This window comes from Thalassophryne amazonica, chromosome 10 (genome assembly GCF_902500255.1).
Source record: "Thalassophryne amazonica chromosome 10, fThaAma1.1, whole genome shotgun sequence".
NCBI classification, from domain to species: Eukaryota; Metazoa; Chordata; class Actinopteri; order Batrachoidiformes; family Batrachoididae; genus Thalassophryne; species Thalassophryne amazonica.
The window spans coordinates 30,878,233-31,001,436 of record NC_047112.1 but is presented as its reverse complement, the minus strand read 5'-3'; the positions used below and the strand labels follow the sequence as shown (position 1 = coordinate 31,001,436).

The 123,204-nt window shown below is 41.2% G+C and overlaps 3 protein-coding genes and 1 pseudogene across 7 annotated transcripts in view; 1 reads left to right on the top strand and 3 right to left on the bottom strand.

The window, feature by feature from the left end:
- Nucleotides 1–2,506: 2,506 nt before the first annotated feature.
- On the bottom strand, nucleotides 2,507–88,725 carry abl2 (c-abl oncogene 2, non-receptor tyrosine kinase). Of its 3 annotated transcripts, none has more exons than XM_034179690.1 (11): nucleotides 88,111–88,725; nucleotides 35,503–35,667; nucleotides 32,933–33,228; nucleotides 32,432–32,704; nucleotides 32,119–32,203; nucleotides 31,743–31,920; nucleotides 31,414–31,598; nucleotides 28,471–28,623; nucleotides 28,221–28,310; nucleotides 26,514–26,693; nucleotides 2,507–6,495 (listed from the first exon to the last, which is right to left on the bottom strand). In XM_034179690.1, the coding sequence occupies exons 1-11, from the start codon at nucleotides 88,325–88,327 to the stop codon at nucleotides 4,682–4,684; spliced, it is 3,636 nt and encodes a 1,211-aa protein (XP_034035581.1). In that variant the 5' UTR covers nucleotides 88,328–88,725; the 3' UTR covers nucleotides 2,507–4,681. The 3 variants fall into 3 exon arrangements, with proteins under 3 accessions (XP_034035581.1, XP_034035582.1, XP_034035583.1); XM_034179691.1 differs by having other exon boundaries at nucleotides 35,503–35,664; XM_034179692.1 differs by lacking the exon at nucleotides 88,111–88,725 and adding an exon at nucleotides 35,955–36,115.
- Nucleotides 81,276–82,151, top strand: LOC117518546 (annotated as a pseudogene).
- A 2,194-nt stretch (nucleotides 88,726–90,919) lies between the features above and the next one.
- soat1 (sterol O-acyltransferase 1) lies at nucleotides 90,920–115,343 on the bottom strand. Of its 3 annotated transcripts, XM_034179693.1 has the most exons (17): nucleotides 115,232–115,343; nucleotides 115,035–115,059; nucleotides 114,790–114,932; nucleotides 110,186–110,244; nucleotides 102,364–102,512; nucleotides 102,104–102,163; nucleotides 101,824–101,931; nucleotides 101,386–101,671; nucleotides 101,153–101,231; nucleotides 100,911–100,995; nucleotides 100,737–100,782; nucleotides 100,517–100,646; nucleotides 100,278–100,375; nucleotides 100,096–100,194; nucleotides 97,920–98,055; nucleotides 94,908–95,053; nucleotides 90,920–91,063 (listed from the first exon to the last, which is right to left on the bottom strand). In XM_034179693.1, the coding sequence occupies exons 3-17, from the start codon at nucleotides 114,929–114,931 to the stop codon at nucleotides 90,980–90,982; spliced, it is 1,707 nt and encodes a 568-aa protein (XP_034035584.1). In that variant the 5' UTR covers nucleotide 114,932; nucleotides 115,035–115,059; nucleotides 115,232–115,343; the 3' UTR covers nucleotides 90,920–90,979. The 3 variants fall into 3 exon arrangements, with proteins under 3 accessions (XP_034035584.1, XP_034035586.1, XP_034035585.1); XM_034179695.1 differs by lacking the exon at nucleotides 115,035–115,059 and having other exon boundaries at nucleotides 115,236–115,279; XM_034179694.1 differs by lacking the exon at nucleotides 115,232–115,343 and having other exon boundaries at nucleotides 115,035–115,182.
- Nucleotides 115,344–119,941: 4,598 nt separating this feature from the next.
- The window catches only part of LOC117518541 (collagen alpha-1(V) chain-like), a 49,871-nt gene continuing 46,608 nt past the window's right edge, over nucleotides 119,942–123,204 (bottom strand). Inside the window, exons 19-21 of the mRNA XM_034179689.1 lie at nucleotides 121,014–121,094; nucleotides 120,722–120,931; nucleotides 119,942–120,118 (exon numbers count right to left, since the gene is read on the bottom strand). Coding sequence (XP_034035580.1) covers nucleotides 119,975–120,118; nucleotides 120,722–120,931; nucleotides 121,014–121,094 — 435 coding nt within the window. The 3' untranslated portion in view covers nucleotides 119,942–119,974. The remainder of the gene's footprint in view (nucleotides 120,119–120,721; nucleotides 120,932–121,013; nucleotides 121,095–123,204) is intronic.

Here is a 123,204-nt window from a genome sequence, read left to right as displayed (position 1 = left end):
ATCCACCTGGCGTAAATTCAGTTGATTGGATATGACTTGGAAAGGCACACAACTGTCTACATATAAGCCCCCCAAAAAACCTTTCATGTTGTCATTATGGTTGTTGGGAGTAGAATTTTGAGGGGAAAATTAATTTCACCCATTTTGGAATAAGACTGCAAGATAAAATGTGGCAAGAGTGAAGTACTGTGAATACTGTCCAGATGCACTGTATCCTTCTTGTTGCTTGAAGCATTTTCTGAAATCAAATTTTTTCTTATGCCAGCGCTATGCTGAAGCTAGGAAGTTTTAAAAATTACCCAAAGTTCCCTGCAAGTTATTATGAGGGCAAACTTCTCACTCTCTCATACCCACACACACACACACTCCATGCAAGATGCTCAACCGCACACTAGCAGGAATTTGTGGATAAATGACCAAAACATATTCATCAATATCTTTATTATTTACAATAGAATTAACACTGATACACAGAACTTCACAGTTATAACGTGAGCTTTAAGTTAAAAAACAAAACAAAACACTATATATATATATATATATATATATATGTTTTTCTCTTCTTACAAAAAAGTTAACATCTCTGCCATTTTTTAAAAAAATCCCTGTTTAGTTTCACATATCCTTGTATGGTGTATCTGTTAGTTTTCATTGCACTCGTACGGATGAAGAAATGGACTTTGGCAGAATAATTTGTTCCCTCAGGATGGAGGGGAAAAAAAAAACCCATATGCAATAGGAACAGACAATGAAAGACATGTCAAGAGTAAGCAGAGAATTTATATGTATTAGCTGAGATATCAGATTTGAAAAATAAACATATGGGGAGCAAATCTTCTATGTCTCCTACCGGCAGAAGTGGGTCAAAGGTCATGTCATCACCCTGTTCATGTGTATGAAGGCAACATTTCTCACGTAGCGGACACATTTCCCAAAACTCTACCAAGTTGGTCTTTGGGTCAGGGGAGAGCTGAAACTGGGTAGTGGAGGAAGAGGATACACCTCAAACTCTATCTGTTGTTATTGCAAGATTGGTTTGCCTTTTGCCTCATTATTTAACAATCTGCCTTTATGACAGCAGAAAGACCTGTTTTTTTTTGGGGGGGGGGGGGGGGGGGCAATGGTGATATGGTGATGGAGGTTTGTGCCGAGTGCTCTTTTAGCTGAAACTGTATTCACTGACTGACTGTCTACATTACTGTTTCGTAACAGTCCAAGTGTGTGGATCCTGAGGGGACAGAAATTTTAAATAAAACATCTTCCCATTCTTTTATAAGGCTTTATACATTTTGGGAAACCCTTTCCACTGAGGTGCACCAAAATTCCAACAAAAAACAAAACAGGTTAAGAGTCAAGACAGAAGTCAGACTACCAGAGCAAGAATTTTAGCTGAGGAAGCTTCTGCGATTTGAAGCGAAACGTCCTCGCGTCAAGCAACCCAGTCCAGTCGAAGATTCAAGCTTCTCTACTATGGAAACCACCTGGACAACTGAGAGCCTACACAGAAACATTGCGTTCAAATGGTGATGCAAGCACCAAATTTGGCACAAATGCTCCTTAGACATTACTCTTTTGAAAAGGCAGTGTGTCCACTTGACTTTTCATTTTTGGTAGTGATGCAAATTATTGGTTGAGATAGTGGGATTAATAAATGGAATAGTTTTGACTGTGTTGAACGTTTGCTGCCGTCCACAGTAAAGTTCAAACAATGTTGACATCCATTGGATTCAATGACATATAACATGTTACCATAACTAAGTATGACAGATTGTGCAAACTATTCCTTTTTAATACTTTATTTGCTCAACCAATAATTTGCATCAGTTTTTACCAAAATTGGAGCAACTTTAACTTTTGACCCATGTACAAACTGAAACAGATCTCACTCACCATTTTTGCTATGTTTTACCCCATAACTCCATAGAATTCAGTCATAGATAGCCCAAACTATACCGTTTGGAATCTTTATGATCAGACAAATAATGTGTAGTTTTCAATATGATTGGAGAATTTTTGTATTTTGACCCCTGTGTAATTCTTCAATTGACCCCTACCTGGCCACCTACTGAAAAGTCAAGTGGACACTCTGCTTTTTAAAGAGTAATGTCTAAGGAGTATTTGTGCCAAAGTTCCTCTGTAAATATTCACTTATCTGCTGCACTATTAGTGTAGGAGAGTAATATGTGACTTGTTGATAATGAAACATTAGTTGTAGTCGAACCAACAGGCCATAAATAAATGACCGTGGTAACTAAGTGTCCAATGTGTTTTGTAGATAGGTGCAGAGCACTTCTCAGGTTTGCGTTTGTACAGTTTCTGACCATACATGCTGTAGTGTTTATGAAGCGTATTTGACAGAAAAGAGGACACAAATCTTAAAAATACAATTTAACATTGCTATACCAGTAAACCTTTGCGGTGTCAGTGTCTTGTACACAATTATTAATTTGATCAGGAAAAGGCACCAACAATCATGAATAAATGATAATGTAGTTTGTTTCTTTTATCTGGCCACATTATTTAATGTCACAGTGAATAAAAATTAAATAGTTTGCATCATAGCATCCTGTGTGGTAAGAAATGGGACAGAATGACAACAAAATGATACGAAATGCATCATTAAAACAGAGATCTTTATCACGGCAGCCCATCAAGTGTCATGGAGAGATACATTTTAAAATTGCTTATAGATGTTCTCAGAAAACACTTGTGCATGTGAGTGTGTGAGGCCTTATCCAGTGAGCAGTAAGCTGTGAGCTAAAAAACAAAAACACAATCCACAAATGTCAGTGGTGTTACCTGTATTGTGTGCACATAGAGACTGACTCAACTCTATGGTGACATTGGTCTCTGGGGACCAACACAGCAGTTTTTGTACTCATTTATCGGGACCAAAACTATGGTAACATTTGGCAAGTAAATGGAAAAAACATCAATAAATAAATGTTGGCACCTTAAGGTGTTTAAGGTCCATGCATATACTATACTTGGTTCAGAACTGAAGAATAATACATTCATAAAGCAGATATGCAGAGCTGGGTGGATGGGCCTCAGTCTTAAAATGCATTGCATGGTGTGACCACACACAAAACATCTTTTACCTGGATATAAAATAAGTGAATATTTACACTTTTCTCTCAAAATAAGTCTGTGCTTTTAATAATAATAATAAAAAAAACCCAAAAACAAAATAATTTAAAATTCAAGTTCACAGACAGACATTCTAAAAACACATTCTAAAAAGCATTTTTCTTTAAACCAAATGTACAAATCATTCATGTGCTAAAGACATACTGCAGTTTTCTTGAGAGATCAGAGCTGTGATTAAACTAAGCAGGACTCTGCCTTTTGCAGTGTTCATACAATGACTAATTTGAGGCACTGAGGCCGCGGCAAGGCTACAGGGAATCCAGCACTGTCCATACCAAGAAGGACACTTACAGAAATACCATCCCAATTTCCTGCTGATGTGCTACCCTGTGCTCAATCCTCTTGCAAACATTTTACCTTCCAATACACAAGAAAAGCAGTGTGCAAGTGTAACTGGACAGAAATACTAAAATGCTTTCAGTGACTGGGAATAGAGTCCCTTCACCCCACCCCACTTGCATGGCACGGTCACCGTTTGTGATCAATCACGTCGCCGTAGTGAAGACAAAAGGTGTGCACATGATGAGATAAACATTCATTATGATTTAGTGTTGTGTAAAAAACAAAACAGATGTATTGCGCATTTGAAGTGAAATGACATAAAATTTTTCTGTTAGATTCAATAAGTGTATATTTGGTATTATTGAAATGTAAACGGTTTGTTTTGAGCTTATACACATGCTTGTCAAACCATTTTAATAGAACTTGTGATGGGTCTTGTGATTCTTTCAGCACGTTCCAATTCGTCATCACCCCTTTGCTTGTACAGATGTGGAAATGTCATTAAAACAGTTATAAATTGCAAGATTATTCTCAGAATAAAGCTTAAACCAAATGTGAATATAAACAGGATTTGGGAACTTTACAGGTACTCATGATTTCATCACATTTACATGGAACAGAAATGTGATTAAAAACACATTCACATCACATCAAAAACATTTAAGGGAATATTTCAAAAGACTTTCATCCTATGCCCCAAATTTATACACCAAAACCTTTGATAAGAGTGTTCCATTCAGATTACAAATGGTTTCAAAATGGCTTATGATCACTTATTTCCCCAGACACTGAGCAAACTGTAACTTACTTTGGACTTGTGATCCACAGAGTTGTGAAATACCATCTGATTTGAAAATGTATGCATTATAGTCAGTAAGGCAGGGCTGAACAACCACGACTCTTGATCAGTATGTGACATACTCTCTGGGCTGATGCACCCAACATTCCCTAAAGCCAGAGGCCTTTACCAAAACTCGGTGGAGATTTTAGGCAAAAACATGAGCTGATTTAGTTCCACATGAGCATGTTACATATACAGATCAGAGCAAAATTTGCACTGGCATTTTATGAAATAAAACAACAACAAAAAATGTAAACAAAAACATTTTGTAGTATTTTCTCTGAGGTACGATCTTTTGAGATTCCTCGTTTGACCCCCACATCGCTGTCAATACAACCAGAAACTTAAAAAAAGGGGAATATAAGAGGTCTACTGTGTCACAGGTGACAGATGGTCTCGTCACGGTGGCTACCTCTGTACTACATCACTAATCTCTTTAATACAGCTGTGCAGGTTGTCCAATACAGTGTTGGTCCCCACACTGCCCAGCCCTCCCCCTCCTGATGATGAGGCCCTCAGTTCCTGCAGGCTGAGCTCCAACTTTCCCACTGCCTCTCGAAAGGCAAATTTGTTTCTCATCTGAGGGATGCAGTCCACGTAACCTGAGCAGTAGTCTAGCAGCTGGTGGCCAGCATCCAACACATGGCTGCTGGATGGGCTTTCAGAGCTGGCGTGGAGGGCGCTGCTCAGGCACTCAGCGCACTCCAACAGGACCTCGCGACTAACTCGCTCCAGTGGAACCCTCTCTGCCTGCTGTCTCGTTCGCCGCAGTGCCACTTTGGAACCAGCTGTGTGTGAAGTGGAGCCAGTGGGTGTGATTCCGTTGGCCATTTTGGTGGAAGTAGTGTTGATGGTGGCTGAGCAAGATGATGGGAAGGAGGAAGATGCCGGAGGCACTTGAGGTGGCGGCACTGATGGTCTATTGGTGGTTGATGCTCCTGATGTTCGCCCCGACCTGTGACCTTTTAACATGTCTCCGTTTTCTTCCACCAGTGTTGCTCCTACCTGGTCCTCCCCATCACCGCTACAGGAGTGCTGCAGGCTTCGCAGAGTGGGAGGAGGAGGGGGAGGAGGAGCACATTTGGGCTTGACCAGCCGTGGCCTGTCGCGTTCTGGTTGATGCTCAGACAGCAGTTTGAAACGGTTCCCTTGAGAGTCCAGCCCGACCAGGTGCACATCAGCTGGGCTGTGCTTCATTGTCGGGGAAATCAGGACAGGAACTTTGTGGTTGTGAGTTGGTGCACCCGCTGAACTTGAAGATACACTCAAAGTAGTAGTCTTAGAAGGAGAGGACCATCCTTGTTGCCTGTCCGGTCCTACTCCAATCTCCTCTCTACCCTCTTTGGCACGGGAAAGACCGTCCGATTCTCCCGCCTCACCCCCAACTCCCTGTGCCTTCACCCCTGCAACAGTTCCCCGGGGCATTACCTTGGCTTTAGGCCTTTCCCTGATCTGTGCTGTCCCCTCATCCATCCGCCTCAGCAGAGTTTCTGAAGGCCGCACTGCCCCATTCTCTGGTTGGGAGGTTGTGGAAGATGTCCTCTCAAGAGGGGGTTTAGCACTGCGGTTTCTGGGTAAAGTCAGAGCCATACGCTCCAGGTCTGGCAACCCAGATGACATTGAAGAAGTAGAATTGGACCTAGGGAAGGGTTTGGGCCCTCCAACCATGTTTCCACCCTCTTCTGAACAGGGATTCTTCCCTGTCCTTAGTCCTAGGGTCTTTTTGATGAGTCTAGGAGTAAAAAAGCCAGCCAGGCCTCCCCAGCTGCTGCTGCCACCTGTGATTTGTGAACTAAGCCCCCCAACAGAGGGTTTCTGTCCAAAAGTCGCACCACAGCAGCGGGACTGGGGATGAGAGGGAGAAGCAGAAAACCCCCCGACACTGTCTGACTGGGGTAGCGGAGGGGGAGCACTAAAATCAGCTGTTGGCTCATATTTCTTGTGAGGTTGTGTCTCCATCTCACGGAAGGAACTGCTCCTCTTTGGTGGTGTTGGAAGATTTTGTTGGTGCTGAGAGGATGGCGATGAGGAAGATGCACAGGATGACTTCTTTCTAATGAAGGAGCTAAAGAAGCCAGTTTTACGATCGCGTGTAAACGCGCATATATCCTGTGTATCCTCTAAAAGGCTGCCAGGTGATTTATCTTGCAGCTGCTGTTTTCTCGGAAGAGCTGGGGAGCCGCCTGTTCGAGCATCCCCGCCTAGCAAAGTGGCCGTCCAACCTGCAAAGAAACAGAGAGTAAGACAATAACATGTAGGGTTACAGTCAACAAGAACACATCCATATTCATCCAAAGTACTGAAAATGTCCAACTACTCTACATTCTTTCAATTTATCAGAATGGACACAATGTCATCTTATCCTATGCTAATCTTTCTCTCTAGTGCTATGTGACTAAAAGGATTAATCCAGGTTTTGAGTGTATTTCTTATTGTTACATGGGAAACAAGGTACCAGTAGATTCAGTAGATTCTCACAAATCCAACAAGACCAAGCATTCATGATATGCACACTCTTAAGGCTATGAAATTGGGCTATTAGTAAAAAAAGTAGAAAAGGGGGTTGTTCACAATAATAGTAGCATCTGCTGTTGATGCTACAAACTCAAAACTATTATGTTCAAACTGCTTTTTCAGCAATCCTGTGAATCACTAAACTAGTATTTAGCTGTATAACCATAGTTTTTCATGATTTCTTCACATCTGCGAGGCATTATTTTGTTGGTTTGGAACCAAGATTTTGCTCGTTTACTAGTGTGCTTGGGGTCATTGTCTTGTTGAAACACCCATTTCAAGGGCATGTCCTCTTCAGCATAAGGCAACATGACCTCTTCAAGTATTTTGACATATCCAAACTGATCCATGATACCTGGTGTCATATACGGTAACAGATGTGCCTGCACATATACTGTGTCATATACGGTAATGGGAGGACACGCGAGAGAGAGCGTGTGGTTGTGCTGTTGAGATGTGGAGTGACGGGGAGTAAAAGCCATAAAGACAAATAGCCTCTGGAGCAATCATTTACATGGTGTCAGAAGTGCAAACCGGTGAGACATGGCGAAGTTCAACCCCCCGATAAACTTCACATTTGACAAACCTGCTGAGTGGCCCGACTGGAAGCAACGTTTTGTGAGATTCAGAACTGCTACCAAACTTAGCACTGAAGATGGCGCCGTGCAGGTGAGCAGCCTGATATACGCAATGGAAAGCCAGGCTGAGAATGTGTTTCGTTCGTTCACGTTTGGGGAAAATGAAGATGACGAAGACTTCAATTGCGTGCTGGCCAAGTTTGACGAGTACTTTGTGCCGCGCAGGAATGTAATACACGAGCGGGCCCGTTTCCACCAACGCGTTCAAAGACCTGGGGAAAAAGCAGAGACTTTTATAAGGGCTTTGTACGAACTGGCAGAACACTGTGATTTCGGCGCGAGCAGGGAAGAGAACATTCGCGACCGAATTGTTGTTGGTATACTGGACAAGGACGTCTCAAAACAGCTCCAGCTAAAGCAGCAACTGACCCTGGCGGTGGCGATAGAAACTGTTAGGCAGTCCGAGGAGATCGCCTCACATGTTAGCATGCAAGGAGCAGAAACTGGGCTCGTGCATGAAGTGAATAACAAACCTAACAACAACGTAAAATTCCGAAGACAAAAGAAAAAGGGGAATAGCAGACATAACGGAGATGGCAAATGCGGAAAGTGCGGGAAAATGCGTCATAGCAGAGACGAGAACTGCCCTGCGCGGGAATCCACATGCAATTCGTGCAACAAAGTGGGGCATTGGAGCAGGGTGTGCAAGAGTAGGAGGGCTGTATGCGAGGTCACGGAGCAGCAGCAGCAGCAACTGTCATATTTCCTTGGGGCAGTGAGCAAAGCAGTTGCGGAAGCATCAGAGCAATGGACAGTCAAATTGCGCATAGGCTCCACTCCAGCTGAGTTCAAGATCGACACGGGAGCCGACGTGAACATCATCTGTGAAGAAACCTATCACTCACTCAGACTCAAAACACCACTCGAGCCTGCAGACATCCAACTGGATAGCCCAGGAGGGGAGTTACAGTGCATTGGACAGTTCCAGAGCACTGTGGCTTACAAAGGAAAGAGACACCCACTCACAGCATACGTCATCCGGGGCCGCACAGTCAGCAACCCCCTCAGCAGATCACTGTCTGTGAAGCTGAACCTGGTGAAGAGAGTGGAGGAAGCGGTGTGTAAAACAGGACACCTGCAAGCATTTGGCGAGCATGGAACTCTTAAGACTGAACCTGTAAGAATACAGCTGAAAGACAATGCTCAACCGTACGCTGTCCACGCAGCTAGGCGCGTGCCAATTCCCATGCTCCAGAAAGTCAAAGAGGAACTTGAGCGTATGGAGAGGAACGGCATCATAGAAAGGGTGACGCAGCCTACCGACTGGTGTGCATCCATGGTGCCAGTCTTAAAGAAAAACACTGGTAAAGCACGTATCTGTGTGGATCTAAAAAGACTGAACAAAGCAGTTAAGAGAGAACAGTACATCTTACCTACCACAGACGAAATTATAGCTAAGTTGAGTGGTGCCACGGTCTTCACGACGCTCGATGCAGCCAGTGGGTTCTTCCAAATCCCACTACACCCAGACAGCTGCAAACTCACGACCTTTATCACCCCGTTCGGCAGATTCCACTTTAAGAGGCTGCCGTTCGGAATAACCAGCGCTCCCGAGATTTTCCAAAGGAAAATGATGGAGACAATGGAGGGGCTGGAAGGAGTGGAGATCTTCATGGACGATGTGCTCATCTATGGGGCCACAGTGAGTGAACACGACCAGCATCTGGAAAAGGTCATGCAGCGCATCGAGATAGCTGGGTTGAAGCTCAACCGCGACAAGTGTTCCAATCAGACAACACCAGCTGCGCTTCCTCGGGCATCTCATTGACAAGGATGGGATTCGGCCCGACCCAGACAAAGTCGAGGCTATACAACAGCTGCCACCACCAACGAACGTGCCAGAACTGAAGAGGATCCTGGGCATGGTAAACTACCTCGGAAGGTACATTCCCAACCTGTCCACAGTGGCACAGCCGCTGTACGAACTCCTGAAGGGCAAAAACGCATGGACATGGGGTCTCGTACAACAAACAGCTTTTGAACACACCAAAAAGCTACTGACAACGGCACCAGTTCTTGCCTACTACGACGTCAGCAAACCTACGGCCGTGTCAGCCGACGCTAGCAGCTATGGACTGGGAGGAGTTCTCCTCCAGCTTCATGGGCAGCAATGGAAACCTGTCGCATACTGTTCCAGACGACTCACCGACGCAGAGACACGCTACGCCCAGATTGAAAAGGAATGTCTGGCCGGCGTGTGGGCGTGCGAGAAGTTCGACAGGTACCTCACTGGCATTGAATCATTCAAACTAGTAACTGACCACAAGCCACTTGTGCCGCTCATAAACAGCTGCAACTTGGACAACGTAGCTTTGCGGTGTCAGCGTCTCCTAATGAGACTGATGAGATTCAGTCCCGTGGCAGAGTATGCTCCTGGGAAAACTCTGATAGTCGCAGATACTCTCTCACGTAGCCTGCTGTCCACATGTACCGAGCCGGACACTCAGAGTGATGTGGCGTGTTATGTTGCTAGCATAGTGGGGGTAATCCCTGCTAGCCAGAATAAGATGGAAGAGATAAAGATGGCAACTGCAGAGGATGCTGAACTGCAGTCACTCATAAAGTTCATACGGACAGGATGGCCAGAACACAGCTGCAAGGTGCCTGTGGGTATAAGACAGTTCATGCAGGTCAAAGCAGAACTGTCAGAGCACGATGGCCTGGTCCTCAGGGGAAGCAGGATCGTGGTCCTGCAGCTGATGAGAAAAGAGATTCTCCAGAAGATTCACGAGGGACACCAAGGACTGACTAAATGTAGGGAAAGAGCCTACTCATCAGTGTGGTGGCCCGGTCTCGCTACAGAGATAAGCGGCCTAGTGTCATCTTGCCAAGTGTGCTTTGAACTGAAAAGAACACAACAAAAGGAGCCACTCATCTCTACACCACTTCCAGATCGTCCGTGGAAGAGAATCGCAATGGATTTATGTGAGTACAATCATCAGAACTACCTGGTTGTCTCAGACTATTACTCTAGATTCATAGAAATACTGCACATGCCATCCACAACCAGTACACATGCAATACGTAAGTTGAAGGCAGTCTTTGCCAGGTTTGGCATCCCAGACAAAGTAGTGACGGATAATGGGTCGCAGTTTTCTAGTGCTGAGTTTCAGGAGTTCACGAAGCAATTCGACTTCAGACACTGCACGTCCAGCCCACACCACCCACAGGGCAATGGGCATGCAGAGAGGGCCGTGCAAACAGCTAAGAAGATCCTCAAACAAGCGGATCCAGTGCTGGCCTTGATGATCTACAGGTCCACTCCGTGCTCCTCGACCGGCTTCAGCCCTGCAGAGCTGTTAATGGGGAGAAAGATCAGGACAACGCTCCCTACCCTGGAGAAGAATCTTCGATCACGGTGGCCGAGCAGAGCAGCGGTGAAGGAAAAGGACGACCGAGAAAAGGCCAAGCAGGCCTACTACTACAATCGCCGCCATGGAGCCCGATCTTTACCTGTCCTACAGCCGGGCGATGTGGTAAGGTCCAAGTTAGACCATGAGAAATCGTGGTCACGGTCAGCAGTGGTTTCAGGAGAAAGCACCACTCCGAGATCACTCGTCATAAAGACACAGCAGGGGGCTGAGCTTCGGCGGAATCGCCGCCACCTTCGACCTGAACCGGTTTCCCAGTCTTCCCTACCAGCGATCAGCGACAATACTGAGACAGACACTCACTCTGCCGTGTCAGAAACGGTTCCCTCCAGTCAGAGTGTGACTCCACCTGTAAGCCTTATACCCGGTCAGACTGTGACAAGATCTGGACGGGTGTGCAAACCAGTCAACAGGCTTGACCTGTAGATGGTACCTATGGCCTTTGGGGGGGGCGGGTTATGTAAAAAAGAAAAAAAAAAGAAAAGGGGGAAACGTAGAGATGGAATGTGAACAGAAAAGAGAACGTTTGTATTGAAATGGCATTATTGTTGTGAATGCTGATCCAAGTTCTTGCGGAGTTGAATCTGTAATAGAAGTTACATAAATGGGTTAATATTGATTTGAGATAGTTCACAGTAAATGTAAGGAGATTGGTTCCAAATATAAGTAAGCAACGGGTTGTTTGTTTTAAGGGGAATAATCCATTTTGAAGGGGGAGATGTCATATACGGTAACAGATGTGCCTGCACATATACTGTGTCATATACGGTAATGGGAGGACACGCGAGAGAGAGCGTGTGGTTGTGCTGTTGAGATGTGGAGTGACGGGGAGTAAAAGCCATAAAGACAAATAGCCTCTGGAGCAATCATTTACACCTGGTATGCGATATATAGGCCCAACACCATAGTAGAAGAAACATGCCCATATCATGATGCTTGCACCACCATGCTTTACTGTCTTCACTGTGAACTGTGGCTTGAATTCAGAGTATGGGGGTCGTCTCACAAACTGTCTGCAGCCCTTGGACCCAAAAAGAACAATTTTACTCTCATCAGTCCACAAAATATTCCTCCATTTCTCTTTAGGTCAGTTGATGTGTTCTTTGGCAAACTGTAACCTCTTCTGCACATGTCTTTTATTTAACAGAGGGACTAAATTAGCTTCACACAGGCGTCTTCTAACTGTCACAGCACTTACAGGTAACTCCAGACTGTCTTTGATCATCTTGGAGCTGATCAATGGGTGAGCCTTTGCCATTCTGGTTATTCTTCTATGCATTTTGATGGTTGTTTTCCGTTTTCTTCCACGTGTCTCTGGTTTTTTTGTCCATTTTAAAGCATTGGAGATCATTGTAGATGAACAGCCTATAATTTTTTGCACCTGCATATACGTTTTCCCCTCTCCAATCAACTTTTTAATCAAACTACGCTGTTCTTCTGAACAATGTCTTGAACGTCCCATTTTCCTCAGGCTTTCAAAGAGAAAAGCATGTTCAATAGGTGCTGGCTTCATCCTTACATAGTGGACACCTGATTCACACCTGTTTGTTCCACAAAACTGACGAACTCACTCAATGAATGCCATACTACTATTATTGTGAACACCCCCTTTTCTACTTTTTTTTTTTTTTTTACTAATAGCCCAATTTCATAGCCTTAAGAGTCTGCATATCATGAATGCTTGGTCTTGTTGGATTTGTGAGAATCTACTGAATCTCCTCATACCTTGTTTCCCATGTAACAATAAGAAATATACTCAAAACCTGAATTAATCTTTTTAGTCACATAGCACTACTATTATTCTGAACACTACTGTAGATGGAAAGATTATGCATTTGCCAAATGCTCAATTTGCAAAAACAACCATGTTTTTTAGTCTTAATTTTCACTCATGATGACAAACTGGAGAAAAATATACTGAAATGACAGGCAACTTAATCAATTAGTTTAATACTTAAAAAAAGACTAATCATCTCATTTTCAAACATGACTGAATAATAAAAAAGTCACATAACTAAACCTTTTCAGATTAATCACATCTACAATTAAACATAAAAGCAGGAAATATCAACACTGTGTATCTTACATAGGTCTCACTTTATCACCACCATATGAATTTGAATATGAATGCATGTAGATAGGCTGTGGTGAGCACACATTTTAGTAAGAATGAAGATTACAGGGTGGCAGAACACAGGTAGACCTTATCATATGCAGGAGATGCAACTTGAAATAAAATGGAGATTTTAAGGTGGTGGCAGAGGAAAATGTAGCTTGACACAGTATTGGATGGTGGTTTGTAGGATGACTGTAGGGGTGAAGAAGAGGAAGAGAGTGAGGGCTGAACAAAGTGTTAGATGGTGGAAGCTGAAGGAGCAAGTGTCATGTTCAAAGTAATGGAGAGTGTCCCAGAAGAACTTTGTGAAGCACAACAGAGGCAGTGGAAGAAGAGTGGCAGGAATGATTTGTGACAGAAGTGTATCCCCAAGAGTGAAAGGTAAAGTTTACAATACAGTAGTGAGATCAGCTATGTTGTATGGCTTAGAGGTAGTGGCACTAACAAACAGAAAGGAGTAAGAGCTGGAGATGCTGCAATTTTCATTGGGAGAGACAAAGACCAACTAGATTGAGGACACTACAGGAAGGATGGTTTGGAAACAAAGTGAGACAGAATCGGTTTGGGAAAATGCAGAGGAGTGATGCAGAGCATATCAGAAGGATGGTGAAGCCATCTTCAGCATCCTTCTGATATTGCTGCCAGGCAAGAGAAGAGAAAAATGGAGGTTTATGGATGTGGTGAGTGAGATTACGCAGGTGGTTGGTGTGACAGAAGACAATGCAAATGCAATTTGCATGCAATGCAATGCAATGTTCTAAAGGTTCAGTAGAACCTCAGGATCTCAACTAAGGAACTGATAAAGATGTTGGAGGAATCACATACAATTGTCACATCATCCACCCTTATGCTCCATTTACACATAACGACAGCAAGTCACGAATGCCACGTAGTATACATTCTTGGCCGCTGATCACAAATGTGATTGAGGCAGAGGTGTCAGGTGTCCTCAGGAACTGCTGCAACCTGTTACCACACGTTACGATTAATGGCACATGTTGCTGGAGAATTATAAGGAACTGTTACACACAGTCAAGAATAATGTTCTGCACTATCGTGCATAACAGCGCATCGTTATGTTCTGTAATGTTGTGAATGAGGCGAATTGTCTCCACACACACCACCATATTCATCCAACCGTAAGTTGCTGAACAATTCAGATCGCTCCTGTTTGCTCCTCAAAATCCACAGCAGAACTTTGTGACTACATGCTTAGTTGGGCTCTGTGCCATGGAGTGGCGCAGAGAGGAGGAGGAGACTGAGAGAGGCAGATGTGTGGCTTCACGTGGCTCTCGTCTCACTAATTTTCCCCAAACATCAGGCACATGCAGCAGGTGGAACACCTGCAGGAGCGCGCTGAGGAGCATTGGAGTGAGACTTTTAGCCGACTTGGCATCACTGTCCTTCTTTGGAATATTGCAGCAATGAAAATGAATGCGGTACAGCAGGGTTTAATTGCACGCGCGTCAGACAAGAATGCTGTCACGTTCTATTAAGGATCACCACTAATCAAGTAGGATCAACATGCTCAGTTGCAACCTCCACGACATGAGATGAAATGAGAGTGGCGCGTAATATTTGTGGAAGATTTTTTGACAGCCAAAAACATGCTCCATGAAAATCAGGAGTATCATGCACCAACACGCATTATTAAGAAACTTATTCAAATGCGTTAAATCATGTTAAGAATGTCAGGAATGTGCCAAGAATGACGCAAATATGACATTCATAACGCATCTTGCCTATGTGTAAACGCAGCATTAAGAAAACTCTCCATCACCATGGTCTAAAAACTACTGATCAATGAGGAAGCCATTAATCAAAAAAGTAGATAAAAAAGCGAGACAAGTTGATTACAAGAACAAGACAATTAAAGCACCCTTTAAGTGTCAATTTTTTGATTATTGGCTCCCTCCTTAGTCAGCATACGTTTTGGCTGTGGTGATAGAATGCACTATTAACAGTGGATAATACCGCATTTGTATGTGACGCCTCCAAACTCTATGTTGAAGTTCTGTTGGACCTTTACAAATCTTGGTGTTAATCAGGCCCAAGTTACATACAGTCTGAGTGGACCAAACATATATATGTATTTTTTTTTCAGATTTTGCTTGAAATCCTAAATTTTGCTTTGAATGACTTTGCTTAACTTTTTTTTTTTTGCCTATTCTTAAACACAATAAGGCAGTGTTTCTACATGCAGCCCAATACACAAAGGCAAATGTTTCTAATTAACCCCCAATTGTGGCAAGAAATCACTCAGAAGCATTTTTTTCAACCAATTTCTCTTATGTTCCACATCTTGCAATCACTGGCCCAATGAAAATGTGAGGGAATAAAAATAAAAATAAATCTATTGTGAAACTATTATTTGTAGCTGTCATTTGGAAACTTTAGGCCTCGACTGTATATTGATCTGCCAATGAAACAAAACAACAAAAAAAAAAGGTCATGACACAAGAGGGGAAAATGTAATCTTATTTCCTTATGTAAAACAACTGAAGGAAAGTTTATATATATATATATATATATATATAAACAAAACAGATAACATGTACAAATGACTAATATTTACATAAATAGCGGTCAGAAAATAACAGAATATTAACAAAAACATCCAGCCAAAAACAATGCAAAGTAAATACTTCCTACAATTTATGGAAGTGTCACAATGCCTGCAAAATAGTTCTTTTGAACAAACAAATCACATAAAATACTAGCTGTCTTGTTTACATGCTTAATCCTGTGGGGTCATGGCAGATGAGTTGAAACCAATTTGGGTACACACACACACACACACACACACACACACACACACACACACACACACACACACACACACACACACACACACACACACACACACACATACACTTTGACGTTTTGAAATGACCGACGCGCAGTGAACGCATCAGCTAGTGTAGCCTTGGCACTCTGATCGCTTCCTCCGTCTTATGATGAAATAATGCTGAATGTATGTGGAAATGATTGTTGTACAAAAGCTTCAGATATCTGTCGCTGAGACAGATGATGAGTGAAGTGCAGTTTTAAGCAGAAATGAGGTGATAATCCATGATCTGCGGCTAATGACACATGTGCAGTGAAGGCAGGGCGGGCTGATTTTTGGGGGTGGTGGGGGGGACCGGTAATTTGTTAGATTTACATTGTCAATGTGTGCTTTCAACTTCATTTAATTTGTTAATACACATCCATTCCTGTATTTCAGGCCTGCAACAGATGAGTTCCCTCGTCTCCCCCAAAGTTTTGTACACTAATGTATTTACTAATTCATTTACATTCTTTCTCACAACACTAAAAAAGTTTTGTTATTTTGTCCCATTCTGCATTGTCAAAATTCCCCAATTCGCACATTCTCTCTTGGGAAGAGGTCAGGAATGCAGGCAGGCCATTGTAGTATCCATATTCTCCACCTAAGCAGCCATGCCTTTGTAATGTATGCATAATGTGGTTTTGTGTTGTTGAAAAAATATTCTGATTTGGACCCAAGTATTGAAAGAGGGTGGTTCCACTTTCCTCCAAGGCAAGGTGATACATTTCAATGCCCTTGTAAACAAAATGTGCAAGAGGTATGTTGCATCTCGTCGCTGCACTTTAGGGGGAGTGACACCAAGTATTACCACTGTTAAGACCCTTGGTATTGCAACACGGAGGATCTGGGATATGGGAGGATATGAAAATTTTATATAACTTTGTGATTATTTTCATATCCCCTTTGTGCGTTTGAATTGGACTTTGAAAATGTTCATTGGGTGAAGGATCGATCACTTTTTCCCAGTCTTTGTGGGATAACAAAAAGGACCTTATTTGAAGGTATCTAAAAAAATAATTCTTTTGAAGTTTTGACTGTTCTCTTAACTGTTCAAATGACTCAAATAGCTCATCCTTATCTATTAGCTGATGGATATAAGACCAATTATCTGCCCATTTCCGGAAGCCTGTATCCAAAGTAACTGGTGTGAAGGATTTAATATACCCAATATCAGACAGAATAGAGACATTAGTTGGAAGCTTAAAGGCAATTTTTATTTTCTTCCATATATCAAGAGTGGTTATGGTCCACCTTGATAAACCTTTAACAGGAGCATCAATGAACGGTAATGCCTGCATTGTTTGTTCAATACCCACCCATTTTGTATGATCATCATTTTGAATCCATGAAATCAAGGGTTTTAATTGTGCTTAATATTTGAGATTAGGAAGATTCACACCCATTTCTTCTTTAAGTCTTTGTAGTGTTTTATATTTTATCCGGGGGAGCTTACCTTGCCAAATAAATTTCAAAATTATTTTATCCATTTCTTCAAATGTTGTTTTGGGTATTCCAACAGGTAACATTTGAAACAAATAAAGAAATCTCAGAAGGACATTCATACGAATGGATTCTACACGACCTAGCAGAGAAAGGGGAAAGGCTGACCAACAATCTAAATCCCTTTTTATGGTAGTAATTATTCTTCCGTCTACCGTCCAGTGAGGGGGGAATAGAAATACCCAAATACTTTATGCATTCTTTTGGCCAACAAAAACCACTTTGCTGTTTTAGCTCCGGTGGGATATCACCGACAACATCTATAGCCTCTGTTTTATCGACATTAAGTTTATACCCAGAAAAATACCCATATACTGATATTTTTTTCCAGTAAACATGGAATTGTAGTTAAAGGGACTGTTATGTGTCGGACGCAGCTCGGAGAACCGACCAGCGTTTGAAGGACCCAGTATGAAATAAGCAGAGCACGGTACAAAGGCTAACTGAATTTAATACATAACAGTGATACAAAAAATAACAAAAGAAAGTGCGGTCTGGCGTGGTGCGCTCCCAGCAGCGCTAACGGTCCGGAGCCAGAAGCTGTTCGGACCCAAGGACCCCGCCGACACCCCCCAGGTGGCCGCAACAAACCGAGTCTGTGAAAGAAGGAACCATTATGTGAGTCCACACTCTACACACAGAGAGAACACTTAAAGGTGTACAAACAGCAAACACTTCCTGGCTTGATTACTAATCAGCTTCCCAACCTGCAGGCATGGAACATCCAGTTCACAAAACTCCACTGCAGTGGAAGCCGATACATGACTAACATACAGCTCAATATAAAAAGGTGTGAGGGACACCACATTTACTGACTGTATAAATGTTAGTCACAAAATCTAACGCACCTCAGGAAGTGTGCTGACGAGCGTGAGACCTCACCCCCTCCTCTTTCACAGACCGTGCATCAAACCCTGGACGTTCTCTGCATCCACTGATGATGAGATGGCTCCCGAGACGACGATCTCACCCGTCTGGTCACAAGGTCGAGTCTCTGGCAAATACACACTGTATACTCCAGTCTTAAATGACACCATGTTCCAATCCATATAGATGCACCTCAGCTGTGAGTCCTGACGAGCCGCAGGTGATCAGGGTGAGGTCCTGATAACCTCAGCAACACAGCCACTCAGTCCCAAATGCAAGCCACCTGGAAGGAAAAACAAAAGACAGAAACAAAAAGGCAGCCAGGCCCCCCAGCCATACAACAGTGTCTGTAAGATACAGAAGGACATTATCAGCGTACAAGGATATTTTATCAATTTCATCACCAATTAATACTCCTTTGATGTTATCCTCACCTCTTTTAAGTTGAGCAAGTGGCTCAATACTAATAGCAAAGAGCAAGGGCGACAGTGGACATCCTTGGCGACAACTACGCTCCATAGTAAACCTTGCAGACCGAAATCCATTAACTCTAACAGCCGTTTGTGGTAGAGAATAAGAGGTCTGTTAGAAAAGTATCCGACCTTATTATTTTTTTAAAAAACCATATGGATTTGAATCATGTGTGATTGTGTCAGACAAGCTTGAACTCTCGTGCGTATGCGTGAGTTTTTTCATGCCTGTCGGTTGCGTCATTCGCCTATGAGCAGGCTTTAAGTGAGGTGTGGTCCACCCCTCTCGTCTATTTTTTATTGCGAATAAATGTCTGAATGATTTGCAGCTTTGCTGCATCAATTTTTTTCCAGAAACTGTGAGAGACCTCCAGGTGGACACCGTTCGAAAAATTAATATGGCTTTCAGGGACGATTTTATGGGGATTAAACAGATTACGGGGTGTTACTGCCGCTTTAAGGACGGCCCACAACTGCTCCGTGGCGCGTCCCTCCGCTTCTTTTTACATGAAAAAAAAAAACTCCTGTAACGGTGTAATGTGCCAAAAAAGTGCTGATGTCCACATCTTCTGCCTTTTTGTGAAAGTCAGACGAGGTCTCGGATCAACAAAGCTTTCACGTTGGAAATGATCTGGTTGTTCCAGCGGGGTGTCAGCCTGTCGATGGGGGCTGGGAGCGCGCCGCGCTCTCAGCAGTTGTGAGCCGTCCTTAAAGTGGCAGTAACACCCCGTAATCTGTTTAATCCCCATAAAATCGTCACTGAAAGCCATATTAATTTTTCGAACGGTGTCCACCTGGAGGTCTCTCACAGTTTCTGGAAAAAAATTGATGCAGCAAAGCTCCAAATCATTCAGACATTTATTCGCAATAAAAAATAGACGAGAGGGGTGGACCACACCTCACTCAAAGCCTGCTCACAGGCGAAATGACACAACCGACAGGCATGAAAAAACTCACGCATGCGCACGAGGGTTCAAGCTTGTCTGACGCAATCACACGTGATTCAAATCCATATGGTTTTTTAAAAAAATAATAAGGTTGGATACTTTTCTAACAGACCTCGTATATTGTTTCAATCCAATCTATAAATTTAGGGCCAAATTTAAACTTTTTTAATGTTTGAATTAAGTACTTCCATGAGACTTGATCAAATGCCTTTTGGGCATCCAAAGAAAGAATTGTTGTCGTAGTTTGACTCTGTTCTTGATGTGACATACAGTAGTGTTCAGAATAACAGTAGTGCATTGTGACTAAAAATATTAATCCAGGTTTTGAGTATATTTCTTATTGTTACATGGGAAACAAGGTACCAGTAGATTCAGTAGATTCTCACAAATCCAACAAGACCGAGCATTCATGATATGCACTCTTAAGGTTATGAAATTGGGCTATTAGTAAAAAAAGTAGAAAAGGGGGTGTTCACAATAATAGTAGCATCTGCTGTTGATGCTACAAACTCAAAACTATTATATTCAAACTGCTTTTTTAGCAATCCTGTGAATCACTAAACTAGTATTTAGTTGTATAACCACAGTTTTTCATGATTTCTTCACATCTGCAAGGCATTCATTTTGTTGGTTTGGAACCATGATTTTGCTTGGTTACTAGTGTGCTTGGGGTCATTGTATTGTTGAAACACCCATTTCAAGGGCATGTCCTTTTCAGCATAAGGCAACATGACCTCTTCAAGTATTTTGACATATCCAAACTGATCCATGATACCTGGTATATATAGGCTCAACACCATAGTAGGAGAAACATGCCCATATCACGATACTTGCACCATCATGCTTCATGTCTTCACTGTGAACTGTGGCTTGAATTCAGGGTTTGGGGGTCGTCTCACAAACTGTCTGCGGCTCTTGGACCCAAAAAGAACAATTTTACTCTCATCAGTCCACAAAATATTCCTCCATTTCTCTTTAGGCCAGTTGATGTGTTCTTTGACAAATTGTAACCTCTTCTGCACGTCTTTTATTTAACAGGGGGACTTTGCGGGGGATTCTTGCAAATAAATTAGCTTCACACGGGCATCTTCTAACTGTCATAGCACTTACAGGTAACTCCAGACAGTCTTTGATCATCCTGGAGCTGATCAATGGGTGAGCCTTTGCCATTCTGGTTATTCTTCTATCTATTTTGATGGTTGTTTTCCGTTTTCTTCCACACGTCTGTTTTTTTTGTGTCCATTTTACAGCATTGGAGATCGTTGTAGATGAACAGCCTATAATTTTCTGCACCTGCGTATAAGTTTTCCCCTCTCCAATCAATGTTTTAATCAAACTACGCTGTTCTTCTGAGCAATGTCTTGGATGTCCCATTTTCCTCAGGCTTTCAAAGAGAAAAGCATGTTCAACAGGTGCTGGCTTCATCCTTACATAGGGGACACCTGATTCACACCTGTTTGTTCCACAAAACTAAAGAACTCACTGACTGAATGCCACACTACTATTATTGTGAACACCCCCTTTTCTACTTTTTTTTTTTTTTTTTACTAATAGCCCAATTTCATAGCCTTAAGAGTGTGCATATCATGAATGCTTGGTCTTGTTGGATTTGTGAGAATCTACTGAATCTACTGGTACCTTGTTTCCCATGTAACACTAAGAAATATACTCAAAACCTGGATTAATCTTTTTAGTCACATAGCACTACTATTATTCTGAACACTACTGTAATATTAAGCAGGCGTCTTAAGTTATTCCCATAATGTCTCCCAGCAATAAAACCTGTTTGGTCCGGATGAATAATTTTAGGTATCAAGTCATTCAATTGTCGTGCCAGTATAGCTGCCAGAATACGAACATCTCCATTTAACATAGATAATGGTCTATAAGAGCTACAGTCTGTCGGGTATTTACCTTCTTTAAGTAGCACTATCAATGTTGCTTCTGAAACCACTGTTTTGATGCGTAGTGAATAATGGTACGAATTTAAGAGAAGTGGAGTGAGTTCTTCATGGAAACATTTATAAAATTCATTTATAAATCCATCCGGACCAGGGCATTTGTTGTTTTTGAGACGTGCAATTGTTTGCTTAATTTCATAATCTTGAATTGGTTGATCCAAATACGTGGCATCAGTCTGATAGTTCAGTTACATTAATACTTTGAAGGTAATCTGCTATTTTTGAATCATCAGAACAGGCATCAGAATCCTGATAGAGAGGATTTATAAAACTTTGTAAAATCTTCAGCTATTTCATGTGGTTTAAATATACATTTATTCCCCAATTTCAATTTATGAACGATATTAGAAGATTGCTGTTTTCGTAACTTAAAAGCCAAAAGCCTACTTGCCCGATTTCCATGCTCATAATACTGCTGTTTAGCAAATCGTAAATTTCCTTCTATCTTGTCAGATAACAACTCTTGGAGTTCCTTACGGGCCACATTAAGGTCAGCAGTAAGATTAGGCGCCATTGCGCATTTATGCTTTTGCTCTAGGTCTCTAATTTTATTCTCCAATTCTACCTTTTTAGCCATCTTTTGCCTCTTTTTTCTGAAGCATAAGAAATTACGCACCCCCTTAAATAAGCTTTTGCACAATCCCACAGCACTATAGGTGAAATGTCAGGTGTGTTGTTTGTATCAACATAATTCATGAGCTCTGTTTTGATAAGGGCAATGAAATCTTTGTCACTAAGGAGAGAGGCGTTCAATCTCCACTGCTTAGAAATTGGCATCAAGCCTATATCCCACCGGAGCACAACTGGAGCGTGATCAGAACGTGTAATGGCCATAAAAGTTATATCCTCAACTCTAATGCATTTCAGCTTTGGGAGTAAAAAGTAATCTATCCTTGAGTATGATGCATGTCAATTTGAATAAAATGTAAAATATCTTTGTCTTGGGAATTTTGTTCTCCAGATATCAACAATACCTGCTTCTGTAGAAAAATGTTTCAGGATCTTTCCCATTTTAGATATCGGTGTTTTAGGTGGATGTTGCCTGTCTTGTTGAAACATTACACAATTAAAGTTTCCCCCATAAGTAAGAGACCAGAGCTGTACTCATTAAGCTTGTTAAATACTAACTTTATAAATCCTGGTTGATCCTCGTTTGTGGCATATACATTAATAAAGGAGACAAGTATGCCATCTAACAATCCATTCAAAAGGATAAATCTGCCCTCTGCATCTCTGTGTACTAATGTTTCGGTAAAATTAACTTGTCTATGGATCAGTATTGTGACCCCTCATCTTTTGCCAGAGTGGTGAGATGAGTAATAAACCTTGTCTGCCCAGGATTTCTTCAATTTTAGATGTTCCATATCTGATAAATGTGTCTCTTGTAATAATGCCACTTGACATTTAAAATATTTAAGCTGAAATAATATTTTCTTCCTTTTAATTGGGTTATTCAAACCCCTCACATTGTAACTTACAATTGTCAGTGGGCTCATAACTCAGACCTTATATGAGTATAATCAGGCATTGGATGAGTTGCTTTGGGGAATGGGCAGCAGAGTGGAAGAGAGGTGTGCGGAATGAGAGTTAACAGTGGCAATATGTAAGGAAAAGTTAACCCAAACAAATACGAACTGTAAATATAAGACATCTTTGTACTTGAAGAGATAAAATCCGAAGTAAACAAAAGTTCTGTTGTTCTTTTAAGCAATATTAGATCCCCTGGACACAGTGGGATCGGAAGGCAGAAAACACAATTATTAACAATAACTTGAACAGCTGAAACGCAAAAAGGTGGGTTTAGTCCCTAGCCACTATAAAAGCAGCATAAAATGCAGTCTACTAGAAGGGCTGTGTACACTAATAGGATGGGAGCAAAACAAAAAATAAGGAAAAACAATGAAGCTCAGGCCCCTGCAGACCTGTTATAAAGTACCTTAAAACAACCAAAAATGCACAATACCCATTTACAGAAACAAAAACAAAACTCTGTAAATTACTCGACATATCTTAAAAGACAAAAAAAAAATAAAAATAAAAAAACAAAACAAACAAAAAAAAAAAGGGCCAAACTTATCGTTACCGATGTACTATGATTCTTTTCACACAACAAACCGCTTCATCCAAGAGTTAGTTTATAAAGTAATATAGTATTCGATCACACCAAACCTTGACATTAAGGGTTGACTTTGGCACCACAGAGGATAGTGTTCTGTATGTAGTCCATGGCCTTTGCGGGATCTTTAAACTCCACATTCTCATTCTTGAAGGTAATTCTGAACCTTGCTGGATAAAATAGTCCAAAACGTACATCACGGTGTCCGCGAAGAGCTTTCCGGACATCTGAAAAGGCAGCTCGAGCTTTAGCCACAGCTGTAATGTAGTCCGGAAAGATGCTGATCCTCTTGCCGTTGTACATCAGCGGGGCTTTATCCCTGGTGCGCCTCAAAATATCCACGGCATCTCCAACATAATGCAACTTTGCAACTATCTCCTGGCTTTCTGGGAGCAAGTGTCGGGTGTGAGCGATCGATCTTCACCTCACGGTCCAGCTGTAAGACCTGTTTAATAACTCTAGCCATCTTGTTTGGATTGCTGGAGTCTGGCTGAATCCTAAATCTTCTTTGATGTCTTTTTCCTATTTTCACTTTCACTATTTGTGACGACTTGTTACTACTTTAATTGTTTAAGTGCTTGCATTTGCTTGTTTTACTTCCACCTGTGCTGCTCATTCCCCTTTTTGATCAGCAACGACTGGTCTGAGACAACACTGGTACAGATATGTTGATGAAATTTTGAAGAATTATAGAAAATTACAAGAAAATTAAGTGGTTCAATTGCACTCTGATGATCATTTATCCTGGCATCATTCTGTGCACAGTAAATTTGTGCACATGATGAAGACACTGCTTGGCCCTGTGAACGGGAACTCTGGATGTGAAATATGCCAAGATGGAGCTGTTGATAGGAACACTGTTCTGTGAAAAATCTGCAGTCAGGAAATTTCTAAATATCTACCACTTCAACTCAAACCACTTCATAGCAAGCTAAGTACTAATACAGCAATTGATGCTCCCAGCCTCATCAAATCACTTTATCAGCCAGCTGTTTCGATGTAAACTCACCCTTGATTCCACCAGGAAGTTGCATGTATAATGAGGTTTTAATCAGTAATGCATGTGACTTCAGATCCCATTAGCAGTGTTTCAGCATTGCATTTGTTTACTTTTGAAATTGGACATTTTTCTGTTGATTTTGTGCTTCTACCATGGTAATATATGCAGTTACACAGGTGTTTGTTTGTTTTTTGTGACATTTTAATTGTGTTTAATGTTTTTAATGTTATTATCAATGAAGTGAAATACTATCTACAGGCTACACAAGATGTTTTATTTAGAAAATGGACTGCGTTCAGTGTGACGGCTGTGTTTTTACTTCCCGTCTGGCTCAATCTGTTCTGTGTGATGCACCCAAGCCTACCTGTAAGAAATTACTTTTCACATCACAAATTTACATTAGAGATTCATTTAGATTAATCAATCATAAAGATTTTATTTTCTAGACTGTAAGTCACTTTTGAAAATTTATTTATTTATTTTTTTTTACCAGTTTGAGAGGTCCTGTGAATTATACTACGGGGCAACTTATATACCCCCCCCCCCCCCCCCCCCAAAAAAAAGAATAATAATAATAATGAACATTTTATAGAATTTTCCCAGGAATCAAAGAACTAAACAAAATAAATTCTAATATAAAAACAATAAATGCTAAAAAGTACACCACAACAACACACAAAAATCCAAAATTAAAAGAGCTGACAATACAGAAAAAAGTGTGACTTATATATGGGTTTTTGCTCTTCAAGAGGCTTGTTTGTTTGTTTTTGTTTAACATGTGCAACTTATACTTCGGAAAAACAGAATGTCCAAACACAGGGTGTAGCAGTACACTAAAATCATGGTTTGGTACGTTTTCAGTTCAGTGGAAACAAGAAAAAACAATAAACATATTTAACCTATATCTTTTAGGCTACTGTGTGGCTGAACAGTCATTCCAGATCGTTACAAAATGCATTTCCTTGAATTCTTGAGAAATATGTTTCAAAAATAAATTAGACTTGGACTCTGGTGTGACAGATGTTTTTTCCTCTTCATGATGCATTTTTTGAGAGATGAGGCTTGTAATGTGGTGCGATTTATAGTCCCATAAATACAGTAATTGTTTTAGTCAACTGACAGACACACATACACACACACACACACACACACACACACACACACGACAGCAACAATAAGTTACCCCCACTTCCCCCAAAAAAAGACAGCCCCAATACAGACACTATGACCCATTATATTAAACACAGTGGCCAAGTCCAGTCACTGACTGTTTACAATATTGTCAGTGCGGTGGCTAAGTGATCAGTGCACTTGCTTTCAAAACAGGTTCCTTGGTTCAAGACCATCCGTGTTCATTCTGTATCTAATATGGAGTTGTGTCAAAAATCAATATGCAGACCCATATGGATCCACTGTGGCGCCCTAAGCCCCAAAAAAGGGTGGAGCTAAAAGTTATTTTTAATACAAACGGTAAAGAAGGTTTTTTTTATTAGTTGATATTTATAGTGATGAAAGTATTTTTTTATGTAATAACTTTATATGAAATATTTTCAAGTCTTGCATTTATTTCCTTTTTGTGGTGTACAATGGTTTTCGTGATTTTAAATCTTTAAAGTACATTAAAGTAAGTACTTTATATATCTATATATATATATTTCAACTGCGCAAAAGCACAGATGTCCTAAAATAATGGTGTGTTTGTAGGCCACATATTTTTAAGGTGTGTGCGCAGATCTGTCTGTACTGATGGTCAGTTGGTCGGAAAAATCACTGCTCTTCTCCTGAGTTGGTATACTTGGCGACGCTGCAGTTCTTTTTCCTCACTGAAACAGTGTCATCTTGGGTATCTGCAGAATCATAAGAGGGTGCACCTGATTGTTTGGTGGTGAGGTAAGCATGACTTGCTGTACCTGAGTGACTGTGCATGCCATGGTCGTTCCGCCCATCAAGGCCACCTTCAATGTTTTCCTTGTTTTCAGTGTGCTTGTGGACTGTGCGAGATTTGGAAGGCAACAGGGGCAGGTCATGACTGAAAGAGTGTAGTGGTCCACAGTGACCAGAGGCAGTCTTACAGAGCTCCTCTGCTACCTCTGTAATGTAAAGAAAGAAGACTCAAAATAAGAATCCAAGGCATCTGACCAACTACAACTACAACCCCAATTCCAATTTAGTTGGACATTGTGTGAAATGTAAAATGTAAAAACGGAAAACAATGATTTGCAAATCCTCTTCAACCTATATTCAATTGAATGCACCACAAAGACAACATATTTAATGTTCAAACTGATAAACGTAATTGTTTCTGTGCAAATATTTGCTCATTTTGAAATGGATGCCTGCAACACGTTTCAAAAAAGCTGGGACAGTGGCAACAAAAGACTGGAAAAATTGATGAATGCTCAAAGAACCCCTGTTTGGAACATTCCACAGGTGAACAGGTTAATTGGAAACAGGTGAGTGTTGATGATTGGGTACAAAAGGAGCATCCCCAAAAGGCTCAGCCATTCACAAACAGAGATGGGGCGAAGATCATCACTTTGTGAACAACTGCGTGAAAAAATAGTCCAACAGTTTAAGAACAATGTTTCTCAACGTTCAATTGCAAGGAATTTAGGGATTCCATCATCTACAGTCCATAATATAATCAGAAGATTCAGAGAATCTGGAGAACTTTCATTTGAAATGGACAGACGCAAAGGGGAAAAGTGTGCTGTGGTCTGATGAGTCCACATTTCAAATTGTTTTTGGAAATCATGGACTTCTCTCTCTGGACAAAAGAGGAAAAAGACCATTCAGATCATTACCAGTACAAAGTTCAAAAGCCAGCATCTGTGATGGTATGGGGGTGTGTTAGTGCCCATGGCATGGGCAACTTGCACATCTGTGATGGCACCATAAATGCTGAAAGGTACACCCAGGTTTTGGAGCAACACATGCTGCCATCCAAGCAACGTCTTTTTCAGGGACGTCCCTGCTTATTTCAGCAAGACAATGCCAAGCCACATTCTGCACGTGTTACAACACCGTGGCTTTGTAGTAAAAGAGTGCGGGTACTTGACTGGCCTGCCTGCAGTCCAGACCTGTCACCCACTGAAAATGTGTGGGACATTATGAAGCATAAAATACAACAACGGAGACCCCCGGAATGTTGAACAACTGAAGTCGTACATCAAGCAAGAATTCCACCTACAAAGTTTCAACAATTAGTGTCCTCAGTTCCCAAATGCTTACTGAGTGTTGTTAGATGGAACGTTGATGTAACACAGTGGTAAACATACCACTGTCCCAGCTTTTTTGAAACGTGTTGCAGGGATCCATTTCAAAATGAGCAAATATTTGCACAAAAACAATAAAGTTTATCAGTCTGAACATTAAATATCTTGTCTTTGTGGTGTATTCAACTGAATATAGGTTGAAGAGGATTTGCAAATCATTGTATTCTGTTTTTATTTACATTTTACACAATGTCACAACTTCATTGGAATTGGGGTTGTACATTGATCCATATGTTACCCACCATTATAATGGTCAGAAACAATATTATTTCACTTGTGTGAATTACTTCGTGCAGCTACTTCACATGCTTTTACAAAGCAGATATTGAACTACCAGAATACCTTCAGAAATGCTTGAGTCATGAAACATCGTTTCAAATGCTTGGTGGATCTCAGCAAAAGAAGGCCGGTCCAATGGACTCCACTGCCAGCCTGGAAAAAATACACAACAAGCTGTCAAGTACCTTTTCATATCTCATTGAGAAGAAGAAAGCAACGTGTGCAACAACTACAAATGATGTGAGGAGCATGTGAACTAGAAAGCTACTATTTGGTGGTTTAGTAGGAGGAAGGTATTGTAACAAAGACTCACATGCTCTCATGAGTTCATAAACCTTTGGTGGACAGCCCTCAGGTTGTTCCATGCGGTAGCCTTTCTCTAAGAGATCATAGACCTGAGACAAATCGATGCCTGGGTATGGAGACATACCGTAGGTTGCAATTTCCCACAGCAGCACCCCAAACGCTGTAAGAACATTTGTGAGAATACAAGATGAACACATCGGAAAGAAGCAACCCATGTGCTCATGCACGTATGGACCCTGCTCTGGTCATAGCCATTCACTCACTTGTGTTTTATTATTTCAGCACCAGTGCAGCGCAAATAAAGTGGAACATTTTTAAATCGTTGGTGATATAATGAGGCCTGATTTAGCACAGCATGTGATGCCATCCAATTAATATGGAGTATGGCACAATGCTCTGAAACACAGATGTAAAGTTTTCAAAACGTTTGGGAACAGTGTTTTAAGTTGCCATCACTTATTTACAATATTGACAAAACATTAGGTACAATCTCCAGCCACATGTTCTATCCATTCTTTGATTCCAGTCTTACGTTTCAATTCCAGTAGACAGTTTTTAATGGAAATGGATAATAATTGGATTGAACTGTTGATTTGTGGAGCCAAGATATTGCTATTGTAGTGCAATATAACCCAACCAATTACAATATTTGTACCTTTTTATACCCATTCCAGTTTTTTATACCTTATTTACATATTTCTTATTTTATTCTATTTTATTTATTCTATTCTAGAAGTGTCTTGTTCTTGTACTGGAGGGGAAAAGCTTTCTCTAATTTCATAGTATGCCCCAGTTGTACAATGACAATAAACGGCTATACCATTTGTACCATATTTGTGCACAGTGCACACTGTGTTTCTTCCTGCTACCTTAAATTGTTAGCTGATGTTGATGTGAAGGTGGGTGCTAGTGGATGGAGTGCACACAATGTGCCCTGTTTTCAGAAGGTGGCAGACAATCTACCTACCAATACACCGCAGCTGTTGACAATTTATCATAATCCATCCAGCATCTACTAACAATCCTGCAAGTGGCAGATATGGGCTTATTATATGAGCTGAACAAAAATATATTTTTTGATTTTTGATTCCCTCAGCCCCAACCAGTCTCAGCAGAAGACTGCCCCTCCCTGAGCCTGGTTCTGCTGGAGGTTTCTTCCTGTTAAAAGGGAGTTTTTCCTTCCCACTGTCGCCAAGTGCTTGCTCATAGGGGGTCGTTTTGACCGTTGGGGTTTTTCCGTAATTATTGTATGGCTTTGCCTTACAATATAAAGCGCCTTGGGGCAACCATTTGTTGTGATTTGGCGCTATATAAATAAAATTGATTTGATTTGATTGAGCTGCTGCACCAAAGTTCTCCAGGTGCAAAAGGGTTTGTCCTCATACGTTATTTTCAGGGCTGTGAAAACTCTGCGTATCTGCGGGATTCCGCGGATTTCATCATGGGGAGGGGGGTGTTAGTGATGTACTCTTTAACCGTGAACATCACTGAGTTTTTAAAATGCTTATTGCAAAGCGTTCTCTTTTTTTACGACATCGTGCAGGTTTTATAAGTCCGCAAACACTGATCTGTGTGTTACAGACACAAATCGGTTTCCTCGGATCCGCGGAGTTTCGAGGAGAAAAATGCCACTCAAAGTGTAGCTGTTACGACAGTTGTCGTAAAGCAGGACTTGTTGGTTGCTGCGGCGACGCTGTGTGGCTAAAACTTAGCATGTGGACATCCCAAACTTTTAGAGCTTTCAAGTTTTTAAAAGAAGATTTTGCAGCATGTTTGTGTCACGGAGCGACATCGCACAGAGAGAAGACGGCGAGAAAGACTGTTATAACGACAAGAATCCATGGAATCGTCGCTGTTTTCATCAACACACCTGAAAGATAAAAGAAACGGGAAAAGTGAAGTGTGCTCTCAGGAAAACGGTAAGAATTTTTATCTCCCCAGAAAATAAACATTCTGCTGTTCAAACACGATTTTAGACAAGATTATGTGACTTTTTTCACTAATCTAGACTTTCTTTCATTGTAAAAAAGACATTGTGGCTTTGGATGGATTTAGGCTGCATGAATTTACACAAGAATATAAGTGACTTTTTACTATAACGTATGTTATTGATATTTTACCATGATTTTCCAAATATTCTACAAGCTTTAGCTGTGGTTTTTGAAATGCTGTAACAGTCTTTTCAGTCTTCATAAATTTCATGTAGTTTAAATGTTCTGAGTTAATGCATAATTTGGTTTACAATTAAAAGGAAAATCATTCCAGGTCCTACTTCCACATCATATTCTGTTATTTCAACATCATCATTGACAGGTCAAATAAAAGGTTGAATGTAGGATCATTTAATCCCTTAACGCCCGAATTTATATAACTGTATATAAAAAAATGTTTTGTGTGTGTTTTTGCCTTTAAGTAGATGGTAAATAATGTTGAGATTATTAATTTCACTTTTGCACAAAAACTAGATAGTAATATTGGGTATTCTGGTAATGACTTTATGTTATAATGTTATAATAATAATGATGGTATGTTGCAAATTTGCGACAACAGGCATACAGGTCAATTTGGTAAGTTGCATATTTGAGTCAGAGATTGTAGCATATATGCGACGATGGGAGTTAAGGGGTTAAATATCCCTAATTTTGAGATTTGTTCTTCCAGGAGATGCTGAAAAAGTATCATTAGATAAAAATTTAATTCTGGGGCACCAGAGGGCCCTAGACCCCGGCTCCTGGATGCTGCAGCCCCACCCCCCTCCAAATTTTCCTCGAATTTCACAGCCCTGTATTTTAATTTGGTGACATTACAAAATTAGCGCATTTATCGTTTTTGAGTTTTAGCTTACACAAGCGACTAACTCACTCACCCACTCACCTACAGTGTTACAAGCACAGGGAGTAAGCTTGAAGATAGCAAATTGGTAATGAGAATTCACACATTCACTGCTCACCCCAGACATCAGACTTGATGGAGAAGGTGTTGTATGCAAGACTTTCTGGTGCAGTCCATTTGATAGGGAACTTGGCTCCAGCATGGGCAGTGTAGGTGTCACCAGTCATCAACCTGCTCAACCCAAAGTCTGCAACCTTCACAATATGGTTCTCCCCAACCAGACAGTTTCTTGCTGCAAGGTCCCTGAAACAAGAGATGAAGGAACAAATCAGCATTCAAAGGTGAAAAAGGCATGTTGGGACAGAAAAATTTGATAGTTCCAATACAGCCACAGGATACAAAGAAGGAGAGGCATGTCTTTATAGACACATGAAAACCAGCACTTACCTGTGTATAAAGTTTTTCTTCTCCAGATATTCCATGGCAGAGGAGATCTGTGTGGCCATGTAAAGCAGAACCACAGCATTCACCTCCTCCTTGTCGCACTCTCTCAAGTAGTCTAGCAGATTACCGTGTGGCATGTACTCTGTAACAATGTAGAATGGAGGCTCCAATGTACACACACCTAAGAGAGAGGATGAAGATACAATTCAGATGCCAACACCAAAGTGATGCATGGTGTCATTTTCAGGAGTCCAGAATATTATGACATTAATACTGTATGAAATCTTATTAGAATTAAAAACGTATAATTCACACATGAAACAAGCTGTAACAAAGAAATTCTTGTTGAATATAACCAGTGGTCATGATGAATACTGACCTAATAGCTGAACAAGGTTTGGGTGTTTAACCTCCTTCATCACCGCTGCTTCCTTCAGAAATTCTTCAACTTCCATTGTGTCTTCCTAACATTAATAATGAGAAAAGAAATGTATAGGAAAAAAAGAAAACAGAAGATCTTCACTGTAATGAATTGACAAAGTTGGATTAAAAAAAACTCGACATTCACATGTAATACCAAACACCAACTGCAGATGGCGATTTATAACAATTTCCCCCTTCTCATTTATAATAATAACAATAGTAATTCAAAGTTTTGGCAAAAGCAAATTATTACAAGAATGCACACAAACCTTGAGTGTTTTGACAGCCACTGTGAGGTTGTACTTTTTCCACACTCCCACATACACTTCCCCATACTGGCCTCCTCCCAACTTGTGCTTCATGGTGATGTCGGTGCGCTCCATCTCCCACTTGTCGTGGATGGGTGACACACCATATACTGTGGGTTTGTTACATTTTGGTGCAGGGTAGTGTAGTGTAGTGACAAGCCCATCAGCTACAGTGGAGTGGTGGTGGACCAGTTCAGCTAGCGTGGAAAAACGACTCTCAGATGTCACATATACCTGAGTGGGAGGGCAAAAATGGAAAGGACGCAGAGAAGGGCACCGTTAATAAGCAACAGCAAAGCCTGAGTATCACTTCTGAGAAACATTGCTGCAGAAAGAAATTTTTTTTTTTTTAATAACTTCAATAACTTGAAAAATCTAATTGCACCAATCAACTACACAGAGCAAAAGTCAGTGACATAACTCACATTCTGCTGATGAATTCTGAACTGTTCATACTTCTACCTTGCCATCAGAGGCTGTGTTGATCCGGTAGTGATAGACTCTTCCCTCATATCGAAGAGAAATTGATAGTTGCCCAGGGCTGCTCTCACTTTCTCTGACCAGGAAACTGCCATTGATGAGAGATGACAGCAAATACTCGGCAGCACTGCGAGAGACAGGCCCGTGGTACCAGCTGTGCTTTTCCAGACTGTTGACTGGTGTGATGTAGTTGGATGGAACCCAACCCTGACCATTTTTAGAGCGCACTTCACTCCACTCACCATTCTGGTTGCAGCCCAGCACACACAGCTTCTCCCCTGGACACAGGTGAGAGAACTTAGAGCACTAAAAGGTATGAAGAAACACTAGTGGTTAGAAAATGGATACCCTTTTCACACCAAAATTGCGCTGTATGTTTTTTCAGAAGAGCTTGCAATTATGAGATCTTGATTTACTTTTTTCCAGCTTTTTTTTGTTCAGCTTTGCAGGAAATGTTAATTACAGGATTCCATTTAGCTGCTTAAGTAGTTGGGCAGAGCTCTCTCTCTCTATATATATATATATATATGGCACATACACACACACATATTATATAGTTTGTCTCTTCATCACAATGGAGTTGGAGTTCATAGCCAAGGTATTGGAAAGATACATGAACCTTTCCAAGTTCTCAATGTGTCTTTCTTTCTTTCTTTTTTTTTTTTTTACAAATTAAATGAAGTGTGAAACATGTTTTTTGACTTGGAAATGTTTGTTTCTCCATCCCCTCACTTTTTTTTTTAAAGAAAATGAGGAAAAGTGATAATTCATATTCAAAATAATCCTTATATTTATTGTCCAATTACTTATGGGTGCTGAAAGTATACAAATGACTATCACTCCTAGTGGTTAAAGATGACTTTGCTAAACAGCTTGAATTAAAAACAGTCCACACTGCAATCACATCTCAAGTGTTTCAATTCAACTCCATTGTGGTGGTGCACAGAGACTAAAATTACAAAAAAAATTATGTCTCTGTCCAAATACCTATGGACATGACTATATCAATTTGGAATGAGAAAAAATTAAACTCAGAATGAATTACTGGTCACAATGACTTCTGTTTACTGTTTCTAAGGGAGTGGGTAAGGGTGGGACACTATCAAATGACATGGGCAATGTGTTCAAATGAAAAACACCTCTCAGATAAAGCTACAGGATGCAAAAAGGGTGGGATACAAAGCAGCCTTATGACAGAGGGCAAGGCAAAACTACACATGTAGCAACTTGGTCTGTTGTCTCTGTGCGTCACTGATGTCAGGGATATGAGGGAGCAAATGGGCTGGGGATGGAAGACTGAGAAGGAAGAAGACATAAGAGGGCAGTAGCTGGCTGTGAGTGGATGATGCTTGGAAAAAAGTAGTTATTCAATTGGGATGGAACAGAAACAGTCCGGATCTGTAGGATCAATCAGATTACACTTCCCCACTTCGAGAACTGGAACAAGTAATAAGCTCAAAATCATTATAATATTAGTCAGGACATTTTCGTGGAGTATGCGGCAGACACCAGTCATGATAAGGACACAGTGTCTGGTATCTCTAGAGATTGTGTAACACTAAACACAGGGTACCATATACTCCAATGAAATCAATTAACAGACCAGAGCCCAAACACCTACTGACATGTAACCACTATCCCGGTCAGCCAGATTGTCCAGCAACTCAAAGCAAAAACTAAATAGTAAGGATTAAAAGAAGCTGTATATTAGAGAAAGACAGCTGAACCCCAGCTCACCAATCTATCTGCATTATCTATACTGGCCTTCTGTGTCTTTAAATCTCTGGGAATGGAAACACTGCTTTCCAGCCTCATACTGTTCAAAATGTACTTCAGGTCTGTTCTAACACAGAGACAATGATTAACCTCAGAAATGGGCCTGCTAAGTACCTCTGTCATTAAACTCTTCCTGCCATTCTCACCCAGCTGATGTTGTTACAGCTGAACAGATCATAGATTAACACATCACAAGTAGCATACTGCGGAGCAAGACTACACATGTCATCAGGAATCTGCATTCATTCCATGACACAGAGTCTAAACTTTGTTTCCATCCTCTGCAGCTGGCATAGCAGCTTTAAGGGATGGATACCAAACACAGTCCGTTATGTTGACCACATCAGATCTATACTCTCTTGACACAGTGATGTATACAACAAGTGAATATTGGGTCCAATATTGTGCCTGCTGTCCATCTACACAAAGGGAAATCATGGGAGCAGTTGGGTAACTTTTAATGACACACAACTTACCCCGAGCATAACAGTTTTACAAATAAATAAATAAATAAATATATATATATATATTTTTTTTTTTTTTGTACGAGATACTAGCCGTGTTTGCATGAAGAGTATAGCAATGACTACAGAAAGGAGGCCCTCTTGAAATGAATGTCATTAGTTGAGGAGTGGCTGAGAACGATGAGTGATGGAGATCAAAACGGGTAATGTGGCAGCACCCTTTGGCGATGATGGTACATTTGTGGCTATTCAGAGTCAGGTTTCGACCCATTACATGAGCAAAACTAAAACAACACTGATTCCATTACTTACCTTTGGTGATACTGAGTGTGTTGTCACCGCTGGCTACAAAGTCGTAAAGTGCAACAAAGAGGTTAGGGTCGCTTTCAGCAGCTCCGAGGAGGTTCTCCTTGGAGCTCCAGCGCACTGCCTCCGTCAGTGCAGCAGAGTCCAGCCCGAATGGTCGATGAAGAGCTTCTGAAAGAAGAGGAGTTGTAAGAGTTAGAGAAAGAAAGTTGTGTCACTGAGAGTGCAATATAATTTTGACAAGTCAAGAGTAAAAGAAGAACCTCATAATCATGCAAAATTTTACAGTCTCCTGGGAAATTATTGAACTTTTCAATTCCCACAATCTCAAAAGACCAACAAAAAACCTCATGACAAGCAAAAAGTGACTGTACAGTCACTGTATGCAAATTGTCTTCATGTCAATTACACCAAATAAATTTTCTAATATACCCAATTTGATTCTTCAGAATGTCTACCTGTGTGACTAGGCTCTTCTGCCTTATCGAAGCCTGTGGCAAGATGACATCTACTAAGAGCCGTCCATTCTTCTTCAAAACTACTGCTTGCTTTCAAGCACCTTAAAAGCATTCCTTTAATAATCCGTCCACTGAGCCAGGTGGAAACTGAGGTGGAAACACCTTTGCGCGTGCGTATATATTGGTGCAAGAGCAACAGGAAGGAGCTTTGAAGTTGACAGAAAACCTACTCCCCTTTCACAGGATGCTGTGATTACCTTAGCGACATAACACACACACCACTGACAATGAAGCAGAGCTTGCATCACAATCACATAGTTCTCCAACAGCTGCTGCCAAAGTCACTGCAAGTCTGGACAGCTGCTGAGGGAGTGGGAGAAAAGAGTGGTGCAATGGTGGACTAGAGAATGAAGTGTAAACAGTTAAATGAGAAAAGCAGTTACATGGTCATGTCTGTCATTTTCAACTGATTTCAAGACAATTTTAGCATCTCAACCTTCATTTACACAATCTATTTTTCACTATAAATCTTAAGAGCCAATATTTTTAAAGTTCAGGCAGGTTTACAGTAGGGTGTGATTCAAGCCGACTCGGCTTTCAACAAAACTTGGCTCAGAGATGGAACCTACCAAGAAACAAACTTTTCTAAAATTTCTTGGCCGAAAACCAAACAGTGACCTTGCCAGGGGTCAACAAAGTTCAAGGTAAAAATGTGCAAAAACTGATATTTCACCAATTTTCCATCTTTCAAGTGGTGTTACATTCAGCGCCATCACGTCTCCAAGCTGGCAAGGTCACCATTTGGTTTTCGGTCGAAAAATTTTGGGAAAGTTTGTTTCTTGGTAGGATCCATCTTTCAGTCATGTTTCATTGAAATCCGAGTCGGCTTGAATCACAGCCCACCTGATCCTTAAAAAAAATTGGCTCTTAATAATAAAAGCTTATATCCACCATGGCATCAAGTGCCCACCTGTTAACTCTGCTTGGAACAAGCAACAAGACTCAACTACAAATCCGCCCAAATGTAAAGGAATGATAAAGCTAATTCGCAGATATATGCATAAATTCATAAATGATGAATATGAAAATTTTAATGTCAGCTTTTGCAAGCATTAGTGCTGAGAATCCAGTAAATGGAGAAGGTCAAGGGGATGCCCATTCACCTGGTTACAGTTAATGAATGACTACTTTTGGCACATGTAGAAGCTCCAGTGGCCAACCTGGTTGGTTGCCAATCGAGACTCAGGGCTGATCCATAGTGTAGTAGATGTCAGGACATGAAACCAACACATACTTCCAGATGTGACCCCTTTTTTGGTGTACTACTGGAACAGAAGCATCTTAGTACAAATAATATTTGGATCCATATCCCTTGTTTGCAATAAATACATCAAGCGTGTGATTCATTGCGTAACAATTCATCTTGTGAATTATGCCAAAGGGAAAAGGTACAATGCTTCTTTACAGGTGGCAAATAACCGCTAACAAAGAAACTAAGTATATTTATAAGCAAAGACTAAATTACAGCTTTCACTGTTTGTAACAAGTCATAGTTTGGCACATGCACTGGTGCTGTGCATCACTGCATTGACTTGCTGTAACACCAAATGCATAATAAAATTACAGATTAACAAAAAAGACAGAAAGGTTAAAAAAAAATTATATTTGTGTGAACCAAATTAAATCTCGTGCTAATGGATGGTCAAGCAGGAACCAGCCACGCACACATAAAAACCAAGCAATACACAGGGCAAACAATTTAGGAATGACTGACTGTGCGATATTTCTCTCAAACCATTTAAACAGACGAAGCAGACTCACACAGCTTGGCACATCACGAATTCAAAATGAACGTTATTTGCATTTTATCACTAAAAGACTGGAGCAAATGTAACTATATAGACATTTAGACTATTAAGAGCAGCAAAAACGAGCTACTTATACGGAGCTTTAGAAAGCCAGGGGCGAAGTCTTACCGTTTTTCTCTGGTAATGTAGTTTTGCAGCACTAACGTCTGCTTATGGACTGGTAAAATTGATGCAGGGCATACAAGGCAAGAGCTGCAACTATTTTTTTTTTTAACTTCTCATTTTTTATAATGAGCTGCTGCAATGTCGTGGAATTGTATGATGAAATTACAGGAAAAAGTGAAAAGGTCAAAAGTACTTGCAATTATTATTATTATTTTGGTATAATGCATTAAAAATTAAAAAGGGAAGTTGTTCCAGTGAAGCATTTTATTTAAAGCAATTTAAATTATAATAGAAGGGGAAAAAACCTACCATGCTACCATGTTAATTTACATTTTACAGTTAAACCGCTGTAAGACAAGTACAAAATAACATTCTGTTCATCTGATTAACGGGTGTAAGTGGAGACTGTTACACTCTCTGACCACCACTTTCTGTGCCTTGTCACTTTCCTCCTGCTTTTCTCTCACTCTGACTGAAATGTTTTCAGGCTGCAGCCAAAAACAACAACAACAACAACAAAAACATGCAGTCACACTCCTGTGATGAAGCTAAGCTCCACGCGGTGCTCTGGCAGTATGACTCGTAGACTTTACGACATTCATTACACATCTGAGCAACCAAGCTGGTCTTTCCCAGAAGGTAAAAGTACAAATCAAGCAGCACATGAAACACTCCAAAGCCAATGCAATAAGGAGCTAAAATAAATGCAAAGTTCAATTAAAATTTTAAATTTAACAGTAAGAATCACAAAATAACTGCCAAGGGTGGCAGGAGGAAAAATGCACACAATATGCTTAACAGATCAGCAAGCCAAATTTTGTGCAGACAGTGTAAAACAGACTTGTTTAATTAGGTCTGTACACTGTTCATCTTTTGACTATCAGTTGTTCAGGATGGCCACATCGGATACAATAAAGATTCTACACAGGTTTTATGATGGATGCCCTTCCTTACACAACTCCAGTCCTACATAGATAACACACGCGTTTTTAGAGGTCGGAGTCGAGCCGCTGCTCCTCCATGTCGAAAGGAGTCAGTTAAGGTGGCTCGGGCATCTTTTCCGGATGCCCCCTGGACGCCTCACTGGAGAGGTGTTCCGGGCACGTCCCACTGGGAGGAGGCCCCGGGGAAGGAGGACTACATCTCTCGGCTGGCTCGCTGGAGGGACTACATCTCTCGGCTGGCTTGGGAACGCCTCGGGGTTCCCCCGGAGGAGCTGGGGGAGGTGTGCGTGGATCGGGAGGTTAAGGCTGGGTTTCAACTGTTTTACAAAGAATGCTTCCTTGACACCTCTCTCAAACCATTTCTTCTCTCTGGCTAAGATTTTAACTTCCTTGTCCTCAAACGTGTGGTTAGTGTCTTTCAGGTGGAGATGAACTGCAGACTGAGGTCCACTGGCGACCTCTCTGCGGTGCTGGTATAGCCTCGTGTAAAAGTTGCTTCGTCTCACCTATGTAGTGTTCATTAGTTTTCCTGACATCTGATATGATACACTACATTGCTCTGTTTGTAACTAGGGATGTCTTTAGGGTGAACTAATTTCTGTCTCAAGGTGTTGACTGGTTTAAAGTAAACTGGGATTTTGTGCTATCTGAAGATCCTCTGTAGTTTTTCCCCTATTATTTAGCAGGAGCAGGGGAAAAACTACAGAGGATAGAGTCGTCAAGGGAGCCATCAGGGGAGGCTTCCGTCCTGTCATTAGCAGAGTGCTAACTAGAGCACAATAGGTGCTAATTAGAGCTATTGTTTAGTCACTAGTCTATAGCAGTCAGCCTCTCGGTAGGTGGGGTCTGGTTAGGTTAAAAACTCCAGCTTTTGTTGGCTTCTGGTTTATTCTTCTCTACAAGAGTCAAGACAGAAGTCAGACTACCAGAGCAAGAATTTTAGCTGAGGAAGCTTCTGTGATTTGAAGCGAAATGTCCTCACGTCAAGCAACCCAGTCCAGTCGAAGATTCAAGCTTCTCTACTATTAAATTAGATTAACCATCCTTTGCTTGTCTTACAAAATGTGATACACTGTCTAGTTGACCATGCATGTACATTGTACACACAAGGCTCCCTTACCTTGGTTCTGGACCAGCATGCACTGCAGTGCAGAACTGGCAGTTATCTGACTCAGCCACAGTTCCCAGTACATCTTTGGCACTGATGTGGTCATTTACTGTTGATGGTACAAGAAAAACAACAACAAAAAAAAAACCCTCTTCTTGAAATTCTTGGTGCAAGTAGAGCTTTTTAAGCTGAATCATATCTATTCAGAGTTAGCTGATGGAGAACAAAAACCAACACTGTACCTGGTCCAGCTGGAAAAAATAAAACTATGAAATGGACAAAAATGGACACCTCCCACAAACGAATTTAAGTCCTTGAATTAATTGTAAAATTGTGAAGTTCCAGTATTAAACAAGCATTTTTCCTCTTGAGAAATCTTCATAGCTTTGATGTGACCAAAATGACAGGATTTCCAAGGTCCATCTTGTGAGCACAGACATCCATGAATGATGTTGTCTTCAGTCTGAAGCACAGCTAAGCAACTGAAAGATGTGGCAATGAGACAGCAAGGACATGAAAAGGGGGGAAGGGGAGGGGAGCATGCATGTGCAGATGTCGGGATCGGGGACAGGGATACTATACTGTATGGAGGAAAGCCGAAATGAATGCGAAGTGTGTTACGCCTGGATCAGTGCTGTGGTCAGTAGCAGGTGGTTGGTTTGGTTTCCCTGGGGACAGAAGTCCTAATGACCCACACGATCTGTGCGCACATGACTGCAACTGCTGCACACAGGCAGAGCCAACTGTAAAAGCTGCTCCGCTTACGTATCTACATCACTCTTACCAAATAACCCCCCAAAAAAGTTATGAAACATTTTAAGAATTTTAATTGAAGTCATGACAAATAGTTTTAAAGTGCAACTGTTATCGTTTGTTACACTTTACATAAGATTGTACATAATGTGCCAAGTCCAAAATAACACACTAAAAATAACACAAACGGACAATTTGGCAATTTAAAAATATTTAATTATTTCTCATGCGAATTCCGCCTTCCCACTTCCTGTTCAAGCTGCCATGCGTAAGCGACACTGCTGACGATCACTTCATGGAAGGACCCATGCCTTCTTCTGAAATAGAAATAAACATAATACATGAGAAGTGATTTACATTTCCAATCCACCTTTTATGGTATGTGTGAGAGTTTTGTCAACACATTTCTAACACCAAAACAGCTCATCCACATGCATAAAGTTGTATTTCACAAAAGATTTGAAGAATTTCTAAAAACGTATTAAATTTTTTTCAGATCTACAGCCAACTTATATCTTCTCACAACGTTCTAGATATAAATGTCTCACATTCAGAAAGCTGTGATGGTTCTTAAGATTTTGATATGCAATACATGGGCATAGTATATGCAAGTACCTTAAAAGGTATGGTTGAAGGTATGGTTAAAAAAGAAAAAAAAAAAAGCACTTGGATTACAGAGGATTAAACAGATAATACGTTAAAAAACATTAAAATCCCGCATTTAATAATCAGTCAGATTTGACACTTTTGTTAGAAAGTATAACAATTAATCAATTAGCAAAACCGTTCAACTCCTTTTTGTTTATTGTAAAGCATTGTTTCACCCAAATAACTCATTTTAATTACATTACCCATTACTGAAATAATATTCCCACTGATCAGAATTTATTCCATGTTTCTTGACAGGTTACTTACAAACCTTTGCCCAACCAGCCAAACACTAACATGACATCTTACTTGGCCTTGCTCCAACCCAATGTGCTGAAATGCTTGACTGAAGTAGCAGTTGGTCTGTGTGTGGTACGGCATGTGCCTGTATGACTGCTGCAGTGTGTTAGTGCTATGCAGAGCAGCACGTGTGCATTTTGAAGAAACTGAGGCTTTGTGTCATAGTAGAGAGCACATATGCGATTCTGAGAGGAGGTCATCGTCACACCCCTTTAGGGCTGCAGCTATCCAATATTTTTGGAATTGAATATTCTATCAATTATTTTATCGATTAATCGGATAAAAAGTACCTTTGTGTTTTTAAACAATATTAGTAGTGGCAGGGCTTTCCCTAAAGCAGTGGCACAGTGTTGCTGTGCCATCATGCAGATTTTTATGTTTAGGGTGTTCCCTCTCTCCGTTTTGCCGGGTTATTAATTTTGTCATATTAAGAGTTTTAGAGTTTTGCCAAACCATAAGCCCAGGCAGTCTGTGAAATCTTCAGTGCATTCTTTTTTTTGTTCTTATTGCATATTTCCTTTGCACTTTTTATTTCTGTGATTTATTCAGTGTTTAGTGTATATTTATACATGCCGTACAGAGTGTAGCTCAAACCAAAGTCAAATTATTTTTCTGTGGATACTCGGCGAATAACAGAGCCTTTGAAAAACAGCTGTGGATTGCAGCGTTTCCACAAAAGCTGCCTGTTGATAAAAACTCTTACCAAATCTGAATTAAAGCTTTTTTTAAATCATTAAACATGACTCTACAAATAAAATGTTACGTGTCACATGTAAGAAAGGAGCAAAGTTTCCTTTTTCGTAGCAATTATTTCACACGTTTAAACATTTGTTTATGGTTTTGAAATGTTCATCAACAATTAACATGCCGTTTTGGTGACTTCTGCACAATCTATTTTCAAATGGCTTTGCACCTGGTTTCCAGTCAACCTGTATATGGCTTCACAGAGATTAATTCGGAAACCATTCTAAATTTTAGTGGAAGACTTGCTGTTGTAAGGAATCCTGGACATGATAGGAAAGAAACCATTTTCAGATTTATATATTCCCTTTTGAGCCTAGTACCAACATAGCAGAAAAAAGATTCATTCTGCCTGTCTTTCAGAACAGTACATGCTCTCAATTCTCTATCAGTTTTGCTTCTGCTTCCAGTTGCAATTACAGGTTAGTAAGAAATATTTTACCAATTTCATCCCGTCTTTGATACTCATTCAATTGATCATCAGATTTTAGTAATGTAGCCCAAAAATGAATGCCTGAGGTAAAGGTTATGCCGTTCCCCAGTCTGAAATATCTGAGTTCGTTGAGAGAGAGAATGCGTGATCTGGTGTTCTGGATGCCCCTGGAATCAGCAAAGGTCATGCTATTAGGTATACACTACAGATGAGTCAATATTATGCAACTTGTTTCATACAAACAGACAATGAACCATTGGTTTTCTGTATTATACCCACAGGCTGCCCCAAAAAGAATTGTTTGAAAGTTGGTGACTGGGTTCTTATAAGGTATGATGGGCGCACCTTCCCTGGCGAGGTGATTCAGATCATTCAATGGTGATGACACTAGGGTGCCGGTGATGAAACCTGTAAGGAAGGGCAAATGGTCTTCGCCAGTGCAAGTCGATGCCATTGATTACAAGCCTGACCAAATATGCTGGGTAAGACTGATCCACCAGTACCAGTTGGCATGGTTGGCGTTGACAATAAGAAAGTTTTGTATGAAGTAAAGTACAAATTAAGCACTTAACATCATTTTTCATCTGATGAAGTGTTTTTTCTACTGGAGACATGAATGTCTTTCCATACTTAGAAAAGATTTGTATAAAGAAAAAAAATGTTTTGGTATGGCTTTTATGGGGTGTTACTCTAGCAGCAACTACATGTAACACACGTAACATATGGTATAACACAAGTAATACTACGTGTGTTACAAGTTTTCAGTTATGTAATACTCACAAAGTAAGGTTTTCATCTGAGTGGTCCTGAAATTACATCTGTAAGCATGTTCTTACTTTAAATCCCAAATTTGGAGAACCTGATATAAATTTGTGGAATCCTATGGAAAAAAAATAATGTTACGCGTGCTACACCTCGATTGTGCATTACTTCAGTTTATATGTATTTCTGTCAGAGAAAATGTAAATATAAGAGGGTTTTCATGAATAAAATGTTATTTAGATGACATAATGTGCTGCTGATTTTTCTTGATAAGTATCATGAAATTGTGTAAGTCAATTTCAGCAGCAGAAAATACAACCCCTGGCAAAAATTATGGAATCACCGGCCTCGGAGGATGTTCATTCAGTTGTTTAATTTTGTAGAAAAAAAGTAGATCACAGACATGACACAAAACTAAAGTCATTTCAAATGGCAACTTTCTGGCTTTAAGAAACACTATAAGAAATCAGGAAAAAAATTTGTGGCAGTCAGTAATGGTTACTTTTTTAGACCAAGCAGAGGGAAAAAAAATATGGACTCACTCAATTCTGAGGAAAAAATTATGGAATCATGAAAAACAAAAGAACGCTCCAACACATCACTAGTATTTTGTTGCAGCACCTCTGGCTTTTATAACAGCTTGCAGTCTCTGAGGCATGGACTTAATGAGTGACAAACAGTATCAATCTGGCTCCAACTTTCTCTGATTGTTGTTGCCAGATCAGCTTTGCAGGTTGGAGCCTTGTCATGGACCATTTTCTTCAACTTCCACCAAAGATTTTCAATTGGATTAAGATCCGGACTATTTGCAGGCCATGACATTGACCCTATGTGTCTTTTTGCAAGGAAAGTTTTCACAGTTTTTGCTCTATGGCAAGATGCATTATCATCTTGAAAAATGATTTCATCATCCCCAGACATCCTTTCAAATGATGGGATAAGAAAAGCGTCCAAAATATCAACGTAAACTTGTGCATTTATTGATGATGTAACGACAGCCATCTCCCCAGTGCCTTTACCTGACATGCAGCCCCATATCATCAATGACTCTGGAAATTTACATGTTCTCTTCAGGCAGTCATCTTTATAAATCTCATTGGAACGGCACCAAACAAAACATCCAGCATCATCACCTTGCCCAATGCAGATTCAAGATTCATCACTGAATATGACTTTCATCCAGTCATCCACAGTCCACGATTGCTTTTCCTTAGCCCATTGTAACCTTGTTTTTTTCTGTTTAGGTGTTAACGATGGCTTTCGTTTAGCTTTTCTGTATGTAAATCCCATTTCCTTTAGGCAGTTTCTTACAGTTCGGTCACAGACGTTGACTCCAGTTTCCTCCCATTCGTTCCTCATTTGTTTTGTTATGCATTTTCGATTTTTGAGACATATTGCTTTAAGTTTTCTGTCTTGAGGCTTTGATGTCTTCCTTGGTCTACCAGTATGTTTGCCTTTAACAACCTTCCCATGTAGTTTGTATTTGGTTCAGAGTTTAGACACAGCTGACTGTGAACAACCAACATCTTTTGCAACATTGCGTGATGATTTACCCTCTTTTAAGAGTTTGATAATCCTCTCCTTTGTTTCAATTGACATCTCTCGTGTTGGAGCCATGATTCATGTCAGTCCACTTGGTGCAACAGCTCTCCAAGGTGTGATCACTCTTTTTTAGATGCAGACTAACGAGCAGATCTGATTTGATGCAGGTGTTAGTTTTGGGGATGAAAATTTACAGGGTGATTCCATAATTTATTCCTCAGAATTGAGTGAGTCCATATTTTTTTCCCTCTGCTTGATCTAAAAAAAGTAACCATTACTGACTGCCACAATTATTTTTCCTGATTTCTTATAGTGTTTCTTAAAGCCAGAAAGTTGTCATTTGAAATGACTTTAGTTTTGTGTCATGTCTGTGATCTGCTTTTTTTCTACAAAATTAAACAACTGAATGAACATCCTCCGAGGCCGGTGATTCCATAATTATTGCCAGGGGTTGTACATGCATGGGTTGTTCTGGATGATTTGGAAATCTGGCATCTCCCAAAAATTAATTTCATAGACAAAGGAAGCACTTTATATTTTTAGATCCAGGACCACTTTCCGTGGAATGGGTCTAAGCGTTCCAAACCGTGCAGGGTGGTTCATACGAATCAACTGTGATTTATTGCACCATGACCCGGTACACTGCAAAAAAAGCATATTTGTAAAATAATATCACTGATCAGTGTCAGCTGGATGTCTTGTGTTTTCAAATAAATCCTTATTGTATGAATGTTCCTCAGCAATGAAAACTCCAATATTCACGTCACAAAATGTACAGGCGTAATTGCTGCACTGATCCTGAAAAACATAATCCATCCATGTGTGTCTTGTTCACAACTATTTTCTTTGTGTACAAGAGTAAAAACTAAAATTAAACAGTTTTCAGGTCAGCAGGAACATTCTTACAGACTTTCCAATCGTTATTGGCATGTTTCAGTGAAAATCTCACACTGACTCTGCAGCCACTTGCAGGGAGAGACACACACTGATGTTGCATCTTCTTCAGTTTCTAGGCTTGCTTGTGGGTGACTGATCGTTTCAGGGGATAAATGGAAACTACACCTGAGAAATTGTGGTTTCAGGGAGTGGTCAAATGAAGTCTTTGCGACATTTCATCACTGATTTCTTAACAGAAATATGACAAGCTGATCTGGATATGAAGGCACATTTGTAGACCTCAGAGGGTTAAAGTAGTACTATTTGCTAATATGTCAAAAATCTTCACATTCAAAAGCATTCCGATTACTGAAATATACTTTACAATTGCATACACATGTGCACTTGTACCCACAGCAAATTCATGCCCACACTAGTCGATCCAAGTCTCTTTCAGTCATCTTCCAGACTTTGACACATCCTGGTGTTGGAAATCTATGACTCACTTATTACACGTGTACAAGCTGTTGTCAAGTATGCCGATGCTCTTTATTCATCTGTGTCTATATGTCACCATATACAACCCCTGGCAAAAATTAAGAATCACCGGCCTCGGAGGATGTTCATTCAGTTGTTTAATTTTGTAGAAAAAAAGCAGATCACAGACATGACACAAAACTAAAGTCATTTCAAATGGCAACTTTCTGGCTTTAAGAAACACTATAAGAAATCAGGAAAAAAAATTGTGGCAGTCAGTAACGGTTACTTTTTAGACCAAGCAGAGGGAAAAAAAATATGGAATCACTCAATTCTGAGGAAAGAATTATGGAATCATGGAAAACTAAAGAACGCTCCAACACATCACTAGTATTTTGTTGCACCACCGCTGGCTTTTATAACAGCTTGCAGTCTCTGAGGCATGGACTTAATGAGTGACAAACAGTACTCTTCATCAATCTGGCTCCAACTTTCTCTGATTGCTGTTGCCAGATCAGCTTTGCAGGTTGGAGCCTTGTCATGGACCATTTTCTTCAACTTCCACCAAAGATTTTCAACTGGATTGAGATCCGGACTATTTGCAGGCCATGACATTGACCCTATGTGTCTTTTTGCAAGGAAAGTTTTCACAGTTTTTGCTCTATGGCAAGATGCATTATCATCTTGAAAAATGATTTCATCATCCCCAGACATCCTTTCAAATGATGGGATAAGAAAAGCGTCCAAAATATCAACGTAAACTTGTGCATTTATTGATGATGTAATGACAGCCATCTCCCCAGTGCCTTTACCTGACATGCAGCCCCATATCATCAATGACTGTGGAAATTTACATGTTCTCTTCAGGCAGTCATCTTTATAAATCTCATTGGAACGGCACCAAACAAAACATCCAGCATCATCACCTTGCCCAATGCAGATTCAAGATTCATCACTGAATATGACTTTCATCCAGTCATCCACAGTCCACGACTGCTTTTCCTTAGCCCATTGTAACCTTGTTTTTTTCTGTTTAGGTGTTAATGATGGCTTTCGTTTAGCTTTTCTATATGTAAATCCCATTTCCTTTAGGCGGTTTCTTACAGTTTGGTCACAGACGTTGACTCCAGTTTCCTCCCATTCGTTCCTCATTTGTTTTGTTGTGCATTTTCGATTTTTGAGACATATTGCTTTAAGTTTTCTGTCTTGACGCTTTGATGTCTTCCTTGGTCTACCAGTATGTTTGCCTTTGACAACCTTCCCATGTTGTTTGTATTTGGTCCAGAGTTTAGACACAGCTGACTGTGAACAACCAACATCTTTTGCAACATTGCGTGATGATTTACCCTCTTTTAAGAGTTTGATAATCTTCTTTGTTTCAATTGACATCTCTCGTGTTGGAGCCATGATTCATGTCAGTCCACTTGGTGCAACAGCTCTCCAAGGTGTGATCACTCCTTTTTATATGCAGACTAACGAGCAGATCTGATTTGATGCAGGTGTTAGTTTTGGGGATGAAAATTTACAGGGTGATTCCATAATTTATTCCTCAGAATTAAGTGAGTCCATATTTTTTTCCCTCTGCTTGGTCTAAAAAAGTAACCGTTACTGACTGCCCCAATTTGTTTTCCTGATTTCTTATAGTGTTTCTTAAAGCTAGAAAGTTGCCATTTGAAATAACTTTAGTTTTGTGTCATGTCTGTGATCTGCTTTTTTTCTACAAAATGAAATAAATGAACGAACATTCTCCGAGGCCAGTGATTCCATAATTATTGCCAGGGGTTGTATATTGACAGAAAGTAACTATTTGGGGAGTGGACAAACACCATGATGAGCCTCAGGGTTGTTAATTCATCTAGAAATGGAGACAAATGGCAGCTTAACCCACTGTTCAACCCCAACTGACCTGCTTCTCTCAGGGACTGTTAAGGTTTAATAATGGGCTTTAAGTGCTTTACTTTAGGTGTGTTGGCTTCATGTGACAGCAGGGATGATAAGCGTCAACTGATAAACATTTAATAATTGTTCATATCATAATAACTGCGGGCCATATTGTAAAGTATGTGTTGAAATAGTAATGGTTGGTACCTCTGTTTATGTGTTCAGAAAATGGAGAGAATGTATAAAAAAGTGACTGTAATTCTTACATGGTTAATGACAATTTTGTTAACGCTCTTGAATTTAACTGAATTGGGTAGGGTTGTGAAAACCAGTGACTTGGGATCTTTCTTTTGTTGGTGTGGAAAGGTGTACGGAGCTAGACTTTGCAGACAATGCTGTGATCTGTGGGGAATCAATGGATACTCTGACTGCAAAACCTAAGAAGCTGAGTGAGTAATCAGACTGTCTGGGTTTGACATGGTACTGGATCAAGACCAAGATTCAAGCTTTTAATGCCTTCCTGGATTCAGACAGAGATAGAGAGGCACCTGGAAAGAGATTATGGAATCATGAGGTCGCGGGACAGAGGTGTTTGGCGATGCTGACATCTTTGCAGGTGAATGAAGGTCCAGGTCTTTAGGGCCCTGGTGTTGCTTGTCTTGCTGTATGGTTGTGAGACTTGAAGACTAACCAATGACCTAAGGGGACAACTGAATGTTTTGGTAATCGGTGTCTTCTGTGGATCCTTGGGTGCCGCTGGAATGACTTTGTGTCAAACAAGTGATTATGAAGAGAAACTGAGATGAGAAGCATCACTGCAGATTGCACTGCGAGGGAGCATCAACTTCGACATTTTTGCCACGTGACCCGTTTCTTTGTGCATGATCCAGTGCACAGGTACCGAGTGCTGAAGACCCAATAGCTAGAGAAGACCAAGGTTATGCCCACGTTTCACCTGGCATCGGCAGATAGATGGCTATTTTACAGTGATGTGAGTGGCCCTTGAAGAAGAATAAAAATATTTCACAATGTCTCGACTGAATCACCTAGTTTGGGGGGGAGTCTGGGAGAACGGCTCCAGAAAATTGTGAAATATTACATGCAATTTGGGGCCATCCAGTGCGATTAACAAGCTAATTAAGAGCCATTTCTCAGTTCCATTTTCTTGCTCATTTTAGTTATAAAATCATATTTTCCAATATTGGCAAAATGACAGAACTATATTACATAGTCTGTCACATGGATTACAATACAGTGCAATTACTATTTCATAAAACCTCATATTTGCATTGCAGTGTTACTGTTCTATCTCTACAATTTTCTAAACATTTGACTTCAGCAATTTGTGCTTTTATAACAATAATGTCATCAAATGAACAAAAATTTAATTTGATACAAGTAAAGCCATATCTACTGTTCATTAAGTCACCAATTTCACTTTTGAGCTACAGAGGTACCAAAATGATTAATAATATCCAAATTAATGGTGATATGGTGTCTTGTTGTTATTTTTTAGAACTTAAATTTTATAAAAAAAAATTTAAATCAACAAAGAAAATCACATAAGATCCATCAAAAACCGAATTAATATAAGCTTGAGCACATTGTAAAGACATTCAATAAAATAAACATCTCAGCATCATATTTTACAGCAAGTTACATGTGATATCAGCATCACAATATATTCAGGAAAGAAAGTCAACTTTTGAGTGCCAGATGTAAGGCACTCAACATTACAACTAGGGATGGGTATCGATAAGATTTTATCGATATTGATGTCATTATCGATTCCGCTTATCAATACCTATTGTGAATTTTCTGTGTACTAAAAGTAGGCTTTACAGGTTTTCTATGTCAACAACATTTTATTGAGTCTTAAATAAATAAATATGAAATTGGTCACTGGATCCTTAAACTCTGGACATAGTAAACTTTACATGGTGGATCCTTGATCTCTGGCCATCAGTAGAAATAAACAAAATCTGTAGTTTTTGTCAAAAGCATTTCCTTTCAGACATTATTGGCATGAATGTCTTTCCATACGACTGAGCTGAGCTCTTGCAGCTGATTGTGCTGCACGTCAGGAGATGTAATTCATAAAGAATACAGGATGTCTCATTTTGGGAGGAAAAAAAACGTTTTTGTCGATTGTAGTTTATTGTCTGCATTACAGCGTTTGGAAAGAAATGTCATTTTATTTAAAGCGGCAATTTGTTTTGAAGTTATTAATTCTGACTGGACTCTGTGTCGGCAGAGAGCTGCACAGTGTTTAGAGCTGTGCCAACGGAACGGAGGACGATTCTCGTTTCTTAACTGCAACAAGAGTCCCAGTTAGAGACTTTAATCCACACAAAAGTGACTCACGATTGACATACTTTAATGGCTTTGAGAGGGGTTAAAAAGCGGACTTTCCCCTTCTAAAGAACAGCGAATCAAAGAACCAAGGAGCCAGCGGATTGAAGCACTGCTTCATTGGTTCACGCTTCAAAGCGGGGTCGCGCTGCAGAAGCGGTCGATTACAGAGCCGCTGCAGGGTCTGTAATCAACGTAGAGAAATGATCATTTTCGCGACAAACACCCTCAAAAACATTCGCCGCTCTGATGGACCGATAAGGGAATCGTGAAGCTGAGTAAGTAGGGTATTTTTATGTTAAATTGTTAAGTGTGCATGTTAACTTTTTAAAACCTGCCACTTTACTAATGTTTTTAACCATGTGTTTTGACCACTTTCAAAATGGCGGACGGCATTAAAGGGCAGCACAAATGTGTTGTGTGTGTAGTGTAGTGAGTGCGCCCTCAAGCCTTTCTATACAAACAAACACACACACACACACAAAAAACAAAACAATACAAAACAGAATTTCGAAGTTGAACTGTCAGAAAAACTATACCAAATTTCAACTTTACCAATAACAAAGACTTTGTGTTTCCAGTAAATGTGTGAAAGCATGTATTCCCAGCCAAGGCTTCCGCCTGCAACCCACAAGATAAGGAGCAGCATTAATGCCAGCAATACAGGACTGATTTGGGAATCAAATCAATGTCTAAAGGGGTTGGCATTCAGAAATCCCCAAACCTTTACCAAAATGCAAGCCTGAAAACTGATTCAAGCAGATATGATTCGGACCCTTTAAACAGACCTCTCCATAGTTTTTTAATGTTGTGTTTTATAGCTGACATGGGATGGTTTCACCATCTGCACAGCCTATCAGTCTGTTGTGATTAATCCCTACCCTGCTAATGCCATAAGCTTTAAAGAGTATGGACCAAGGAATGTAATCTAGGACTGTGGTTTTGACAACTAGAGAAAGCTGACTACAAATCCAAAGGTTCAAATTCATAAGACAGTGAACAGCAGCACACAAAACCTTATGAATGCCATTAATCACTTGGCATTTTAGTGCATCTTTTTCTTTTTTTAAATAAATGTCATCGCTCTTCAATTGTAGTACAAATTTAGAATGAAGCTGAGAAATAAATGCATGGACATTTTAACAGCCGATCATTATACAGTGCACACTGCTACAAGTCTAACAATGTCTGACTGTGCTTAAAAAAAAACAACAACATCCACACAAACACTACATGCTCCTAACAACATGTTCATCTTGTCACAGAGAGTTAGTCCATCATCACTGCTATTTGTCATCAGTTTCACATTGAGGTGTGGCCACGGCTCCTCCTAGTGGTAAATGGTGGTCACTAGGTTAGAAGACTACATGTCAGCATGTGCCATCACTTTTACAATCTCATCCACAGTAACTGAAGCTTCTAGGACATAATCCATCCCAAATACTACTTTAGCTGGTCTGCAGCTTATATTAGTTGTTGGAGATTTTAACAGAGTCCACAGACAAGTGGATTTGTCTCTAATCTAATTTCACACATAATGCCAATCAGCTTATGCTCTTGGATCCTGGATCTAGACATCTCTCTTCTCTTGGCAGCTTTAATTGTGTCGCACTTTTAGGTACAGCTGAGACAGACAGCGAGTGTTGGTCATGCTTTCCACCGTCCCACACATGAACCACCATTTCCAATTCCCTGCCATGATTTCTGTGATCACCCGAGTAAAAATAGATCCCTTCATGGCTTTTTCATTTATATATAAAAAAAGACACTTCAATCATGACGTATTTACTGCAGTCAATACAGTTTTTAATATGACCCAAACAGATTTGAGTGACGTTGTATGTTTAAGAAATGAACAAAAATACTGTCATGAAATACAATTGTGAATAGTGAAGTCACATTGAACATGTGATGGATATTCTTAACACAGCAGGGCTTGATATAAACCAATTTAGAAGTTAGTGGCCCACAGTGTAAGAGCACTGGCCCATGGTTCTGCGCACAAGAGTTCATGATATTCCACCCTGAAATCCTGCAAATAAAACTGCCTATATAATATAAACCAATCCAGAAAAAATAGTCTATTGACCATTAAGTTTAAAAAAAAAAATAGAATTTATCAGAGGGCATTCTCAAGTGTAAAAAAATAAAGTGACTCCCATAAAATTTAGAGGGCATTTTTGTGGCCAGGTCAGGACAAAACCTCTCTTCCTCTTGTTTCTTTCATATATAAACTTCCTCTTCTGGCCAATTCCTTTAGCAAAACTCTTTCCAGGTTGTTGTCCGGGTTTGGGTGGTTGTGGTTTAAACATATTTCAATTCGAAATTCAAAACGTTCTGTTAGATTTGCGTCTTGTTCGTCTTCGTTTCCTGCAACTTCCCGCGCATTTAAAGATGCTAACGAACACTGCCGAAGATCGGTGACGAAAACGACCTGATGTACGCTCCACGCATCGACAACATACATTTCAATATGCGCAAGATTCTGCGGGAACATGGAGCGTGGTCAGGGATGGGTATTGATAAGATTTCATTGATATCAATACCATTATCGATTACGCTTATCGCTCCGATTCCTTATCAATTCCCCTATCAATACCGCTTGTGAATTTTCTGTGTACTAAAAGTAGGCTTTACAGGTTTTCTATGTCAAAAACATTTTATTGAGTCTTAAAGTAAATAAATATGAAATTGGTCACTGGATCCTTAAACTCTGGACCTAAATAAACTCGACATGGTGGCTCCTTGATCTCTGAACATAAACAGAAATAAACAAAATCCGTAGTTTTTGTCAAAAACATTTCCTTTCAGACATTATTGGCATGAATGTTTTTCCATACATCTGAGCTGAGCTCTTGTAGCTTGCTGTGCTGCACATCAGCATTAGTTTAATTCATAAAGAATGCAGGACGTCTCATTTTGGGAAGAAAAAAATGTTTTAGTCTATTGTAGTTTATTGTCTGTATTACAGCGTTTGGAAAGAGGTGTCATTTTATTTAAAGCGGCAATTCATTTTGAAATTATTAATTCCGGCCAGACTCTGTCTCAGTGGAGAGCCGAGCAGCATTTGGAGCTGTGCCAACGGAATGGAGGACGATTCTCATTTGACTGAAACAAGACAAGAGTCGCACTTAGTGACTTTAATCTGCACAAAAGTGACTCACAGCCACGACTGACATATCTTAATGGCTTTGAGAGAAGTTAACAAGCGGACTTGCCGCTTCTGAAGAGTTATTATTACTATTATTGCTGTTGTTGTTGCTATTATTATTATTAATATATAAATAAATCGGGAGGAGCTCGGAGTCGAGCCGCTGCTCCTCCACGTCGAAAGGAGTCAGTTGAGGTGGCTTGGGCATCTTTTCCGGATGCCCCCTGGACGCCTCGCTGGAGAGTTGTTCCGGGCACGTCCCATTGGGAGGAGGCCCCGGGGAAGACCCAGGACACGCTGGAAGGATTACATCTCTCGGCTGGCTTGGGAACGTCTTGGGGTTCCCCCGGAGGAGCTGGGGGAGGTGTGTGTGGATCGGGAGGTCTGGGCGGCTTTGCTTGAGCTGCTGCCCCCGCGACCCGACTCCGGATAAAGCGGAAGAAAATGGATGGATGGATAAAATAAATTTAAAAATATTACAATTTTTAATAAATTTGACTCTTTTACGCCAACAAACGCTGAGCCATTAATTATTATACAGAAAACAAATGCACAAAAACGTGCTGCTAACATTGAAAATGCCATAGACATGCTCACGTGTTCGCATCGGTCCCGTTTTTAAGTTAAAATACATCTATCAACTTTTTCAGAAGACCATAACAGGTCAGTTTAACATAAAAGGGTATATATTACTCACAGGCATATGCTCTTTAGGGTTTTAGCAGAGGAAAAAATTAAGATAAAGTCCAACGAGCCAACGGATCGAAGCACTGCTTCACTGGTTCACGCTTCAAAGTGTCAAGTGTCATTTTCCCGACAAACACCCTCAAAAACAACGGCTGCTCTGAAGGGCCGATAAGGGAAACATTAGGCAAAAAGACTATTGAAGAAATTTGACTTTGCTGCCACAAAATATGGTAAAATAAATTGAATTTTGCATATTTTTTAGTGGCCCGAGCGGGCCATCATTTGATAAATTGCACTAGCCCGTAGTAGTCCGAAAGTGGGCCAAATCAGCGCCAGGCCAACGTGCAAATGGCTATGTCAAGCCCTGAATAAGATATGGTCTCCACACATTCTCACTTGGCATCCCACTGCACCGTTCGTATTAGATGAACCTATTGCATTGATGAGATCTCTGAAATCCTGACATGGGTAAAGGTGATGGAAACATCAATATATTGCTGCTACTTGCTGACCAATAGTGCACCTCAGCGAATAATACTTCAAGAGGCAGCTCTCTGCTCAGCTCCTTTTGAGTCAGCACAGAATCAGGCTTCAACCACGTTTCCTGATTAGCTCAGTGTTTAATAGCTGGCCACCAGTGCTGCTGCTGGAAGTATTGATTCCTGTCGCGAGTATTCTTACTTTAATGATCAGAATAACCTTTATTCACCATGTATCTTCAAAGAATACAAAGAATTTGACTCCAGTTTGAATTGTACTCTCTCTGTCCAAGCATGCATAAATAAACACTAAATAATTCAATAATTCACAATAAAAATGAGCAAAACAAAAAAGTGTATGCAGAGGAGAAACAGACAAACAGGTTGAAGTTGTACATGAGGTATATGAATTGGTGAGTTTTTTGGCAGGTTACATTGTTCATCGGTGTGATGGCTTGTTTCTGTGAAGGCTCTCAGTTGTCCAGGTGGTTTCCATAGTAGAGAAGCTTGAATCTTAGACTGGACTGGGTCGCTTGATGTGAGGACGTTTCATTTCAAATCGCAGAAGCTTCCTCGGTTAAAACAAGGGTCAAGACAGAAGTCAGACTACCCAGTGCAGTCGAAGAGTCAAGCTTCTCTACTACAGTGTGATGGCTTGTGGAAAGAAACTGCCTATAGACTTAGTGAATTTTTAAGTAAGTAATCTGTTACTAAAATGGCTCGAGTTTAAGCCCCTTTCACACCGGGCCTGCTTCGAGTTTCTTGATGCGGTGTCATGACGACGTAACTTTGATGCAACCTAGTGCCGAGTTGATGCAGCTCAACGCCACAACACTGTGAGGACCGTAAAGGGCAAAGCGAAACCAACACCAAAAATAAGCAGGTGTTGGGGAAAGTGTAGTGACATGGACCCACAACAGGGGGCGCAAATGAACGGACAACAGATGAGCCAAAAGGTAACAATTTAATGTTGTGAATGTGCACAACGATTATACAGACAATCACAGAATCTGATAGCAGTCAATACACCAAGGTGACGTGTGGGCAGGCTCGAGGATAGAAGACGTCTGTCCTGAAAAGAGCCGGGACCACACGATTTCCACCGCCACAGAACCTGGTGAATACTGGAGCCGCCAAGTCCCGAATTCCCAGGTGATCACCGTCCCCGACTGTCAGATCTGGTACTGCTGGCGATGAGCACAAACAGTGAGATGTGGGTGTGTGCACACCCAGTAACAAAAACAGTAAGAAGGTGGAAAGTCACCTCCACCTCTAATCACACACTCGTGCAGCTCCTGTTACACCACTTATCTGGTTTGGGTGTGAAGCGAAGCCGTCGCTGTTCACACCAAACGCCAATCCAGCAGATAAGGCACACCACACGAAAGCGGCTGCAAAAAGAGTTCAGACTATGACAGTTTTAGATACAGCAGAGAATATTACCTTCACAGGTAGATGATATCTCGGCAACGAGGTGGAGATGACGTCCGGTCTTTATGGAGTGAGATGATGTAGTGTAGATGGGTGACAGCTGTCAAGAGATAATGAGTGACAGCTGTCACCCCCGGCTGTGTCCGTGGCGGCAGCGCCCTCTCGTGCCTGAAGCCCGCACTTCAGGCAGGGCGCCCTCTGGTGGTGGGCCAGCAGTACCTCCTCTTCTGGCGGCCCACACAACAGGACCCCCCCCCCCTCAACGGGTGCCTCCTGGCGCCCGACCAGGCTTGTCCAGGATACGGCGGTAGAAATCGGCCAGGAGGGCCGGATCCAGGATGAAGCTCCTCTTCACCCAGGAGCGTTCTTCGGGTCCATACCCCTCCCAGTCCACCAAATACTGGAACCCCCGGCCCATCTGACGGACGTCCAGGAGCCGGCGCACCGTCCAAGCCGGCTCCCCGTCAATGATCCGGGCAGGAGGCGGCGCCGGTCCGGGAGCACAGAGAGGTGAAGTGTGGTGAGGTTTGATCCTTGACACATGAAAGACCGGGTGGATCCGCAGTGAAGCCGGGAGTTGGAGCTTCACTGCGGCAGGACTGAAGATTTTGAGGATCTTGTATGGCCCAATATACCTGTCCTTGAGTTTCGGGGAGTCCACCTGGAGGGGGATGTCCTTCGTGGATAGCTACACCTTCTGCCCGGGCTGGTAAGCAGGGGCCGGGGATCGCCGGCGGTCTGCATGGGTCTTCGCCCTCGTCCGGGCCTTCAACAAGGCAGAACGGGCGGAGTGCCACACCCGACGGCACTTCCGCAGGTGGGCCTGGACCGAGGGCACACCGACCTCTCCCTCCACCACGGGAAACAATGGGGGCTGATACCCCAAACACACCTCAAATGGGGAGAGGCCGGTGGCAGAGGACACCTGGCTGTTATGCGCATACTCGATCCAGGCCAGATGTTCACTCCAGGTCGTCGGGTGTGCGGACGTCACACAGCGCAGGGCTTGCTTCAATTCCTGATTGGCCCGTTCTGCCTGTCCATTGGTCTGCGGGTGATACCCGGACGAGAGGCTCACAGTGGCCCCCAGTTCCTGGCAGAAGCTCCTCCAGACGTGTGAGGAGAACTGGGGACCACGATCAGAGACGATGTCGGTAGGTATCCCATGCAGACGGACGACGTGGTGGACCAGGAGGTCTGCAGTCTCCTGTGCCGTGGGGAGCTTCGGGAGGGCCACGAAGTGGGCCGCCTTGGAGAACCGGTCCACTATCGTGAAGATAGTCGTCATGCCCTGGGATGGCGGGAGGCCCGTGACAAAATCCAGACCGATGTGGGACCAGGGGCGATGAGGCACAGGAAGTGGCTGCAGAAGTCCCTGTGCCTTCTGATGGTCTGCCTTGCCCCGGGCACAGGTGGTGCAGGCCTGGATATATCCCCGGACGTCGGCCTCCAGGGACGCCCACCAGAAGTGCTGCCGGACCACTGCCACGGTCCTTCGCACCAACGGATGACAGGAGAGCTTAGAACTGTGACAGAAATCCAAGACAGCAGCTCTTGCCTCTGGTGGGACGTAGAGTCTGTTCTTCGGCCCTGTTCCAGGGTCCGAGCTCCGTGCCAGGGCCTCCCGGACGGTCTTCTCCACGTCCCAGGTGAGGGTGGCCACGATAGTGGACTCCGGAATGATGGGCTCCGGTGGATCCAACAGCTCAGTCTTGACTTCGTCTTCATGCACCCGGGACAATGCATCCGATCTCTGGTTCTTGGTCCCGGGGCGGTAGGTGATTCGGAAGTCAAAACCCCCGAAAAACAGTGACAAGAGGGCTTGCCTGGGGTTCAGCCGCTTGGCGGTCCTGATATACTCCAGGTTCCGATGGTCAGTGAAAACCGTGAAAGGCACAGACGCTCCCTCCAACAGGTGTCTCCACTCCTCAAGAGCCTCTTTCACCGCAAGGAGTTCTCGATTGCCGACGTCATTGTTCCGTTCAGCTGGGGTCAACCTGCGAGAAAAGTAGGCACACAGGTGAAGAACCTTATCGGTCTCTCCGCTCTGGGATAGCACGGCTCCTATCCCTGAGTCAGAGGCGTCCACTTCAACCACAAACTGGCGGCTAGGGTTGGGCTGCACCAGAACTGGTGCAGACGAGAACCGGCGTTTCAACTCCTTGAACGCGGCTTCGCACCGATCCGACCAGGTGAAGGGGACTTTTGGAGAGGTCAGGCCTGTCAGGGGGCTAACTACCTGACTGTAGCCCTTAATGAACCTCCTGTAGAAATTTGCAAAGCCTAGGAACTGTTGCAGCTTCATACGGCTTGTTGGTTGGGGCCAATCTCTCACCGCCGCAACCTTGGCCGGATCAGGGGCGACGGAGTTGGAGGAGATGATGAACCCCAGGAAGGACAAAGAGGTGCGGTGAAACTCACACTTCTCGCCCTTCACAAACAGCCGGTTCTCCAACAACCGCTGCAGGACCTGACGTACATGCTGGACATGAGTCTCAGGGTCCGGGGAAAAGATGAGTATGTCATCCAGATATACGAAGACGAATCGGTGCAGGAAGTCCCGCAAGACGTCATTTACCAATGCTTGGAACGTCGCGGGGGCATTAGTGAGGCCGAACGGCATGACCAGGTACTCAAAATGACCTAATGGGGTGTTGAATGCCGTCTTCCATTCGTCTCCCTTCCGGATCCGAACCAGGTGGTACGCATTCCTAAGGTCCAGTTTGGTGAAAACTTGGGCTCCATGCAGGGGCGTGAACACTGAATCCAACAGGGGTAAAGGGTATCGATTACGAGCCGTTATGTCGTTCAGCCCCCTGTAATCAATGCATGGACGGAGTCTGCCATCTTTCTTGCCCACAAAAAAGAAACCTGCACCCATCGGGGAGGTGGAATTCCGGATCAACCCGGCAGCTAATGAGTCCCGGATGTAGGTCTCCATTGATTCGCGCTCAGGACGTGAGAGATTGTACAGCCTGCTGGACGGGAACTCAACGCCCGGGACCAAATCAATGGCACAATCGTACGGACGGTGCGGGGGAAGGGTGAGTGCCAGATCCTTGCTGAAGACGTCAGCAAGATCGTGGTACTCAACCGGCACCGCCGTCAGATTGGGAGGGACTTTAACCTCCTCATTAGCATTTACACCGGGAGGAACCGAGGATCCTAAACAATTCCGGTGGCAGGTTTCGCCCCACTGAGCCACAACCCCAGACGGCCAATCAATCCGGGGATTGTGTTTAATCATCCATGGGAAGCCCAAAATCACACGGGAGGTAGAAGGAGTTACAAAAAACTCAATCTCCTCCCGGTGATTCCCAGACACTACCAGGGTTACAGGTAGTGTCTTGTGTGTGATAAATGGGAGAAGAGTGCCATCTAGTGCTCGCACCCTCACTGGCGAAGAAAGCGCCACCAGAGGGAGCCCTACTTCCCTTGCCCATCTGCTATCCAGCAGATTCCCTTCTGACCCCGTGTCCACCAGTGCTGGGGCTTGAAGGGTTAAATCCCCGCTCAGGATTGTAACTGGGAGTCATGTTGAAAGATGTGTATGACCCATGTGAATGTTTTGACCCCACCTCAGCCCAGTCTCTAAGGGCGGGCGTTTATGTTTTGACCGTTTGAGGCAGTCTCTCTGCTGATGCTCACTCGAGCCGCAGATAAAGTACTCCCCGCAGACCAGCCTCCTCTGTCTGAATGTGGCCCTGCTCGTGTCCCTAGCATCGTCAGCAGGGGGAGCTGTAGCCACACAGAACGCTGTGGCTGCGGAGCGTGGGGAAGACGGCTCCCTTTCGGACCCGGGAGGAAGAGGGACGGCTTGTGCCTGACCACGCCCTTCGCTTCGCTCCCGTCGGCGTTCTTCTAACCGATTGTCCAATCGTATAACCAAATTGATAAGCTCAGCAAAATCCCGCGGTTCCTCCTTAGCCACCAGGTTCTCCTTCAGGACCGACGACAGTCCGTTTATGAAGGCGGCGCGGAGCGCAGTCATATTCCAGCCGGATCTCGCAGCCGTGATGCGGAAGTCGACTGCATATTCGGCTGCGCTCCAGCGCCCCTGTGTCATTGACAGCAGCACGGTAGACGCGGTTTTGCCTCTGTTAGGGTGATCAAAAACAGTTCTGAGCTCCCTCACAAACCCAGTATAAGAGGCAAGGAGCCGTGAACTTTGTTCCCAAAGCGCTGTAGCCCAAGCGCGTGCCTCACCTCGAAGCAAATTAATCACGTAAGCCACCTTGCTGGCATCAGACGCGTACATCACGGGACGCTGTGCAAAGACGAGCAAACACTGCATAAGAAAGTCCACGCACGTCTCCACACAACCTCCGTACGGCTCTGGGGGGCTTATGTATGCTTCAGGGGATGGTGGAGGGGGTCGTTGAAAGACCAGTGGAATGTCTGTATTCGGCACCGGGTCGGCAGGAGGAGGAGCTGCAGCAGCGCCCTGAGCGCGCGCTTCCACCTGCGCGGTGAGAGCCTCCATCCTGCGATTAAGGATGATGTTTTGCTCGGTCATCAGGTCCATCTGAGCGGTAAAGGCGGTGAGGATGTGCTGCAACTCACCAATCACGCCTCCAGCCAACGCCTGTGCACCCTGCTCTTCCATTGGCTGTCCAACAGATGGTTGACGCCCCTCGGGATCCATGACGTTGGCCGAGATATCCTGTTGGGGAAAGTGTAGTGACACGGACCCACAACAGGGGGTGCAAATGAACGGTCAATAGATGAGCCAAAAGGTAACAATTTAATGTTGTGAATGTGCACAACGATTATACAGACAATCACAGAATCTGATAGCAGTCAATACACCAAGGTGACGTGTGGGAAGGCTCGAGGATAGAAGACGTCTGTCCTGAGAAGAGCCGGGACCACACGATTTCCACCGCCACAGAACCTGGTGAATACTGGAGCCGCCAAGTCCCGAATTCCCAGGTGATCACCGTCCCCGACTGTCGGATCTGGTACTGCTGGCAATGAGCACAAACAGTGAGATGTGGGTGTGTGCACACCCAGTAACAAAAACAGTCAGAAGGTGGAAAGTCACCTCCACCTCTAATCACACACTCCTGCAGCTCCTGTTACACCACTTATCTGGTTTGGGTGTGAAGCGAAGCCGTCGCTGTTCACACCAAACGCCAATCCAGCAGATAAGGCACACCACAGGAAAGCGGCTGCAAAAAGAGTTCAGACTATGACAGTTTTAGATACAGCAGAGAATATTACCTTCACAGGTAGATGATATCTCGGCAACGAGGTGGAGATGACGTCCGGTCTTTATGGAGTGAGATGATGTAGTGTAGATGGGTGACAGCTGTCAAGAGATAATGAGTGACAGCTGTCACCCCCAGCTGTGTCCGTGGCGGCAGCGCCCTCTCGTGCCTGAAGCCCGCAGTACCTCCTCTTCTGGCGGCCCACACAACAGCAGGTTTAATTTTTTCCTGTGTCGAGCACTGGACGCAGAAAGGAAGTACTTTTCTTGCAAGCTGAGGCAACGTAACGGTACTTAACGTGACTGGATGCCACCCGGCACCAGTTTATGATTCCTGCTGTGCTCCATTGTTGCCGAGCTATAACACGCAGGATTGTTGAACTTTTTATACAACCCCAATTCCAATGAAGTTGGGACGTTGTGTAAAACGTAAACAAAAACAGAATACAATGATTTGCAAATCCTCTTCAACCTATATTCAACTGAATAGACCATAAAGACAAGATATTTAATGTTCAAACTGATAAACTTTATTGTTTTTGTGCAAATATTTGCTAATTTTGAAATGGATGCCTGCAACACATTTCATAAAAGCTGGGACAGTGGTATGTTTACCACTGTGTTACATCACATCTGCAGCGCTACACAAGAAGAAATATCAACTAGAAGAGAAATCAGAGTGCACACCCGGCCATTATACAGTCTGCATGCAGCTCTTCCTCAGAGCTCTCACCTCAAGCTGAATGCCTCCCCCCGCTGCGCCCACCTGACAAAGACGTTCCTGCGTCGTCATGACGCTGCATGAAGCAACTCGAAGCAGGCCCCGTGTAAAAGGGGCTTTAACAGAGCTCCAGAGATAAACATCTAAATGCCCACTGACACTTGCACGCACTCTGCTGTGCATGAGAGTAAACTTGTCTTAAACTCGCTCTGTTCACTTCTTTACTCCACTTGACAAGCTGCACATCGTGTTGGAGATTAGATTGCGCCACGTAGCACATTTATGCGTGAAAGATTTTTTTTTAACATTTCACCTCATCAAGTGGAGTAAAGAAGACGAGTGGTGATGTCAGTGGATCGCATCAGAGCGCAGCTCGTCTGAACATTATAACAACAATTTAAATCTGTTATAAACATACTCTCATTCAGACTCTCATTAGAAGCTATGGGAAGCATTTAGAGGCTGTTATTTCTGCAAAAGGAGGATCTACTAAATATTGATGTATTTTTTTCTGTTGGGGTGCCCAAAGTTATGTTCCTGCCTAATTTTGTTTAAAGAATTATTGCACACTTTCTTTAAGTCCTGTAAACTGTAAACAGGTTTTGAGTATATTTCTTATTGTTACATGGGAAACAAGGTACCAGTAGATTCAGTAGATTCTCACAAATCCAACAAGACCAAGCATTCATGATATGCACACTCTTAAGGCTATGAAATTGGGCTATTAGCAAAAAAAAAGTAGAAAAGGGGGTGTTCACAATAATAGCAGTGTGGCATTCAGTCAGTGAGTTCATCAATTTTGTGGAACAAATACGTGTGAATCAGGTGTCCCCTATGTAAGGATGAAGCCAGCACCTGTTGAACATGCTTTTCTCTTTGAAAGCCTGAGGACAAATGGGACGTCCAAGACATTGTTCAGAAGAACAGTGTAGTTTGATTAAAAAGTTGATTGGAGAGGGGAAAACATATATGAGGTCTGTCAATAAAGTATAGGTCCTTTTTATTTTTTTTCAAAAACTAAATGGATTTCATTCATGTTTTTACGTCAGACATGCTTGAACCCTCGTGCGCATGCGTGAGTTTTTCCACGCCTGTCGGTGACGTCATTCGCCTGTGAGCACTCCTTGTGGGAGGAGTCGTCCAACCCCTCGTCGGAATTCCTTTGTCTGAGAATTTGCTGAGAGACTGGCGCTTTGTTTGATCAAAATTTTTTCTAAACCTGTGAGACGCATCTAAGTGGACACGGTTCGAAAAATTAAGCTGGTTTTCGGTGAAAATTTTAAGGGCTAATGAGAGATTTTGAGGTGATACTGTCGCTTTAAGGACTTCCCACGATGCGAGACGTCGCGCAGCGCTCTCAGGCGCCGTCGTCAGCCTGTTTCAAGCTGAAAACCTCAACATTTCAGGCTCTATTGATCCAGGACGTCGTGAGAAAACAGAAGTTTCAGAAGAAGTCGGTTTCAGCATTTTATCCGGATATTCCACTGTTAAAGGAGATTTTTTTAATGAAAGACGTGCGGACGGGTCCGCGCGTCGGGATGCAGCCGGTGCGGTGCGGCGGCACAGGAAAAACACCTCCGGCTTTTGATGGCTTTCAGTGGAGTGAGTATATGAGAAATTGTTTAACAGCTGGACATGTTCCAACTTGTCTTTAAGGCTTCCAACAGAGGTGTTTTTCCTGTGGCGGAGCGTCGCAGCGGCTGCGAGCCGACGCTGCAATCCGTCCGCATGTCTTTCATTAAAAAAATCTCCTTTAACAGTGGAATATCCGGATAAAATGCTGAAACCGACTTCTTCTGAAACTGTGAAAATGTCATGAAGACATTAAAGAACAGACCACTGGAAAGAACATCAGCAGGGGACTGCTGCTATCTCATTGATCCTTATGACAGCGACCCAGTAGTTTTAGGAATACACATGTAAACTTTAGTGGAAGTACATTTACACAATGTTGAGTAGCAACTGACAAGCACAAATTCATAAACATATTCTGCAATGTCTGATGTCTGTACCCCTGAAAGCCATCATTTATTATAGCCAAAAAAATTTGCCCATCTTAAGAAGTAGGTTAGTATATTACAGCATTCTCATAAAGATTTATTACAACTTAGTGAAAGCACTTTACCATATTGACAGCAGATAAGCCAGCTCGTGTTTGAAATAATTGTGTACACACATATGCATTAACCCCAAAATAGTAGCTCCTGAGCAATATTGGTTTGAATCTTTGCTGTATCAAAGCCTCATAATCCTGAAAATGCAGTCAACCTTTGAGCTCAGACTCAGAATTTTGTCTAGTTTGCAACAGGGGATGATGGTTCAAGGTACTGTATTTTTTAACTCCAAGATAGCTTACAGGCTACACTGGAGGAGCAAACACTTTATTTAAGATTCAGAAAAGATGACAGCTTGTATACAGATGCAACAGCAAATAAATACATCAATAGTGTATAACTATCAAGCTGAGTACACCCCCCACGCCCCCAAAAATACACTTGTGGGGACACATTCCTTTATCTTCCAGGATGTTGTACCTTCTTGATGTGTGAACACGACTTGAAGAAAAAAGAAATGACTAATTGTTGCCTCCAAAAAATAAATAAATAAATAAATAAATAATTTCTAAACTATTTTCACACAAATACAAAATCTATCACACTGACTGCTATAAATAGCACTCATTTCTTGGTAGACAGATTTTTAGTCAGTAGAAGACTGACTACAGTCCCAAGCCTCCTCACTTAAGAACCTTTGTTCTATTATTGTGTGCTTTGAAGAGTGCCTGTCTCTTTACAGAGTGGCTGTGTGACTGCATCCTGTCTGCTATAAAAAGGACAATCCTGCCATAACACAGAAGAGAAAAGAACAGTGGAGACAGTGAGCGTTGCTGTACTTAGTTCCCCTTTCTGTATGTACTTCAATATGAGGAACTGTTTCTGTGGAGATGTTACAGCAATTTCTAAAGGTCCATGCTTAAAGGTCCATTTCTAAAGGTCTGGATGAAAGAATAATGCAGAGGAAGCCTTTTCTGTACACGCCACAAACAGAGTTGCTTGAGGTATGCTTAAGCACATTTGAACAAGCCAGCTTCATTTTGGAATTAGGTGCTGTGGACTGATGAAACTAAAACTGAGTTATTTGGACATAACAAGGGGCGGTACGCATGGCTGTAAAAGAACACAGCATTCCAAGAAAAACACTTGGTACCGACCGTAAAATTTGGAGGTGGTTCCATTATGCTGTGTGGCCAGTGCAGGTACTGGTAATCTTGTTAAAGTTGAGAATCACATAGATTCCAGTTGATATTTGCAGATTCTTGAGAAAAATGTTCATGAATCAGTGACAAAGCTGAAGTTGCGCTGGGGCTGGATCTTTCAACAAGACAATGACCCTAAACACTGCTCAAAATCTACTAAGGCATTCATGCAGAGGAACAAGTACAATGTTCTGGAATGACCATCTCAGTCCCCAGACCTGAATATTATTGAAAATCTGTGGTGTGATTTTAAGTAGGCTGTCCATGCACAGAAGCCAACAAACCTGAGATGTTCTGTAAAGAAGAATGGTCCAAAATACCTTCAACCAGAATTCCGACTCTCATTAGAAGCTATAGGAAGCATTTAGAGGCTGTTATTTCTGCAAAAGGAGGATCTACTAAATATTGATGTATTTTTTTCTGTTGGGGTGCCCAAAGTTATGTTCCTGCCTAATTTTGTTTAAAGAATTATTGCACACTTTCTTTAAGTCCTGTAAACTTCATTTCACTTCTCAAATATCACTGTGTTTGTCTGCTATATGATATACAGTAGTGTTCAGAATAGTAGTGCTATGTGACTAAAAAGATTAATCCAGGTTTTAAGTATATTTCTTATTGTTACATGGGAAACAAGGTACCAGTAGATTCAGTAGATTCTCACAAATCCAACAAGACCAAGCATTCATGATATGCACACTCTTAAGGCTATGAAATTGGGCTATTAGTAAAAAAATTAGTAGAAAAGGGGGTGTTCACAATAACAGCAGCATCTGCTGTTGATGCTACAAACTCAAAACTATTATGTTCAAACTGCTTTTTTAGCAATCCTGTGTAGAGCCCGACCGATATGGATTTTTTGAGGCCGATAACGATATTCGGATGAAAAAAATGCAGATAATTGATAAATCGGCTGATTTGCCGATAGCCGATAAATCAGCCGATCAGCTGAATGTTTCAACCTCTTAGCAGTAAATGAAAGTTTTTCATGCTAGAAATAAGGTCTACATAACGTGGGCTTAATAAAAAGCGTGACAGACGCAATGAAGCACATTTGACACATTACTACATAAACTGAGTTAATCAAACTGAGTTGAACTGAAATGGGAGAAATGTGGGGTGAATGTAATCGCAAAGTTATTACAAACAACATTCTTATAAACTTACTTGTATGCTTTTGTCAGCCGATCAGTGCAGTGAGACGGCGAAGTATGGGGGCCAGTAATGAACACATTTAAGCAGGGGTGTAAGCAGCTCTTAGTTGAATGGAGTCAGAGCTCCATCTACTGGACAAATGGTGCAAGGACATTTAACTGTTCTGTTTATGAGAAATTATCGGCGTTCTATCGGCAAAATTTCGGCCGATAGTGAGTACTTTAAAAAAGGCTTATATCGGCCGATAATATCGGCCGGCCGATATTGGTCGGGCTCTAATCCTGTGAATCGCTGAACTAGTATTTAATTGTATAACCACAGTTTTTCATGATTTCTTCACATCTGCGAGGCATGGAGTCAACCAACTTGTTTAACCTTTCAGCTGTTATTCCACTCCAAGGTTCTTTAACAACATTCCACAATTCATTCACATTTCTTGGTTTTGCTTCCGAAACAGCTTTTTTGATGTCACCCCAAAAGTTCTCAATTGGATTTAGGTCCAGAAATTGGGCAGGCCACTCCAAAACATTAATTTTGTTGGTTTGGAACCAAGATTTTGCTCGTTTACTAGTGTGCTTGGGGTCATTGCCTTGTTGAAACACCCATTTCAAGGGCACGTCCTCTTCAGCATAAGGCAACATGACCTCTTCAAGTATTTTGACATATCCAAACTGATCTATGATACCTGGTATACGATATAGGCCCAACACCATAGTAGGAGAAACATACCCATATCATGATGCTTGCACCACCATGCTTCACTGTCTTCACTGTGAACTGTGGCATGAATTCAGAGTTTGGGGGCCTTGGACCCAAAAAGAACAATTTTACTCTCATCAGTCCACAAAATATTCCTCCATTTCTCTTTAGGCCAGTTGATGTGTTCTTTGGCAAATTGTAACCTCTTCTGCACGTCTTTTATTTAACAGAGGGACTTTGCAGGGATTCTTGCACATAAATTAGCTTCACACAGGCGTCTTCTAACTGTCACAGCACTTACAGGTAACTCCAGACTGTCTTTGATCATCCTGGAGCTGATCAATGGGTGAGCGTTTGCCATTCTGGTTATTCTTCTATCCATTTTGATGGTTGTTTTCCATTTTCTTCCACGCGTCTGTTTTTTTTTTTTTTTGTCCATTTTTAAGCACTGGAGATCATTGTAGATGAACAACCTATAATCTTTTGCACCTGCGTATAAGTTTTCCCCTCTCCAATCAACTTTTTAATCAAACTACGCTGTTCTTCTGAACAATGTCTTGAACATCCCATTTTCTCAGGCTTTCAAAGAGAAAAGCATGTTCAACAGGTGCTGGCTTCATCCTTAAATAGGGGACACCTGATTCACACCTGTTTGTTCCACAAAATTGACAAACTCACTGACTGAATGCCACACTACTATTATTGTGAACACCCCCTTTTCTACCTTTTTTTTTTTTTTACTAATAGCCCAATTTCATAACCTTAAGAGTGTGCATATCATGAATGCTTGGTCTTGTTGGATTTGTGAGAATCTATTGAATCTACTGGTACCTTGTTTCCCATGTAACAATAAGAAATATGAGGTCTGTGAGAAAAGTAGCCGACCTTTTTATTTTTTTCAAAAACCATATGGATTTGAATCACGTGTGATTGCATCAGCCAAGCTTGAACCTTCATGCGCATGCGTGAGTTTTTTCACGCCTGTTGGTTGCGTCATTCGCCTGTGAGCAGGCTTTGTGTGAGCAGAGGTCCACCCCTCTCGTCAGATTTTTATTGCGAATAAATGTCTGAACGATTTGGAGCTTTGCTGCATCAATTTTTTCCAGAAACTGTGAGAGACCTCCAAGTGGTAACCATTCGGAAAATTCAAATGGCTTTGAGGGACGATTTTATGGGGATTACACAGATTAAGGAGTGCTCCAGCCGGTTTAAAGACCACCCACAGCTGCTGAGAGCGCGCCGCGCTCCGATCGACAGGCTCAAATCCCACTGAAACAACCAGATCATTTCCAACGTGAAGGCTTTGTTGATCCGGGACGTCGTCTGACTTACACAAAAATGGCAGGAGATGTGGACATCAGTACTTTTTCGGCACATTCCACTGTTACAGGAGTTTTTTTCATGGAAAGAAAAGCGGAGGATTGCGCCACCGTGCCGCTCATGGCGCGGCACAAAACCACCTCCGTGTTGGTCTCACAGGACGGCTTTGAGATGGCTTTCAGACGGCTGTAGGTGGGTTTTCAGTCGTGTGACTAACCGAGAAATTGTGGATGAGCCAGGACATGCCAGAACATGTCCTGTGAGGCTTCATCACGGCGTTGCTTTGCGCCATGCAACACCACCGCGACACGCGGAATTCCTCCGCTCCTCTTTCCATGACAAAAACTCCTGTAACAGTGGAATGTGCCGTTCATTTCCAAACTGGACGCTATGTTTTATCGGGGACATCCTCTGACTAGCACAGGAATTGCGGAAGACGTGGACATCAGCACTTTTTCAGCACATTGAGATAGACGTGCGGAGGAATTCCGCGCGTCGCGGTGGAGCCACATGGCGCAAAGCAACGCCGTGATGAAGCCTCACAGGACATGTTCTGGCATGTCCAGGCTCATCCACAATTTCTCGGTTAGTCACACAACTGAAAACCCACTGACAGCTGTCTGAAAGCCATCTCAAAGCCGTCTTGTGAGACCAATACGGAGGTGGCTTTGTGCTGCGCCATGAGCGGCACGGTGGCACAATCCTCCGCTTTTCTTTCTAATCGAGTAATCGGATAAAAAGTACTTTTGCGTTTTAAAACATTAACAGTCCACGGCTCTCCCTAAGTAATGGCACAATGTCACTGCGTCATCACGGAGACTGTCAAATTTAGTGTATCCCTTTGTTTTTCTGGGTAATTATTTATTTTTTCACATCTTTACAAGTTTTGGATCTTTCCTGGTGTCACAAGCTCAGTCAAAGTCTTGACATTTTGCTGAAATGGCGATGGGATGTGGCTTTCTGTTTTTTGTTTTCCCCAGCTTGTAAAATTTAACCATTTTTATTTATTTATTTATTAAGGTGGTGGACTGGGTCCCTGCATGAATTTCTGTTTAACACTCTCTCTGCGATTCAGCCAGTGCATTTAATTTTCAGCTGGAGGCTGAACACGCAGCCTCGCAGTCACTGGTTTATGTATTATTATTATTTTATTTGAGTTCCCGTGTTTGTGAAGCATTGTGTGTTGCCCAAAAAAGGGAAAATTAAAAAGCGAAACACTCATTGCGAGTCACACATAAGAAAGTGCGGACTTCTTCCAGAGACTGTGGCCAGGACGGAGCTGTGTGAGGGCAGTGCTGAGCCGCTCACACCGGGCAGAGAGAGACAGCAGCCGGCCGCCGCGCGTAGAGCGGCCAGCGAATGAAACTGTGTTAAAAAAAACAAACAAACAAACACACTGCTTTGCTTTAAATGCACAGTAAGCTATTTCAGATGATCAGCGTGGACCGTCTTTTTCCTAAAAGGCTTTATTTCACTCTGTTTCACTCGCGTTGGAAAGCTGCAGCTTTTGTGCTAATTTGATTAGCGCTTGCTCTACTTCTTCTTCTGTTTGTTTTTCTGGGGACATTACAGCGCCACACACAGGCCTGGCATATGTACTACAACATTAAAAGAAGCTTCGAGGCACAGAATTTGCCTCGAACATTTTTTGTAATCGAATTATTCGAATTACTCGACTAATCCTTTCAGCCCTAGGTGCATGTAATTTTATACTGCACTTGCACTGGTGCAAGTAACTTTATCAACTATAAGCACCAGTAGAATGAACCAATAAAGGAATAAATAAGGAAAAAAAAAAAAAACAATTTCCAGTGTGTTGTCTTCGTCTTCCCTGTTTTATGACTCTCACACACGGAGTGAGTTGCTGTGCTCTATTTGTTGTGTTTGCACGCGCACATGTAAACAAAGAAAAGAAAAAAAAAACTGGCTGTCGCTACGGTTCCTCTCTCTCTGCCCTCAAACTCTGTCATCATTGTGTTATAAACCAGTCACCATTTGTTTTATTATACATCTGTGTAGTTAATGAAATGATCTTCACGGATGATTAGTTTGTGACCGCACGTGGAAAAAAAAAAAAAACTGGCTGCAGCTGCGGTTCCTTTACGGAACCCGGGAGAGGTCACTTAAAGTGATATTTTTTTCTGGCCATGATAATTTGTGCGCACGTTTTCCTTTAATTGTGCCCACAAATTAATAAAACGTGCTCTCAAATTAATAAAACATGCACCTTTTCCTGGCAGTGATAATTTGTGTGCACGTTTTCCTTTAATTGAGCCCTTGAATTAATAAAACGTGCGCACATTTTCCTTTCATTCAAAATGAACTCCATAATATGACCTAAACTGTCATCCTCACGACAGGGAGAGGCTTCGCCCTCAGCATCCTTTTTAATGTGCTTAAACTCCAGATGATGCCATGCTGGGCAGCTGGAGTTCTCTGTATGTTCTTGTGCTCCCAAACCATGATGATATAACCTGAACAGATGCATTTCTAATGGGGAAATGTATTACAATGTCTCCTGGTTTGTTGGCTAATAGCCAACATTTATGTGTCAAGACAATATTGAATGCACGTTTTACAAATTGTGGCCACGTTTAAGTAGATCGTGCCCTTGTTTTACTCAAATGATGCTTAAAACATGCGCACATTCTTTCCACATGTAAAACATTTTGCGATGACACTTCCAGAGCGCTGTAGTGCCTCACTCTCTCTCCCCTCAAACTCTGTCATAACTGTGTTATAAACCAGTCACCATTTGTTTTATTATACATCTGTGTAGTTAATAAATAAAAATCTTCACGGACGATTCGTTCGCACGTGCACTTGATAAAACAAAAAACTGTCTGCCGCTGCTGCTGCCACTGGTGCTCTCCCCTCAAACTCTCCCCAGAGAGGAAGAGTCTGACACATCAGAGGAGGAGTTTTAAGGTTGATATAAGACTGACTTTTGGTTGTGCAAGTAACTTTTTTGGTGCAAGTAATTTTTTTGTTACTAGCACCAGTGCAAGTAGGTAAAAAAATGTATTTCGACCCCTGTAGTGTGAGAAAGGAATCAAAAACCTCCCAAAAATAAATGAAAAACAAAAAAAAAACAAAAAAAAAACAAACAAAACAAAACAAACAAAAAAACAGACTCTTTAGGCTGCCATCAGAGTCAGGGCTTCCTGTTTTAATTAGGGATGCACAATCCACAATTTTTCACTTCCGATCCAATCTCGATACCTGAATTTGGATATCTGCTGATACTGATACTTTTCTGATCCAATACCAGAGGTGTTTGCTTTAATATTATTATCATGATCATTACTGTTGATTTTATATTGATTTTCTAAAAAAGGAAACCTGAAAGTTGAGCTAGCCTAGAATTTGCCAGAAGGTGTATCTAAGATGAAAGCCTAGATTTGATGTTTTGGTGAAATAATTAAGTACTTTTATTTTTTATAGACTTTTATAGCCTTATTTTTTATAGACTTAAAGAGAAAAGACAGCACTCTCTGTCTGTCTGTCTCTATCCCTCTGCCTGTCTCTCTTCCTCTCTGTCTGTGTCTCTCGCTTGCTCTCTTTCGCTCTCTCACTTGCTGTTTTCGTGCTGTGAAAACTTCAAACCTTTGGGCAACACAAAGCCTTTCAACTGTAAAATAAATGTATCATCATCAACGCTCACGCGCAGGATTTTAATCCAGACTTTTTTTCCTTTCAGCAGACAGAATCTCTGTTCGCTGCACGCTGAGCTGGCGTTTTACAGCCTCGGGACAGTGAAGCTGCTAACTTTTTAGCACACATTTTCAGCAACAATTCAGTTAATTTTTTGGAAAATCTGTGCTCAACAAACAGACAATTCGAACCCGAGAGCCAGGCAGAAATTTGCCACTAACTGCAGCCAGAACACTGGAAGAGAGCTCTCTCAAATAGCTCGGCTTCAAAAACCTCCCCCTCTCTTCCTCCCGCTCAGAAATAAAGAAGCAGAGAGCAAACAGCAGTTCAGAGGATTCACAATGGCTCTTCTCTGATATCGGAAAATGTTGCGGTGAACTGCGTCTGTATCGGAACCCGATGCCAATCTGGGATTGGATCGATCCCATCCCTAGTTTTGTAGAATGCTACAACTATGTTCTATTGTTCAAACAAGCACATTTTTTGTCAGTGTTGATATAGTATGGCACACTGTGGTAAATCTGCACATTCCTGCCACATTTACTTTCAGGTTAAAAAATGCAAATAGGAAAATGTTGTCTTTCAGCAAGCCCCATTTGGAAGGGGGGATTTGGCACAAGTTTTATGCAAGTTTTCTGATGCAACTCTAGTTTTACCTGGAGAAACGCATACAACCCCCGGTCTTCATAAGAGTACTTCCAAGTACTATCCAGGACCTACTCTACTCAGCTTCTGAGACAGGATCAGGCATACACAGGGCATCACCTGTGACAGCTGTCACCACTCATCTGATCTGCATCGGTATATCAGCAAGACTTCATCTCCACCTCTTTGCCGAGATATCGTTCTACCTGAAAGGTAATATCCTCAGCCTGACTGCTTGATAGAAAGCCCTTTTTGTGATTTTTGTGAGTGATAACAGACTTTTTCTCCAACGAGAGGTGGAGGTAGCTTCCCTGCCGTGCAGATTGCTGGGTGCAGACGCACCCACGTTTAATTGTGTTTTTGTTCCTCGCCAGCAGTACCAGGTCCGAGACAAATCTCAAATTTATTAGCCTGGGGTTATAAATAATGAACTTTTACCTAAAACTCACAAAAATGACTTTGGTTTTGCCAGACCTTGATAAAACCTCCCGCACCTAAGACAGTTTCATATTTCACATTAAAACACCTAGCGGCTCAAACACTCAGTTTTATATACAATACACATGAGGAATACATGAAAATGAGTACATATAGCATTTGTCGTGTTTTTAATAGTGTTTCAGATTTGTGTATTAGTGTTAACAAATTTGCTGTTAAGATATTTGTCTGTTTTGCAAGTACAACCCCTAGCAAAAACTATGGAATCACCGGCCTCGGAGGATGTTCATTCAGTTGTTTAATTTTGTAGAAAAAAAGCAGATCACAGACATGACACAAAACTAAAGTAATTTCAAATGGCAACTTTCTGGCTTTAAGAAACACTAAGAAATCAGGAAAAAAATTGTGGCAGTCAGTAACGGTTACTTTTTTAGACCAAGCAGAGGGAAAAAAATATGGAATCACTCAATTCTGAGGAATAAATTATGGAATCATGAAAAACAAAAGAACGCTCCAACACATCACTAGTATTTTGTTGCACCACCTCTGGCTTTTATAACAGCTTGCAGTCTCTGAGGCATGGACTTAATGAGTGACAAACAGTACTCTTCATCAATCTGGCTCCAACTTTCTCTGATTGCTGTTGCCAGATCAGCTTTGCAGGTTGGAGCCTTGTCATGGACCATTTTCTTCAACTTCCAAAGATTTTCAATTGGATTAAGATCCGGACTATTTGCAGGCCATGACATTGACACTATGTGTCTTTTTGTTTTCACAGTTTTTGCTCTATGGCAAGATGCATTGTCATCTTGAAAAATGGTTTCATCATCCCCAAACATCCTTTCAATTGATGGGATAAGAAAAGTGTCCAAAATATCAACGTAAACTTGTAATGACAGCCATCTCCCCAGTGCCTTTACCTGACATGCAGCCCCATATCATCAATGACTGTGGAAATTTACATGTTCTCTTCAGGCAGTCATCTTTATAAATCTCATTGGAACGGCACCAAACAAAAGTTCCAGCATCATCACCTTGCCCAATGCAGAGTCGAGATTCATCACTGAATATGACTTTCATCCAGTCATCCACAGTCCACGATTGCTTTTCCTTAGCCCATTGTAACCTTGTATTTTTCTGTTTAGGTGTTAATGATGGCTTTCGTTTAGCTTTTCTGTATGTAAATCCCATTTCCTTTAGGCAGTTTCTTACAGTTCGGTCACAGATGTTGACTCCAGTTTTCTCCCATTCGTTCCTCATTTGTTTTGTTGTGCATTTTTCGATTTTTGAGACATATTGCTTTAAGTTTTCTGTCTTGACGCTTTGATGTCTTCCTTGGTCTACCAGTATGTTTGCCTTTAACAACCTTCCCATGTTGTTTGTATTTGGTCCAGAGTTTAGACACAGCTGACTGTGAACAACCAACATCTTTTGCAACATTGCGTGATGATTTACCCTCTTTTAAGAGGGTGATAATCCTCTCCTTTGTTTCAACTGACATCTCTCATGTTGAAGCCATGATTCATGTCAGTCCACTTGGTGCAACAGCTCTCCAAGATGTGATCACTCCTTTTTAGATGCAGACTAACGAGCAGATCTGATTTGATGCCGGTGTTAGTTTTGGGGATGAAAATTTACAGGGTGATTCCATAATTTATTCCTCAGAATTGAGTGAGTCCATATTTTTTTTTCCCTCTGCTTGGTCTAAAAAAGTAACTATTACTGACTGCCACAATTTTTTTCCCTGATTTCTTATAGTGCTTCTTAAAGCTAGAAAGTTGCCATTTGAAATAACTTTAGTTTTGTGTCATGTCTGTGATCTGCTTTTTTTCTACAAAATTAAACAACTGAATGAACATCTTCCGAGGCCGGTGATTCCATAATTATTGCCAGGGGTTGTAGAACAAACCCCCTCCATCAACCTTACAGCTCTCTCAGCTACTATGAGTAGAGAAGCATTTCACAGTTTTGGGACACTTAAGTTTGGATATTGCTGACAGCAGGACTTCATAATCTGTCTCTGAATAGTGTTGGTTAGAAAACCAGGCCCGCGACCATGTAGTTGCAATAAAATCGCAAGTTACCCTCAGCTGTTCTCGCCACTTCGCAAGAAGGAAAAATGCAATAAGTGATAAAATTCCTCGTGAGTTCCACCTGGCACTGTGAAGTGATGGCAGCTTGTGCCATTTGATGTGAGGCCATTTTTCCTCCATTTTGTAAAACTTGTATGCTTCACAAAGCTCAAAAAGGAATTTAAAATCATCTCTCCACCCAAGGTTCTCATACTCTGGTATCACTTCTGTGCCCATGTGTGCATTTTGCAAATCACCATACTGTTCCAAAATCTCATCAATAAACTCATAGTTAAAGTTAGGTGACCGTAACCGTATAGGAAAAAAGAGGTCCAACACGTTGCAGAACAAGATCAAGAATGTGGTGCTGGCAGGCATCGAATCCCTTGTGTCGAAATGTTCTCTGAAGCCTGGCTACAACACCATTTTGTGACCAGTATTGACTGCTGTTGTGTCAGAGATGATCATCTGAATACTGTCCATGCATTGTACTCATCAAGCAGGTCCTATCTTGGTACATAGATGTCCGCAGTGGTTCTACTGTCACAAGCCAAAATGCCAAGTTGTAATGTTCTTCTGTCATTTTTCAAGTACACAACTTGGTACTCCTTATTGTCAATTTTCTTACCATCAAAATGCAAACAAAATTTCTCTTCAGAGATCAGTTCCATGAGGCGGTTCTTAACTTGTTCTGCATCTCTGATTGTTCGACGCAAGACAACAGACTGTGATGGTCTTGGGACACTAACTCCATCTTCAGCCAGACTTTGAAGCATGTGACGCTTTTCTGGTTGACAAAGAGTGTTTAGACACCAGTTTGGCAGCAGACTTTGTTAAGTGGCATGTTCATGTTTATCTATAAATGGACTGCATTTATATAAATGGTAAATGGACTGCATTTATACAGCGCCTTTCCATCTGCATCAGACGCTCAAAGCACTTTACAATTATGACTCACATTCACCCCAATGTCAGGGTGCTGCCATACAAGGCGCTCACTACACTTCTTTGTCTTTCGGCTGTTCCCGTTAGGGGTCGCCACAGCAGATCGTTTCCATCTCACCCTGTCCTTTGTATCTTCCTCTGTCACACCAACCACCTGCATGTCCTCTCTCAGCACATCCATGAACCTCCTCTTTGGTCTCCCTCTTCTCCTCCTGCCTGGTGGCTCCATCCTCAGCATCCTTCTCCCTATATACACTGGGTCCCTCCTCTGCACATGTCCAAACCATCTCAATCTCGCCTCTCTGACTTTGTCTCCAAACCGTCCCACCTGAGCTGTCCCTCTGATATGTTCATTCCTAATCTTGTCCATTCCTGTCACTCCCAAAGAGAATCTCAACATCTTCAGCTCTGCCACCTCCAGCTCTGCCTCCTGTCTTTTTGTTAGTGCCACTGTCTCTAAACCATACAACATAGCTGGTCTCACTACTGTTTTGTAAACTTTCCCCTTCACCCTTGCTGATATTCTTCGGTCACAATTCACTCCTGCCACCTTTCTCCACCCACTCCACCCTGCCTGCACTCTCTTCTTCACCTCTCTACCACACTCTCCATTACTTTGAACAGTTGACCCCAAATATTTAAACTCATCTACTTTCACCACTTCTACTCCTTGTAACTGCACTATTCCACTGGGCTCCCTCCCATTCACACACATGTACTCAGTCTAGCTTCTACTGACTTTCATTCCCCTTCTCGCCAAAGCATATCTCCACTTCTCCAGACTAGACTCAACTTGCTCTCTACTCTCACTACAGATCACAATGTCATCTGCAAACATCATAGTCCATGGGGACTCCTGTCTGATCTCATCCGTCAACCTGTCCATCACCACTGCAAACAATAATCCCACCTCCACCTTGAATGAGTCTGTCATTCCGACTGCGCATCTCACCGCTGTCACACTATTTTTGTACATGTCCTGCACTACCCTAACATACTTCTCTGCCACTCCAGACTTCCTCATACAATACCACAACTCTTCTCTTGGCACCCTATCATAAGCTTTTTCTAAGTCCACAAACACACAATGTAACTCTTTCTGTCCTTCTCTGTACTTTTCCAACAGTATTCTCAGAGCAAACATTGCATCTGTAGTGCTCTTTCTTGGCATGAAACCATATTGCTGCTCACAATTATCCCATTAATTCATTTAGGAACCAGCACACTTCGTCTCCACTCCTCAGGCATACTCTCACTTTCCAAGATTTTATTAAACAATCTGGTTAGAAACTCTACTGCCATCTCTCCTAGACATTTCCATGCCTCCACTGGAATGTCATCTGGACCAACTGCCTTTCCACTCTTCATCCTCTTCATAGCAGCCCTCACTTCTTCCTTGCTAATCTCTTGTACTTCCTGATTTACTCTCACCACATCATCCAGCCTTTTCTCTCGCTCATTTTCTTTAGTCATCAACTCTGCAAAATATTCCCTCCACCTTCTCAGCACACACTCCTCACTTGTCAGCACATTACCATGTGCATCTTTTACCACCCTAACCTGCTGCACATCCTTTCCAGCTCTGTCCCTTTGTCTGGCCAATCGGTACAAGTCCTTTTCTCCTTCCTTACTATTCAACTTCTTGTACAGCTCGCAATATGCCTTTTCCTTTGCTTTTGCCACTTCTCTTTTCGCCTTACGCCGCATCTCCTTGTACTCCTGTCTACTTTCTTCATCTCTCCGACTATCCCAAAACTTTTTCGCCAACCTCTTTCTCCTTATGCTTTCCTGGACCTCTTCATTCCACCACCAAGTCTCCTTGTCTTCCTTCCACTGTCCAGATGTCATACCCAGTACTGTCCTAGCTGTCTCCCTCACCACATCTGCAGTACTTTTCCAGTTGTCCAAAATTGCTTCCCCTCCAACCAGTGCTTCTCTCACCTGCTCGCTAAATTTCACACAACAGTCTTCCTCCTTCAGCTTCCACCATCTGATCCTTTGTTAAGCTCTCACTCTCTTCTTCTTCTTTACCTCTAAAGTCATCCTACAAACAACCATCCTGTGCTGTCTAGTGACACTCTCTCCTGCTACCACCTTACAGTCTGTGATTTATTTTAGCTTGCATCTCCTATAAAGAATGTAGTCCACCTGTGTGCACCTTCCTCCACTCTTATATGTTACCCTGTGCTCCTTCCTTTTCTTAAAGTAGGTATTCACCACAGCCATTTCCATCCTTTTTGCAAAATCAACTACCATCTGTCCTTCCCCATTCCTATCCTTGATACTATATCTACCCATTACTTCCTCATCACCTCTGTTCTCTTCACCAACATGCCCATTGAAGTCTGCTCCTATCACCACTCTTTCATGCTTGGGCACACTCTCCACCACCTCATCTAACACACTCCAGAAATCTTCTTTCTCCTTCATCTCACAACCAACCTGTGGGGCATATGCACTGATGATATTCATCATCACCCCTTCAATTTCCAACTTCACACTCATCACCCTGTCAGACACTCGCTTAACCTCCAACACACTTTTACCATACTCTTCCTTTAAAATGACCCCAACACCATTTCTCTTCCTGTCCTCACCATGGTACAACAACTTGTACCCACCGCCGATGCTCCTGCTCTTACTTCCCTTCCACTTGGTCTCTTGCACACACAATATGTCTACCTTTCTCCTCTCCATCATATCAGCCAGCTCTCTCCCTTTACCAGTCATACTACCAACATTCAAAGTCCCCACTCTCATTTCCATCCTTCTAGTTTTCTTCTTCTCCCGCTGTTCGTGGCAACGTTTTCCTCCTCCTCTTCGTCGTCGTCTTCGCCCAGCAGTAGCCCAATTTCCACCGGCACCCTGTTGGGCAATAGCACCGGTGGCGGACGTTGTTAACCCGGGCCGCAACCGATCCGGTATGGGAATTCGATTCAAGCCCAAGACCTTAACCACTAGACCAGTGATTCTCAACCGGGGTGCCGCGGCACCCTAGGGTGCCGTGATCGATTGTCAGGGGTGCCGTGGGTATTTTTCATATTCGCGATTACCGTGAATTATTTATTTTATCCATAAAGCATAAAACGACTCAGAATCTGATGTCAAACGTGCTGCAGCCTCGCTCTCGTCTTAAGGCGGGACAATAACAAGGAGGCTGACGGCCGATTAAAACAGTGCCGTCTCCTTCAAAAGCCGTCTAAAATGCGGGGCTGTTGGTGTGTGTGTCTGTGCCTGTGTGTGTGCGCGCGGAGTTAACAGGCTGCAGACTGTGAGGGAGGGGGTGGGTGAGGGAGATTCCTGAATGCAGGCGCGACACGTTCAGTGCGCAGCGAGCGCGGAGCAGAGAGAGGATTTTAACCCAAGTGAACGTTAACAAAATGGAAACATGAAGCTGCCTTTACTTCTCTCTGAACTTTCTCTAAAGGTGTGATTCTGCCGTTACCGTCCTGTTCACACCATGTGCGCGTCGTATGCTGAATTTATGAGATCATGAGATGAAATAAATGGTCAAATATCTTTAAAAACATATTTAAAAAATGAGAATATATGAATGAACTGAGCCACAAAAAAAAAACAATGTTCAGACGCAGAGATCACAAAAAGCAGGTGAGAACTCTGAACTTTAACAGCTGTTATTTTCCAAAGGTATTTATTTGTTCAATCTTGAGCTTAATGCAGTGTTTAAGCACAAAACGTGACTGATGAGGAGAAACAATTTCAGAAATGCAACAGAAACAACCACAAATCAGAAAAAGTTGGGACTGTATATAAAATGAAGATAAAAATAAAAATGTTGCACCATTCCCAGTTTCTCCACTCACAGAAGCCAAACGTTCTTCCAGAGTTGTGTAATTATACTACAATAGTAGAATATAATGAAGGGAAAAAAAAGAAAAAAAAATAGACAATATATTCGTCAATCGCAATTATTTGTCTGACAATTAATCGTCTCCAGAAATTCCTAATCGTGACAGCCCTACTTGAGATCAGAGCGCAAAATGCTTGAGCATTTTCGAAATGCGGTGTTTTCTGTATCGATTTTCTATTGCGATAATTGGGTTTTGCGCAAAACCAGAGGTAATAGCATTATAATATTATTTTGGTTGGTGGTGTGCCGCAGGATTTTGTAAATATAAAAAGGGTGCCGCGGCTCAAAAAAGGTTGAAAACACTGCACTAGACCATCACCTCCCCCATCATCTATTTTACCTTTATTTTTTATTTATTTTAATTATTGCTTAATAATATATTTTAGCAATATTTATTTGTATATATTTTATTTCTTGATACTTGTTAATTCTTTTCTTATTATTATTATAAGTTCTTATATTATATTATTATTATTATAATAAGTAATATTATAATAATATTATTAATATATTATATATTAATATATTATATTATTATTTATATACACCACACCCCACATACGAACGTAGTAATTTTAAACAATTTACCATTTTATTCATTTTTAATAAAATTTCCCATAAATAACCTACAATCTGGCTTAATTCTATAACCTGAATTTATCGAGTTCAACCATTTTTACCTAAAATCTTCTAGATCTTCTTTGTGCCTTGTTCATACCTCGTACTGGTACATAGATCCCCCACCCCTTTAGTAGCCCACAACAACCCAACATACAACAACACCCAATCAATTAGAACGTAATGACACTTCTTCGAAAGCGTAACCCCCTTCTAAACATTATCAACAAAACTATCCTAGATCTTCCCTCCCCCTCCAATCTTTCTATTTGATGAAATACTGGATCCCTCCTAGGATTATGCCTAATTATACAAATACCAGTGTCTTCATTGCAATACACTATATCCCAGACACAACTATAGCATTCCCATCCCTCGCACATTTAACCCACGATGTTAACTACGGCTGACTCCTTCGCAACCTCCATGCCAACGGAGCCTCTATTTTCTTCATTTGCATATATCTTCATATTGCCCGAGGCCGCTACTATGCTTCCTATCTCAATAAAGAGACCTGAAACATTGGAGTAATTATTTTTCTAATAACAATACTAACAGCTTTTATAGGTTATGTCCTTCTATGAGGCCAAATGTCCTTCTGAGCTGCACCCGTAATTACCAACCTACTTTCCGCTATCCCATATTTAGGGCAATCATTAGTTGAATGAGTTTGAGGTGGTTTCTCTGTCGACGCCCCCACCCTAACACGCTTTTTCTCCCTACACTTTATCTTTCCATTTATTATCTTAGCTCTAGTCCTCAACCACCTACTTTTCCTCCATGAAAACGGCTCCTCCAACCCACTAGGCCTAAACCCAAATCTCGACAAAATTCCATTTCATCCATAATATTCCATCAAAGACATTCTAGGCTTCCTCTTAATTCTCCTCCTCCTAGCCCTCATCTGCCTATTCTACCCTAACCTATTTACAGACCCAGAAAACTTCACCCCGGCTAACCCCAGTCACCCCCACCCATATTAAACCCGAATGATACTTCTTATTCGCCTACGCAATTCTACGAGCATTCCCTAATAAACTAGGAGGTGTCCTAGCCTTAGTAACATCCGTCCTAATTCTATTTCTTGCCCCTATTTTACACACATCACAACACACCTCCATATCTTTCCGCCCAATCTCCCAAATCCTATTCTGAGTATTCATTGCTAACTTTATTATCCTCTCATGCATCGGAGGCCTCCCAGTAGAGGAACCTTACACTACATTAGGTCGAGTCTCTACATTAATTTACTTCTCTATTTTCCTTATTTTTATGCATGTGGCTGGAATGCTAGACAATTATTTAATCAAAAAAACCTTAAACTCGTATAAACCTAAACAAACACACACTCCAACCTAAACTCTAGAACACTATGCCTTATAGTGATCTTGAGTTTCTCTCGCTTTTAAGCATGTTAATGTACTAATACATATTATGTATGTATTAGGACACTCATTTTTCTCGAACATTAATTGACATTACCCAAGAAACCCATCAAAAAAGTCATATACGACGAATTATTTCCTTGTTTAATACACACAGTTTATGTTACAACCAAATTTCTCAAAACAAATAACAGTGAAATTACCCTACTTCATTATACCCTAATTAAGGTCCTAAAATAAACATTATTGCATTTCCAATATCCCAGAATAATCGTAATAGCGTATCATCTTATACCTGTCTGAGAAATCTCAGGTACATTTCTCACAAGTATCCCCAACCCAGAATGCGTTTAACACACACTGCGCACTTTACCCACTTATTACCCTTTATCCCATCAGCCGGGCGTTCTTTCTACAGTGCCTGGGGTGTAGAATCATCTCAGGAACATCTCACCGATCATCGCGTCACCTATGGATGCTGTGCTCCGATTGAAAGGTGTTAATGGCGATTACCCTTTATCCCATCAGCCGAGCGTTCTCTCTAAAGTGCCTGGGGTATTTTTTTTTTTTGGTAACCTTTCCCCCGCATTTCAGAGTGCAGAGCGTCGACGATCATCAAGCTGGTACATTTTCTCTTGCATTTGGAAATTCATATCATTCACTTAAACTCTGCAACAAGGGACTGCATATACTGTACTAGTACATAATATTTTCTTTTTCATCAATCATTCCATCGTTCCCCCCCGGGTATTTTGCGTTTGTTCCCCCAAACCCCCTAACTAGTAAAATTAGGCTTATTTAAAAACCCTCCAAAACAAAACCATTTAACAACTCAAACAAATATATTATAAACTTAGGCTTATAAATTTAATCAGATACAATGTATCAGTAGCTTAAATCACACAGGTTTTATTAACCAAAATGAAGTACTAAACTTCCCTAAGTCACAATATGCTAAAATATATAATAAACGCAGCCGTTATTCTCTTTGTCTTATGGTTCTTTTGAATGTTTCTTTGACCTTAGCCCAAAATTAGGCTTAATTTCTTAACCCTTATTTATCGATTGATCTCAATCGCTTACATCCTATAATATCAGTAACATAGTTGAATTCATTAAAAATAGAATACACCACACCCCACATACGAACGCGGTAATTTTAAACAATTTACCATTTTATTCATTTTTAATAAAATTTCCCATAAATAATCTAAAATCTGGCTTAATTCTATAACCTGAATTTATCAAGTTCAACCATTTTTACCTAAAATCTTCTAGATCTTTTTTATGTGCTTTGTTCATATCTCGTACTGGTAAATAGATCCCCCACCCCTTTAGTAGCCCACAACAACCCTTAAACCCTACACCCATTACAAACTACCTTAACCCTATATACTTTCAAAGACCTCTCACCACATCACTAAAAACTTCCTGAACTTTAAGTACCTATACTCCCTACTATTACCCATTAAACATATTAAACTCTAACCAATATATAAAAATTTGGTCCTAGTTTTATTATCAACTTTTACTAAGATTATACATGCAAACCTCCGTCCACCAGTGAGAGTGCCCATAACCCTATAAGACTAATGGAGCAGATATCAGGCACGCACCTGCAGCCCACAACATCTTGCTTAGCCACACCTCCAAAGGACACAGCAGTAACTAATATTAGGCAATAGGTGAAAACCTGACCTAGTTATATTAAACATAGTTGGTCAAATTCGTGCCAGCCACCGTGGTTACACGAATAACTAGAGTTGATAAACCCGGCACAAAGGGTGGTTAATTTACAAACAGATAAAGTCAAATATACCCACAGCTGTATAAACCTAAATAATAGTAGAAGCCCAATTCAGAAGGAAACTTTATTTCTTTGACACCACGTAAACTACAGCACAAACTGGGATTAGATACCCCACTATGCTTAGTCGTAAACTTTGTTACCGCCAGGGCACTACGAGCTACCGCTTGAAAACCAAAAGACCTGACGGTGCTTTACTCCACCTAGAGGAGCCTGTTTCATAACCGATAATCCACGTTTTACCTTACCCTTTCTCGCATTCAGCTTATATACCGCCGTCTTCAGTCTATCTTTAAAAGACCAACACTAGGCATAATCTAATTTCCTTCAGAACATCAGGTCGAGGCGTAGCCTATGAAAGGGTGCAAAATGGGCTATGTTCCCTCCCAGGGAATACGAAATAAGCACTGAAAAATGCTTAAGAAGGAGGATTTACAAGTAAGAAAGCTTAGAATAGCCTACTGAAATCAGCCCTAAAGCATGTACATACCGCCCGTCACCCTCCCCATCTAATTTTTAATCCCTAACATAAACCACACTCAAAGGACAAGGGGAGTTAAGTCGTAACAAGGTAGGTGTACTAGAAAGCGTACTTGAAAAACAAAGTATAGCTAAAACAAAGCATCTCCCCTTACATCGAGAAGATGTCCTCTAATCAGGACTACCTTGACACGCCCAATTGCTAGTCGAAACTTTATATACATATTTACCATATAAATAACCTAAAATAACTAACAAAATATTTACTTCTTTAGTATAGATGATAGAAAAAGCTAAACGAACTACAGAAAAAGTACCGCAAGGGAATGCTGAAAAAGAACTGAAATAACTATATCAGCACTAAAAAGTAGACTTTAACCCCTTTTGCATCATGGACTAGCTAGTCTAACAAGCACAGAACCCCTTTAGCTTCATTCCCTGAAACTACATGAGCTACTTCAGGCCATCAATTTAAAGGATTATCTTAATCTCTGTGGCAAAAGAGTAGGAAGAGCCTTAAGTAGAGACGACACATCTACCGAATGTAGTAATAGCTGGTTGCTTAAGAAATGAATAAAAGTTCAGACTTGCAAACCTTAACTTCACCTGTAGAATCATAAGACTTACAAGAGTCATCAAATGGGGGACAGCCCCTTTGATATCACAAACAACTGCCAAGCAGGATAAAGTTCATAATTTATAATATCATTATTAGAGGAGGCTTAACACCAGCCACCTCAAGAGAAAGCGTTAAAGCTCAAACTATTAACACCAAATCCCGATAAATTAACTTACTCCCCTTAACCTATTAAGCTATACCACCCTGTGGTAAAAATAATGCTAGTATGAGTAATAAGAGGCACATGCCTCTCCTCGCACTACTGTTCATCACCCCCGAACATCGACTGATACTTATTCGGGCTCCTACCAGAGAGCATTAAAAACTATATAAACTACTAGATAACTTATTTTACTAAACCGTAAAACCTACACAGGCGTGCAAAGGAAAGATAAAAAGAAAGTAAAGGAACTCGGCAAACAAGAATCCCGCCTGTTTACCAAAAACATCGCTTCTTGAATTTATAAGAAGTCCCGTCTGCCCTGTGATAAAATTTAACGGCTGCAGTAACATAACTGTACAAAGGTAGCGTAATCACTTGTCTTTTAATTAAAGACCTGTATGAATGGCATCATGAGGATTCAACTGTCTCTATTTTCCTATCAATTAAATTATTCTCTTCGTGCAGAAACGAAGATTCTTTTATAAGACGAGAAGACCCTATGGAGCTTCAAACAGACTAAGAATATTCATACACCCATATTCATTTAAAATCTGCTTTTGGTTGGGGCGACCATGAAGAACAACACAACCCTCATAAGGAATGAACCTCCTAAAACACGAACGACAGTTCTAATTAACAGAATTTCTGACCATCAAGACCCAGTACAACTGATTAATGAACCAAGTTACCCTTGGGATAACAGTGCAATTTTCTTCAAGAGCCCCTACCGACAAGAAAGTTTACGACCTCGATGTTGGATCAGGACATCCTAACGGTGCAACTGCAGTTAAGGGTTCGTTTGTTCAACGATTAAAGTCCTACGTGATCTGAGTTCAGACCGAAGCAATTCAGGTCAGTTTCTATCTATAACTTGTAATAATAACTTATTATTATTAATAATATATTAATATAATATATATAATACATATTATACATTAATATATTAATATTAAGTTATTATTATTAATAATAGCTATTATTATATTATTTCTTATATTATTATTATATATATTATTATTATTACTATCTATTACATTATTTTTAAATAGTATTGTGTAAACTCGTGTATTTTTAAAAGTGATGTGGTGCTAGGTGCAGGAGGTTTTTTTCATGATCCAATGAAATAAACTTCAAAAAAGTGATCTATGGGTAAAAGTTCATCAAATGCAACAGGGTGATTCTTAGACTACGGGCACGTTTTATGTCCTTTGATCATATTGTATGACAAACAGAAAAAAGGGGAAATTACAGACATTTATAGTTATCTTTACAGTGAAAGTGTGTTAAGAAATTTGTTCTAGTAGTCTATGATGACTTTTTCACCTTTTTTCAGCATCATTATATGCAAATATTGCCATTTTGTGCTTGTCCCACACCCAGACTTGTGATCTTCAATGACAAAAATGAATGGTAAACAAACATTTTTTCTAATGTTTTAAAATATGTCTGAATAAAATATCATTAAAATAATCAAAACATAATTGGGGTATTCAATGTCATACAACTGTTGTGATTTTTTTTAAACAAAATGTAGTTGTCCCACACTATTGCCGTAATTTCCACCACAACACTGTAATGTCCCTAAACAGTTTGTAAGAAAGATTGTTTGGGTAGTTTCTATGGAGATAAACAGTGACATCAGAGCACATGTATACAGCGCCAAATCACAACAAACAGTTGCCCCAAGGCGCTTTATATTGTAAGGCAATGGTGTGGTGGAAACTACATTTACAAGGCCAATAGTGCCCGTAGTTAAAGAATCACCCAACATCAGAAAAATGAAAGTTTTGAAAAACGTTTTGTAGTCATAACCCTAGCCAACATGTCCTGCATTCCCTTCAGTGTCCATTTTGTGAAGAAAAGGCTCAAAAGTAGCATTTCACCAAGGAAGAAACACACATTAGGGGATATGAAGCTTGTCACTACTTGTCTTTTTTTTCTTACACATGATCATCTACCTTCTTCCATTAATGGAACCGTTAACCTACCAAGGAGTTGATGACATGCATAAAAATTAACTGAGCCAAAGGTAGTTTTAAAGCATAAAGCAATACTTTAAAAACAAACTAAAGTCTGCATAAGAGTGACCGAAGATGGTTTCAATTATTCAGTCAGACTCCATATTAGACCAGTGAGCAGACAACTTGCTGTCAGTGTGCTGGAACGACAGACGTGAACAGCCAGATGTGACTGAGCATCACTAAGTATTGTAATGTTAATCAGGTAGTTACTACTGTGAGTCAACGGGCTAGCTACTCTATTCCCCCGTGTTTACCAAACCAACCACTTATCACAAAGTGCCTCAATTGATTTCAACCTTTTTTTTTAAAATCACTGCTCACCATTTAACAGTCACACCGATGAGACCAACCAAGCAAGCAAAAATGAATGACTGACCCCCTCTAAGGGGTCAGTCATTTCCACTAACACGTCGTTGTCAAAACAGCCAGGATACGGCTGATTTAAAAAAAAAAAAAAAAAAAAAAAAAAAAAGCGATTAGCAGCAAACATGCCTCACTAAAACCAACTCCCACAGTCTATCAATCACTTAATTACATCGTTACCTGAATGTTTCGTGAATATATTTATTCCAGGATCGGGCACGTTGATCGCAGCCGTCCTGCCCGGCGGAGTACCGGTACTGCTGCAGGGTTCTCGGGGTCTCCTCCCGGCGCCGCTCCCCCGGTTCCCCTTCCCTTGGTGCGGTTGGGACGCGTGGGGCTGTGGTGGCTGGAGTCCGGTCGATGCTCCCTCACCGACGCGGCCTACCTGCTGTCCCATCCCGGTAACGTGGTGCAAGGACGTTTGGGACAAAGCGAGCAAACCCCCACCTGCGCACCTCTGGTTCACATACCCTCAAACTGCAGCGGCCTGGCCCCGAACAGTTCTCCCGTCCTCCTCGCCGACCTAACAGAGCTAGTTCGCCTGGCTAGCCTGTTTGCTAATGTTAGCAGAGAAACCCACCCACCCTGTTCAAACAATAAAATCACAACCCCGACCGGTGACAGTGATTTTCTCTGTTCCAGTGGTCCTGAAGATATCCAGGACGATATATGCAACACGCCACAGGCCTCACTGAATAAAACGCAAACCTTTTTCATGTACGTTTTGCCGTTGTCCGGCCGCTGCGCGCCCCCACCGACGCCGCCATCTTTACCGCAGAATAGATGCTACACAGGAGGGGGCGGGGGGAGTCAGCCCCCTCTCCGGGTAACAGCGGCTCTGCTGTGTCACGTGATCGCAACAGAACAGAATGGTCGATTTTTCTTCTCTCGAGAACACGATCACATTTTCAAAACATTAAGCAGGAAATAACATGTCGCAACTGCACACAAATTCGGGATTACAGCTATTGACAGGTAAAAATAACAGTCCAGTCAGAGAAAAGATGCAATTTTGGACTAATCTGGTTTATTATCAGTAGTTTATTTGCTTTGGTGTCCCACAGAATGATTCAGTTTTCTCCATACAAAGCAGAGCAACATTTTGATTAATAAAGAGTCACTTGAAACAACAAAGGACGGAAAAAATAAGCACAGGAAGATTATCCTGAAGCAACCAAAACTGCCCTTAGACATGAATGTAAATATAATTTCAGCAACTTGGCTCGTCACCACTATTAAAAAAAAGTAAAACCACACACACACACACACACACACACACTAAAGATATAATCAGATTTTCAAAATGACCAATTAATATAACCAGAAAGATAAATATCATTAGGTGCATATGAAAATATATGTTCTTGTGAATGATTCAAGGAAAGCCTACTGCCTCAAGCTGGAATATTAAAAAAAGGCATCTTATACTGCCACCTTGTGGTTATAAAGTGTTACGTGCAGAGAATGTAATGACTATTTTTTTTGTTTATTTTCTTGAAAATGTGCATTTAGTCCCGCAAAAGTATAAACCAAGTCTTCCTGCAATTAAATTTTGTAATAGCTGGCAAGATAAACTGTGCAACGGTTGAATTTTCAGTTAATATAATTATGTAAACATTTCAGAACCACATCTTTATAGCAATCTGTGGATTACACTGACTTATACCTGCAGTCATTTAGTGCACCCAGTAACAATGAAAAATTATAGTCCTTACAGCTAATCAAGTATTATTATAATCTCATTTTTTTGTCATTTCTAGCAGCCAGCTGCAATCGTTATAGTAGTTGGCACGGAATGATTTCACATTGCAGCTGAAAACTGTACAAAACTCTCACAAATGGCCCTGTATAAAAAAAAACCCTAATTTCTCAAAGACAACTATTTTCAAGCCAATGTGGAATGCAAGCAGGAACACAATCAACAGTTTCACATTACACCAACTTCATACAGTGTCATTTTAACAGCAATTAACAAATATCTGGATTTTTGCTTTCCAAACTGAAAAATACCCATCACAATTTCCCAGGGATTACAACACATTATACAGCTTTTGTTGTTCAACCCACAGCCCAAAACCTAAAGAGACATAAACCATTTCACACTTTCATAAACTTAATTATGAATAATTTACAGTTCAAAAACTACAAAGAAAACACATCACTGCTGGTATTTTCAAGTTACTAGTCCCCCCCAAGTACCCATTATCCTAATGTAGTTTGATAGCTCACAACAAAAAAATTTGATTGGAAAATGTGATTCAACTGGCTGAGGATGCGAGAAAACCTTAACTGATATAATTATGCCAACAAAATAAATGTCAAACCCAGGCAGTGTAATGAGGTTACCATTGACCAACTGCCACTGAACAACATAAAACCAAAGTGATGCAATGGTTCACATGGGTTTAAAAAAACAAACAAAAAAAAACAAAAAAACAAAACAGGTTTCTCATGACAACGCCGCAATCACTGTACGTCCCTGCTCCCTTGTTTTCACTCGGGATCACCATAGCAGATCCAAGGTGGATCTGCATGTTGATTTGGCACAAGTTTTACGCCAGATGACTTTCCTGACGCAAGTCCACATTACATGGAGAAATGTGGCAGGGGTGAGGTTTGAACCGGGAACCTTCCACACTGAAAGCAAGTGCACTAACCACTTGGCCACCACGCAACCACTAATTTTGTCAAATATTAGCCATTACTGGATGTGCAAAGGACTGTAATAGGACTGTTTGAATTCAGCTGCCATGTCAAAGTGACTGATGTACATTTGCACAAGCAGTTTACAGCTAAATGAGGCAAAAATGAAATGATCTTATAAGTTGCCTTTCACAACATAAACAATTATTTAAGGCATTATTGCAACTTCTGCCGATGATAATTTGGCATTTGCTTCTTTCATACATTCAAACCTCTCTAGTGCAATAAAATAAATCTATCATGAAAGACCAAAAGTTGTGACTGTAACAGGAATGATGCAGTCCATCCCCATCCCACACTGCTGGTCAAAGTTATACTGATCAGTGATGTTCTCTTCAGTGAGAGATTACAGCCCATCAGAACATGCCGTCTTACCACCCAGAAAATGACAGCACCAGGATCGAGGCTTCAGCAAATCTACAAATGAAGGCTGAAAAGAAAAGACATTTAGTGAGATGGGTTTTTTGTTTGTTTGTTTTGGCTTCAGTTGTAGAGCTACGGTGCATCCAGAAAGTATTCACAATGCTTCACTTTTTCCACATTTTGTTATGTCACAGTCTTAGTCCAAAATGGATGTAATTCATTTTCCCCCTCAAAATTCTACACACAATACCCCATAATGACAATGTGAAAAAAGTTTTGAGATTTTTGCAAATTTATGAAAAACAAAAAAACAAAACACTAAGAAATCACATGTACATAAGTGTTCAGAGTCTTTACAATGAAGCTCAAATTGAGCTCAGGTGCATCCTGTTTCCACTGATCATCCTTGAGATGTTTCTACAGCTTAATTGGAGTCCACCTGGGGTAAATTCAGTTGATTGGGCATGATTTGGAAAGGCACACACAAAAAGAATCCAAAATTGACAGTGCATGTCAGAGCACAAACCAAGCATGAAGTCAAAGGAATTGTCTGTAGACCCCTGAGACAGGATTGTCTCTGGGCACAAATCTGGGGAAGGGTACAGAAACATTTCTGCTGCTTTCAAGTTTCCAATGAGCACAGTGGGCTCCATCATCCGTAAGTGGAAGAAGTTCAGATCCACGAGGACTTTTCCTAGAGCTGGCAGCCCGTCTCAACTGAGCGATCGGGAGAGAAGGGCCTTGGTCAGGGAGATGACCAGGAATACAGTGGTCACCCTGTCAGAGCTCCAGCATTCCTCTGTGGAGAGAGGAGAACCTTCCAGAAGGACAAACAACTCTAGAGCAATCCAGCAATCAGGCCTGTATGGTAGAGTGGCCAGATGGAAGCCGCTCCTTAGTAAAAGGCACATGGCAGCCCGCCTGAAGTTTGACAAAAGGCACCTTAAGGACTCTCAGACCATGAGAAAACAAAATTCTCTGGTGTGATGAGACAAAGATTGAACTCTCTGGCGTGAATGCCAGACGTCACGTTTGGAGGAAACGAGACACCATCCCTACAGTGAAGCATGGTGGTGGCAGCATCATGCTGTGGGGATGTTTTTCAGCAGCAGGAACTAGGAGATTAGTCAGGATCGAGGGAAAGATGAATGCAGCAATGTACAGAAACATCCTGGATGAAAACCTGCTCCAGAGCGCTGCTGACCTCAGACTGGAGCGACAGTTCATCTTTCAACAGGACAATGACCCTAAACACACAGCCAAGATATCAAAGGAGTGGCTTCAGGACAATTCTGTGAATGTCCTTGAGTGGCCCAGCCAGAGCCCAGACCTAAATCTGATTGAAAATCTCTGGAGACATCTGAAAATGCCCATCCAACCTGATGGAGCTTGAGAGGTGCTGCAAAGAGGAATGGGAAAAACTACTCAAAGATAGGTCCACCAAGCTTGTGGCATCATATTCAAAATTTGAGGCTCTAATTGCTGCCAACGGTGCATCAAGAAAGTATTGAGCAAAGGGTGTGAATACTTATGTACATGTGATTTCTTAGTTTTTTAAATAAATATGCAAAAATTAAAAAAACAAACCCCCCTCCGCCCTTTATGTTGTCATTACAGGGTTCTGTGAGTAGGACTGCCACGATTAGTCGACTAGTCACAATTACGTCGACTATCAAAATAGTCGGCGAATAATTTAATAATTGGGGTAATCATTCATTTTTTTAAGCTTCGTTTTTCTCTCAAAACCGCTGCTGCATCTTCTGCTGCCTTTCTGTCCTTGACGCACATACGCAGTAATGATAATCCAGGTCAGCTATGATGTCACCAGAAAAGTTATGTGAAAACAATAGCATGACTTGCCGGCAACAAAGGTCAAACAGTCAGAAGCTTTTTAACCAAACTAATGAGAAAAACATGCAATGCTGCAAGGCAGAACTTGCCTTCTACAGCAGTACAACGGCGATGCAGGAGCATCTAAGAAGGAAACACGTGGCTGATTCTGACGAAGCGAGAGTCATCTCTAAGATAATTGGCTAGTTAGTCGCTAACATTAACGCCTATAGTGAGCTACTTACTTAGCTGTAAACATTAACATTAACGATTTCATTAGCCTTAGCACACATATGTGTTTGCTGTAATGTTATAACAGCGATGTCATGTTTGAATAGGAAATAACCCCACTGTTTTGCAACGCTACGTTACAGTGCTAAAAAAAATACTTACTCTTCAATGAATGACTGTTACTGAGTAAAAGTTGAATGAACTATCATCTTAATTGTCTTTAATTTTAGCTCGTACATATGTTAAACACCTCAAACATGAAGCTGATGATGGTTATATAAGAGCAGCTGCATGCTGGTGCATTAAGTCGCAATTTACATATGATCCGATTAGTCGACTAATCGTAAAAATAATCAGTGACTAGTCGATTATGAAAATCGTTTGTGGCAGCCCTAGCTGTGAGTAGAATTTTGAGGGGAAAAAATGAATTTACTACATTTTCAAATAAGGCTGTAATACAAAACGTAGAAAAAAGTGAAGCACTGTGAAAACCGTAATTTCCAGACTATGGAGCACATCTGAATATAAGCCGCACTCACCAATTTTAAAAGAAGAAAAAAAAAAAAAATCGTACATAAATAGGCCACACTTGTCTATAAGCCGTAGGTCTCCACGTCGTAACATGAGATATTTACACAGAAAGTTTTTCTTAACTTAATTAAATACGATCCTGTAAATGCTTTTTCCCCCCTGAATGTGTTACACGTAAATATTGACCAGCATGGCATCTGGCGTGCAGTCTCCGCTCCAGATGGAGAACTGAGTAACGTTAACTCTTTTTTCTTTGTGGATCATGATATAATTTCATCGTGTGCAGCCAGCATCGTCTGGTATCTGTGGTAAATGAGCCGCTGTGACTTTTTCAACTTGTGGTGCAAAGACAGAGACCCGGTGGGGAAAGATGAGGGGAGAAGGCTCGGCTGACTGATCTGATGGCGAAAAGTTCCCTGAGAGGGACTTTTCTTCAGCCACGACAAAGAATTAAAGTATTTTCAGATGCTGTTTTCCAAAATCAGGAGGCTTTATGTGGATAATTTTTCTTCAGGTGAAGAAAATGAAGCCATTAAAACGAACGGGTAAGACTTTTTATTATATGGCTGCAATGCTATACGCACTCTGATTGGCTGATTGCCAGTCAGCCATTTTCCCATATTGGACTGGTTTCCGTGACAATCAGTCTGAAACGCGTATTTTCTTTACAAACCAGAAGCTAAAAACACGATTAGAAAAAGCAAATTGGACATGATTGAACTCCATAAATATATAAACAGCATCTGAAAAAACACATATTGAAAGCTTGCTAGCTAACGACCGGACTATCTGTTAGCAAATTCTTCACCGAGGTGAAGCGAACAAGTCACAGTACGATCTGTCAGCAGCTTTCATATTTGGGCGATACTGTAAGTTTGTATATTATATATATATATATTATATAGCCATATAATAAATGAATTATTAACCTCACTTGCTCGGTCTGTACGAGGATATCATACTGACATGTTGTCAGTATGAACTGAGCGAAGCATACTCAGTGTTTTTCGCACGGTTCGCTCTGTCTGTACTGACAGCACATCAGTCTTAAATTTCCCCATACAGACCTCACAGTTGGTTAATAATGCTTTAATATTTACTTTGTGTGTGCATGTGAATTTACGTTGCATGAGGACCACAGCTTTCAGCCAATCAATGGACAGCATCAACTGATGCATTTCGACTTATGCGAAAGCCTGTAAAAATCCAGAAATTAGCTGCATCATTGTTTAAGCCGCAGTGTTCAAAGCAAGTGAAAAAAGCAGCTGGTTATAGTCCGGAAATTACGGTACTTTCACAATCAGCATGTAGATGTTTACCTCTATCAGTGGGCAAGAACGCCGGGCGTACCACTCCTGAGAGTACAGAGAAATAATGACTCCTTGACCCAGAAACAGGGAAGTCCACATGATTATATTCCAGACGGGACCTTTCCTCTGATCATGCAGAATGAAGTTGAACATCACTGTGTGATCATGAATACAGAAAGGGGTTAATGCACATGAAGCAACAGTGGATTCATAAACTGAGCAGTTTTATTAACTTTTACCTTGTGTGAACCTGAAAGGTCAGTGTGAAAGTCAAAGATATATTTAAGATATGAAAGAAATTAATGGACATACAGCACAGTGTACATGCTCCATGTTCATTGTGGAGTAGATAAAGTAATACAGCATTTTATGACTAAAGCATGACATTTCATGCATACAGTGCATCCATGAAGTATTCACAGTACTTCACTTATTCCATATTTTCTGATGTTAAAGCCTTATTCCAAAATGGAGTGAATTCATTTTCTCCTCAAAATTCTACTCACAGAACCCCATAATGACAACATGAAAAAAAACTTTTTATTTTTTTGCAAATTTATTATTAAAATAATAATAAAACTAAGAAATCACATGTACGTAAGTATACACACAGCCTTTGCTAAATACTTTGTTGATGCACCTTTTGCAGCATTACAGCCTCAGGTCTTCTAGAATATGATGCCACAAGCTTGGTGCACCTCTCTTTGGGCAGTTTTGTCCATTCCTCTTTGCAGCACCTTTCAAGCTCCATCAGGTTGGATGGGGAGCGTCGGTGCACAGCCATTGTCAGATCTCTCAAGAGATGTTCAATCAGATTCAGGTCTGGGCTCTGGCTGGGCCACTCAAGGACATTCACAGAATTGTCCTGAAGCCACCACTTTGATATCTTGGCTGTGTGCTTAGGAGCATTGTCTTGGTGAAAGATAAACCTTCACCTCAGGCTGACATCAAGAGTGCTATGGAGAAGGTTTTCATCCAGGATGTCTCTGTACATTGCTGCATTCATCTTTCCCTCAATCCCGACTAGTCTCCCAGTTCCTGCCTCTGAAAAACATCCCCACAGCATGATGTTGCCACCACCATGCTTCACTGTAGGAATGGTATTGGCTAGGTGATGAGAGGTGTCTGGTTTCCTCCAAACATGATGTCTGGCATCCAAGAGTTCAATCTTTGTCTCATCAGACCAGAGAATTTTGTTTGTTATGGTCTGAGAGTCCTTAAAGTGCCTTTTGTCAAACTCCAGGTGAGCTGCCATGTGCCTTTTACTAAGGAGTGGCTTCCGTCTGGCCACTCTGCCATACGGGCCTGATTGCTGGATTGCTCTAGAGTTGTTTGTCCTTCTACAAGGTTCTCCTCTCTTCAGATGAATGCTGAAGCTCTGACAGAGTGACTATTGGATTCTTGGTCACCTCCCTGACTAAGGCCCTTCTCTCTTGATTGCTCAGTTTTGACTGGCGGCCAGCTCTAGGACGAGTCCTGGTGGATCTGAAAGTCCTCCATTTATGGATGTTGGAGGCCACTGTGCTCATTTGGGACCTTCAAAGCAGCAGAAATGCTTGTACCTTTCTCCAGATTTGTGCCTCAAGACAATCCTGTCTCAGAGGTCTACAGACAATTCCTTTGACTTCAAGCTTGGTTTGTGCTCTGACATGCACTGTCAACTGTAGGACCTTATATGTAGACAGGTGTGTGCCTTAGCAAATCATGTCCAATCAACTGAATAATGGAATAAGGCTGTAAAATAAAAAAGGTGGAAAAAGTGCAGCGCTGTGAATACCTTCTGGATGCACGGCATAAGCTTCATATCAAAGTTTAATTTCAATGTGGAGGCATTTTTTATACATTTAACTTTGCCTCAATCTTCCTCATAATCAGGAACATATGCTCTCTCAAGAATGTTGTTTGTAAAAATAACCCTTTAAATCTGCAACCATGATTAAGAAATATAATTTCTTAATTACATTTTACCATTAAATAAGATTAGATTCGCTGTATAGAATCTTTCAGAATGTTTTATGGCTTTTAATTATTTTAGTTGTATTTTATTTACAGTCATGTCTTGTGTGAACTGTTATGTCTTTTATGATTATTTTTATTTTTCTGTGCAGTCCATTGTGGTTGTTTAAAAGTGCTTAAATGAAGTTGGTTGATAGGTTGGTTTTAATAAGAGGTATGTTTTTTTGTGCATTACTGGACAAGTCATGCATGCTTCAACTAGCTCCTCCATGCTTTGCTGTCTTTGGACCTATAGCGACAGTGGAAAACCTTATGGACTTTATAGCTGTAGATATTTAAATGTACATAATTTCCCCTGTTTGTGTTGTGTCCTCCTCTCAGTTTTATGCCAAAATGCCACATTCGGATTGATCCTGCTAACTTCTACACTTAATTTCAAATAAAGTGGCTCAGGTAATTGGAAACTTTGTGCACTGCACCAAGCAGCTGTTCTGAAATGGTCCACGGTCCATCTTGGCACATCTGCCCATATAATATAATTATTTGCAATGAAAAAGCTAAATAGAACCCCCCCCCCCCCCCCCCCCCCCCCCCCAAAAAAAAACCAAAACAAACAAAAAAACCAAAACAAAACAAACAAAAAAACCAAAACAAAACTGGATCTTGGGTTCCTGAAGGAGGTCACTGTCCTCAGATTCAAAATGCCTCCACATATCAAATAAAAACTTTTGGTGGAGATGACTTTGTACACATTTCATGCTTTAGTTATAAAAAGCAGCTTACCTGCTCCACTATCAGGTTAGGGTGATGTCACAGCAACTGAATATCAAGATCGAGTTTCAATAAATGGCACTGTAAACTTAACATTTCAAATCATGACACTGTAGCATTTCAGAGTTAAACATGTAAGGTGTGCTCCTTCTTGTTGTGCATGCTACAAAAGAAAAAGTGAATAACATCACGCAAGTCAGGATTTTTTTTTTTTTTTTGACAGAATCAAGTAGCTTGAGGATCACTTTGGATCATATGCCAGTTTATTAAAAAATGTGTGATCTTTGCTCTTACTTCCAAAGCACATAAAAAGACAAAAGAGCACAGGATAGAAGAAGCCAAAGCAGACTGCCAGAATGTACTCGTGAACCACTGCAGACACTGTAAACACAAACAGCATGGCTGCTGGCCTGAATCGCTTCTGAGACACCTGGAAAGATGACAGGGGGTGCATTTTTCACATTAGCAATAATTTGAGGAGTTCTCCATGTATGAAAACAGATTTTTCATGACTTCTTACAGACTTACGATGAAATATTAATTTGTACCACCAAGAAAAGTAAGCAATGCTGAATAAAGTTCAGAATTGAGAGTGTTTTAACCTATTGCATTACAGCATGGTTTGCTAACTGCTCTGAAAACAATAAGAAATCCATTAAACGAGTCATAAGAATGGCAGAAAAGCTCATTGGTCTCCCTCCTCCCTCATTGGATGACATTTTTAGGACTCGCTGCCTCCACTGAGCAAGCCGTATTCGGCAGGACGGAACACACCCCTCACACCGCCTATTCTCTCTGCTTCCATACGGCAGGCAAACAATGGAGGACATGCGCAATATCTGATTTTAACTACCCCCCCCCCCCCCCCGAATCTCCTGATGCTGTTAATATTTACTTAAGTATGTGTGTGCATGTTATGTGGGAGGGTGGGCATTGTTTTTGAGGATGTACAAGCAAATTTCGTTGTGCTGGTTTACTGTGCAGTGACAATAAAGGTGAATCTGATTCTGATAAACATGATGCAGAATGCTGTTGCCATGATTTCATGGCTTCATTCACGTACACTGCTTTATTACTTGAATGTGAAACGGACTTGAAGGTGAATATGATTTAGTCAAGAACCCAGTCAAAATGGGCAAAAGGTTGGAAGGAATTGTAAAAAGCTGAAAAATCTGTGACAGGTACTCCTCTCAGTCACCTTGATAATATGTTAAAAGTCCTTGTGTATACCTTTGGAGCTTTCACAGTTACATCATATATTATATTTAAGTGAGAAATGGCCTTAATGGAGACATATTTTACTATACAGGTCCAGTCTGGGAACATGCGTCACCACTTCCACCACACTGTAGAACAATATTGGAAATGGATGGCAACCTGTTTATCACCACCTCCCAAAAGTGACCATTTTTCCAAGTGAAATGTGGACATACCCTTTGGCCTTCTCCAGCCTCTGGTGCCCTGCACACTGAGACACCTGCATGCTATAATACATGCCAGTGTATTATTTTATGCCTATGTTGAGTCAAGTGCCATAATATCATGCTTTGGAACATTGCTCTGAAAGCTGGCAATCACATGGATTTTCACTGGGATGTTGAAAAACAGACAAATACTCTTGAAGGGCAGGCTAAGATTTCTATTCATCTATTCAAACTTGAGTTCAAAAAGCATTGTGGTTCAAAAATAACATCAGAATGCTCCTACACGCCAGTTTCTGATTTGCATTTTCGTTTTTGTGTATTTTAAGATGCTCATTAAAAGTCACGTTCAACAGAACGAGCAAACAGTCATCAGCCAGATTGAGTCTCTACACCTTCACTTCTCGACAGTTGCGACAAAAAAAATGGAACAACCTCTTAAAGATTTAAAAGAACAAAAAGCTCAAAGAGAATACTTTACAATGACATGATAGATGTCACAAAGGAATATTTATAGAATTCTGAAGCAATCTTATTGATCAAACAATGATGATAGAGCAAAGAAGTAAATGATGAACTGGAGTGGACTGTATTTATTAGTTACTAGTGACACTCGTGACATCATGGGAAAAGCTCAAGGAGGATACATGGGAGTGGCCAGTTCAGTGTTCTGTGTCATGAAAATTCAGTAAGGTATATCGTATATATTATATTCCAATTCTAAGGTGGAACTATGCCAGTATACATGTTGATCACAAAGAGCAAAAAAAAAAGAAAAAAAAAAAAAGGTTTGTTATGTTGGTGCAGGACACCCTGTTGACATTTAAGGAAACTGTAGCAAGTTGCAGATCTATGAGAAACCACAAAGCTGATAAGCTTCTGCTTCCTTTGTGGGGACTTTTTACTATCTCGCATACCACTATTATCTCAATGGTTGCACATTTGAAAGGTCAGCAAAAACAAAGTTAAATCTGTTCAACTTTGAGGGCAGCATAAAAGAACAGATAAGAGTGACGTGCATCACACAGATTAAATATGAAATCACTCACCCAGAGGAAGTCTCTGTACACATAGTAGTACAACCAATCATGGACCACTACGTTCCAAGTGCGGTAATAATTGGCAAAAGAGGTGGAATTCCACCAATCCTGTAAATAAATAAGTAAATTACAAATCAAGAACTCCATCTCAATGGCTCCTTAGCTGACAGAGTGTGACTCAAGTGCAGAACCTTGTAAAACATTCTATCAGCAAAGCGAAGCATCTCAGCAAACGCATTTAGCCAGCAGTGGAGGAAGGCAAAGAATCCCAGCAAGAGAACCAGCACTCCTGCAAGGCATATATAAAATCTCTTCAAAATGTAGCTCACGTACAGTCAATCAAGCTTGTTTCCTTGCATGAGAAGAAAGTCAATGAAAACAGCTGCATATTTTGAAATTTGTAGGAGTTTAAATAAGTAACAGATCTTACCTGGCAGAATGGAGTTAAAGACACAGAGGACCATGGCCCTCAGGTCAAAGAGCTGCAGACTGATGCTGTGGAACTGAGGGATACACAGTCGCACAAACACGTAATAGGCATAGAACAGACAGCCAAGTACCTGTAGAGAGTGAACAGTTAGATGAGTCAGATCGCTGGGCTGATATAATGTACGTACATGCAGTCTTAAAAACATGACACAAGTTAGTACCTGAAGGAACTTTGTGGTCACATAACCCCATCTGATTACTGGGTTCCTGTATTGAGAGAGCGAGGGAAGGGCTGTTAATATATTATGCAGAATATTTTAATGCAAAAATGTTTCGTTTTCACAAGACCATATCAAAAATACACCACTGAACAGTTTGACAAAGAGTCACTTTACCGGGGATACTTGTCCCTGTAGATGAGTGTGGGTGCAAACAGGAAATACAAATAATGAGAAACCTGAGGAACCAGTGGACCAGGACCTGTAACACACACAAAGACACTTACAGTCCACAAAGAGAAAGAAATGGGATCTAATGACATACAAGACCTGTATGTACATGCACTGGTGCAAAAAAACAAAAAAAAAACAAAAAAAAAAAAACACCCTTAACACATAATAGTTGTAAAGTGACATACTATTCTTTTCTTTAGCCCGGATCAGTACATTTGGTACATTCTCCCTAACAAAGGAGTATGTTTTCATCATGAGACGCACCTGCGGAAAAAAGAAAAAAAAAGAATCAAAATTGACATGGCAACCTACAGGAAGTTTACCAAAACATAAATGCAAACACACAAGGTGGGGCTTACATAACACATCAATCAAAGGCACAACACATCAAAGTAAAGGAGCCATACTGGCCACCTACCTGCTCCATTATGATGATGAAGCAAGATGCAGGTGGAAAACTGTTGGTCACCACTACATATGTAGGCAGGAAGCCCAGGCCCAGTGTTTGATAGAGAACAAACAGAGAACCAAAAAACAGACTGTACAGCTTCGGGTGACGAACAGCCGCAGACTGACTCTGTGACCACAGGACGAACAAAACGTACGGAACCAGTAATACTGACAAGAACATGCAGATCCAAGTGCACACCACCAAGGGGAACTGTCCGAAGGCGTACACCAGCAGGTCAAAGTCCAGAACAAGTCTGAAACAGGAGTAAAAGACATCAACAGATGTCAAGTTAAGGAATTCTACCCAATATGAACACCAAAACACTCACGACAGCCCTTTTTTTGTTCAGTAAATCAACAGATAAGGAAACAGAAATGTAAGGATGCCTCATGTTGGTCTCATTACCTGCCTTCATCGAGGAAATCTACCACCAGAGTACTGAGGATGAAGAGAATTAGCAGGGCAATAAACATGTGATATATAGTCCTGATGTGATTCACCTCAAACAGCTCGCTGCGGAAAAACAAATAAGAGCTGATGAGTAACAGCATTATCACATGCTGATAACTGACAAAGGGATTAACGTCAGCAAGCAGGAGAAATTTAAGTGATGTGCACTGCAACAAATGCACTTTAACCTTCAGTTAGAAGTTTACATTTTACACTCGGCAAATTTGCAACTTACTCGAGGAGGGACCTACGACTCACAAACTGCTTGCCTTGGCCATGAGGAGGCTGAAGATGCCTAAAAGGAAACAGTGTGACAACAACAGAGTTCTTGTTGGAGAAAATGTGTTTTTCTGTGCAGTAGAGGAATGAAGAATGTTCATTCTTGTGCAATCCAACCCCCACACATCTGGTATATAAAATACATACCATTTGTCCCATCTGGTTGAGAGTGAACATGGCGTTTGATTTCATGGGCCTTGAGTTAATGAGTTATACCTTAGTTTGCCCCGCTCCTTGTCTGACTGTGGGGGTGTGAAGGCAGGAGGTAAAGGAGCAGACTCCAGGGTAGCCGACTCCTCGATAAGACTGTCCATGAATTCATTGACCTGGCTCTCAAACTGACGCATCAGATCACTCTTCAGGCGCTGAGCAACAAGGAGCCACACAGGGAAAGTAACCCATTTGCAAATGCATAAACAAATATGAGTACATAGCAAAATACAGCGGTGGTAGGCTTGGTGGCCACCGGATCTAAGCTTTGGAAATTAAACAAACTGACAATGTTGTTTCCTGCAACATGTGCTTACAGTTCTTAAATCTTTCAGAGAGAAAAAGAATTAAGGCTGATGATAACGCCATTATTCTGGTTATATTTATTATTCCTTTGTGATGTGCAGGAAAGGGCTAGCAATGCATTATGGCCATAGTTCAGAGAAAGAAAGCTAGAGCAAGACAAGCTGGAGCCAAGACACCCACCACAAGATACTTTCCTTAGTACATAGAAATGATCAAAAGTGAAGCACTGTGGAGTTTAACTAAACAAATAAATAATTAGCTCCCATCTCCACTTTTTTCGGGGGGAGTGGGGGGCAATGTGTTGCAGGCCTTGAATGCAGGAATGGATGTATAATAACAAATGAAAAGAAGTTCATCACACAAAACATGAAATATTTTGGGTTCATACTGTCTGCAATGAAAGAAGTAAATGTAAAGGTCACTGCATTTTTTTGAAATTGCATTTTCCATACATTTTCTGGTTAAGGATTCATAATACATTGTTGCCTTTAAAACCTATGCATTAACTGCATCAACTGAGATTTTCAGATAAAATTTTGTCTATAGGCTGTTGATAAGACAGAAGGACAAGGACAGGATAAGATAAATGGACAATATACTATGAGAGAATACAGTATTCTCCGAAGACAGATTTTAGGTCAGAGGAAAACCCATCTCAGTTAAGTAGTTCAAAATGCTTGTAAATGATTACACAATATATATAACATTCCCTATAACCATAATAAAATCTTTTGTCATACAAAATTAGAATATTAAACAAGATACACATAGAAACCAACACATTATATAAAGTTTATGTAGAATTACATACTAGATCCAAGTGAGTTTTTTCTAATTTACTCCACTTTTTTTTTTAAATCAATTCTTTGCAAATTAGACATGTTTTTTTTTTCACTAGATGTCACTGTAAAAAGATGGACGAAATCTTCCAAAAGAAAATATTTTACTTCATCAACATTCCATTCTTGCTGTTGCTACCATGGTGAATGTAGACTAAATGCATGTTGATACCAAAGAGATTTCCAGCTGTAGCTGGAGAATACAGTTTTATCTTTTTAGGTATTCATAACTGGTAGTCAAAAGTTTTGTTAAAATGTTTTGGAAGCTAAAACTTGACTTAATTTACATTTTCAGTTTGTGGGTTTTTGTTGGGGGGGGGGGGGGGTGCGCATCTCAAAACCATGTTCTTTAGCTTCGCTTTTTTAGGTTTTAGAGACAGATAATGTGCTTGATCATTAGTACAAAAGGCCACAGAGCTTTTCATCATACAACCCCTGGCAGAAATTATGGAATCACCAGCCTCTGAGGATGTTCATTCAGTTTAATTTTGTAGAAAAAAAGCAGATCACAGACATGACAAAACTAAAGTCATTTCAAATGGCAACTTTCTGGCTTTAAGAAACACTATAAGAAATCAAGAAAAAAAGATTGTGGCAGTCAGTAACGGTTACTTTTTTAGACCAAGCAGAGGGAAAAAAATATGGAATCACTCAATTCTGAGGAAAGAATTATGGAATCACCCTGTAAATTTTCATCCCCAAAACTAACACCTGCATCATATCAGATCTGCTCGTTAGTCTGCATCTAAAAAGGAGTGAACACACCTTGGAGAGCTGTTGCACCAAGTGGACTGACATGAATCATGGCTCCAACACGAGAGATGTCAATTGAAACAAAGGAGAGGATTATCAAACTCTTAAAAGAGAGTAAATCATCATGCAATGTTGCAAAAGATGTTGGTTATTCACAGTCAGCTGTGTCTAAACTCTGGACCAAACACAAACAACATGGGAAGGTTGTTAAAGGCAAACATACTGGTAGACCAAGGAAGACATCAAAGTGTCAAGACAGAAAACTTAAAACAATATGTCTCAAAAATCGAAAAATGCACAACAAAACAAATGAGGAACGAATGGGAGGAAACTGGAGTCAACGTCTGTGACCGAACTGTAAGAAACCGCCTAAAGGAAATGGGATTTACATACAGAAAAGCTAAACGAAAGCCATCATTAACACCTAAACAGAAAAAAAACAAGGTTACAATGGGCTAAGGAAAAGCATTCGTGGACTGTGGATGACTGGATGAAAGTCATATTCAGTGATGAATCACGAATCTGCATTGGGCAAGGTGATGATGCTGGAACTTTTGTTTGGTGCCATTCCAATGAGATTTATAATGATGACTGCCTGAAGAGAACATGTAAATTTCCACAGTCATTGATGATATGGGGCTGCATGTAAGGTAAAGGCACTGGGGAGATGGCTGTCATTACATCATCAATAAATGCACAAGTTTACGTTGATATTTTGGACAATTGAAATGATGTTTGGGGATGTTTCAAGATGATAATGCATCTTGCCATAGAGCAAAAACTGCAAAAACATTCCTTGTAAAAAGACACATAGGGTCAATGTCATGGCATAGGGTCAATGTCAACGAGTAGATCTGATTTGATGCAGGTGTTAGTTTGGGGGATGAAAATTTACAGGGTGATTCCATAATTTTTTCCTCAGAATTGAGTGATTCCATATTTTTTTCCTCTGCTTGGTCTAAAAAAGTAACCGTTACTGACTGCCACAATCTTTTTTTCTTGATTTCTTATAGTGTTTCTTAAAGCCAGAAAGTTGTCATTTGAAATAACTTTAGTTTTGTGTCATGTCTGTGATCTGCTTTTTTTCTACAAAATTAAATCAATCAATCAATCAATCAATTTTTTTATATAGCGCCAAATCACAACAAACAGTTGCCCCAAGGCGCTTTATATTGTAAGGCAAGGCCATACAATAATTATGTAAAACCCCAACGGTCAAAACGACCCCCTGTGAGCAAGCACTTGGCTACAGTGGGAAGGAAAAACTCCCTTTTAACAGGAAGAAACCTCCAGCAGAACCAGGCTCAGGGAGGGGCAGTCTTCTGCTGGGACTGGTTGGGGCTGAGGGAGAGAACCAGGAAAAAGACATGCTGTGGAGGGGAGCAGAGATCGATCACTAATGATTAAATGCAGAGTGGTGCATACAGAGCAAAAAGAGAAAGAAACAGTGCATCATGGGAACCCCCCAGCAGTCTACGTCTATAGCAGCATAACTAAGGGATGGTTCAGGGTCACCTGATCCAGCCCTAACTATAAGCTTTAGCAAAAAGGAAAGTTTTAAGCCTAATCTTAAAAGTAGAGAGGGTGTCTGTCTCCCTGATCTGAATTGGGAGCTGGTTCCACAGGAGAGGAGCCTGAAAGCTGAAGGCTCTGCCTCCCATTCTACTCTTACAAACCCTAGGAACTACAAGTAAGCCTGCAGTCTGAGAGCGAAGCGCTCTATTGGGGTGATATGGTACTACGAGGTCCCTAAGATAAGATGGGACCTGATTATTCAAAACCTTATAAGTAAGAAGAAGAATTTTAAATTCTATTCTAGAATTAACAGGAAGCCAATGAAGAGAGGCCAATATGGGTGAGATATGCTCTCTCCTTCTAATCCCCGTCAGTACTCTAGCTGCAGCATTTTAAATTAACTGAAGGCTTTTTAGGGAACTTTTAGGACAACCTGATAATAATGAATTACAATAGTCCAGCCTAGAGGAAATAAATGCATGAATTAGTTTTTCAGCATCACTCTGAGACAAGACCTTTCTGATTTTAGAGATATTGCGTAAATGCAAAAAAGCAGTCCTACATATTTGTTTAATATGCGCTTTGAATGACATATCCTGATCAAAAATGACTCCAAGATTTCTCACAGTATTACTAGAGGTCAGGGTAATGCCATCCAGAGTAAGGATCTGGTTAGACACCATGTTTCTAAGATTTGTGGGGCCAAGTACAATAACTTCAGTTTTATCTGAGTTTAAAAGCAGGAAATTAGAGGTCATCCATGTCTTTATGTCTGTAAGACAATCCTGCAGTTTAGCTAATTGGTGTGTGTCCTCTGGCTTCATGGATAGATAAAGCTGGGTATCATCTGCGTAACAATGAAAATTTAAGCAATACCGTCTAATAATACTGCCTAAGGGAAGCATATATAAAGTGAATAAAATTGGTCCTAGCACAGAACCTTGTGGAACTCCATAATTAACTTTAGTCTGTGAAGAAGATTCCCCATTTACATGAACAAATTGTAATCTATTAGACAAATATGATTCAAACCACCGCAGCGCCGTGCCTTTAATACCTATGGCATGCTCTAATCTCTGTAATAAAATTTTATGGTCAACAGTATCAAAAGCAGCACTGAGGTCTAACAGAACAAGCACAGAGATGAGTCCACTGTCCGAGGCCATAAGAAGATCATTTGTAACCTTCACTAATGCTGTTTCTGTACTATGATGAATTCTAAAACCTGACTGAAACTATTCAAATAGACCATTCCTCTGCAGATGATCAGTTAGCTGTTTTACAACTACCCTTTCAAGAATTTTTGAGAGAAAAGGAAGGTTGGAGATTGGCCTATAATTAGCTAAGATAGCTGGGTCAAGTGATGGCTTTTTAAGTAATGGTTTAATTGCTGCCACCTTAAAAGCCTGTGGTACATAGCCAACTAACAAAGATAGATTGATCATATTTAAGATCGAAGCATTAAATAATGGTAGGGCTTCCTTGAGCAGCCTGGTAGGAATGGGGTCTAATAAACATGTTGATGGTTTGGATGAAGTAACTAATGAAAATAACTCAGACAGAACAATCGGAGAGAAAGAGTCTAACCAAATACCGGCATCACTGAAAGCAGCCAAAGATAACGATACGTCTTTGGGATGGTTATGAGTAATTTTTTCTCTAATAGTTAAAATTTTGTTAGCAAAGAAAGTCATGAAGTCATTACTAGTTAAAGTTAATGGAATACTCAGCTCAATAGAGCTCTGACTCTGTCAGCCTGGCTACAGTGCTGAAAAGAAACCTGGGGTTGTTCTTATTTTCTTCAATTAGTGATGAGTAGAAAGATGTCCTAGCTTTACGGAGGGCTTTTTTATAGAGCAACAGACTCTTTTTCCAGGCTAAGTGAAGATCTTCTAAATTAGTGAGACGCCATTTCCTCTCCAACTTACGGGTTATCTGCTTTAAGCTACGAGTTTGTGAGTTATACCACGGAGTCAGACACTTCTGATTTAAAGCTCTCTTTTTCAGAGGAGCTACAGCATCCAAAGTTGTCTTCAATGAGGATGTAAAACTATTGACGAGATACTCTATCTCCCTTACAGAGTTTAGGTAGCTACTCTGCACTGTGTTGTTATATGGCATTAGAGAACATAAAGAAGGAATCATATCCTTAAACCTAGTTACAGCGCTTTCTGAAAGACTTCTAGTGTAATGAAACTTATTCCCTACTGCTGGGTAGTCCATCAGAGTAAATGTAAATGTTATTAAGAAATGATCAGACAGAAGGGAGTTTTCAGGGAATACTGTTAAGTCTTCTATTTCCATACCATAAGTCAGAACAAGATCTAAGATATGATTAAAGTGGTGGGTGGACTCATTTACTTTTTGAGCAAAGCCAATAGAGTCTAATAATAGATTAAATGCAGTGTTGAGGCTGTCATTCTCAGCATCTGTGTGGATGTTAAAATCGCCCACTATAATTATCTTATCTGAGCTAAGCACTAAGTCAGACAAAAGGTCTGAAAATTCACAGAGAAACTCACAGTAACGACCAGGTGGACGATAGATAATAACAAATAAAACTGGTTTTTGGGACTTCCAATTTGGATGGACAAGACTAAGAGACAAGCTTTCAAATGAATTAAAGCTCTGTCTGGGTTTTTGATTAATTAATAAGCTGGAATGGAAGATTGCTGCTAATCCTCCGCCCCGGCCCGTGCTACGAGCATTCTGACAGTTAGTGTGACTAGGGGGTGTTGACTCATTTAAACTAACATATTCATCCTGCTGTAACCAGGTTTCTGTTAGGCAGAATAAATCAATATGTTGATCAATTATTATATCATTTACCAACAGGGACTTAGAAGAGAGAGACCTAATGTTTAATAGACCACATTTAACTGTTTTAGTCTGTGGTGCAGTTGAAGGTGCTATATTATTTTTTCTTTTTGAATTTTTATGCTTAAATAGATTTTTGCTGGTTATTGGTAGTCTGGGAGCAGGCACCGTCTCTACGGGGATGGGGTAATGAGGGGATGGCAGGGGGAGAGAAGCTGCAGAGAGGTGTGTAAGACTACAACTCTGCTTCCTGGTCCCAACCCTGGATAGTCACGGTTTGGAGGATTTAAGAAAATTGGCCAGATTTCTAGAAATGAGAGCTGCTCCATCCAAAGTGGGATGGATGCCATCTCTCCTAACAAGACCAGGTTTTCCCCAGAAGCTTTGCCAATTATCTATGAAGCCCACCTCATTTTTTGGACACCATTCAGACAGCCAGCAATTCAAGGAGAACATGCGGCTAAACATGTCACTCCCGGTCCGATTGGGGAGGGGCCCAGAGAAAACAACAGAGTCCGACATTGTTTTTGCAAAGTTACACACCGATTCAATGTTAATTTTAGTGACCTCCGATTGGCGTAACCGGGTGTCATTACTGCCGACGTGAATTACAATCTTACCAAATTTACGCTTAGCCTTAGCCAGCAGTTTCAAATTTCCTTCAATGTCGCCTGCTCTGGCCCCCGGAAGACAATTGACTATGGTTGCTGGTGTCGCTAACTTCACATTTCTCAAAACAGAGTCGCCAATAACCAGAGTTTGATCCTCGGCGGGTGTGTCGTCGAGTGGGGAAAAACGGTTAGAGATGTGAACGGGTTGGCGGTGTACACGGGGCTTCTGTTTAGGGCTACGCTTCCTCCTCACAGTCACCCAGTCAGCCTGCTTTCCCGGCTGCTCGGGATCTGCCAGGGGGGAACTAACGGCGGCTAAGCTACCTTGGTCCGCACCGACTACAGGGGCCTGGCTAACTGTAGAATTTTCCACGGTGCGGAGCCGAGTCTCCAATTCGCCCAGCCTGGCCTCCAAAGCTACGAATAAGCTACACTTATTACAAGTACCGTTACTGCTAAAGGAGGCCGAGGAATAACTAAACATTTCACACCCAGAGCAGAAAAGTGCGGGAGAGACAGGAGAAGCCGCCATGCTAAATCGGCTAAGAGCTAGTAGCTACGCTAAGCTAGCGGATTCCTAAAAACACGCAAAGTGAATAATGTGTAAATAATTTAGAGGTGATTCAGCAGAAGGAGTGCTTTAGTTAAGGCACGTAAAGATTACACTGGGAAACAAATCGTAATCTAGATAACTAGATCAATCTAACTGCGCAGATTAAACAGCTAACAGATACAGAAAAACACCGCTGTGCTCCGGAACAGGAAGTGATACAATACCGCAGTGAGAGCCAACCACCAGTAGAGGCAAGCAAGAGTCTAAAGTTGGGGGGTGATTCCATAATTTTAGCCAGGGGTTGTAGTTAACCCTTCTCCACTGGAGCTCTATTGAGTTTAAAGTGCTAAAATAGTTTTAATACGGCAAGAAGAAAAAAAATGTATGTTAAGCGTTTTGTAATATTTCATAATTCAAATCTTTAATTTACTGACCTCAGCTTTCTTTTTCAGTTGCAGTTTCTTGCTGATCACATGTTCAACTTCAAATTTTCCTGACAGAAAAGGGGGAAGGACACAAAGACACTACTCAGCAGATGATAAATTGTTACATACAACTGTTAACAGAATCTTTCATCAAAATACAATGGATTAGTATTCTCAAACCCAAATTCACAGAACCAACAGAGTTGTGGGGTTACCAGAACTAAAATGACACAACATAGGACATTCCAAGTAATTTGACAGGTAACCAATCATTTGTCACCTACACACCACATGTTAAATTTGAGAAGACAATATAAACAGAAATACACTTGCTTCAAAACCATCAGGTAACTTAGTGGATAATGAGATGGCCTGCCCATTTGTAGACCTGGGTTCGATTCCCGCTCACGCTACTTATTTGCATCCATGGACAAGACAATTCTGTATTGTCTCAGTCTACCCAGCTGTAAATGTGAGGAGCCATCTTGGCTAGGGAAGTAATGTGTGTCAGACTGATAAATTTGGGGCTACACTCTCATTCGCTTAACGCTATGGAATGCGGTGATAAGCACCAGCCTGATGGGCCCTCAAGGCCTATACAGGCCTTTTATTAAGTAACGTAGTATAATATAAAAGTTTTGAAATCAAGCAGGTGAAGCTAAAGAATGCATGCTTTAAGCGAAACAAATTTAACTACTCAAAAAATGCCTTTATTTGGATTCAATCAGAGTTTTCATCTATTCGTCAAAAGGGTGCACATCAGATTTATCAATGCTGCTTTTGTGGAAAAGCTACACTTCACCACAGCTTTCCACAGGCTGTGTTCGTGTGCACGCTCTGACTAAGGATTTTGTCGACCGCCAGCACATGCAGTTCAGGAAAGCATCGAAACTTATATAACAATAATAATTATAATTATAATAATAATAAAATTTACCTGGAAAAACAGAGGGAACACCCTAAATTTGAAAATCTCCACGATAGCACTGACATATAACATGATGGTGCGGTGCCATTGTTCCATGGCTTACAGCCTATTGCACAGAGCGCCGTTCATTCCCATTCTGTTTCATCACGAATAGCAAGTCAGGGTGCGTTTTGAAGCATCACAGTAATTTCTTGATCCAGCTTTTGTCAATCTTGAACAAACTTGGTATACACAGTAGTTACAACCATCATTGGCACCAGTTTTGAAATCAGGGGGTGAAATTTTCAAGCTGTTCAAAAAATTCATCCCTATTCACCAAATCTGCATCAGAATTAACAACTTCAACCGTGTTCAAACATCTTTAAACGGGGTAGTCCTAGTACGTACAGCTTGATACTTGTTTGATTGTGCTTCAACGGGGTAAAAATTTGAAGCAAAAGCAGCGTTTCTTGTGGTTCTGGCCAATAACGCAGATGGGCGCAGCTTTACTTTCATTTTTGAGTGGGTTGCCAGGTCTTTGCTTTAGAAGCCAGCCTGATAGAAGGCATGCCGGAATAAGCCGTTTCAACCTGTTTTTGCACTTTTTCTGGATCACGGATGATCATAATAGAACAGTGCCCTGTAGAACAGTGCCCTATGGAATAGGGGTATTAGGTGACCTGTAATCTGACAACACTCACAGTACTCACGTTGACAGAGCCGAGACAAGAAACAGATCAAGAACTAAATATGCAAGTGAACAAAGTAAAATGTATTAAACAAAACAAAAATAACCCTTAAGGTTTTGCATGATCACACGGCTGAGAAGACATCAGATATGATTGTTCTGGATCCTTTCACAGCAGTCATTTTACCCAACATCACACTTAAATTGCCCAAATCAGACATGAGAAAAAACAAACAAAAACAGATTTCACATATTTACAATAGGGACATTCCTAAACCATGTATATTTTGTAAAAATAAAAGATTGAATAAATAAATAAAATAATAGCTTAGAGTGAAGGTACATTTTTTTCACTAATTAATGGCAGAACTCTTAAACTGTCAAACATGTCCACTGGACTGACATTAATATGCTTGAATTGTGCTCTGTGCAAGTGTAATATCTAGGAAAATACAACAGTCAATATCAACGCCCATAAAAAAACAGTTTATCATCCTTGACATCAGAAAAAAGTGGTGAGAGCGGTGTTTGTTTTTTCCCCTCTCTTAGAAATAGGTACATACATTATTTCAAAAGTGGAAAAACGACATATACAGCACCTGCATACCAAGTGAGGAACTGAGAATATCAGATATTTTTAAAATAAATCTTGTTTCCATGTTGAATACAGTCAGTGTACCCCACACTAGTAGCGTGACAAACATAAACATGCATACTGTGTGTGAGTGAGACGGAGCAACTGTCTGTGTGGCTGTCAATGACTGTCTTTGGCCAAAGCATACTCGCCACCTAGCATATGTGCCGGTGTTACAGACTGAATGTCCCCCCTATAAATTGGTCTGCCCTGCCACCACTGTGCATGCATCATTTTGGAATTCAGCAGCTCATCTGAGACAGAGTCTCTTCACCCAAAGCGATCAAATGAATTAATGGGATAATTGTGAGCAGCAATATGGTTTCATGCCGAGAAAGAGCACTACAGATGCAATGTTTGCTCTGAGAATACTGTTGGAGAAGTACAGAGAAGGCCAGAAAGAATTACATTGTGTGTTTGTGGACTTAGAAAAAGCTTATGATAGGGTGCCAAGCGAAGAGCTGTGGTATTGTATGAGGAAGTCTGAAGTGGCAGAGAAGTATGTTAGGGTAGTGCAAGACATTTACAAGAATAGTGTGACGGCGGTGAGATGCGCAGTCGGAATGACAGACTCATTCAAGATGGAGGTGGGATTACACCAAGGATCAGCTCTGAGTCCTTTCTTGTTTGCAGTGGTGATGGACAGGTTGACAGATGAGATCAGACAGGAGTCCCCATGGACTATGATGTTTGCAGATGACATTGTGATCTGTAGTGAGAGTAGAGAGCAGGTTGAGTCTAGTCTGGAGAGGTGGAGATATGCTTTGGAGAGAAGGGGAATGAAAGTCAGTAGAAGAAAGACTGAGTACATGTGTGTGAATGAGAGGGACCCCAGTGGAATAGTGCAGTTACAAGGAGTAGAAGTGGTGAAAGTAGACGAGTTTAAATATTTGGGGTCAACTGTTCAAATTAATGGAGAGTGTGGTAGAGAGGTGAAGAAGAGAGTCCAAGCAGGGTGGAGTGGGTGGAGAAGGGTGGCAGGAGTGATTTGTGACTGAAGAATATCAGCAAGAGTGAAGGGGAAAGCTTCTAAGACAGTAGTGAGACCAGCTATATTGTACGGCTTAGACACGGTGGCACTAACAAAAAGACAGGAGGCAGAGCTGGAGATGTTGAGATTCTCTTTGGGAGTAACAAGAATGGACAAGATTAAGAATGAACATATCAGAGGGACAGCTCAGGTGGGATGGTTTGGAGACAAAGTCAGAGAGGCAAGATTGAGATGGTTTGGACATGTGCAGAGGAGGTACCCAGGGCATATAGGGAGAAGGATGTTGAGGATGGAGCCACCAGGCAGGAGGAGAAGAGGGAGACCAAAGAGGAGGTTTATGGATGTGCTGAGGGAGGACATGCAGGTGGTTGGTGTGACAGAGGAAGATACAGAGGACAGGGTGAGATGGAAATGATTGATCTGCTGTGGCGACCCCTAACGGGAACAGCTGAAAGACAAAGAAGAATTGTGCTATTTATGGACCTGAGTCTGAAATAAAGTTTCTATTCTATTAACCATCAAATGACAAGTAAAAACTCTTAAATCATTCTAAACTCAGTTTTAAGCAGAAACGAGGTGACACTCGCTGACTCATCAGCTAGCAGCTTGTGTAGCTACGGCGCTCTGATCGCTTTCTTCGTCTTTTATGATGAAATAATGCTGAATTAATGTGGAAATAATTGTACAAAAGCTTCAGCTATCTGTCGCTGAGACAGATGATGACTGGAGTGCAGTTTTAAGCAGAAACCATGATAATCGGCGAACCGCTGCTAATGACGCATGCGCGGTGAAGGCAGGGCAGACAGATTTTTAGGGGGGCCGTTCGGTTGGTGACACCAGTTCTTGCACCAGTTGTACCGCCGTCAATGAAATTTGCCAAAATAAAATAAAAAAATAAAAATTGATGTGGGCTGAGATAACTAATGTATTTCTGGGGCCTAAATGACCTAAATGACTCAAATTGGAGCACAGAAACCCTGATTAGGACATCCCAAATTTATAGTAAACAAAACCCAGCACATTCAATGAACCACAATGTAAATAAGCACCTGTTTTGTAAGATTTTTTTTATATTATCCTCAGCAACAGTAAGACAAATCTGTTTGTATATGTACTTTTATTGCCTAAAATGAATCAAATCTAATTAAAAGCAGCTATATTACATAGCGAGCAAAACAAATAAGTTAGAAAAGCTCGCACTGTCTTCAAGCGGTAATGTGAACGCAGCGGGGACTGCGATTAGCCACAAAAACGGTCAGAGGTCGCACAGTCAGCAGTGATTACCAACACCAAATGACGGTCTTTAAATGAGTAATAGATAGGAAATGATGACGTGGCAGTCAGCATTCACACTGTACATCACCATCAGGGGTAAAGATCAGCCTTCTCTTACCGTTACGAGCGATATGTTTGCCATCGCCGCCTTGCTGCTGATCTCCATTATGGTCGCCAAGCAAAGAATTATTCAAGCCGGGGAGAGTAGACGGTTCAGGATGAGTTCGGTGACGGAGACCACTGTCATCTCCACTCGCCATCCTGGAGAAAGTGATCATCATTTATGTTCCAAAAAAAATACACATGCAACACTTTTATTCAGGGGGGAAACTATAAAAATGGTGCGAAACAAAGCAAACGCACCTGACAAATCAGTTTCACAACACACCTAGACGCCGGGGGTTCAAGAAAGAAATCAATTATTAATCGAATAAACTTGTTCACGAAGCTTTGCGATCATCAGAGACAGAAGCACCTCATAGAACTGCTAAACACAGCGAGGGCTAACTAGCTACGGAACCGGTTCTGAATTAAACATTCTTTTTGTTTTAACAACTCACTTATTTGTTTCGGCCAGCGTCCTTTTATTTTTATGTCAACTTAAAGGTTAAACAAATTAAGACATATAGCCACGTTATTTACGCCCAAGTCCTGCACTCACACTTCCCCACAGTGTGTGAGTGTCTGTGTTCAGGGTAGGAAAAAAAAAAAATACAACAAACGAGGAAACGTCGACGACGATAGTCGATGCCGATTGGCCAACACGCTCTCCTCCTTCTATGGTGTTTAACGGCAGTCAGCAGCATTATTTTCGCATTACTGCCACTTTCTGCATCAGTCCGCTATAGCAGCACTAAATCCTCTCGAGTCCAGCGCATCGATTTCTATTTACTTCAGCGTCTTTCAAGTATTTAAAAAACAATACTCCCACTTGACCGTATCGCTAAAATACTTCCTACAGAAGAGAGTACTGTTCGAGAAAGTATGACCATTTCTCAGTCTAGCAAGAGTAACTTCATCCTTTCTTTTTGACCCTCGTCTAACACGTGACAGATGTTACATCAAATCCTGTGACCGTCAGATTCTGTGACCTAATCGCACAAGTTTATTTTATTTTATTACTTTTTTTGGCTCCAGGCAGCAATTTCCCTGCACCATTCAGAAAAAAGAAAAACACTTTGTTGTTACTTGGTCTCTCCATTTTAGCTTGAAGAGTTTCTGTTCTCACAATGAGCTCAAGTTCACCAAAAGAGCCATTTTTAACATTGTACAAAAGTTATGTTAGACCTCTTGAATTTTGTCTGCAACTCCATTCACCTTATTTAGACAGAGATAAGGCTTTTATTGGAAAAAGTAAGTCCCTCCGGCTTCTCCCTGTTTTGCTCACTGTAGGTCTCCACAGCAGATCCAAGGTGGATTTGCATCTTGATTTGGCCCCTGGTTGGCCTTCCTGATGCAGCTCCATATTACATGGAGAATATGCAGGGGTGGGGTTTGAACCAGGGACTTTCTGCATTGGAAACAAGCACACTTAACCACTTGGTCATCACCCCTCCCAAGGGCCTTTATTGTACATACAATGAAATTTGTCCTCTGCATTTAACCCATGATCCAATCCAACCACAAGGAGCAGTGAGTGGACAGTCACACTCCAGCATTCAGGGACCAACTACAGATATAGAGATGCTGTGCTTGGACAGCAGACCCTGACCCTTTAATTATTGGAGGAAATACACACAGACACAGGGAGAATATACAAACTCTGCATACAAAGGACCAGGCAGGAAGGGATCCCACAATCTTTTTGCTGTGAGGCATCAGTGCTAACCACTAAGCCACTGTGCCACAACGGTTGTTAGAAATACTTCAGTGGCATACATCTAAATTTGCACCTGAATTACAGCATACATCAGCATAAGTTAGGTTAAATAATTTAGGGTTAACAACTTTGGAAAACAGAAGAGTTAGGGGGGACTTAACTGAATTGTATAAATTAATTTATGCTTTTGAATAAGTTATTTATAATAGTTTATCAGAGAAAAAAGGTATAGTGGATTTAGAGTACATGAATTGTCTGTTGAGGTCAACAGGTCCAGACTGAGTGTTAGAAAGCTTTGGTTCAGCAACAGTTTCAGCATGTGTCGTACTGCCTCACACAGTGCGGCAGAGTTTGCACAGAGTTGATCAGCAGCCAGATTCCATCAAATGTGCGCATTTGCCCACTCAAGTCAGTTACAGTGATAAACTGCAGTCGGGTCAAGACCCTGATAAGGACAACGAGCATGTAGATGAGCTTCCATGAGACAGTTTCTGACAGTTTGTGCACAAATTCTTTGGTTCTGCAAACCAATTGTTGCAACACGTGTCCGGGCGGCTGGCCTCAGATGATCTTGGAGGTGAACTTGCTGGATGTGGAGGTCCTGGGCTGGTGTGGTTACACGTGGTCTACAGTTGTGCGTCCGGTTGGATGTACTGCCAAATTCTCTGAAACTCCTTTGGAGATGGCTTATGGTAGAGAAATGAACATTCAATTCAAGGGCAACAGCTCTGGTGGACATTCCTGCAGTCAGCATGCCAATTGCACACTCCCTCAAAACTTGTGACATCTGTGGCACTGGGATGTGTGATAAAACTGAACATTTTAGAGTGGCCTTTTATTGTGGCCAGCCTAAGGCACACGTGCAATAATCATGCTGTCTAATCAGTGTTTGATATGCCACACCTGTGAGGTGGGATGGAGTATCTCGGCAAAGGAGAAGTGCTCACTAACACAGATTTGTGAGCAATATTTGAGAGCAATGGGTCTTTTGTGTATAGAAAATGTTTTAGATCTTTGAGTTCAGCTCATGAAAAATGGGAGCAAAAACAAAAGTGTTGGATTTTTGTTCAGTGTACTTTTATTATATCTTCTTACATATTAATACATGAATTATGAATTATGAATGATCTCAGCACTTAAATTTAAAATACACAGTTTTTGTTAATAAGTTATGGCATAGTTTCTAATGGCAGTTTTATTTATTTATTAAATGATGATGGGTGGCCAAGCTGATCAAGCCAAAATTCCAAGTAGGGTCGTAAGATCTTCTAGGTCACAGAAAATCACACACCAGTGTGCAACCTCCATAAAATTGCATTGCGTTTTTGTGACCGTGAGTTGTGGAGCATGTTATTCTCGTGTGATAGAAGAATGTATGTAAACCACAAATAGAAAACTGAAAGCATTAAACACAGTTTCTTGCTACTATAGCATTATGTACAACAACAAAAGGCTGGAATACCTTTGTCTCAGTAGTTTTAGGTTGACTGAAATGGACCTTCATATTTATCATATGTATTTATTGAGCTACATTATTCCATTGCCACTGGTAATCATAAAGACTGGCTTACAATAGGTGTAACAAAGTTGCTAAAAATTGTATCTGCTTCAAGAGTGCAGAGTTTTTCTATACTATCAAGAAGGCACAATGTTTAAATACACCTTACACAGACACACTCACGGTATATGTATACACAGGCTGTCAAACTACAAGTAAAATATAATAGAAAAATACGAAACTTCATTATGTTTGCGCAGTTTGGCAGATGCTACCCAACATAATCTCTTGCATCTCTGGAGGTCATTCTGCTCATGTCTTGAAGATGTCCATGCAGGTTATCCTTTGACTGTTATCTGTCATTGAAATATGTCCAGAGTTGTGACGTTTCCTCTAAGTAACAGCGTCCAAAAATACAAAAGTAGTGGTTCAGTGCCAGGCCAAGGAAACATTTCAATGTATTCTCCTGAGGATCTGTCGGCATTTCCAAAACTTAAATGCTGTCAGCATCATTTCATCAGCTGCTTTTACAGTCCACACTTTGCAACAATATAGGGTTACTGGACAAGCAAACGTTGGTGTTAATGCTGAAAGACGTATTCTCATGTGTTCCTGTGCTTCTTGGTGCCATTGCGATACTACATTTTATTTCCTTGCTACATTTGTTCATGTTATTATTACCCAGCCTGCCCACAGTATAGTACAGGTTATTTTAATCATTTGTGTGTGATTGTGAACAAAATAACACAGAAATGTTGAGTGATGTTATGATGTGGCCCTAAATTGTAAACAGTGCAGTAATGTGTGTGTGCTTGTGCGCAGGGTATGCATCACCTCTCCATTGCCTTTCAGTGAATTCTGCACCAAGCCATGTAAAGCAGGACATTTGTCCCACTGTGTTAGTTGTGATGTTCATCCCCACTTGTATTGCAGTTCTTTGCAACAATACTGGTTTGTGCTTTTAGGTCTTCTTTTCTTGTGGCTAACAGGACAGTGTCATCTGCATATCTAAAGGTTGCTCATGGTTCTTCCTCTTATTTTAATTACATTTCAATTTCTTTTTAATTTATTTCATTTATATAGCGTCAAATCACAACAAAGCTGCCTCAAGGCAGTTCAAACAAGTACGTCCTAACCATACCAACCCCTAGAGCAAGCACACAGGCGACAGTGGTAAGGAAAAATTCCCTCTGATGATGTGAGGAAGTAACCTCAAGCAGACCAGACTCAAAGGGGTGACCCTCTGTTTGGGCCATGCTATCGACACAGTTGATAATACAGTTGATGACAACACTCTTATTTTAATACCAGTATTGTCTGGAATTATCAGCCTCACGAGCGTGTCAGTGTAGATGTGGAGAACAGATGCATTAGCGGAGTCCTTTCCCACTGCACAATGATTCAGTCTTTCCAAATCTGATCTGAAGGCTGGAGGATTGTTGTAATACAAGAGGTTCGTTGAGCTCAGAAGATTCAACATCAACTGTACATTTGGAGATCCATCAGGAAGGTCATCCCGTCTAAAATGAGAGCCAAATTAAAATCCATAATCAAATTAAATGCACCCATAATACCAGATCTAATACCTGAACAAAACGAAAGAAGCCAAAAGAAATTCAAAAGTACTTACTATAATGGTCAAACAGATACACAGGTTTTAATTGTAATTTAATACCTTACTGACTAGCAATGTAAAGTTTTTAAGCAAATTAATTTATTTTCAACATTTGACACTGCATAAACATTCCACAACAGTTTTTAAAATAAATACACACAAAATGAATGCTATGGGTGAACAAATATCTGATTATTTACACACATACAGTATGCAACCGCTTTCAGTATGAGAGACTGTACTATGTGAAACACACACACACACACACACACACACACACACACACACACACACACACACACCACACACACACACACACACACACCACAACACACACACACACACACACACACACACACACACCTCCTCGGTTAGAGGAAGCAGAGGGGTCCCACAGTAGCCGTGACCTCGGGGTCATATTTGGACATGTGTATACCAAAATCTCTAATAGGAAGTAGCTCCATGCCACCACGATGTAACTCTGCATTTCCCCGAACTCTCACCATCACTTCCACCTGAAAATAAGGCAGGTAGTACAACTTACAAAAGCATGCAGCATTTGTTCTCACAAATATCTTGAAGCTCAGTTTTGCTTCTGCTGTTACATGCTGTGTTATGGCCGTGTGGGAGTGGTCAGTGACATAATCTAAACAGTTCCTAACTTGATAGCAAACTGTCAACATGTGTTATCTCATGCACAAAGTGTGTCTTTTGCTGTCCTCATTTTTCTTGGTTGATCTCCAAATCAAACATTTTTATCACCACAGGTCAAAATGACCTGTGATGATAAAAATGAAGTCATATCTTTGTTACTGTGCTCCCAAGTAGATTATCAAATCGCTGATCACAATAACAACTATGAATTAAAAATGAGTTTTTAGGAAATCACAAATGCAGTCATGACTGTACAGTTGTAAGCACACTTTTTAAAAATCATATTGCCTTCTGCTGCATAGAAGTCTGTTTCAAGGTTTGATAAGCTTTCTAGGATAGATTGTGCATGTTTGTCTTAAATTACAGTAATATGCATTAAACTGAAGTTTCCTAAATTTGAGAAAGCTGTTCAAAATCACAGTAGTACCATGAAATGTTTCTATATCACTATTATTGAGTTGTACCTCACAGTCTTTCCTGGACATTGTGATGGCGTTTAAATCAATCTCTTTGCCAGAGTCACCCATAAAGTGAAGAATCCTACTGGTTGAGTGAGCCGGAGCACATGGAGCGGCAGGTTTTGATTTCCAACTAACAGTGATGTGTTGGAATGACATGTGGCTGTGTAGCCACAAGAACCTCAGCTGGACAGCATCCAAACCTGTGTACTCAAACTAGAACAGACAGAAGAAATGCATTTTAATTCTAAAGAAATACAGAAATCACTGTCCAAAATGTGTGTGTGTGTGTTTTTACCTTGTTTCCATTTCTTTGCTCACTAAACCACTGGACAGATTTGTTGTGTTCCCTTTTTTCTGTTTCCCGTCTCAGTATAACCTACAAAATAGAGAATTACTGCTATTATTATATTGTTATTTGTGCAATATTATCATTTGTAGCCGCTGTGGTTGCAGCTTGCAGATTAAAGTATATTTTGCATAATATACAGAGGCGTAAAACCAAAGAACTGGCTTGTAATCAGCTATGTGTGGTTCATGACATTAAACAAGGTCATGAAATAATGTGAACTGAGTTGTCATGTTGCGTTATCCTTTAGGTGATGGTAATGAGTTAGCACAGATGTTTATCACGGCGACTTTTAGGGCCCTATCTTGATCAGCCTGAAACCGTCGAGGCCAAGGCAGAAGTGCAGTTCCTGACTGGCTGCTTGAGGCTGGCTCCAAAACACAGCACTTTGCCATAGATAACTGTTGGAAAACTTGTGTTTATTCATTTCATTATTACCATGGCAGGAAATTTGCATATTTGTGTTAATTCTTAATTCTAATAAGATAAATTTATTCTGAGGGTTTTCATGTGAGAAGTCAAGAGAGAACCCTTCTCAGAGAGCAAACGATAAGAGAAGACCTCTCTCCCCCTCTCTCAAAAATATGTCTATTTTGGCCAATGTTGGGTTAGATAAGTCCGGCAGCTGTGTTGGAGCTGGTGGGAAGAGTTATGACTGGCAAAACTATTGCTAGGTAACCCCCTCCATGTGATTCATGCTGTATATTATCTGAGGTTTTGCTGACGTGTCTTCAGTGGTTGCACTCCCACGGTAATAAAGACTTCAATTGAGCAAGATGTCTGGCTACCTCATCCTTCAGCCGTAGTCAGGAATGGTTATTATTTTTCTGACATTAATTGAGCCCATTGTCACTGACAAAGGCAGGCAAGTTGCTGAACAACCCTCCCAACATCCAGTTCATGCAAGCATTGAACAGAGTAGGGCCCTGACGAATAGCATTCACAGTACCTGCAAATAAAGTGGCTATGACGTCCAGCATCTGACTGGGGATCTCACAAATTCTCAGGATATGTATGGAGTAGCCCTGGTCCACCAAATCAAAATGCTTTGCAAAAAATGAACTTGTGCTTTTGTTCGATGAGTACTTGCAGTTAGAATCCAGTCAGTGGTTGATTTTACCTCGGTGCAAAACCAGACTGCTCTGATCACTGCACTGCAAGTAAATGAAATTATTTACAAATGCCCCTGCAAGTTCCTTGCCCTTCAAAAAGAACAGTGTAATGTGCCTGTCCTTGTTGCAATCCATGCAACAAGGCAACACTTTCTTTTGCAGAGAGGAACAAAAAGTCCTTTCTTTCAGTCTGCATGTACACAGGAAATTTTGCTGCGTAAAATTTACTCTGTTGGGATAGCATTTGATCCCAGTCCAAATAGAGTGGAATTATACTCTATCACAGAGCTAAATCACCTCAAAACAGTGTAAAATCAACTCTTATTGGAGTAAACCCACTTGCATTGAACAGATGGTGTTGCAGACTGAACGGTCCTCCCTCAGCCCTGCTGTCACTGCGCTTACGACATCACTGATAATCATCTCGTTTCTCCTTAAAACTGCACTCCTGCATTTCCTGGTGTGATGAGTCTTTTCTGGAGTTGAATGTGTCAAAAACTAAAGATATGATTATCGATTTTAGGAAGTCTACCTCTTTCCCATCACCAACTGTTATTAAGGTGCTGATGTTGAGATGGTGGAGAGCTACAAATATCTGGGTGTGGTCCTTGATAATAAACTTTACTTTGTACCTCATGTTGATGTTACTTCCAAAGAGGTTCAGTAAAGATTGTTCTTTTTGAGGAAGATGAGAACCTTCCATGTTTCTTCTGAGATGATGACTCTCTTTTATGGAAGTTTTATTGAAGCTGTTTTAACTTTTTGTATTGTTGCATGGTTCGGAAACTTGAACTGTTCCAATAAGTCGTCTTGGTAGTCTTGTCAAAACTGCTGGTAATGCCTATTTATAACAGACAGGTTTTGAGGAAGGCTAATGCTATTCTGAGTTGTCCTAATCACCCACTGAAAAAAAGAGTTTGAGCTTTTGCCCTCAGGCCATCGTTTTAGGGATCCTATGAGGAGACTACAGTCACTTGCCCAGTTCTGGATCATTGCCGGTTCCGGATCCTGCTGTAGTATTTGCGCCG

Coding starts and splice junctions, on each gene's coding strand:
- abl2 (XM_034179690.1), bottom strand. CDS start 88,327: ATGGGACAGCAGGTAGGCCGCGTCGGTGAGGGAGCATCGACCGGACTC. Junction 33,229..35,502: donor CACACTCAGTATCACCAAAG/GTAAGTAATGGA, acceptor ACCTGTGTCCAG/GGGAGAAGCTGTGTGTGCTG. Junction 26,694..28,220: donor TGACTCAAGCATTTCTGAAG/GTATTCTGGTAG, acceptor TTTACATTACAG/AGGTAGCAGAGGAGCTCTGT.
- soat1 (XM_034179693.1), bottom strand. CDS start 114,931: ATGGCGAGTGGAGATGACAGTGGTCTCCGTCACCGAACTCATCCTGAA. Junction 100,996..101,152: donor CCGGGCTAAAGAAAAGAATA/GTATGTCACTTT, acceptor TGTGTGTTACAG/GTCCTGGTCCACTGGTTCCT. Junction 100,376..100,516: donor CTTTAACTCCATTCTGCCAG/GTAAGATCTGTT, acceptor TATGCCTTGCAG/GAGTGCTGGTTCTCTTGCTG.